This window comes from Sebastes umbrosus, chromosome 5, assembly GCF_015220745.1.
Source record: "Sebastes umbrosus isolate fSebUmb1 chromosome 5, fSebUmb1.pri, whole genome shotgun sequence".
Lineage (NCBI taxonomy): Eukaryota > Metazoa > Chordata > Actinopteri > Perciformes > Sebastidae > Sebastes > Sebastes umbrosus.
The window spans coordinates 17,877,225-17,985,403 of NC_051273.1; the positions used below are offsets into that span (position 1 = coordinate 17,877,225).

At 42.3% G+C, this 108,179-nt stretch overlaps 6 protein-coding genes and 2 long non-coding RNA genes across 14 annotated transcripts; 4 read left to right on the forward strand and 4 right to left on the reverse strand.

Annotated features, from left to right (window-relative positions):
• Positions 1-14,876: 14,876 nt before the first annotated feature.
• s1pr3a (sphingosine-1-phosphate receptor 3a) lies at positions 14,877-17,671 on the forward strand. The gene is given in 2 exon segments (XM_037768858.1): positions 14,877-15,157; positions 15,959-17,671. A coding segment is annotated over 1 exon segment (1,194 nt). The 5' UTR covers positions 14,877-15,157; positions 15,959-16,066; the 3' UTR covers positions 17,261-17,671.
• Positions 17,672-19,472: 1,801 nt separating this feature from the next.
• Positions 19,473-22,885, reverse strand: LOC119489045. The gene is made up of 3 exons (XR_005207085.1): positions 22,249-22,885; positions 21,402-21,559; positions 19,473-19,608 (listed from the first exon to the last, which is right to left on the reverse strand). It is a non-coding gene; the product is annotated as an uncharacterized LOC119489045 (long non-coding RNA).
• A 6,893-nt stretch (positions 22,886-29,778) lies between these two features.
• Positions 29,779-59,195, reverse strand: shdb (Src homology 2 domain containing transforming protein D, b). 5 transcript variants are annotated; one of them, XM_037769601.1, is made up of 10 exons: positions 59,133-59,195; positions 54,618-54,715; positions 54,379-54,487; positions 53,367-53,750; positions 49,850-50,000; positions 46,248-46,469; positions 37,261-37,338; positions 36,297-36,471; positions 33,579-33,698; positions 29,779-30,691 (listed from the first exon to the last, which is right to left on the reverse strand). In XM_037769601.1, the coding sequence occupies exons 4-10, from the start codon at positions 53,697-53,699 to the stop codon at positions 30,505-30,507; spliced, it is 1,266 nt and encodes a 421-aa protein (XP_037625529.1). In that variant the 5' UTR covers positions 53,700-53,750; positions 54,379-54,487; positions 54,618-54,715; positions 59,133-59,195; the 3' UTR covers positions 29,779-30,504. The 5 variants fall into 5 exon arrangements, with proteins under 5 accessions (XP_037625529.1, XP_037625528.1, XP_037625532.1 ...); XM_037769600.1 differs by lacking the exon at positions 54,379-54,487 and having other exon boundaries at positions 30,505-30,691; XM_037769604.1 differs by lacking the exon at positions 37,261-37,338 and having other exon boundaries at positions 30,505-30,691; positions 59,133-59,194.
• LOC119488189 lies at positions 54,636-55,698 on the forward strand. The gene is made up of 4 exons (XR_005206889.1): positions 54,636-54,774; positions 54,919-55,026; positions 55,150-55,204; positions 55,285-55,698. It is a non-coding gene; the product is annotated as an uncharacterized LOC119488189 (long non-coding RNA).
• Positions 59,196-59,308: 113 nt separating the features above from the next.
• ankrd24 (ankyrin repeat domain 24) lies at positions 59,309-75,624 on the forward strand. Its single transcript, XM_037769607.1, has 23 exons — positions 59,309-59,431; positions 59,909-59,977; positions 61,828-61,958; positions 63,636-63,724; positions 63,824-63,888; positions 64,016-64,073; positions 64,310-64,380; positions 64,493-64,599; positions 65,354-65,526; positions 66,176-66,198; positions 66,439-66,531; positions 66,747-66,842; positions 66,945-67,064; positions 67,179-67,308; positions 67,430-67,608; positions 69,324-69,487; positions 70,123-70,892; positions 70,987-71,282; positions 72,234-72,467; positions 73,421-73,597; positions 73,671-73,838; positions 73,995-74,060; positions 75,190-75,624. The coding sequence occupies exons 2-23, from the start codon at positions 59,942-59,944 to the stop codon at positions 75,247-75,249; spliced, it is 3,306 nt and encodes a 1,101-aa protein (XP_037625535.1). The 5' UTR covers positions 59,309-59,431; positions 59,909-59,941; the 3' UTR covers positions 75,250-75,624.
• A 236-nt stretch (positions 75,625-75,860) lies between these two features.
• On the reverse strand, positions 75,861-95,083 carry shc2 (SHC (Src homology 2 domain containing) transforming protein 2). 3 transcript variants are annotated; one of them, XM_037769596.1, is made up of 14 exons: positions 94,890-95,083; positions 91,892-92,705; positions 87,613-87,683; positions 84,973-85,033; positions 84,518-84,637; positions 83,897-83,950; positions 83,652-83,703; positions 83,178-83,304; positions 81,275-81,455; positions 80,647-80,740; positions 79,280-79,459; positions 78,877-79,193; positions 78,628-78,779; positions 75,861-77,547 (listed from the first exon to the last, which is right to left on the reverse strand). In XM_037769596.1, the coding sequence occupies exons 2-13, from the start codon at positions 92,660-92,662 to the stop codon at positions 78,651-78,653; spliced, it is 2,157 nt and encodes a 718-aa protein (XP_037625524.1). In that variant the 5' UTR covers positions 92,663-92,705; positions 94,890-95,083; the 3' UTR covers positions 75,861-77,547; positions 78,628-78,650. The 3 variants fall into 3 exon arrangements, with proteins under 3 accessions (XP_037625524.1, XP_037625526.1, XP_037625525.1); XM_037769598.1 differs by having other exon boundaries at positions 91,892-92,152; positions 94,890-95,081; XM_037769597.1 differs by lacking the exon at positions 94,890-95,083 and having other exon boundaries at positions 91,892-94,200.
• A 3,903-nt stretch (positions 95,084-98,986) lies between these two features.
• Positions 98,987-103,054, forward strand: cks2 (CDC28 protein kinase regulatory subunit 2). The gene is made up of 3 exons (XM_037769606.1): positions 98,987-99,224; positions 100,940-101,067; positions 102,494-103,054. Exons 1-3 carry the CDS (start codon positions 99,166-99,168, stop codon positions 102,535-102,537), a joined length of 231 nt encoding a protein of 76 aa, XP_037625534.1. The 5' UTR covers positions 98,987-99,165; the 3' UTR covers positions 102,538-103,054.
• Positions 102,881-106,420, reverse strand: odf3l2b (outer dense fiber of sperm tails 3-like 2b). The gene is made up of 4 exons (XM_037769605.1): positions 105,831-106,420; positions 104,407-104,517; positions 103,853-103,966; positions 102,881-103,600 (listed from the first exon to the last, which is right to left on the reverse strand). Exons 1-4 carry the CDS (start codon positions 105,868-105,870, stop codon positions 103,113-103,115), a joined length of 753 nt encoding a protein of 250 aa, XP_037625533.1. The 5' UTR covers positions 105,871-106,420; the 3' UTR covers positions 102,881-103,112.
• Positions 106,421-108,179: the final 1,759 nt, after the last annotated feature.

Genomic DNA, 108,179 nt, shown 5'->3' on the forward strand with positions numbered 1-108,179 from the left:
CCCACTCCCTCTCTAAACAGGATGTTTGTGTCTCAGCGGGGCTGCCGGCAGCAGACCAGTACAAAGCTGATGACCAGATAGCGTGGCTGTGGAGTGCCCAGTTCTCCCAGCGCTGTGACAGATTAACTGGGATTTAGGGCTTCCATTCGGATTCCCCACTAAACCAACACGCCGCGAGAGACTGCAAAACACAGGAGGTCATGTAGCCGACAGCACGCTCCCCCCCTGGGCCAGTAAAGCCCCCCACCATGTTTTATTTCAAACTGCTTCTTAGCCTCACATGTAATATACATGCACAGGATAATAATTGTCTTGAATATGAGAATACAACAGATCTCTGAGTGTCCCACTTCTCGTAGCTGATTTGTTTGTGTGCTGCTGCACTGACAATGATTGTCACACAAGAGGAACCAAGCCTGCAAGTGCTTTATGGCCCCTAATAATTCAGGCTACAATGATGGTTGCATTCAAAGGTGATATCATGAGACTCAGGAGACCTGAGTTTCCGTGTATTGTACTGTGCTATGCGTGTGAGCTCACCACAGCTAATATCAGACGCTGCCTGGCCAGGCAGTGATTGGTGGAGCACAGGATCTGAATCATGAGTACAAGTTGTTTCATGGCAAAACAATGTTGTAAAAGTGTGAGTTATCAAAGCACAATTTGGTGTTATGTACAGTCACAGGAAGAGAAGTTGTACTAAGAAGTGAAGGTGGAATGGGAATTTACTAAGTTGTTCCAGAGAATTATTTGATAAATTAGGGTCAGAACCACAGACTGCATTGACACTTTTAAAGAGGACCTTTTATGCTCATTTTCAGGTTCATACTTGTATTTTGGGTTTCTACTAGAACACGTTGACATGATTTAATGTTCAAAAAAAGCATTATTTTTCTCAAAACGGCTGTGCTGCAGCTCCTATTTTCACCCTCTGTCTGAATCCCCCCCCCCCCCCCCCCCAATTGTGATTGATCAACCGAATCCAACTCTTCGGACTCCGCTCCAGCTCCGCTCTAACTAGCTTTGTTTGAGGGCATGCCAAACTAGCCGTAAGGCAGGTATTAGGCAAATGTGTTACTTGGTGACATCACCACATTACGGAAGAAAAGGCGTGACTTCAAGCAAGACGTTTCAGGCAGTTCCAACACATTCTCATCTCAACTCGTCACATACTGACGCTTTGTCAGACCCCTTCGGCGTCACTTTTCGGCCGCAGTAAACACGTGCTTAATATTGTAAATTAAACAAAAACACTTGCTTAGGATTACCACTTAGTTAGGTTTAGGAAACACAACATGGTTGGGCATAAAATTACTATGTTTTTAGAGTGAAAATGTGACTTGATGTTGTGAGCACGGGACATGAACGAATAGCTGATTGTAAAGTGAACCATAACGCACAGGACCTAGACAGCGGTCTTCTGGATGAAAGCCCTGTGTTTGTTGGACCTATCCACCCGCCCTGTGTGTCTCTTTCGCTTTCAACTACGTCACCACAGCACTTTCCCTGAGCGTTTACTGTTGATGCGGATGGATTTACATTGTAGTTAATGGAAAGCCTGTTGCGTCTCCACCGCCGCGAAAGGGTGCCTTGTGCGGCGGTATCGAACGCCGATTGCCGTGACAAAGCGTCTGTATTTGACGCCCAGAGAATGAAAGCGGGCTGGCAGTTCAGGAGAAGTGTTTCTGTGGGGGAGAGTGACTCCCTTTGGCGTGGACGTTGGGCTTTGTAACTTTGCAGACTTTTACATGCACAAATTGCTATATAACACACTAAAGGAAAGGGAAAAAGCACAAAAGCATAATAGGTCCTCTTTAATGCGAATAATGTAAAGTGAAAGCAACAGCAGGGAAAGTTACAGTCATCTCATAACATTGTGTTCTGTTTTGTTCTCTTGTTTTATTAATAGTCTGCTTGACTTTTGCCATAGAAGAAGAACACGTTTTCATGGAAACAGTGGAGGGCACTTCCTGTGAGACTCAAAGAGCTCAAATAAAAACACAGGAGTGGAAAGATGTGTGTGGCTCTGCCATGTCCTGTTTTAGCCTCCACCCTCCAACCCCCGTATCTCTCTCTCTCTCTCTCGTTTGTGAATCTCAGGCCAAACCACTCCTTCACTTACATTTACCATTTTTGGCCCTAATTCACATCATAAGTAGTTCAAGAGCAAAGTTGGGTTGAAAAACATTCAGTGACGCTTTTCAAGTTGCCGACGTGGAAACATGCCAAATGAAGTCTGCCGGTTAAAAGGATAGACATAATTCTATTTTGACCGGGAGGAAGCATCAAACCCTAAAACGTGTTCACCTCCAATCTGACTGACACAACCGATTCTCTGTTGGAAGGATTTCCTCCCATGTTGTTTTTTTTCAAATATGGACAAGCACCTGAGTGTGAATTAAGTCAGTAAGTGGTGTCATTAAGTCAGTGACGCCCAGACACATGGGCCTTTCACACCCAGGACTCACTGGTCTGTGTACACACATGTGCCATAGATAGAGCGCACAACCGGTCTACTGTTTGAATCCACGGTTCATCTGCGATCATAACCAGCCCCCATTTACCTCCACATACACAGTGTGGAGAGAGTGGATACGGGCTGTTTGAAATATTACATCACTACTCAACGGTCACTGCTCTTCAACGCTCTGAATCACATAAATCATATGAGCTTAACATGCTGTACATGTTGTTCGCTTTGCAACCGTAGAGAAGTGGATGTAGTCAACGTGACGTCACTCATTGGTTTATGGACTACGGTTTTGAAGCCTCAAGTTCGGCATTTTGGCCGTTGCCATCTTGGTATTTGGCCATCGCCATGTTGGTCTTTTGCACGAGAGGGTGCAACCGAATGCTGCATTTTCAGGCGACCAAAAATTTTATAATTAACTTTCGTGAGTATGGTCATTTTCTCATAGACTTCTATACAATCAGACTTCTTTTTGCAACCAGAGGAGTCGCCCCCTGCTGGCTATTTGAAAGAATGCAAGTTTAAGGCACTTCAGCATTGGCTTAAATTTTCAGAACCGGAGGTTGCCACCTGTTTGAAACTGCCTGATTTCCTAAAAGAATCGTGTTTCATCCCTTATATTCATGAGGCCAAATTGTTGCTAAAAAAGCGCATTGTAACAATTACTGTGCCATGCCTTATTAATAAATATTAATTTACAGAAGCTAATTGTAAGAAAATCAACCTCCGTATGCTTCCTCAGTTATGATTTTTACAAAATAGTTTGTTAATGTTCCACGAAGTTTCTTTTTCAACCCTCTATGTGGCTATATTTGAACTGACATTTTCCAAGGCGGGAAGAATGCCAAGCGAGCGAGTGCCTTCGTGGTGACGGTCTCGTATGGAGCTGGCAGTCCACTGAGAGGTTATGTCCTTATCTTTTGGTCTGCGTCCATGGAAAACAATCCATCAGGGTTAGAGCTGCAGGGAAAACATTACTTTTTGGAAATACAAGTTTTCGTTCGCTCCATCTTGATCAAACTTTGTCCTGGTGATGAGATGTTCGACCGAACAGTGCTGGGGAATGTCACAGTGTAGCAGAGGGAAGTTGAAATATATTCACCAGAGCCAAACACATTAGCTGAATGCACAAGATAAGATCTCATTCGTCAGCTCTTGCGTTTCAAAATATTTTCAAGATAATATCTAGACTATGTTTAAGAAATTTTTGTGTGCCAGAATAGTTTTTAGGTCTCGGTAGTGGCTTGTAAAGGTGATGGATGTGTTGGAGACATATGTTCGCTTTCTTTCCTGTGTTGGTGGTTTGATTGTTTTAGTTAAGACTCCAGGGGATACAGTCCAGAGGCAAGGTTATAGCCGTTATGTGTGTGTGTGTGTGTGTGTTAGATTTACTTTAGCTCTGCTGGAAAGATGTTGTGAAGATACTGGGTTTGTGGTGGTTCAACCCAAAGGCCAAACTGTTGGAAAGGATGATCTCAGAGAACAGACAGTTCTTTGGTGTTTATAGCCTACAAAGTACACATAAACCTTAGACAGACCTGGACCTGACACACCAATGTTGGCTCCACTGTTTGCAGCCCTTTTCGTTTATTTTCACACCACATTCCCTCCATGTAACCCCCCCGTCCACCCCTCTCTCCTCTGCCTTGTTCACTTCACACTCCGTCAATAAACAAACTGTGACCGTGACAGTCACCCTTTCTCGCCCACCGTTAAAGCATGCTGCTGTTGGACCCCCTCCGGCTGCTCCGCACCACCAAACCTCCCAACAGCACACTGACAGGGCCAGGAGGACAGATGTGGGATGACTGGTTTGGCTGGTTGGGAGGTGAAGGTGCACATGATGTGTTAAGACTTATAAACACAGGTGGACCGCGGCACTGCAGGCCAGGGACTACAGTATGTGTGTGACTCAACTGCGACAACATATGCCCCGCAGATGCCGAGGACCTCTCCAAAATAGTGTGGTTGAAAAGAGGATTAATCACTGCTGTGTGCGCCTTGTAATTATTATTGCGAGGAACACTAGTTGTCCATAGATTGAGATGCTGGGCCAACCCGTCCTCAACATACTGCCGCTTTGTCACGCCTCTCGGTTTCAGAAAGAAGACGGCACACTGGGAGTCAGTTTCCTGCATCTGTGTCATGTGGGTTTCGCCACTGCCCTGATCCTTTAGGAGACTAGCGGCAGGTCCTGAGTCTATTAACTCCAATGGGAGAAGTGAACGTGAACACAGATTATGACCGATTATTTCGCCCCATAGTCACCAAAATAAATATTGGACCCATTTTTCACAAGCCAAATATCTTCTGAATATTCTGACACTAAAATTATTTTTTTCAGACAAACAAATCAGGAGAAAATTAACTTTGATCGAGACCTTTCTCTGTCTCAGCAACACACTCTCGTGAGATCTGGCAACTAACGTTCGCTAACGCCATAGCTGACTGATTTTCATAATGCTAAATATGGCTGTTCGCTGTGTACATATCTGATGTTAGCAAAATAAAATGTAAATACATTATGCATATATGCAAATATAATCCAATGTGCTTTCATCCATCCACACGCATTCATACCACTTCCAAATGAGGTGTGGGGGGGGGGGGGGGGGGGGGAGGCGAACACGCCATGACCACGCCCATTTAGGAAACAGGAAGTGTATACCGTTTTAAACCATTGGCGGAGCTTGTTATGCGACATCTTTGTTATAGATTGTCTTTGGCGTCACTTTAAGTTTTGGCATCAAAACCACTTAGTTACCCTTGGCGTCACTTCGGATCATCCCTCTATATTGTAATGGGATTAAATAAGGACTCAGATCCTTCCCTTAAATGGTAATGCCAATATTTTTCATCCTGGACCCTATTTAAACCCATGTTTTGTATCTAAGTGACAAATGGGGACAACATTTTTTAAATTGGTCCAGTATTGAGCGAGAATACTACAGACGGCAGCCGCTATACAGGCTGCAATTCCCATCCTCAACGTCATTTTACGTCCGCTAAAAGTGTTTTTTCCACTGACAGGCTTAGGTCATTATTATAAGTGTTTGACAACATTATGGAAAAGACCTACAGAGAAATAAACCTTTTTCTTACCTTTCCCTTGAACCGGTTGGTCAGCTGAAATCTTGCGTCGCATCCGCATCGTCGAAATCATCTAAATATTCAGCCATGACATTGAAAATCATTTAGATAACACTAAGCTACGCTTTCTGTACTCCCAACACAACAAACTCTGACAACACCGGCACTCCTTTCCACCGTTGTCTTCCGCTAACAAGTCAATAACAAACAGACCGGATTAAGCGAAAGGTAAAGAAAAACAAAAGCAAAAGTTAAACAAAAGCACTTTTACTGGATGGAAATTGACGGTGAGGAATTGCCCCGAGCGATTACATAGCACCTTGTTTAACGGCTGCTGGCTGCAGTGTTCTCCCTCAATACTGGACCAATCTCAAAAATTGTTGTCTCTATTGGTCACTTACACAAAAAACATTAGAAACATTGGAAAATTTTAAAATTGGTTGAAAAATACCGAAGTTACCCTTTAATAAGTGTAGTATAGCACAATATAAAAATGCTCTGTTACAAATAAAAGTTCTGCTTGTAACCCTATCAACCTTTTTAACTCATTTCTATACACTTTGTTGGGTTTACTTGATGAACCTGTTTTGGGCCCTCGGTCAGCTGTCACAGTGGCCCTGTCTAATGAGATGTGAAATGTGTTTTTAGCCTTTATTTTGTCCAGCGTGTCTCTGGAGCCAGGGAGCTTTAGGTCGGCCGCGTCCGATGGCCGGCCTGTCTTATTGTTGTTGCTGGTTCAGCGGTCGCCATGGTAGCCTTTACTACCTCTGCAGATCTCTATCGAGCCTTTCTTTTTGTGGAGCATCGCCGCGTCACAGAGCCCACTGTCAGTGAGAGGCTGTTAGCTCGGCTGTGACTGATTGCCATTCACACAGTAATTCATTCACAAACATGGCCTACACCATTCATCTCACACAGCCACTATGGCAGGGTCACATGCTGGGAAAATACCTCCGGACATCAAATGTACGCACCAGTATGCCCACATACTCTAACCGTCTCTTAGCTCAGCACAGAGTATTAACTGGTTTCACTATCTGAGACAGTAATATAACTAAAGAGCATTATAACATAATGACACTGGTGAGAGATTTATCAGTAAAAAACTGCAGGATCTATTTAGCTGTCTATCTAGTTAGGATGCATTTTTGATAGTGTAAGCATCCTGAGAGAATAATATCAAATTATTGATATTGAAGAAATTGTTTCACCTTTTGAGAAATACGTTTATTTGTTTTTTTTGCCAAGAGTTAGGAGAGAAGATCGAGCTTAACAATGTTGATTTTTCTGAGCTTTCGCACTGAGAATAAAGGCATCAACAGATCACGTTGTGCAGAACGGGTTGAGTTGCTGAGCTGAGGCTTCGTTGTCCGAACCAGGACGGCAAAATGTATTACTCTTTTCAACCTAGAAAAAGGCAACGTAGACCACATCCTTACCTTTCACAATAAAAGCCCTAGACATATAATATTTGCAGGCGATTATTTTGAATTTTTCATGATGTTTATTTGTCACGTAAAGCCCTAAAAGTCGCACGTGCAAATGCAGGCAGCTTCCGAGGTGATAATTGCCTGAAAGATCACCAAAGTTGAACTCCACGTGAATCCAAAGATGCAAATTTGCTATGCACCTGGAAGCAAATGTTTTTTCGCCCGTTTGCTCTCATAGACAGGAAGTGAACGGGAGGCGAATGTTGATTGCGTGCATGTGGGACCGCGCCTGGAAACGGGAAAACTAGCTAGTCTCTGAAATAACAAATCTACCTACCAGCACCTCTAAAGCTCACTAATTACTCAATAAAAATAATGCTCACTAAATAATTATATCTTGTTTATTTAATCCGTAAAGAACCACAGTTTAGAAATGTCAGGGTGTGGCTGTGGCTGGGCGCATTGACTTAAGCTAACTGGCTGTTAGTGGTAGCTTCATATTTACCTTGCAGACGGTAGAGAGTGGTGTTGATTAACTCATCTTACTCTTGGCAAGAAATGTTTTTCCAAAAATATCAAACTGTTCTTTTAACAATAAATTATGTTTCCTCTTATAAAAGGAGACTCTACTAGATGCAGCGTTCGAGGCGGGGCCCTGTTCATTCGTTGCTCAGTTGCACATGAAGCAAAAAAAGGTTGACTTCCGAGTATAAAATTACCCGCATCATGCAGCGATGTAAGTCTATGGGAAAAAGTATTTTTGGGCCCACTGTTTGGAAAATTTTCTTCAAAGACCGACGCACTTCCTGGGGGCTTGAGTCCAAGTTACCATCTTGGCCTATATTTAAGCATTCAGCATAGTAGGCAAGTAGGCATATAAAACTGTAGGCCTATATGTATAGGCTATATGTGTATGTATATAATATGTACTGTATATGTAGTATGTTAATGTATTTGTCTAATTTCTGTATTTGTATTTGCAGATTTTGTGAGGTCCTGTTGTCTTTGCATCATTTTGTGCCAATATGTCCTGTAAAACTCTGTGACTTTTTACCATGCAGACACTGAGAGGGAGAAAAAACTACATGCGCTTGTCTTTTGATTCTAAATCTGTCCTGATGGTATTTGGAGACGGAGTCTGGTCTGCTTCTGTCAGTGGGTTACTTCTTTCTCAGGCTCCGAGCGGAGGGTGTGAGGTTGGGGACGGGGTAATGGGGGGGTCTGTGGACTTTGAGAGGCTGCTGGTGAGGTGCGTGTTGGGGGAGGCACATGGTGTATGATTGGGGGTCAGTCGAACATGTGTGGAGCAGCACACACTGGACTGTGTGACCATTAGTCCTCGTCTCGAGGGAAGTGACCCTTTGACCCTTTCTTATAAAAAATGCAGACAGACAAAGCACAGACGGCCAAGAGAAACAAACTTCCAGAAATAGGATGCATGATTCCTGCATGTAAAGGGCGCATGTTTTCTGCTCTGTGTGGCAGTCAACCTCCTTAATGTTTGTGTTTATCAGAGAGTCGAGGTTCTGGTGTGAAGGAGAGACGATAACGCAAACACAAATAAGGGAATGGGCATAAACATGCGTCATGCCAACGGGCAGCGCATTTTCTGAACAAATTGATTTGTCTTGCGTTCACGCACGCACGCAACCACAAATAAACCCCCACACACACTCATGCACACACAGGAATCTTACACAAGTTTTCCCAGACATCAGAGAAGCAGTTCTGAGAAAATCGGGCATGACTGTTTACATGACTGAGGTCAGAGTTATTTTTAACATATTTTGGCAAAGCAAAGGCTTGAAGTCTATTTCGTGCCGAAGGCCCCCTATTGTAAAGAAAATAAATAACACCATAAAGAGCTTGACTTCGGAAGTTCCAGAGTGATTGTGTGAGAAAAGACACGGTGACATTTTAAAGATGAGGCAGCCATGATGAAGGGTTCAGATATGGCGACATGCACTCAATGTCATTTTGAGATCCAGAGCTTTTTTCACCGTGTTTTACTGCAAGTCTTAAATTGTGGTATTTGAAATTCACCAGCCACACAGCTTCTCAACATAAATACTGCAGCGTGAGTGATCCGACCCTCCTGTCTTTGACTTCTAATCATTTCCAAATGACATTGTCAAAATGTATTCATTCAGGACTGCTAAACCTGGAAAGATACAGGATAAAGATATCAACTTCTTCCGCTTCCTTGCTGATAATTTCTCTTTTCCTCCCGACTGACAACTGCTTACAACCAGGAAGAGATCTCATCTCTTTGCCTTCTATCTGTAAAAAAAAAGAGAATGAGAGAAAGAATAATAGCCTAACATACATTTTCTGCACAGAACAGTTCACAAAATGATCAAATTACCATGAAAACACATCGTACATCCATCTGTCTTCCATCCGTCCTTCCATCTGTGCACCCTTTGAAGTTGCTATTTTGAGCTGGATGCAGATAAGAAGGTTATCTAAAAGAACCAGCGAGGCTTTTCCTCAGACAAGCAGTCACCTTGTGCCCTTAAAGACCTCAGACCTCCACTGATAAACCGCGAGCAGCAGCCCCACTGCTCCAGATACACTATCAGCCCTCAGACCTCCACTCACGACCTCCAACAGAGACGTATCCCAAGTAATATGTGATTGTCCTCGAGATACAGATAATGTTGCAGTAATCTAAACTAACAGGATTTGTTTGGATGTTTCTTTTGTTGGAATATCCTGCTGAAATCATAATATAATAATACTACAACTGTATTTATATAGGACATTTCATTCAAAAAGTAATACAATGTGATTTACAAAAGATGGAAAATACACCTAAAAGACAGATGCAAGGAATAGGAACATTAAAGGTGGTAAATGCGAGATTGGGAGCATTTCTGTTGCCTCCGCACGGCTCTCAACATGGCGATGGCTCGTAGCTAACGGTGCTAACAGCGCTAACAATGAAAACAACGGCAAACACTGCAGACAGCGCTAACAATGTTTACCTGGGGAGATCGGAGGTGGGTGCTACAACGCCATCGGTTGGGACGGCGTTATCAGCCGTAACCGCCGTATGAGTGCAGTGCAGAGCAGCGGCCGTGAGCTAGCCAGTGGGCCACTATAAGGCACGCAAGGCCGGCTCGGCTATGTCAACAAAGTACGGAGAAGCTTGGATTACAACACACACAGGATAAGAGCGACTTCATTCTCTGCTCGGGTAGACATTAGCTACTCCTCCATATCTTTCCATAGCTAGTAGTTGTTTGATGCTACATTAATGCTCTGGATATCGTAGCACCTTTAAAAACATAGCAAACAAATAAAACAGTAAATAAGTGATTAATACTGTGGATGAAGTAAAAGTAGGTTGTAAGTGAGGTGCACATTCTCAACCGTTACTGTGAGAGAGTCAGCAGAGAACGCTGATCTTTTAGGAACACAAACTGTGAAAAGGTCACTGATGTATTCTGTGGTGATGCTGTGAAGTGATCTGAAAACAATGATAAGCACCTTAAAGGAATACTTCACCCACAAAATGACCATTTGTATATCAACTACTCACCTGGTGTTAACTTGAATTGCTGAAGAAAAGTCTTGACATAGTGACGTAAATGGGGTCACGTTCAAACGGCCTCCATTTACTTCACTTTTCTCAGTTTTTTGATACTCTGTTTTCTTCAAGAATTCAAGGTAACACGGGGTGAGTAGTTGATATACAAATCATTTTGGGTCATTTTGGGGGTGAAGTATTTCTTTCAATTCAGTTCTGTAGCTCACAGGCAGCCAGTGGAGATATTTTAGTACATGGGGTGATTTGTACTCACTTTAGTTTTGGTGTGGATCCTTTTCTATCGATATCGCAATAATAACGTTATCGGAATTCTCTCCTTAATAAATAATGTTGAGTTGTATTGTTAAAAACACTGTTTGGCTGTTCACAACTTGCCAAGAGGTGTGAACCTCCACAAAATCTACATATTGTATATCTATGTCTATGTCTATATCGCATTGAAATGCTGTTGGAGCTTGTAGAGCTGAGCAAACATTCTTGTTTAATTCTGGTAAAAAAACGTTTTTCAGTGGGTGTGGGTAAACTGCAGCATTGGAGGGCAGTGGGGTGACGGCCCGAGAGGCCTTCCTTTTCCAGCGCTGCAGCTTCTCGTTCGTTCCCACTACACTTTACATTCCCCAACATCTCACTCACCACTGAGCCTACGTCAGTGTGCCCTGACTCACAACGCTGCCGCACACGTACAGCACACACAAAGATGCCGAACTTTTACAGAACTTGGCAACAATGCCATTTTTTTGATGATCCGGTGACCTGTAGCTACATTTCCTTTTTCCACCGCAGCGCCAAACATCCAGGAAGGCTGCATCCAGCTTGCAACAACACAGAGCCAAGGCCTTTGGGGGTGTTTTCATATGGTTATAAATGGGTTGTCAGAGTGTCTGTACATCTCTCGCTGCTCAGGGTAAAGTCAACAGCTCTGGGGGTCATTCATTAATCTGCAATGCCATGGGCTGACATGTGCAAGAGGGCCAGACTGCCTGTAACCTCTCACAACCAGCGATACCAGCAGGATGGAGAGAGAAAGAGAAAGAGAGAGGGGAATACAGTCAGCTCTGCTTCTCCTCAGTCTCTTGCTCTTTCTTTCTTGTCTCTTTCCATCACCCCTTCTTTTTATCAACATCTGTTACGCTGTCGGTCTCTGTTAGCTGGCACCGTCATCCATCACAGTCTCAATTTCTGGCCTGTTTTTTGCTATTTTAGCCCATTAGATCCAGAAAAAACACAGAACGCAAAAACAAAAAAAACAGAAGAGACGGACAGTTTGAAAATCGAAGCAAACATCAAGCAAAGAGAAAAGAAAAAACAGTAGCCCCGCCATAGACACAGCTGATTCTGAGCTATTTTAGAGACATTTTCCAACCATGCTATCAGATATGGATGGTCACCTTGCCCTGGCATCACCTTTTTATGGAGCTAAACTGGGCTGAATCAATACAAACCAATCCAATATCTGCAGACAAAGATCCTGTGTTCTTCTCTATAATCTCTCTAATCTTTGTCTTTCATGTCCTCAAACAATAACCAACTAGGTCTTATTTTGACCTTAGAAACAAAGGTTGTCAAAACAATCACACCATAAGGTCCAGTAGTGGCAGCACTCAAGATTTCAATCATCACAAGATCTTTCTCAGCAAATGGAGTTGCTCTGTTGTCATTGAACATGATCAATTTTAGTGTAGATGTTCAATTTTCTGGGCATTTTAAGGTCTTATTGTCAATGGTGGCTTAAATGTTGATATGGGAAGTTCCTTCTTGACCAATGGAAACAGTCAAAACAATTTTACCACAGGGTAACTTCCATGACAACTGGGCTCCACCATTGGTTGTATACAGAATACAAATACCTAAATCAAAGACTGTCGGGACAAAAGACTCCACCATGCACCCAACTGACCCTCTCAACTGAAGCCATTTTTCCCCTGCTCTTTTTCCTATTCTCTGAAACCTTCTCTCAGCCTTTCTGTAGCTACTTTTGCTCTGCTGATGGTCAGATCTTTTGGCTTCCGTCCCATCTCTCTCTCTTTATCCCAGGCTGAATGTGACCGTCATATGGGAAAACTGTAATAAAGTGCATGGCGTGAACAATGAACCAACAGCCCCTACCCCTCTGTTTCCACCCATTGCACCATCCAGCGGTTAGAATAATGGCTTTTGGGAATTCGATGGGAATGTGCGTTCTGTTTTTTAAACACAATGCAGAGCCAGCTCAGAGAGGCGCAGCGGGATGTTGGTAACGGTGGGGGATTAGCAAAGTTAAAGAGGAGGTGTGGTCCTCAGCGTGTCCCATACCATCCACATCCAGCTGTGGTTCCTGCATTGTGTTCTCACCCAGCCCGTTCTCATTCCCAGGGCGTTAAATACCGATGCCTTGTCACAGCCGTCGGCGTTCGATACCGACACTTTAGTGGCAGTATAGGAGACGCACCGGGTTTTCCATTAACTACAATGTAAACCCATCCGCGTCAATATCAAGGGAAAGTGCTGTGGTGACGTAGTTTAAAGAGCGAAAGATACACTGGGCGGGTGGGAAGGGAGGTGGATGGGTCCAACAAACACAAGGCTTTCATCCAGGAGACCGCAACATTAAGCATGCGAACAAAAAGTGACGCCGAGAGGTCTGACAAAGCGTAAGTATGTGACGAGCTGGGATGAGAACATGGCAGCACCTGTCAGTTGGTTGCTCAAGTCACACAACACCAGGAAGTTGCAATTGTAAAAACCTGATCCACAGGGATACGGCATGGAAGTCCATGAAGGTGTGACAACTTTTGTCCTCTTCTTTAACTCTGTATCCTTTGTCCACCTCTGTTTCTGCTCATCTAGATCTTTCTGCAATAGAGTGCTGCAGGAATGAGTCCTAAAACCCGGAAATGAGTCAGGATTTTAGCACTTCCTGTTCCCCCGTCTCAAAGAATTTTTTGAATGGGTTTTTTAGTTAGATGCCTGAAATAAGATCTATAGTTAACACAAGCTTAAGAGATTTAAAGTTTCTCTTAACTCGTGAATTTTGAAGTCTTTGTGTGTCTTAAAAAGTTGCTAACAAGCAGCTAAAGTAGGCTACAAAACGTCATCATGTCGACTCATCCACCTTTAGCCTTGTTGTGTATACTCGCGCTCATCCGACCTTGGTGTAGTTCGTTTATAGCCTAACATTAGCTTTTTACTTCTGGTGATCATATTCACGCGTCAAAAATCTTAAAACTGGTTTATCTTGCTGAAAAAAACATGTAAGTATCATGAATGTTTGTTTGCCACAGAGCTTATTTTCTGCAATAATCCAAAAGCTAATGGGAAAATCCCATTGGCTTTTTGTCGAGGTAACCAGGTGATGCTAACTTCCTGGTTCTTACAAAAATACATCCGCCCTGCACCACTTTATGGTTGAACATCATACTTGTGATGTCCTTGACTTCCTCTAACCTCATGACCTTTTTGTAACTGGACATGCAAACCCATGGATTGCAGATGAAACCATCTAACCCGTAGCTACATTAATCCTCTTGTCTTCTTCTTATCAGGGACATATTGTACTTCAGAATAACACTAAAAAGTGCATAAAAGGAGAAGGAAAAGTGTGACTCTTCCCTTCCCATCCATCAGTTGGCTCCAATGGGAGAGGTCTGACCTATCTCACACTCCGAAGGAGCGTAGGGACCCAGTCATCTCTTAATTCAACATGAAAAAACAATGAGTCATCAAATAGACTCAGATATACAGAGGCAGATATACTAACTGGCCTGTCAGTGGAAGGGGAGGGAATTCCCAGAAAGGCAAATAAACACATATACGTCAGTTTGTGTTCTTTTTATGAAACCCATGGTCAACTTTTAGATAATGATGACAGAATCTGGATTTCTGTGCTCTAACACATCATTAGTGTCAACCCTGAAAATATGCCACATCAGCAGAACAGTAGAGGCTATCTATCTATTAGAGGATTACGCAACTTGATTGAGTACATACTGTGGGCCTCCAGGCAAAGCACACCGTCCCATGTGTTGCTACATGTAAGTGCAGCAATTTTATGACACATTGAAACAGACAAATTGCCTTGTCTGAAAACAGTCAGCTGCTCTCAAGCACCAACAAAACTCTTTAAACTACACTTTAAAAATCATCAATCACAATGGATGCTTGTTTGAAAAAGTGTTATAAACATAAAGTGACACATCTATATATATATCTATAAAGGCGTCTGGTATAATGACACGCGTGGCTCAGTCTGACCTCTCTGACCTGTCTGACTTATAATTAATGGTAATAAAAACTAAATGGAGAGGTGAGGAAGATCCCGCCCCAGTGGCTGGGAGGAGGAGGAGGAGGAGAAGGAGGAGGAAGAGGAGGAGGAGGAGAGCAGGACGGTCAGAGAGCTGGAGAGAGTCACAGTGTGGAGAGCAGGAAAGCAACAACACAAAGTGGATGTTTGGACGCAGATACTTCCATGATTGGAAACTTTTATACTGGCGAGGACACAATATGGACTTTTGACTTCACGTCGAGGAGAACTCATTTCTGGCAATCGCATATTTTGAGAACACGAGAGAAAAAACACCTCCCAAATAACTGCCACACACCACCGGGATGTTTAGATGAGAGCAGTAACTCCAACAGGTACGATATGTTAACTTTATTTTTCACTTCAGGTCTATATTAGTTTCCAAATGGTCACTCTATTTAACTTTGAGCAACTTATCCAAAACAGGAAAGTTGATCAGACCTCCATGAGTTGGCATCTTGTCTCAACTAGAATAGTGTTGAAACGTTGCCAACAATATCTGTAATTTTTAACGTGTTTATTTCTGTAATTTGTACGTGATTAAGTTTAATTATGAGTGAAAAACTTGTTCATCCAACATCCGGATTACATGATGTACACTATAATTTCAGGATTACTTTGGAACTTTTTCTATTATATTTCCTTATCACTCATCATTACATCATTACTTTCACTAGAAAAATAATGAGTCAGAAAATTATGACATATGTGTCACATAATTTATGCACAGCAGGAACTGCCACAGCTGTTTGTTCAGTATAATAGGGACAATGAAGAAAAAAAGAAGTTGTAATGACCTAAATCTACAGCTTCCTCTTCTGTTTTGTATTTGAGCGACTTCTTTACAAATCTGTGTCATATATTAAGTGTGTTATATGTCATTTGATATCTTACCCAGAACACTTTAATCTCATGTAATGCATTTCCCTGGTTAGATTAAGTAATATGAATTAGGTAGACCTAATATATAACTTATTTTCACAATTTTTTATGTTTCTACTTAACAATTGCTTTCATTTCTGAGTCCTAGAGATTTTTTTCCTCACATAAAATCATCCAAAATGTTGGTGAATGTAACTTCTGTGACTTTAAAGTGTTGAATATAACTTTTAAAAACAAGTTTGATCCTGTAACAGGAGGCAAGATGCAAGTTGTGACCCTGCCCGGTTGAGCAGCCTCGCCTCCCTAAGCTGTATCCAGTGCTGTGGTGCCCTCTGCTGTGTGACCGAGGAAGGCCAGGCAGCATGGGGAACACATGGGAGGAGGGGATGAACCTTGTCATCGTCGAACACTACAACCACTCGGGGAAGTGGGACCGGCCTCGCAGCGGCAGCGCCTGCAAGATGGCCGTGCTGCTCTTCATCTGCGTGCTGATCGTTCTGGAGAACGTCACGGTCCTGCTCGCCCTCTGGAGGAACAAGCGCTTCCACAGCCGCATGTACTTCCTCATTGGAAACCTGGCGCTGTCGGACCTGCTGGCCGGCGTGGCCTACGTGGTCAACATCTTCACCTCGGGAAAAAACACCTACTTCCTGACGCCGGTGCAGTGGCTGGCCAGAGAAGGGAGCATGTTCGTGGCCCTCAGCGCGTCAACGTTCAGCCTCTTGGCCATCGGCATCGAGAGACACATGACGATGGTGCGTTTGCGTCCGTGAGAGACAGCAGGTCGGGGGAGACTTTTAGGACTGTTGGCAGCCTGCTGGCTTGTGTCAGTGCTGCTCAGTGCCCTGCCAAGCCTGGGCTGGAACTGCCTGAACAATAGAGCCTCCTGCTCCACGGTGCTGCCGCTCTACGCTAAGAGTTACGTGGCGTTCTGCATCAGTGTGTTCAGCGCCCTGTTGGTGGCCATCATCATCCTCTACATCAGGATCTACCGCTTGGTGACCTCCAGCGGCCGCAGGGTGAGCAGCAGACCTTCAGAGCGCTCGCTGGCCCTGCTGCGAACAGTGGTTATTGTTCTTGGAGTGTTTGTCATGTGCTGGACCCCCCTCTTCCTCCTGCTGCTGCTGGACGTTGGTTGCAGCCCACATAATTGCCCCGTGCTCTACCAGGTGGACTGGTTCATAGCCCTGGCTGTGCTCAACTCTGCCCTCAACCCTCTGATATACACTCTATCGAGCAGGGAGATGAGGTTGGCCTTCTTCAGGCTGCTGTGCTGCTGTCAGACCAGCATGGAGCACACAGGGACTCCTGTGGCGGGCAACCCCCACCTGGGCACTGTCATTCCCACAGCGGAGAACAGCAAGACCAGCGGAGGAGGGGGCAGCGGGGCTGGCAAGTCTACGCTGAATAGAGGGAAGGTTCCCACACCTATCAACTCTGACAACAAGCATGGAGATCCCTCAGCCACCTCTGTGCCCCATCCCTCTGGGCCTGCAGACCTGCTCTCAGCTGTGCTGGTGAAGGCCGGGGCGCTGCCGCCCCTAAGCAAGTTCTGAGTGGAAGCATCTTAAAAGGGATAGTTTGGGTGTTTTGAAGTGGAGTACTAATCCATAGTTAGTGTAATACCTACAGTAGATGACGGTCGGCACACCCTCAGCTTGGAGAAACAGACAGGAGTTACCCCACAGAACAAAAGCAACGTACTGCTGTGGACGGGAGCCGGCAGCAAAATGTATTTTAGTCACCTAACAGAAAGGCCCACCTAAAAAAGTCAATATTAGTATAAGTGTACGCTATATTTCGAATATTTTTGCCAGTTTACCTTGCTTTGAGACATCTATACTGTCTATGTTTCCGACGGGGTAACTGAAGTCTTTATCTATGCTCTCGCCAAAGCAACCAGACTCCAGTGAAAAAAACTGTAATTTTACCTCGCAGAACACGGGGGTTGCTGGTCTACCGCTGCCTCGATCCGTTAGTTTGTTTGTGTTATTGTGTGACTTTTGTTAGTTCGTATTCACCAAAGTCACACAATAACACAAGCAAACTAACAGGTCAAGGCAGCGGTAGACCAGCAACCCCCGTGTTCTGCGAGGTAATATACAGTTTTTTTCAATGGAGTCTGGTGGCTTTGGTGAGAGCATAGATGGATGCAAGGCTTCAGTTTCCCGGCAGAAAGGGCTGTCTGATGGCAAGGTAAAGGGGTGCAAATATTAGAAATATAGCATACACATAAGCTGATATTGACTTTTTTAGGTGGGCCTTTCTTTTAGTTGACTAAAATACTTTTGCTGCTGACCCTGTCCACAGCAATACATTGCTTTGTTTCCATGCGGTAACTCTTGTCTTTTTCTACAAACTGGGGGCGTGCTGACCGTCATCTACTGTAGGTAATACACTGACTATGGATGAGTAGCTCATACAACAACACTTCAAAACACCTGAACTATCCCTTTAATGAGGCCTTACAGTCACACAGAAGTAGACATAGAACAGACATAGTCCTGCTCTCAGCCACTTTTTGTTAATGCACTATGGCCAGTGTAGCAATGGATAAAATTAAGTAATGATATTCAGCTGGAACCACATAAATGCAGATTAGAGTACCAACAAAGCCACTATTTACAACAACTCAGCAATATTATTAACACCAGAGTGACTGATGTGTTGTGTGTGTCTTACACAATGATTCACGTTCAATGTTTCATATTTCACTTTAAAATGCAAGACAGTTTCACGGAAATGGATTAAGCCAAGCCCCAAATTGAATCTCTTGTCTTAATTCATGTCTGTGAAACTAGACTTGGTAATGCTTCAAACAACAACAGAGTATACGTTTTGGTAAAAGAGGTTGCGCTTCAACGATGGGATTCACAGTCGAGTGCTAGACCCAAAATCCAATAAGCATAAACATGTGATATGGAAGCACATCCCAGATATCAAAATCAAGAAGGACTAAATACTAGCATTTCACTTGTTTCACTGGCTCACATCACTACAGAAAAACGCTTACTTGTTTCAGCACGGAACCTTCTTCAGAGCGAACAACAGATATTAACTTTATTAGTGTTTTGTCTGTCAATGTGTTTATTACATTGTGTTATTATAAGCAGAAAAAAATCTAATTAGGGCACTTTTTTTTGCATGTGCTATATGCAAGTACTCTTAAAACACCTGCATTTTCCATCACAACTTGACTTGGTAAACTATTTATTTTCTGTGAAAACATTTGCCATCTTAATACTATTGGTATACATTTTTGCTATGGTTTGTGTGCATAAAAAAACCATCATGGTACTAGGAGTTAATTATTGATTTTGTTATAATTTGAGATGCACTGTGAGAGAAAAAAAAGTTTGTTTGTCAGACTAGCGGCCTCGTGAGGCTGTGATACTCATTACACACACACACACCAGAAAATGAAATATGAAGACAGTGTTACTATTATTAGATTCTTACCACTAGTGGGACAGAGTGTAAAGATTGTCCTGACGGTGGTGCTACAGGAAAAGCTCTAATCAGGAGGGTTCAACTTCTGTTCGGTGGCCCTTTTTGGACATTTCATTACTCTGTCAGCATCAGCTGAATCAGCGTGGCTAATAACTACACTTGTGTACATTTTCTGCTTCTCATCAGCACAACTAGAAACCACTCACACACGTCAACTAACCACTAGCGAATAGGAGTGTTGGATGTGAATTATTTAATGGTGGTAGACTGTAAATGACATTTCTGCCCAGGGTGGTGTAGTGCCTGATACCATTATATAGCCAATCAAATAAAATCCTATTCCCTTTTATGAGATTTTCACACGTGTCATGTTTTGATATTAAATCAATAACTTGCCTTCCTCTCATCCATGCTCGGTCTCTGTGTTGGTCCCCTGCACACATTGTCAAGGTACCTATACAGGAAAAACAGAGAGAGTGATTTTGTCAGTATATTTTGCATCATACGAATGGTCTGTCATAGTCACATAAAAGCTTATACCATACATATATTAATGCATAAATGCTCTAATCTGTCAGTTCATCATTTGCTATTCAGACAGGAGCAGAGAAATGTCATGTGATTTAACCTGCTGCACTCATTTAATATCCTAATGGGAAGCTGATTGATGCTCTCTTATTCCCGTTCATAGGTAGACCCGGGTCAGCCAGTGATGAATAATGCAGAGAAACTCTTGATATTTATTTTAACTATGGGTTTCCAGCTCGGCGAGGTCAGATATAGCCATTAGTCATGAAAGATGCACTGCATGGATCTTACTTTGAAGAGCTTCCTGTTGTGAAAAGTCACATCTCCCATCATTCTATAAAATCTCTGAAACGTTGTGTGACAAGCCTCAGTTATTGAGTATGTTAAAGGGGACATATCATGCTCATTTCCAGGTTCATACTTTTATTTTGAATTCCTACTAGAACATGTTTACATGCTTTAATGTTAAAAAAAAACATAATTTTTCTCATACTGTCTGAATATACCTGTAGTCACCCTCTGTCTGAAATGCTCCGTTTTAGCACCTGTCTCTTTAAGAGCCCTCCTGAAAAGGTCAGTCTGCGCAGAGGATTGTGGGTCAGAACAGCCAGAAAAGCATGCTGGCTTTCATATTGCAAAATACGACCAGATGTAGTAGCACATCCTGGTATTTTTGGCATGCTGCATTTGACATACTATGTATTGGGACATACTAAATCCTTTTCTGGCATACTAAATAGTATGGTAGTATGAGTATTAGAACGCACAGTGAATGGCTTGTTGAATCACATTTTCTGATCCAGGCAGCACACAAAAATCTGAGTGGGTTGTCTTATTTCACAGTTTCTGGGTTGGTAGGCACTCCAGATCAAATGTATGTGAACAAGCACTTAAGAAGTGAGTTTTTCATGATATGTCTACTTTAAATGAATAAGATAACCTAACTGTTTGGCTGAGGTTTTGTTACGTCTTCTCTTGAGACATTCTGTTTGAATTATCTTTGACTTAAAGGTGCAATATACAGGATTGGGAGCATTTCTTTTGCCTCTGAGCGGCTCTCAACATGGCGACAGCTGAGCCGGTGGCTCAGCGCTAAAAGTGCAAACAATGGCAAAAGTGCTGACAGAGATAACATTGTTTGGTTGCTACGCTTCCGCGATGACAGCTGTAACCGCCGTATAAGAGCAGTGCAGAGAGGCGGCCTTGAGCTAGCCAGTGGGGCACGCTGACATGCACGAACGTGCACTAAAAGGCACGCTCGGCCGGCCCGGCTATGTCAACAAGGCATGGAGAAACTCGGATTACAACACACAAATAGTGACTTCATTCTCTGCTCAGGTAGACATTACTCCTCTATATCTCTACATAGCAAATAGTTGTTTGATGCTATATTTATGCTCTGGATATTGAATTTAGTTCCTTTAAACGGTGATGGTTTTCACGTCACACATTTACAGGATGTTTTTAAACAAAAAGAGTTCCTGATGTTGCATTGTGGAAAAGGGTTTAGTTGTTATGAACTCTGAGAAATGATCAGAGACTTCAAGTGTTTGTTTTCTAGATGCTGATAATCATGTGTTTGTTTTTGTTCTGTTGCAGCAGTGAAGGTTACTCTGACTTGAATCGATAGACGGGCTGATTGCAGCAGAGTTTGTTGTTCATACCACGTTGCACAGCAAAGAGCAGACAGGAGCTGACAGACTGGCATTTCATACTCACCTGAGCTAACGGATATGTCTCTGCTCCGCACCTCCAGATCTGATGAAGAAAGACAGCCGAGCATTTCCAGCTTAAAGGTCACTTGCTGCTTCCTGTCAGAAATGTTTTGAACACTCTGCTTCCTGAATTAGCCGGGGATGATGGTGGCGTTACGCCATCTGGAACATTAGGAAATGCCAAAATGTTGAGCTGTACAGCGTCATTTGCAGTCAATCCCTCTCTCCTTCTGCTTCTTTTCCTCATTCTCACCCTTCCTGTCCAACTTGTTATCCTCTTCCATTTCCTTTAGTTTGAGTCAAATGTCTTTGTTGTCCACATAAAACTTTTCATTGTCGGTAATTTAACTAACCGGGTGAACATACAAGAGTAGACGTACTCCACAAAGGACAGAGGCATTGTTTGGCTGTTGGCTTCCAGGGTTCTGGAAGCAACTGCTAATGACTACCAGGTGTGTCAGCTGATTGATGCTCAGTGGCATCAGTTAGACAACTAGGCTTTTTACCTTGGAGGTACAAATTCTCTTGGATCCGAAATTCAGTGTCTCGAACCAAAAAACTCTTTTTCCTAATCATTTAAATCAAGAGCTTTGTCTTATCAAACCTGTACGGCCCTGTTCCGTAAATAGATAATAGTGAAGGTCATGATAAAATCACATTTTGAAAAACCTTCCAGTAACAACAAGACAGACTGCTACCTTTTACTGGAAAAGTTGAAGAACAATCCTAGAAAGATCGGTCAAAATGAGGAAGAAGAATCTAACCAAAAAATTCAAATTCAGAACAATATGGGAGTGCAAAATGCTTTCAAGGTTTATACCGAAAGTATTTAAAAGTTCAGTATTTGTTACCTTAGAATGAGCCGTTTATATCTACATAGGGAGCGGGTCCTCTTCACGGAGTCCGCCATGTTTCTACAGTAGCCCAGAACGGACAAACCAAACACTGGCTGTAGAGAGGGTCATGTGTTGCTCTCCAACAACTCTTGGCACACGAAAGAAGATTCAGTTGGTTGCAATCTGCAACATCGCCAATAGATGGCGCCAAAACCTACACACTGCTCCTTTAATTTCCAGATTACGTGAACACACAAGGATCAAACAGTGCTGTGTATGAACATCTAACTTCATGTGATGAACTCAAACATGTAACTGATATTGGAAATCATGAAACAAGACATTCATCTATGAACAACACAGAAATGACAAAACAAAACAATAAATGGTAAAATTGTGGTTGTGAAAGGGTAACATTGGTATTTTTCAACCTGGAAATTGGTCCAGTATTGAGGGAAAACGTTGCAAACGGGCTGCAATGTAATCGCTCCAGGCAACTCTTCACCATCAATGTACGTCCACTAGAAGTGCTTGTTGTTGCCACTGACAGATTCAGATTGTTATTATAAGTGTCTGACAATATTATTGAAAGGACCCTACAGAGGAATGAAACCTTTTTTTTACCTTTTGCTTTCTGTTTGTTATTGTGTCATATGACTTGTTGCCAGAAGACAATGGTGGAAATGTGAGTGAGAGTTAGAGAGAGGAGTGCCGGTGTAGCTTAGTGTTATCTAGAAGAATTTCAATGTCATGGAAAAACATTTTATTTCTCTGTAGGGTCCTTTCCATAATGTAGTCAGACACTTCTAATAACGATCAGTCAGTCAGTGGCAAAAACAAGCACTTTCAGTGGACGTACATTGACAGTGAAGAGTTGCCCCGAGCAATTACATTACAGCCTGTTTAGCAGCTGCCGTCTGCAGCGTTCTCACTCAATACTGGACCAATTTCAGAAATTGTTGCCCCCATTAGTCACTAAGACACAAAAACATGGGAAAATAGGATCCAGGTTGAAAAATACCGATGTTACCCTTTAAGAGGAAAATAATCACACTATGAAGATGAGCAGGAAAGACAGAATTATTGCACATCCCGACTGTTCTCATCCTCAGACTCAGTTTCATCATCTTTTCCTTCAATCTTTGTCCAAAATAAAACCTGTTCAGTGAACATTCATTTTCATTTTAATCTCCTTTGTGTCCTCAAATTCCGGCAGATGACACCTTCCATTTGTCCAAACACCTGAAACAAACACTGTTTAATGGCTGCATGTGCTAACTGGGTCAAACACCTTAATAAATCATGTTAACTAAATAGCCGTCACCAGTCCTCTTTGAGGATTTAGACATGGTGGATTTGTGTCATTCTCTGTGCACAATGCCTATTTGCATATGACTAATGTGAACACGACAGAGGACAAGAGCATCACACCACCCCCTGTCATCATGATCCTGGCTTTATACCGCTGCGTGGTGAGGAAGTGTGCATACATGTGAGTGTGTGTGTGTGTGTGTGTGTGTGTGTGCATCCGTGTGTGTTTTTGAGAGAAAGAACAAAGACTCCATCTGGTCCGAGCCTCTGAATGTGCCAGTATGAAACACTTCTGTCATTCTCGAGTCCCTTTTTGTAGCAGCCTGGAGGTGGAGTGGGGCCAGGCGGTGAGCGGCGAGGGGTCCCGTTTGAGGCGGCCGCTCACGCAGGGAGCCCCCAGCCAAAGCCATTCTCTCCTCCACAGCTGAGTTGTACCACTCTCACCAGAGGAGACACACACAGTCATGCGGTGCGTGATGATTCTCCTCCCCTACCTCCACCTCCACAGATCTCTGACACAGTGTAATTACTTGTGCAACAAAGAGAGCGAAGACCAAGGCAGGCAGACTTTGGTGATAAGCTCCCCGAGATCAGAGGGCTTCATCCAAGGAGCAGCTGGGGAGGAGCTGGGGGGAGCGGAGCCAAAGGTCACATGGTAGGAGGATATCTAAAGGAGCTGGCTGAGACTTGGATTGGTAGACACTCCTCCCAGCATCCCCCTCAACACCCCGCTGCCAGTAATTCTCCTGTCTAGAGCGGATCAAGCAGTTGAGTTTCACAAGGAATACTAAACTAAAATATATATATATAGTTAGATCTGTCAGTCTATTTTCTCTCTCCTGAAGCAACAATATGGGAGTCCTGAGCCTAACATGTGCCTCGTCGCTGCAATTAACATTTTTTTTCATTATCAGTTAATCTCTCAATTAACTGATTAATTGTTTGGCCTTTAAAATGTCAGGAAATAGTGGAAAAATCTCAATTTCCCAGAGCCCAGGGTGATGTTTTCAAATTGGATTTTTTTTGTCTAAGATACAAACACATTCAATTTATAATGATATAAAACAGAAAAAAGTGGCAAAGCTTCACATTTGAGAAGCTGAAACCAGCAACCACCTAAATGATTAATTGATTGTCAAAATTGTTATTTTCTCTCAACTGAGTAATTAATGAATTGACTACTTGTTTCAGCAACTAATCTGTATAACAGCATGGAAATGATCACAGATCTCTACATTTAAATGTCAGAATAAAGTATGTTTTTCTCTTGAGGACAGGAAAACCACTGTGCAATCAACCATCATGCTGTGTCTGTCCCCCTGCGTTTCAATATCTTACTCTGGTACGCCGTGGTAGCCTACCTGGTAGAGCGGGCGCCCCATGTATCTAGGCTGAGACCTTATCGCAGCGGCCTGAGGTTCGAATCCGACCCGTGGCCCTTTGCTGCATGTCATCCCCTTTCGTAACTATCACTGTCACTTTCATTAAAGGCATAAAAACCCCAAAATAATCTTAAAAAGGACAAATATCTTACTATGTGAGAAAGTAAACTTGTCCTCACTAGCAACAGGAAGAGAACTACACACTCATTTTTGTTTATAAGTGTATCTTAAAGGTACAGTGTGTTGGATTTGGCGGCATCTAGTGGTGTGGTTGCAGATTGCAACCAACTGAGTACCCCTCCGCTCACTCTTCCCTTTCCAAGACTGCAGTAACGTGAGCTGCCGAGTGCAAAACCGTGGTAACGACATCCTCACCACAATAACACTACTTTAGGAACAATGGGAGTCAGACGGCGGCTGGCGGTATCACTGTTTTGTACTCTGCGGATCATGTTATCGCAGTTTCACAAGCGTGTCGGAGAACTGCGGAAGCCTTCAGGTGACATAAAAAGGCAAAAAGCTCTCTCTAGAGCCAGTGTTTGGTTCGTCCGTTCTGGGCAGACTCCGTGAAGAGGACCCGCTCCCTATGTAGATATGAAGGGCTCATTCTAAGCTAACAAAAACACAATGATTCTTAGTTTCAGGTGATTATACACTATACTTCCAGTACTTTGCACCATGAATTGAATGAAGACTTGAAAATCTAATTCAATTGCACGAACTTAAACTAATTGTTTGATCTTTTTAGAGATGTATGTGCTGGTGTGTTTTGTTGTGTGTCTTCTCTCAGGTCTCTCTCTCTCTCTTATGCAAAGGAGATGTTGACCACCTGATTAAACAAAATGTGTATTTGCCAACCAGCCTTTCAATGCCACCCTATCATAACAGATAGGTGGCAGGAGTGGATAAGCAATCTATTCCAAATTCAACATCCCCCTCTTCCCCCAAAATCCCCCAAACAGCAGCTGCTTCCTCTCCAAACCCCTTAGTGATTGCAGTCCTCTGGTGAGGCCTGACGGCATGCACACACCTGCTCACACTGACCCACGATCCATCTCCTCCACGCCTGCCCGCCACAACTGCTGGGATTAGCGTGTCTGGGATAGGGGATAAGTGAGAGGGAGGACGGCGGCAGCGGCGGCCTTCTAGTCTCACATGCGTGTCCCGTCCCTCACTTGTGGCGTTGAGCGTGTGATCACGGCTGGATGATTCTGCATGCTTCTGTGCATGCGAGCAGCCTGGAGGTTTTCGTGTTGTGTGAAAAGAGCACGATAGAATTCAAGTGTGCAGTGTCCTCTGAAATCTAAAATCGTACTCACAACAAATAAATAAGCAACAGATCTGTCTCTCACAAGACTCCCAACGTTGTGGAAGTGCAGAGCTAAATTGCTGCATTAGCCCTTTAACAAAACTCCATTTAAATATTTTATTTAAAGGACCAGTGCGTAATATTTAAAGGGATCTATTGGTAGAAATGTAATATAATATTAATAAGTATGTTTTCTTTAGTGTATAATCACCTGATGATAAGAATCATGTATTTGTTACCTAATAATGTGCTGTTTAAATCTACATGGGGAGCGGGTCATCTCCACAGAGTCCGCCATGTTTCTACAGTAGCTTAGAACAGACAAACCAAACCCTGTTAACTTTTCCTGCTTGGGTCGAAGTCAATAACGTTACTCGCTTCTGTCGTCGCCGCCGCTCTCTCTCTCTTGCTTCACCACTCACTTCCCACGTACACACACACTCTCCAAAGCACTGGCTCTGCTCCAAATGACGTATGCTACTCTTACAACAACTGGCTCTAAAGAGGGCCATTCGTGTTTTTGCGTCGACCGCCGTAGCTCTCCAACACTCTTGGCACACGGGAGAGGCTTCAGTTGTTTACAATCTCCTCACCTCACCGCTGGATACCGCCAGATCCTACATACTGGAACTTCAACCTCGGATGGTCTCTTGAGATCAAAATGTATTTCTTATGATAAGAGTTCTGGGCAAAATGGCTTCATGTTCTCACAGTGACCATTTAATATCACTAAGTGTCTCTTTTCAATGTCAAATGATTAATGGCGATGATGTTTTTTATTGTTTTGCTTCTCTCACTTGCTGTTTTTTTGTTTTACTTGCCATAGCAGGAAAAGTACAGGTGTTATTAATAACATAAATGATGGCTCTTTTCTATTCAAGTCCCAGTAAGCCAAGACAGCGTGACTCAGTGACTCAGCATGCACAACAGCAGGACCTTAAAAATGGAGCAGCTAAATGGAATTCAGCCATCAGATATTTTATTATTTACACCTGTGCTTTTTAAGACTGCGACATGTCTGTGAAAAAGGCATCTAGCTATTGAACACAGCTATTTCAGGCCATACATGCATATGTGTGTGTGTGCATGTTCTGTGGTTTCCCTGTTTCCATGTGATCTGGCTCTGCGGTGATCACAGGTGTTCATTCCTCCAAGCCTGTCTGATGGATTAACAGCTGCCGTCACCACGTAATCGTTGACACCCCCCAGATCTGACATTACACACATTCTGATATGACAGCTGCACACACACACACATCTCACAATTTACACACACCAGCAGAATCATGGTACAATGCTGCTAGGACGGAGCCATTTGTTCCAACTTACACAACTGTGCCTTTAAGAATAGAGCTTTATATTAGGTCTCCTTCAGACTACTGTAATAGAAATACTGAAAAAAAAGTAGAGACAAGGTAAGAGTTATACAAAAGCCAGAGAAATGAGAGTGTGATATTTGTTTGATTTCTACATGCTGCACTGCCACTGTCGTTAATATTCATATCCCTCCCCAGGGAGCCTTGTTTGAAAAATGGGACTATACAGCCCCCCTTCCAATGTCACCGTCTCTCTCTCTTACACTCACAAACACCCACGCTCACACACTTGTTTGGAGTCTCATTGGGGAAGAAGAGCCAGGCAGCGTCTTCCTCCTCCTCCTCCTCCTCCTCCTCCTCTTCCTTCCCTTCTTTTTTCCTCCTTCACTCTTTTTCCCCAATAGAGAAGTGATCCAGCTCGTCTCCTCTCTCCGTCACGCGGGTAATCAGCCTCCGCTATTTCATTTGGCTCAGTAATGAAAGCAATCCCCGTGCTTTTCACTGCGGCACAGCCCAAATAATGAGGGCTGCCTCACCCCTCCTCCTCAGCCACACCTCACCCCCACAGTCCTCACCCTCTCCCTCCCTCCCAACCCGGCTGTCAACGGATGAGGGGAAGCAAATGTGCGTGCATTTGAGTGTGTGGAGCACGCGATCTTGCCAAGTCCTTTGTGCCTCTTTTCCGTCTTTCTAGGTCTAATGAGTCTATTGTAGAAAATATGATCACCTACTGTAGACTCTCAATCTGAATATTTTGGTTTTCTTTTTGAATCAAACACAAGACCAATTCCCTTCTCATTTTTAGAGGCCTAAACACAGTATTTCACAAGACACAAGTCTGAAAATAAGAATGATTGTATGTAGCAGAATTTAGTTTTTCACAATTTCCTCCCACGACTCATCTCCAAACCCCTTGTGGGGGTTCCAGCCCCCAGGTTGGGAACCACTGATCTACATAAATATCTACATGTAGAATAAACACTCTGCTTCAACACAGCGGGTAAATTATACATCCTGTCATCTTTTATTAGTGACAGAAGATGGCCTTAATAATAATAATAATAATACAACCAAGTCCATTTTGTATTAAGAAGCAATGATTTGAATAATTTTCCATTTGTCATTTCCAATGGTGGTAAATGTGTTTGGTAGAAGTTGGCTCTCCTATAAAGTCTGTGTTTGCCACACAACACTGCAACCAGGCAGCAGACATGGGAACCCACTCCAGATGGCGAGCATTTAACTCAAATACAACTCAACTACAAGCCGAAAAAATCTGCGCTCAAATATGTAGAAATTGTGAGAACGTGGCCGACGTTCCACGTTTGGCTTTAAGTCAGTGAGAAGACAATGACAGCAGGTTGCCTTTTTTTTTTCTTTTCTTTTTTTTTTTTACAAACCCAGCACTGTCTACCAAATGCAACCAACAAGAAATACAGGTCAGCAACACAAGTACCAAAACAACACAGCTTCTCTGTTGCTCACTATGAACAATCAACAAGTAACATGGAGATGTGTCAAGCAAATCCTCAACGTAAAGGCCCTGACACACCAAGCCGGCTTTTGGACAGTTTGGGGCCGTCGGGGAGCGTCTGTCGGCCTAGCTTTTGTGGTGTGTCCCACACCGTCAGCTCTAGTCTGGCCGTGTCGGAGGTTTTTCGGCCGATTCAGCATGTTGAATAGGCGTCGCTGTTCAGCTTAAACAAATCAGTGCACTAGAAGAGAAGTGAGGGAAAGCAAGCAAACGAGTAAAGTGAAGACGGCTCACACAGAAGGCTCTTCTCATATTTCATATTTCATCTCATCTCATCATTCCAATATACGGATATTTTCACAACGAAATGGCCATCTGGAATGAAATTAAGTGATGAGTGAGAGTGGTGTGAAAATGGTCGACAGACGCCGTTTTGTTTCATGTACGTAACAACGGCTTGTATATCCACTGTCCTCGTTTTTTCCGGTTTCCCTTTTTGAATGATGAATGCAGACTACCGCCTGCTAGTGTGCAGAGTTAATTCATCTCACGCAGGCGCAGAACGTACGTGGTGACTGGCCGTCGGCTGGAGTCTTTGCGACGTGTTCCAGTGCAACTTTGGTCAAGACAAAGGCGACGTGAGGCGACGCAACAGTCTGCCTTCATCGCCGTTTGTTCTTTGATGTCGGCTTGGTGTGTCTGGACCTTAAAGCAGCATGAAAGTGCGGAACAGACTGGGTGAAGATTAGCAGGTGTGGTTTTGTGTAGAAAAGCATCAGAAATATAACTGCTGTTGGTAAAAACCTTATATCTTCGAAAATAGCATTTTTTTTTTTTCTTTTAATGGAAAATGTGAATTTCCAACATTTCCAACAGGATCTCCCAAGCCCGAGGATGAAAAAGGTTTCTCATCTTATACAGTACAATTTAATTTATTGATTCATATAAACATGAAAAATCATCAAAATATGACTAGTGAGGTTTTCACCTAACAACAGCAATATTGTTATATATTTTTACCAGTGTCAATGAGGTGTTTTTTTGTGGAACAGCAGTAATTAAATCTCTCGCAAACTGGGGCATCAGTACATTCAGAATATACAGACTCTCTCCCAGCTACAGCTCTGCTGACTTCCTCTGCATTTCAGTCAGCTGTGAAAGACATGTCGTAAAGAAAGAGGGAATTTCACATGTCCTGGAGTCAGCCCCCTCGGTTCGGCAAGGAGATGAGAGAGAGGAGTTACAGCAAAGGTGGCCTAAAGTTCAGGTATTGCATTTCATGTGAATCAATCCCCCGGATGTTAGAGACACTTGGCACAAGTACAACAGCAGTGGTGGGTGAGGAGGGCATTCGCCTCTGGTGGTGTGTTGAATCATCAAAAGTATTCCAGTTCAACGAGCGGAGAGAACTCCGCTAGGAAGATCCCATCAAACATTCAAGTTTTACGTGTCCGATCACAAAGACATCCAGGAGGAGCGTCAGAGCGTCTGCACCAACACGGGGAACAGCAGGGACAGATGCTCGGCGCCTCGGATCGGGAGTTTGTGTGTGGTGTAGAAGTGGATGACTTCTGGGATGGTGTCGAAGGGGGGGCTGTTCTGTCCCAGCACGTACTTGCCGTCTTTATACTGCGTGAACTTCATGTGCATGAAACCCTGGCAGCTCCTGTGAGGTGGAAACAGGAAGAACAGATTGAGAACGGAAGGAGACAAAAGAAGAAAAGAGAGTGGGATGAAAGTGAGAAAGGACGTGTGGGAGGGAAAAGAGGGATGACATGAAATGTGGGGCACATAAAACATCCTGCAGCCGTCCACACATTCTGTCACATAATGACACAGTGGAAATGACAGCCTGGATTTATGTTCACTTCTTCTTCTTCCTGCACTTCACAGGACATGATTCTAACCAAGATTTAACGCCGTGTCACAAATTAGGAAGGACGGGACATAATGATGGATGAACGAGTGGTGAAAAAGCACATGGAAGGAGAGAAAAAAGCCAGACAGGGTGAGAAAGACGACCGCTGGACTGTGAACGCGGCTTAGCCGAGAGAACCACACTGGTTCCTTCCCTTTAAGGGCCACTCAGCCACGACAGGACTTCCCCTTTAAGAGCCAGCCAGCCAGTCATGATGTATGTCTAATTATAGAAGCAGAGGGAAAGACAAGGGCTGAAATCGGTCACCATAATTGTCATTGCTCCAAATTAAATTTTGAAGAGCAGTGAAACCCCAAAAAACACTCGCTGTGACTAGAAACAGGCAGTTTATGATGGTCCCGCTGGCCTCCAGAGCACCGAGAGCCAGATGCTTCATCACGTCAGCGCTCAGCGTTGACAGCGTGCTTTCATCAAGTCCTGTGTGTTTTGGGGACTCTTTGTATCTCGTGGTACATCAGAACCTACGAGCGCCCTCCCATAAATAATCATGCAGGTTTAAATCTGTCTGTTTCAGTGATGACTCACTTTGGAGTGATTCTTTAATTTTGTCTCCGTTAAACAGCCTTCATCATTCCTCCCATTGTCCACATTACTGTGTAATTGTATTGGATGTCGCATTATTTCACATAACTTAGCTGATATTGGTTGTTATTACACAAGCTGTCCTTACTGAAGGGTACATTGACATCACAAAGGTAGCGTCAGTATCCAACAACAATCAGCACACCAGTCACAACACGCTGATGTAGACTAACCTCCTGCTGCTTTCCAATCTAAACACAGACATGATGGAAAATTCCAATCTATTACAACTTGGGCCTTATTTCTGTAGTTTTGGCTGCTGTTTCTATCTGTCATGATAACATTGTATCCACCAAAAGTGACCGCCTATATCAAACGATCAAACAAACAAGCCAATGGGTTAAAACCATATCATCTAAACCACTGTGTTTGGAGGGAAAACCCAAAGAATTAAGGTGTCCACCACTCACCTGGCTGAAAGGCTTTAATAGGTGTTCAAAGGACCATCTTTGTTTAGCCAATCAGGAGCTGCCTGTTTGACTTATTTTTAGCATTGTGTTCCTGGATTTCAGCAATTAACTTATTGATCTATAATGTTAATGTTATAATTACTGGTTAGAATGATGACTCAAAACTAAAACAATAAAGGCTGTATGAAACCGAAGTATGAGAAACTCTCATTTTGTGTTGATTTTGGCGGTTCCTGTGGACAAAAGCTGTAGTGTTTCCAAGCACCACCATTAGAAAACCTAATTTTATTGCAGCAGGGTCTGACAGTCTGCCCCGTGCAGTCCTGGTTCTGGTTCTCCCATGCCTCCCTTCCCTCCAGTGGGCCAAGTAATACGGCGTGGGCCTCCAGCAGCGTGGTGTCGGTGTTGGCTCCCAGCAGGGACAGGTGAAGCTGCGAGGCAAAGCTCTGCTCCTGGCCAGAGGAGGAGGCGCTGCTGCCGGGCGCAGAGCTCCTACTGCAGGTCCAAGGTGGTAGCGAAGCTGGATTTGGGTCTGTAGGAGTTTCTGGTGAACCTACGTGATTTCGCCGGAATCGGACCCGGTGGCTCCGATGATAAGCATTACGAATAAATATATAGAAATAGCCAATCTTTTGCTGATGGTCTTGTTTACTTATGTAGGTCATATAGAGGCATCGGCATTACATGATTTCATAACCAGTTAAAAGTTCCTCACAGAAACTTTAAGCTGATTAAAGATCTAAGCGGCTTTGACTCGTTTCAGATTGTGCCATGCTGTTCTTGGTTTTGTTAAGAATCTAACGGCCTATTTCAATGAAGGACAGAACCACCTTCTAACCAAGCAAATTAATAGAGTTTGCATTTTCATGAGATTTCACTTCTTCCAAACTTCATGTGCGACAGCTGGAGAACCAGTGTCAGTAGTGACCTTGTTGCTTGAGCAAATGTGCATGTGTGTGCATGCGTGTGTGTGTGTGTCAAACCCACTCTACTCATGTAAATGAGTAATGCATGAGCTTGTTTATATGTCAGCACAACACAGTGACACTCTGTGCCTCACCCCCCTCCCTCACTTCCCTTTTCCCTCCCGGATCCCCTTCTTGTGTGGCCCACAGAAGGTAATTCATATTCATTAGTGATTACGGGGAGGATGATGTGTGCAGTGAAGTGTGCTCTACCTGCCTGATTACCACTTAGAGGGCCCGCTGGGGCCATAGAGGAAGGCCACAGAGAGGGGGCCAAGGATGGGGTGAGGACGGAGGCATGATGGGAGGGCATTGTGAGGCCGGGACGATGGATCGGGGTAGTAATTACAAGGGAGAGATTTGACCAGATAAGCAGTATTGTGCCCTGCAAATGAGTATCGGGAGAGGAATCAGCACGGCAGTGATCTTGAGTGGAGGTGATGGTGCAGGGGAGGGAGGAAGGGAGAGACAGATGGAGAGGTGTGGAGACTGCGATATGAGATGGGTAGCTCAGTTGGCTTCACATACACTTCACACACTTCTCAGTCACATGGCAGAACAAATTTGAAATATGCAATTAGTTTGTAACGCTGTTTATGCGAGAACGATACTGAAGGTGCTCAGGTGTGTGTGTATGTGAGTGTATCCATATCTTACCGTAGAGACAGGGTGTAGTCAGAGCGGTTGTTCTGACTGTTCCTCACCAGGTAGCTACACTCTTTACACAGAGTTAGCAGCGACTCTGCCTCCGAACGCGACAGTGAACCGTGGTACCACCTGATAGACAGAACAAACACACATTAGTGTGATTAGTGTGAATGTTTTTAAAGAATAATATTTACGATTCATACAAAAAATGAATAAAACATAATTCCAAATAAGAAAAAACCTCTTTGGCCTCTATTTTCATGGCAGTAAATTCTCAGTAACAGCAGTAACACCATGGCCATGCTAGCATCTGTGTAGCTGCACTCTGACACAGCGGTGCGTTGAGCTAAATGCTCACAACAGAATGCCAACATGCTCACAATGACAACGCTAACATGCAGATGCTAAGCAGGTATAATGTTTACCACGTTCACCATCTTAGCTTAGCATGTAAACATGCTAACATTTGCTGATTAACACTAAATACAATTGAGGCAGAAATGTCATTGTTTTGCAGGTAATTGGTCATAAACCAAAATTTTGGAAGAATTAAAATTTCAGCTGATTTTGATGGCACTAGATAAAAAGTTAAAGGAACAGTGTGTAACATTTAGGAGAACGCAGAGTGCAAAAACGTGTTACTACCAGCCGTCTTATGACTTCTGTTGCTCCTAAAGCAGTGTTATTATGGTAAGGATGGCCTCTGAGTGTCGTGAATGGTGCTACCACGGTTTTGCACTCAGTGGTTCATGCTACTGCAGTTTTGGAAAGGGAGGAGTGAGCCGAGGGGTACTCAGTTGGTTGCAACCTGCAACCACACCGCTAGATGATGCCAAATCCTACACACTGTCCCTTTAAGGGATCACCAAAGTTTTTACAATTCATCCTGAGGGTTGAATGGATATCTGTACCAAAGCTTATGGCAATCTCTTCCATAGTTGTTGAGAAATATCACTCAAAACTACAGATATGACATCATGGTGGTGCTAAAGGAAAAATCAGGGGATTGCCTCTGTGGACCAAGAGTGTCTCTACAAAATTTGATGGCAATCTATCCAGTAATTATTAAGATACTTCAGTCTGGTCCAAAGTTGTGGACCAACCAACAGACATTGCCATCCATAGAGCCATGCATCTAGTGTGGTTAAAATACAGAAGGTGATTCACCAAAGCATAATAAAAATAATAATATACAAAACTGTTAGGGATCAACACAACCTGTAAGTAACATCATTATATTTTTCCTGCCATAATAATGATATTTTCTTAGTCAGGGGTACTGAATGCTACAAGTCCACAGTGATGTTGTTTCTCTGTTTAAAGCAGAGCTGAAGGAAACACAAAGCTCTCAACACCCCCTTAAGAGATCGTCAGGGAGTAATGGGGCATAATAATCAACTACTATCCTCAAGTGAATGTGTGCGAAAGTGTGTGTTTGTGAGTACAACACTGTGTGTGTCCCGTGTGTGCACATGTGCATGTGTGCTTAAGGGGTGTCATGTGCTCGGATTTCATTAGTAAAACGGCCCTTTATGTGCACAGAAACAGCACATAAATTACACCAATGATGTCTGAAATTACAAGACCAAAGTAAATGTGTGTTTTTAATGTTCTGACTTAATTAGTTCTCATTCTAACCTTTCCCACTTCTGTAAGCTCTGATGAGTGCTGCTTAGCCGAAACACATAACCGCTTCGTTTGAATGTGTACGCGCCCTTAATAGTTCAAAGCAGAGCAATAAAATTGATTTATTTGTGGGATGTACAACTCCCTTCTCCCTGAAATATTCACTTTTATAACAATGTATGATAAATGTATGTGCATGGCAGCCATGCAGAGACATTTGCAGCCTACAGAGATTAATAGTTTATGCTAATTCTGTTTACATGCACAAATAACTGCATAATTTAGATGAGTTTAAACATCATAACTCAGAATAATGCTCCAAACAAAATGCCTGGTTTAATCCTATATTTCTGCGATATGTGAACATCTTATTCCTTACTATACTTGGATGGCCCCATGTGTAACTGTTCAATATTGCAAAGCATTGTGGGTACAATTTGCAGCTGATGTGTACTGTATGACCTGTACTATTACTGTCATTTTTCTTCTAAGACAATCTCTTTATCCTGTATTATATTCAAGGTAATTAAATGAATGGCAACAGAGACACTCATTCATCATTAACTATCAAAAGTCACTGGCTAGTACGCCTCTTAATTTGATTAAACCTTAACTGGAGTGTGGCCTATATACAGTCCAACACATAACAACTGAGGGGTGTAAATTACCAGTTTCACCACGATACTATATTATATTGATTCTTTGGACAACAATATTTGCTGATATCACAAAGTCTGCCACGATACGATTTCGAAGGAGGCTAAATAAAGCTCCAAACTTACGCTACATTTTGGCGAGGAAAAACTGGCATGGACATTTTCGGAAAATATAAAATATAGCACCATATTTGTCCACTCCCATGTTGATAAGAGTATTAAATACTTGACAAATCTCCCTTTAAGGTACATTTTGAACAGATATAAAATGTGTGATTAATCGCGATTAATTAGTATCAATATTCTCACTTTGCATCGATGATATTGGATTGTTGGATTGGATTGATCATTGAATCAATACATTGATCCAGATCGATGTATCGTTACACCCCCAGTGTTAATGTAGCTCTGATGTAGAGGGTTTAACAGAAGACTGTATACATACACCTGCTTCTCCAGAGGCAGAGTGGGGTCCACCCTCTCCCCCACCATGTTGAGGCCTTCCTGCGGCATTCGAAATTTCATCCCCCCTCCTGCCAGTGGGCTGGACCTGGGCCCCGGTGGACGCAACCGCTCCGTGGGCGACGAGGAGCGGTCCCATTCTGCGCCATCAAACTGCACTGTTGGCAGATGGGGACAGAAAAAGTGAGTCAGAGTATTTACACAGTGCTGTGATCAAAAGGGATTAAACCTCACAGCCAGACTTTGGTAAACACCAGACATCCGGCTAATGCAAAACCACACATGCAGCAGCGGGACCTCTCATGGATGGGTCGAACTAGAGGACAGCAGGTCCCGGTCTGCGAAACCATCAACATCATCACAATTACCATCATCAACATTTTTATGAGTCACCGAGGGCAGATAAGAGACGGGAAGCTGGCGTCTTCCCTGGTTGGCTCTGGTGCAGGTCTTTGTCTTCCCGTAGACTTCGCTGCAGATTACTTGATGTTGACGATACTGATTCTATTCTGGAGCAAATTACGTGCACAGACTGGAGTGTTATTTACCCCTTCTGTGCCTGGTTTTGGTGAAATTCAATCTACAGAATTTGTAATTAAACATTAAGTGTACCATAGCACTTCTAGGTACACTGAAATGAACAAGGCAGACATGTTAATTTAGAGGGAGCTTTTCATGCGTGGTTGGTGCAAGAGGAGAATGTGGTAATTTAAGAAGGGAGAGCTTTAAACCCCCCAAAATAACTGACAACACAACAACCGCAACAGGAAGGGACAGATGCAAGGTGGTGCAGATGCAGGTCGCGGGGGGGTTTAGGATGGAGGTAGAGCAGATGTAGGACAACAGCTGGGGTCATGAAGGTCAGGGTGACTGCATATGCGAGTGTATGGGGTGATAAAGGGAGGCAGGGAAGGGGGGGGAGGGTTGTGTTCAGGGTGGGAGGTCACCTTGCTCTCTGACGGGGGGCTCCTCCTCCAGCTGACCCACCGGGGCAGGCCAGGGCAACTCCGACAACTCCCTCATTTCTAATAGAGGGGAGGGGAGCGGGGAGGAGGCGAGAGAAAAAAAGGGAGCGACAAGAGTGAGAAAACAGCAGATGGGCTCGAACAAAGTTAACTAAAAGGAAGATGTGTGAGAGAGGTGGTGATGATGAAGACTGAAATCAGGTGCTAGATTTGAATGTGCGGAGGAGAGCGAGAAGTGAGATGTGGAAGAAAAGGGAAGCACTGTTGAGAGGGTGAATGTGTGTGATGAGATGTAATTAACTATACCTCCTGTCATGAAGAGAAGTAATATGCTCTACCTCCTGTCTCTTTAGTTCATCAAAATTGTGGAAAAACAGTCTTCTCTGCAGACCTTATATATACAGTAATTTATCATGTCTGATAAGACGGAAGAAGGCAAAGAAGATGAAACACGCTGCATTATTTATAGTCATTTCAACAGATCCACTTTGAGAAACTGTCTGGTAGCAGTAGATGCAATGAAAACAAAACGTGACTTTATGTGCAACCCACAGAGCAGAGTGTGACAGAGGAGCTGAGGAGCGTGGGGGCAGAACAACGCTCCTCTCACTGTCCTACCTACAGCAGGAGAGCAGCAGAAGGTTCACCAAACTGAAAATAGCTCATTATCTACCGTGGCAAGCAACCATCTACTTTAACAGTCATTAATGCAGCCTTACACACACACGGACACACACGCACACACATTATGCGATTTGCCAGTTTCATATTCAGCTCCTGCTCACAGCGAAAACGGATTACAAAACAAATAAAAGGAAAAGAGGTGGTGACGTCTTAATGAGCCGACAAATCCAAAGACCCCCCAGGCCGGCGACATCAAAGGCCATTTGAATGGGCGTTTGGAGAGAGACCCAGGCTGTACATACATGCCCCTCTCCCTCCCTGGTTAATTATTGAGCAGGCAGACACACTCCGCCACTTTCTCTGGCTCTCCGTGAATTATTGATGCATGGCGCAGTACAATGGCCCCATCTGGAGCAGGCCGCACCTCCGCTGAAGCCAGGATTAAAAGTGTGGCCTGGCACCCCTCAACGGGAGACATGCACGCAAACACGCAGGTCCACACACACACACACACACACCTGACACCCCGAAACACCACCGCTGCCACACTCTGCTGCCTTGCTGCCTGCCTGCTTGTCCGCTCGCCACCACATCACATTTCACACCTCTAATTCTCAAGCAAAACTGAGAGAGATGAATTGGAAAAAGAGAGAAGGGTGTAAATGAGAAGCACACAAATGCAAGTGAAGGGTAACAAGAAAGGAGAGAGAGAGAGAGAGAGAGTGGATGGAGACAGCCAAGACAATTTATTACAGATCAGAAATGTGCTCAGCCGTCTGAGTGAGAGATAAGCTCGGGTAGTGGTGTTACACAGATGGACGGGAAAATTCCATCTCCTCCGGTTTTTGGGTGGCTGTTGTCCCGCTAAAGAAATCATTCTGGCTAATGCTGTTGAATCTTAAAATTGTATTTTGCCTTGCCAAAAAGTACGAACTGAGATGATATCAATTGTTTCCAGTGTCTTATCCCATTTGCTGATTTTGGCTTTGGACATTTTAAACAATACACTTGTTTCTGGCATCCATTTCATTCATCTTGGTTGACTTGCAATCAATTTAAAGAGGACCTATTGTGCTTTTTCCCTTTCCTTTAGTGTGTTATATAGTTTTTGTGCATGTAAAAGGCAAAGTTACAAAGCCCAAAGTTCACGCCAAAGGGACTTACTCTCCCCCACAGAAACACTGTTGACGCCTGAAACGCCTTGCTGTAATGTCACAGTAACACATTTGCATAATACCTGCTTAGCAGAAAGTTTAGCACGCCTTCAAACAAAGCTAGTTATTGTGGAGTTGGAGGGGAGTCCGAAGAGTTTGGTTTGGGTTGACCAATCACAACAGAGTGCCAGCTGAAAAGAGCTGAAAAGAGATGCTGCGGCACAACCGGTATGAGACAAATAAAGCGTTTGCAACATGTTCTAGTAGAAACCCATGATACAAGTATGAACCTGAAAATGGGCATAATAGGTCTTCTTTAAACAAGGCAGATCACTCAACTACCCAAGCTTTAAACCCTGGTCTTTTGGGCGAAAGGTATTGGTAGCTTTCTCATCAGAGCAGTTAAACAGCATTCATCCTGCCTCTAAGCAGTAAATCACTCCCTGCACTTAAAATCTATTCCGCTCTACTCATTACATGTACTAAAATCCAGAATTGAAACCTTAAAGGTGCAGTCAGCAATTCTAATCCAATACACTTTTTGTCAAATTCAGTGAGTATCTCTTTACGGTCCGCTAGCTGTCAGTTCTGTGTGCCTAGAACAAAAAATTCGGTGTTCATACACAGCCCTGGCTCCATAAATGGGAAACATAGTGGCTTAGACTGAGCCACACACCATAATTCCAACCAATCAGCAACAGGGGGCGTTCGTGCTCGTGCACAGGACAGGGAAAAGGCCATGGATGTATAAAGAGAAAGGCAGTGGGAGCGAGAGAGACGGTAAATCTATTTTAGTATTTGTTTGGGTGTTGAGCTCAAATATCAATAATCTTTCTGCAGAATCGCTGACTCCACCTTGAATGCTTCTCAAATATCAAGATATCACAAAAATGTTAAACTGAAATAAAAGCAATAAAAAACTAAATTAAATAAACAACTGACATAATCAGACACATAACAGAGACAGCCAATAGCGGCAAGACATCAAACAGACAGGACAGAAGACACAAAGTAGGTATTACTGGGGTTAATCATTCCACTAACTGTCAGAACATATCTGTGATTTAGGGTAAACTACGTTACCCCTCCTAAACCTGCAGGCTCTATCAAGTTGTATTTTTTTTTGAGATGTAAGATTGGAAGCTCTCTTCTCTGCAAAAGGCTGAACATACACCAACACACACACAAACCTCGCCTGAGCTCCTCACTCTGATAACAAAAGGCTGAATGCCAAGCTAACACACACACACACAAACACCAACAATCACACCATGTCACTCATTCACTAGAGGGAACATCTGGCTTCCATTCACTTCTAATGGGAACCTGTGGATCTCTCATACATAGAAGGCTATTAGTGCTCCGCTTTGTTCTCCAATACAAGACAATGAGACACACTAATGGTTTACGGACAAAGGCACGCTCTCATCAGCGCTCGCCGCCTATATTCGTGATTTGCACTTAAAATCTACTCCACTGTACTCATTATATGTGCTAAAACAAAGGAATGTGTTTTCCATCAGTTCTGTCTCCCATTTTTAACTCCAGCTGATGAAACAGGCGACGGCAATTCAGTAATTTGTGGTTTGGCAAAAATCCCACATGTGCCTGGTGCCTCAACTACCTGCTAACAATTACCAGAAATTATCTGAGGGGGGAGGGAGTGACCAGACCTTTCTGTGCTGCACACAGGACACATCGCCTTGAGTGACGGATAACTGACATTTCAAGCACACCAGCTGTTTTCTGTGTCCTCGTAATAAAGGAGGAGCAGATGAAGACAACAGAACAGCTTCATTAGGTCCATTAATGAAGACATCTGTTTTTCAAATAGCCCTGGCATCCCATCTTATCACCGCACACAAAGACCTTCTGCTGGGTAAAATGGTCCCCAGACACACAATTAACACCTCATGTCAGTGAAGAAGAAGTAAACCTGAGTTCCTCTTTCATAATATGGATCCACACCGTTTGAATTTTAAGCATCGCACATTTCTTGACAATCTTGTCTGTGTATCCATTTTCCAGACATTCATTATATCCATCCCTCGTTCACCTATCTTCCTCTAAGTGGGGCATTATCTCTCTTTCCATATTCCCTCGCTCCTCTCCTCTCTTGCCCTACTCTACTTCCATCACCTCTCCACCCATCTCTCATATATTGGTGGGCGAGAGGGAATCACAAAGGACATGCCTTTTCATTAATGTCAGTAAAGGTTCCCGCTGAAAGGGAAAGAAAAGCAGAGGGAAGGGGCATGTGGGGAAAAGGTGACAAAGAGAAAAAGGAAGTGAGAGTAAAAAGAGAGAGAGAGCGACAACAGTCCTTCCACTGTGCCGGTAAATTGATGAAGAGGCTGGTCAGACGCCCCCAGGGCCTGCTCAGAGCAACAAAGAGCAGCATCACACCGAAATGGAAATCTCATTTCCTTTTTTTTTCCGGCTCGCATTTGTTTGTTTGTGCACATACACACACACAATAGACCAGGAAACCTTGTCCTGTCAAGTCAGAGCACATGTATCTAGACAACCAGACACAACACATACAAATGCAGTCAATGTGTCTTTGCAAGCTTTGCTAAACCAACCTTCTGTATACATTAACACTTTAAAGCACCTTTCTGCATCCAGACAACAGGGCTATTTACACAAGAATGGTTAAAAACAATCAAATGGTCTGGATAACTTTCATAATATATCTCTTACTATAACAATCTGCAAAATATTACACAATTCCTCATTCTGCAGTTTTGCTTCTCAATTGACCCTTTGCTAAGCGCCGCCCCCCGCTGCTACTCCGTCAAGCCGCCAGAGCTCCCATGGAGCCCACACTGTCATTAATTGCACTCCCTGCATAAATATACAGCTAATTTTTGGGAAAAACGAAAAAGCAATTTCAGAGAGAAGCAGACAGAAGGGTCTACACTATGACATCCTGATATATCCTCCAAACGCAAACTGATTCAGGTTAAAATATAAAGATAGAAGCTAAAGTTTACAGATCACAGTGTAAAAGTGAACCACCATCACCTTGCGATCCAGACAGAAGACAATGAAAAAACACTGTTCCTGTACGCCGGGTAGGTCGTCATTCATTGTTACAATTATTACAAAGCAAAAGCAGCATGTGTATACATTCAGTACACATTCAGTTGCTAGCGTAGTGCTAACACTAGTGAATGATGTGCCAACGCACTCTGCTAATGTTAGCTCTACAGGTTTTTATGTCGAAACGTAACATTTTAGAAACATATATCTCATTCCAACCTCTCCAGGTAACGAGTATCACTATTACATGTGCCCCAGACACAACGTTTATACCGGCGCTAAAGGGTGCCTTGTGCGACGGTATCATACGCCGACGACCGGGACAAAGCCTCGGTATTTGACGCCCTGGGAATGAGAAAGGGCTGGTCTGGCAATCCTTCCAGTAATTGTGGAGATGTTTCAGTCTGGACCAACGTGGTGGACCAACCTACCAACCGACATCACCATCCCTATAGCCATGCCGCGAGCATGGCTAAAAACTCATGAGCTACATGGGCAGTTTCCTCAACAGCCGTTTGTTTGGAATAAATCAATTACAATGTATATCAAACAAATTGCTACAGAAAAGTAAAATAAACTATAGGATCACAAGGATGCCCACTTTAACGTCTTTTTGTGCTGCAAAGAGTTTATCTGAGCCGCTAAAAGAAACCTTCTTTTCCACCACCCTCTTGCTTTTCATGACGCACACATTCATACTGGAGAGAGCTTCCCTGTAACAGCCCGTCTTTTGCGGTTGCCTAATGAGCAGCTGCACTGGAACAAGTGGAGAATAAGTGCTTTTCTCAATGGCACCATAATAGTAATTCTAGGGGTGGAAATGTTATTCATTCACCTTCCCTGTCCAGATTTCCAGCAGATTTGCGTCTCTCCAACATGCGCACACTCCTCCACCTGCATCAAATGGCCCAAGGCTCCCGTACTGGACTATAAAACTTAGAAACATGAAATACCTGAAACACCCGTTCATCTGTTCATTAGCTGTGTGGCCATCAGAGAGATAATAAGATTGTGCCTTTCATTAGCTCACTAATTGGTGCTGAATGGTTGCAGAGCCAATCTCTCACTGCTGGACCGTCTATTGACTTCCAAGAATTAATGACGGCTGTAATTTGAGCTGGATGGTGGTGAATGGTGACAGCTTTCTAACGTTGCAATTAAAACCAACCGAACTGAGAGAGGCCTGTCTCGTCCGACCCCTCAGGCACTGCTGGATTCACCCTCACACAGCTGTCTGCGAGTGGACTCGGAAAATAAATAAAACGCTTTTGAGGCGAGCTTATTTCTGATGCTATTTGAAAAAATAGCCGCAGAACGCAATATTCACCCACACGATTACATTTAACCATGGATAAGCTGTGAAAATCATAATTAGAGAGATTCCGTTCAGAAGCGCTTGCATGAATGCAACGCACGCAAATCCACATACAATAACAACACCCCCACACCCACACACTCATTTGTGTCAACACGCACCACAACCTCTTCTCACCCTTGAATTAGGAGGGCCTGATAATCAGAGCTGGAGTTGAGAATCCACATGTGTGTGTGTGCGCCTGTGTGAAGGTGATGATGAGGGGCTGCTGGCAGATTGCGGTGCCCCCCCTTTGCCCCCTGTAGCGGGTTATCTGAGTGAGTGTGTCACATCCACGGGGAGGGAGGGAGGGCTGCGGGGACAGCCCTGTCACCGCTGCTGCATTGGTGTATACATGTGTGAGAGAGTGTGCCTGTGTTAGCGGATGACGGATTGCACCCTGCCACAATGGCCCTGACTCCCCCTCCTCTCCCTTCGTCTCACCTCGCCACAGCCCCCCGACCATTAATTCTCCTCAACGCTCCTCCCCTTTGAAGCACTGGGCCTCCACAAACATCCACCGAGCTGCCACCAAACATACCATAACCTTGGACGTCCCTTTTTCCATTTCTCTCCAGCTAGTTTTCTCCACAGCCTCTCTATCCATATTTTCTCTTTCTGTCCATCTCTCTCTTCCTCCTCATCTCTCTCTTTTCCCGCTCCATCCTCGTCCTCCTCGGCTCTCCCCTCCCTCACACGTGGGCCGTGCCTAGCAACGCTGAGTGGGTCTGGGAATATGGATTAAATGTGAGAATGGAAATACTGTTTGTGTGTTTACACTTCAGTGCTTTGGTCTGCCCAGACAGACAGCACGCCAGCTCAGAGTGCTGACTCCAAATGGAAAAAACAAGGGGTCAGACAACTCCAGCCGCACAAGCGTTTTCCTCCACTGCGCTCTCTAATGGCGTTCTAAGCGCTGCTCTGCAGGAGCGCGCACTGTATTGTGGCACAAAGAGGGAAAAGCTGGAGAGGAATAAAACGACAGCTAAAGCAGGAATGAGTGCTAAGTAGGTGAGAGGTGGTATTGGCTTTTAAATTAACTGTCGTGCACCTCCTTTTGAAATCAGCTTCGCTCTCACATAAGTTACGGTGTCTCTTTTCTGCTCCTCTGGTTAATGTGATTTGAGCCTGGACACGGTGTGAATGTCTTTGTGTGTGTGTTCAGACAATGGTGTGCTGACCATGACTCTCTTATTAGCACTGGATCAGTCATGCACACGCAGGCATGTAATTAACTGAAAAGAGAGGAGGGGGGGTGGCAAACACAGGGCGGGAAGAGGGGCGGAGAGCGGGAATGGAGGGGAGTGCATACGAGGCAAGGTTGATTTATTATCCCATCACCTTGACCTCGGTGACTTGGGAGACGCAGCTCAATTAAGTCGACTTGGCCTTGCATGCCTCACACTGATCCACTTCTAAATGACCCATCAGTCCAGTTCTGTTCCTCTTTACCCCTCTGTCTCTCTTACTTCTACTTCACTCTCTCCCTCCAATTATATTCAATACATGCAACATAATGGGATGGGATGCTGTCAGTGCAACTTTGAAAAATAATAATCATGCACTGCGCCAATTATTTTAGAAATACTGCTGCTGATATGATGATTATGAAAGAAAATGAACCTCGCTGTCTACTCGTTTCTCTGCTAACCTTCTCTTTATGACGTCTACTGTATCTCTCTCACGCATTTACACACACATAAGACATCTCTGTCAATCCTAATGATCATCTCAGAGGGTTGTTGTTGTGACTGTGGTCCATCATATGTGCGAGAGCAGGAAATCAATAGTCACCAGAAGGTGTTTAAATGTGGTGAAAGAAACAGAAAGATGTGTGTCATTTGAGCTGAGACAGTGAAGGTCACAGCTCGCTCTATTTCCTGCTTTGGAGATGTAGTGATGGGGGCTGACACCACATTAAATGTCAGGACCGTTAGATGAGTATTTCACTATGTAGTAATAGCAGCAGGGCTCTCTGTGTGCTCCTGGCTTTGACCTTTAAAACAACCCTTTTTGAGCCCAGTCTTAACCGTTTTCACTAATTCTACTGAACGATTCCCCTTTAAAGGAACAGTGTGTAGGATCTGGCGGTATCTAGCAGAAAGGTTGCAGATTACAAATTCTTCCGTGTGCCAAGCGTGTAGGACACAACGATTCTTATTTTCAGGTGATTATACACTAAAGAAAACATACTTATTAATATTATATTCCATTTCTGCCAATAGATCCCTCTAATTGTTACACACTGTTCCTTTTAAAAAAGGCATATTTTGTGAGATACCTTATGGTTTATGCTCGACACCCTGAAGCTCCAGGAGCTTTACAGTTGTCTGTGCAGCAGGTGGTAGGGATTCATTGTTTCGCTTACAATACGATGGATAATTGCCAATATGGGCGCATTTAACTGGGTGTTCAGTAAAAAATGCTTTTCCTGCAAACTGCTTAGCCATCCTAAATCTCACGACCTCAGTTTCTGCTAAAAGCTTTTATTCTGGGACGCCCTGAATATCGATTTAAATATACAACGAGGTATGATTCAGCAGCTCCATGGTCTGAAATGTATTCAGAAATTGATTTTGTGCATAAATTTGACATTTCCCAGAACAGCTGCCACGTTTTCCAGTTTGAAAATCCCAATTAAAGACCAGTGACAGTCCAGTTCCCCGAGTATTCCTTGAATCAGGTGCAGGGATTGTTAATTGAAGGAGAGCTTATCAATTATCTATAATACAGCCTACATGATTTGTAGGTGGGCCTTACCATCAGAATATTGTCATAATCTTTCCAATTACCTGCAAAAGCTTTGGAGATATGATCCTTCTTCCATTCCCAGGGTTGGTCGTACTCATCAGCCGGTCTCTCGTCATCTTGTGGCAGCCTGCTGCTCTCCTTGCCCTCCTCCTGAGGTTCACCGTACAACAGACCCAGGCGCTGGCCTCGCTCGTCTTCGTAGGGGGTGTCGTAGAGCTGCACACCGCCCCGCGACCGTCCTCCCCCTGGACCGCGCTGCAGCTCTGTTGATGCATATGCAAAATAACACAGATTCAGACACACACAAGCATAAAAATGTGTAAACAATCTGCAAGAAAAACAGACAACGTTAAGAAATAATATTTGCCCGTAGCGATGAAGTTCCCCTAAACACAAGAGAGATATTATTCTGTACTACAAAGTAAAACAAAAAGCCTGTTGAGCTCTGACATGACTAGAATTAGAGGAGAGAGACAAATGATGTTTGCACAGCTTGCCGTGGGCTCAGAATCTCATATAGGGGGGCTTAACAAGGCCTTGGGCTAGATGCTGAGTTGCAACACAGTAGACAAACCCAGCCCCCCTTCTCTTGTCCATCCCGAATCCCAGCAGCAATCTAGTACGGCTCACAACAGCATACATGCTCCCTCGTTAACATTTTCATCACTTTCCCAGTGGGTGCAAAGCAAGGAATGTTTCTCAGCATTAGCAACTGTTGTGTGGAGTCAAATATGGCCACGAGATAAAAGGATTTCAGGTTATTGACGCAAGCAAGAGGATGAAATCTTATTTCTAAATGCATCAATAGGAGCCCTTAAGCTGCAGCAGCAGCAGCGATCAGCAACGGCGCTTTGATATGATGACCTCAAAAATGTACCCTTTAAAAAAAACAAAAAAAAACAGGTGCTACAGAAGAGGAAAAAATGGGGAAAAAATGAAGGAGTAGGCATCTTTTGTGCACACAGCCAGCAGCGTTGCAATGGAGGTGCACTCACGTGAGAAGGGAACGGGACTAAATGGAAAGGTTCCCTGGTGAAAGGCAGAGAAAAACTTTAACCTTCACACGACAAGACATCGCTATTGGGCGGCACAGTAGTCACCATGGCGACCAAGTGGAGACCCTGGGGAAAGGCCCTGAGGTTATGAGGGAGAGGGTGGGGGGGGGGGAAATGGAGAGAGAGGAGGAGCGAGGTGAAGGAGGAGGGAAAGAGGAGGTGGTGGGGCGAGGAGCAGGAGGAGAAGGAAGAGGAAAAGGAAGCAGCGAGGAAACAAGGGGAGGAGGAGGAGGGTGATGGGATAGAAGGACAGGGGAGGGAGGTGAGAGGGGGGAAGGTCTGTCAGGCGTTTGATGTTAAGTCATTGAGACAGAAGCACAGCGGGGCTGAATGCTGCTCTACCTGCGCTGGGAACCCGCGGTGTCAGCGACAGCCTGGAGATGGAGAAGATGAAGGCGGAGAGATAAAAACAGGCATGGAGGAAGTAAAATGAGAAATTCATAGGAAACATGATGGAGGAAAACACAGGTAGGGGGGGGAAAGAAAATAGCAATTTGACAGAAAGGTGACAGATTGAAGATTGGGGTGAGTGACGATGGGAAGTGTTTAGGCATACAGATGTCAGAGCTGGAAACAGAGACCCAGCTTTTATCCTCATAAAATAAACTAGAAGCACTGAAGATGGGTTTTTTCCCTCCTAAAAGTACAGTGAAAAAAGCACACAGGTGTCTTTTAAGGACAGTCTTTGTGAGAGATAATTACTATTCCAATCTCACATCTGTCTTTGCCGCTCTGCTGTGTTTTTTTAATGAGCAACAACAGACTGAGAGACAGAGAGACAAAAGCAGGCAGACAGACAGCCCCGGAGTGACGGGCTCAATTCAAAGTCAAAGAAAGAGCTGTGACAATGCTTTGCCAAATGCTCTGCCATCACCGCGAAGAATCTAATCGCTCCAGCTGCTGTTAGAGAAAAAGACTTTCTTCAAGGTTTCGTAATTGGACAGCGGAAGGGATGCCTGAGATTATGAACTTCATTTGACCACCAAAAACGCAGCGAAAGTGACAGCGGAGAGAGAGGACAGGACATAGTATTTGCTACAGGACAGATTAGAGAGACAGCCAGACTCCCCTCAGGGCCGGGGTAGAGCCCTCGAGATGAAGAGAGATGGAGAAAGAGGAGGAGGGGGGGAGGCTTTTACATTAAATGGCTGGGACAGAGCGGGGAGAGTGCGAGGGAGAGGGCCAGACAGAGATGTTATGGGAGGAGAGACAAATGGAAAACGATAGATGTGAGCTAGATGATGTGGGAGAAAATCACAAAGGAGGAGGGAGGGTCTGAGACTGGATACTGGGGAGACATCTCTAAAGGGAGTCGACTCAGCGACTCAGTGGACACTTTCAACACTCAATAAACGATGACATTAAACTGGAATTACTGAGCAATACTGGATTTACAGGTCTTCTTGATAACATTTTTATGTCAACAGATATTTAAAAAATAATAATAAATCCACAGAGCTTTTAAAAAGGTGCAGAGCAAAAGTGTGGCTTTTCCTGAAAAAAAATATTATGATTTTGAATTAATAATTAAAAAAATGTTGGCGGGTCCAAAATGAATGTTTTATCTCTGTGGAAGATATCTGAAGTCTGGTTCTCACTTCTAACAAGGATTGTGAGCCAATAGCAAAACGACATTGGTATCACGTGGTATCTCTGGGTCGCCAGTTAGTGTGGAAAAAAACGGATAAATGTCTGAGATTGACGGTAAGTGCCTGGCAACGACTTGTTGAGAAGTGAATGCAATGCAACCGGGAAGGGAGAATGCGACATCTAGTGGCTGAATGTTATCAATAGCAGCTTTAACATTAGTGTTTTTAGAACAAAGAAAAAAATGGAAATGAAAAGGATGTATTATTCTGTAAAGGCAGAAATACTTCACTATAAAGAAAAAGAAGGGCAATAAAGAATGATAAGGTCATCGATCATGTCAGGGTTGTTCATTAAAGAAACTGCTGACAGATTTTAGATCAATGATGATATTACTTCAAGCCACAGTTGCATATTTTATTCATGAGTTGGGGCACCTGAAATGCAATATAATACCAGACTGTGACGTTTATGGCAGGTAAGAGGTCTGAGTTTATCCCTTTAGGATGTCTCTCTCTCTGACTCACTCTTGCGAAGGCAATTATGGTTCATTTAGGGCTGTCAAAGTTAACGTAAATAAGTTTTAACGCCACTAATTTCTTTAACGCATTAACACAACTTGCTATTTTTAGGTTGTAAGTTTTAAAGTTGAGTGAAGATACTGGCATCATATGAAAACTAGAACCTAAGGAATCCATTGGTACCAATCATGTCATACTAGCTTGTCGAGAAGGAGGATAAATATACTCCAAACTTACGTTAAATTTTGGCGAGGAAAAACTGTCGTGGCCAAAGGGGGTTCAAAGGGGTCCCTTGACCTCTGACCTCAAGATATGTGAATGAAAATGGATTCAATAGATTCATTATTTGAGTGGATGTAAAGACTTTACAATAGAGATAACTATGAAGGATAACTATGACTAAAACAACACCCCTCTAGGATAACAAAACATGATAGTACTGATAAGATACTGACTGATGAGCAATACAAGTCCACTGACCTGTTATGACCCTCTGGGCCTCATACGGCTCCATGTAGCCGTTGTTCTCGCAGGGAACAGGTCTGAGATCTGGTTCTGGCCTGTGGTCCAAGCGAGCATCAAACGGGTCAGAATAATCTGTGTCTCCTGCCAACGGAGCAGACGGCACCACCTATAGGACAAAACACACACTTAACTGATGAAGAGAAATGGGTTTTGTTACAGAACATTAACTCGTCCTCATTGGGAGAAAAATGACTCCAGCGTTTTTTTACATTATATAATAAATACAAAAACAACATCTAAATGTTTTTTTAGCCTGCAGACACAACATTTCAATCACAGGCTATAATGAGTTTGACTCTCAGCCAGCGTTTTGTAAAAGCTGCATATCAATCACACTTTTTGAAACACTTGAATTGAAGCATCCTAAGATCTGAATATTTTCTGATAATTAGGAGTCATGTAGAAATGCTAAAAAGGAAGAAGTGTTGCACAGACAATAGCTCATCAAGACCTGAGATGGAGAGAGCAGCGCGACACTCTTAACAAGCAATCACATCCTCACTGAATGGCACGTTAACTATATGTTTGGTTACAGAAAAAAAAACGCTTTAGGAGTATCATCAAGACACTAATTTGCATCTTTAGTGTGCAACATCACAAAACCACACCAATGCTAAGTATATGCAGCAGCTGTACAATAGAGCAGTGATTCTAAAAGTGGGGTCCGGGGACCCCCATGGTCCTAGGCCCTGTGCCAGGGGGTCCGCGAAATAAATTGTGTCCATTACTCCCACCCACGTTAGCTTTGGGCCAATAGAAACTCTGATATGATTGTGACACATCACGTCAATCTGTAATGAATCAGTCACTTCACTCAGGGTGCAACGAACATTTCCTGCTGATGCTTCGCTTATTAGCCAGCTAGCTAGCTGGCGAGCATGGAGAAATATTTGAGTCAGTCCATATCGCCAAGTGAGGCTAAGACCAAACTGGCTAAAGTGAGAAGATATGACGACAGTTATTTCGAACGACAGCGACGGAAGACCAAAATGCATCATGTGTTTTCAGGTGCCAGCGAACGAAGCCATGAAGCCAGCCAAGCTAAAGCGACATCTGATTACAAAGCACCCGCATCAGAGAAAAAACAAAGCGGTGTTAATATGATTCTAATTGAAATGTGTTTCGGTTTATCACTATCAAACAAGTCTGAAGTATTTAGGTTGAAAAGTTTTAGAATACAAATGGTTCCAATGGCGTCTAAGAGTACAAATGGTAGTAAGCATTATGCTTAATTGATGTTACAATTATGAGGGGGTCCGTGGAAGATTTTCTCCCCTTTAAGGGGTCCCTGGCCCCAAAAAGTTTGAGAACCCCTGCAATAGAGTTCCCTCTTTAAATCTTTGAAGAAGGGACTATAGTGTATGTTTGTTGCTATTTAAGCTATATGCAGCCAGAAAGCGTCCTGTGAGAGGATGATGTATTTTTTGGCCGTAGGTGGAGAACACAAGAGAGTAAAGAGGGAGCTGGTTGGTTGGTCGGGAGCATTTGTTCCTTCATGCGAGCAAATGAGGAAAACAGTGGTCATCTGGCACACTGATAGCTACAAAAGGCAGCCATATGGTCACAAACAGACACATACACATACCTACAAGCACATACGCATTTAGGCAACATGCTCTCTTCCTATCACTCTCTCCCTGACAAAGGAAATCACTCTAGCAAGGCTCGCTTCCCAAATTCCTGCGAGACATGCACACGCCCTCACAAAATTACATCCTAATCCCATGTTGATTCTGTAACAGGTCATCTATCGATGCACAGGAATCTGCAATGGTAATTAGAGTGCGGATGTTCCCACAGACCCTGGGAAATTAATGAGAGCAGGAGGGGAGTGGGGAAGAGGGGGGGAGAGTTATCGACTTGAGTTAAGACTATTACTTCAATCCACTTCAGGACTTTCGCACTTGTAGCATTTTCCATGAGCGGAGTCATGGATTTAACTGCAGCGTTGAAAAACCCTGAAATACCCCTCAACTTGCTCAGCATATGTGAGCTGAATTAATGCGAAGACCATTTCCTTGTAAAACCTTTGCTTCCGCTTCCAGTCGCTCAGTCTCGACATCTGTTTGCCTTTTTTGTTCGCAGTAGCTGTGTATGTTCTCCGCAGCACGACATGCACAGTACATAACCAGGAAAGCGCTGCAGTCCTGATGACAACAAACAGCACCACAGTATAAATTATACCTCCCCGTGGCCCTTGGCATATCACCATACGGCGTACTGTATATGGCCCCCTAACATGTGCTCATGCGGGGGTCTCTCTCAGCTTGAAAAACTAAACCCAATTTATTATTTATGGAAGGACATAAACTCAAGGGACTGTGACCCTCTTCGACTCAATGGTGCGCTCAAGCCATCAATAATTCTTTCTTCCATCTAGGGTAGCGAATTTATGTGGCGAATGGGATGTAATGTGATTTATGTAAACAATGCATATTTGAGACACACGTTACTAGTCACTTGCTTATGGAGTGTGATCAATAAAGCTGTCACGGTGATGGATATGGGATGAGAGAGAAGCGGGAGAGTGTTTTTTTATCGTTCTTGCCTTCCCGTCATCCCGCCTTCTCACTTCCACATAAAAAACTGAATTCGTCATCACCTGCTTTTTGCTCTGATTATTACAAGCCAGGGCTGTCAAAGTTAACGTAATAATAACGCGTTAACACAAATTTGTTTTAACGCCACTAATTTCTTTAATGCATTAACGCAACTTGTGATTTGTAGGTTGTAGCGGGATCAGTTTTAAAGCTAGAGTGAAGATATTATATTATATTATTATGAGTATCTAATGAAACTAGAAAAACATAAGGGATCCATTGGTACCAACCATCTCATACTAGCTTGTCACGAAGGAGGGTAAATAACGCTCCGAAGTTATGCTAAATTTTGGCGAGGAAAAACCGACATAGCCATTTTCAAAAGGGGTCCCTTGACCTCTGACCTCAAGATATGTGAATGAAAATGGGTTCTATGGGTACCCACGAGTCTCCCCTTTACAGACATGCCCACTTTATAAAAATCACATGCAGTTTGGGGCAAGTCATAGTCAAGTCAGCACACTGACACACTGACAGCTGTTGTTGCCTGTTGGGCTGCAGTTTGACATGTTATGATTTGAGCATATTTTTTGTGCTAAATGCAGTACCTGTGAGGGTTACTGGACAATATTTGTCATTGTTTTATGTTGTTAATTGATTTCCAATAATAAATATATACATGCATTTGCGTAAAGCAGCATATTTGCCCACTCCCATGTTGATAAGAGTATTTAATACTTGACAAATATCCCTTTAAGGTACATTTTGAACATAAAAGAATGATTAATTTATGATTAATTGCGATTAACTATGGGCAATCATGCGATTAATCGCGATTAACTGTGGACAATCATGCGATTAATTGCGATTAAATATTTTAATCGACTGACGGCCCTACTACAAAACACATGCTGAGAAACTGAGGCTCTTACAGGTTCTTGCTGGTCCTCCAAAGAGACGGCACTGAGGAGGATCTTGGTGCGCCCCAGCTCCTGGGAGTCCACTTTGATCAGTCTGTGTTTGGGTGACTTCACATCCACAGTGGACGACTTCATGGGAGAGCCATACACTGGTGTGGCGGGGTCAGGAGTCCCAGTCTCGCCCCTGGACCTGCTTTCAGAGTCCTCGTAGGGATCCTCGAAGTCCAGGTCCCTCTGGAGCCGGTAGGCTTTGAGGATCTCGCTCTCTGTGTAGTCTGGTGTGGGCGGCTGTGGGGGAACCTTCCTGCTGCCAAAGCTCAGGTAGTCTTTCAGCCACTTGGCCATCGCAGCTCTGAGTCCAATCTTGCTGGTGTGTGGTGGAGTGAGAGCAGGAGGCTGCAGGGGGCACACAGGGACATGAGGGTTATTGCTTGACCTTATTTCTGAGGAGATTGTGTGAGCTATGAATTGGATTTGTGCTGTGTGTTTTTCTGATTGTGACCAGAACAATTGAATCACAAAACCATATTAATCCACAAAGTCCTGATCCTCTCATAATATCAACTTTCTCCTGATCCCCAGACCCCACAATCAGTGTGCGTTTTACATGCACTCATGTGACATTAAACCACACCAACAGCTGGGCTTTACGCACTCCTTTTGTTTTACGCAGGGAGCAATAACGTCTGGCATCTGGACTTTGCCCAAAGGCTGCAATTACATCTCACACCCACGCAATAAAGTCGGACGTTAACATGCTGATAAAAATATGGAAGACAAAGACTGAGAGAGAATAGCAAAGCAATGAGGAACTGAAGATGTTTTAAATTCAAACATATTATCATTTGCTTTCATCTTGCAATTTAACCAACATTAAAAACACAACATAGTTTTGGCACATACTTATTAGGTAAGCTGTAAACGCATGATGAAAATAAGCTGTTAAACTTCCACTCACAACAGACACCAAAACAGTGGATTTAAATCCCAGTGAGCGCTGCGCTGCGAGGGCGCACTCACTTACCAAACCCTATTCAGTCCTTCAGCCACTTTATTCCGCGTTTCTTCATGTCGATGGCAATAAAACGGCACAGAAAAGTGACAAAACCTTCCACTGCTGGTGCTTTTTACTCCTTAAAAAGACGAGAAAAAAGAAAAAAAGAGTAGGTTTTCTGGAACAAAAACAAGAGCACCGAGTTCCTCTAACGACTGAAGGCAAATGTGCGAGTGAAGAGAGCGACTGGAGCTCCGAGAGAAACTCACCCGAGCGATTAAAGGGGAGGCGCTTCATTCCCACTGGAATATCCTGCTATTCCCTTTCGCAGTCAGCCGACCGTTCATTCATTGAAATATCTGCACATCTGCAACAAGAGATACATCCTCTATAAGTGCATGGGGAAAACAAATGAAGAGAAAACTGGTGAGGAATAAAAAAATAAATAAATCAGCTTGCACGAATGTGCTCCAAGCATGTGCATTATTTATTCACATGACATCACTGGAGATTTTTCCTGTTTTAGCTTCACTGAAGGTTTTTCAAATTATTATTATTTTTTTTTTGCAGTTTTTCCTCTATAAGAAAGTCTAAAAAAGCCTGGAGGGTGAACAAAACTGTTATCTAGCTTCCTCATAAAACGGTTTGGTGGAGTAAGGAAATCCCATCATCCTCTGGGTAATATGAACAGTGAAGTTTAGACACTCCTTATCACAAAAACATGATGACAAAAAGCACTGAGGCCTGTCCTCTCTGATTGTAAAATAAGGCATTCATTCCTTTTGTTTCATCCTCTCACAGATGTCCCATTATCTAAAGTCCAGGCTGGTGTAAATTGGATTGTGTGCTACAGTGGGTAAGGCCATCTGAGTCTGTTAAAGGACCGTAAAATGCCTCTTTCTTTACGACACTCATGAGCTCACACTTTCTCCTCAGGGGCGGGGAGACTGGATGAGGTCATGGAGCTACAATCCACCCCCCACCACAACCATCAACATTGTCCCATCACATCCTCCTCCTCCTCCTCCTTCTCCTCCTGCCTGCTCCATGTGTTCACCAAGCATCGGCTTCAGACCTAAAGGGGGGTCATGGGGATCAAAAACAAGTCCCAATCTGTTTCTGAGGGGAAACCTGAGGGTGTGTGATTGCAAACACCTTGGAGGTCCCTGCAGTCCAATTTAAATCATTTATAGCGGTGAAGCTGTAAACTTGAAGACAGGATCGATTTCATGAGTCAGCCAACACAAAGGCCTTTCAAATATGTTTCTGTGGAAAAGAAGTTCTTCAGAGTAAAAAAAAATACCCTGGACTCCTCTACCTGTTTAATGTCTTCTTCTTACTGCATTAAACATCTGTCTTATCATTCTGCCCTCTTTTTTTAGAGGGGTAGATGTGGGGGAAAGGGGATGTTCAGGGGTAGATAAAATGTCAACAGTAGATGTATGTATAGAAGTGGTGTACATCATCTGAAAGCTGGGAACCTGACGATTAATTTGAGATGCATTGTGTGTCAAGTTGTTGTAGTCATAAATCAGAAATAAAATTAATACAATTAATGAATTAATTAAAATAAATTGTAAAAGTGTATAAGGGTTTAGAACATTATGATGGAAGTATGGTCATCCCCATGCTCTATAATATCTCATAAGTTGTTGCAGCAATTTTTTAACACTCACGAACTGATAAAAATTAATCAACAATCCCTCCAAAATGCCACATTAACACACCAAGACCTTGAGGAACACCATAAATAAATCCATGCTGTGATTTGGTATCAAAAACGTTTGACATTCGGAGATTTCTGTAAAAATTGCATTTTTCAGCGATTGGATGGCGAGCACTTCTTTTGTTCTGGAAACTGCTCAGAAACCCCCTTATTGTCAATCCACCTAGGAAAGCCATCCATCCTCTGAATGCTCTAGGTCTCTAGTTGGTGGCTGTAAAGTTTCATGAGGCTGGGATTATCCTAGAGGTCACCACGGCTCATTTTATACAGTGAGCTCAAGTTTTAAAGAAATGGTCTCACTACAATGAAATGGCTCCTATGGGGACTAAAATCATCACACATGAATACAATTGGGCTCATTGGATCCACACGAGTCTCAGCTTTACAGTGATACCCAATTTAAGTAATTCCAACACTGTTTAGGGACCCCAGTATGCAGAAATATTCAAATACTCGTGGGTACCCATAGAACCCATTTTCAATCACATATCTTGAGGTTAGAGGTCAAGGGACCCCTTTGAAAATCGGCATGCCAATTTTTCCTCAGAGTTCTAAGGAGAACAAGATCGTGGGTAACGACAAAATCTCAGATTCCTATATTGTGAGAACCACTCATTATCATGTGGGAACAAGATCAATAAGTAGTGCTACAGGTCTTATCTTCTACGAATGATACAGATCTTGTTTCCACAACATCTTGATACAAGATCCCGTAAGATAATAACTTCTTCCCACAAGTTAACATCTTTTATCTCAGATGTTAAAGAAATACCATCTTTTGATTCTTCAAGGACTAATGTCCTTTCTTTGCATTTCTTTCTGTGCAGTTTTATCTTGTCATATCTTTGAATGTACCAGTAACCTTCCTCCTCTTCCCCTCAGCTATACATTCCTGTTTTTCATCTGCACAACCCACTCAGCCTTAACAACTCCTCTAACCCCCCTACAACCCATATTGAGCATACATTTAATTTTTGTTTCCATCCTGGCTGTGGTGAGAGATGGAAAATCAGAGACAGAGAGACAGGCTGAGCTGTCAGACTCAGCAAGAAGAAGACCCATGGAGAGCACAGGGGAGAGGGAAACAGAAATGGAAAAATCAGGATCTCTCACAGTGAGAGATAATCACAAAACAGGCAGACAGACAGGTATAAAGTCATTGTGTTTTTCATGCAAAATAAACACTGTTGTAGGCTAGGAGCCAAATATGTAATTGAGTCAAACAAAAACAACAAGGCGCAGTGGAATATTTCAGATAATTAATAAGACTCCCTCATTATAAAGAGCTAAATATGGATGTGGCACTCTCTAAACTTCATGCTTTCAGTTGTTGCTCGTTCATGAATCTGAGAGGTACACAAACAGTGACCATAGACGTTCATTTATAATCTGACACAAGCCATTTAATCTTGCAGTTTTTCTCATTCGCTTTGGCTCAATTCTTGAATGAGAACTGTTTTTTTTTCAAAACATTTAGTTCGTTGTTCACAACAGATATGAATTTTTCATTCATTCAAACAAATTAGATGTGTTATGTCTTGCTGATCAAAACTGATGAGTTGATTCTCCGTGAAATTGTCATCCTCTTCACAACTTCTAACTATACTTTCATCGTTTGAGCCATCACTTGGCAAAATGAGCCATTCAATTATCAAAATCTGTCAGACATACATGTATATTCAATAAATATCTATAACATGGTGTTACGCACTGTGAGGAGGCACAATTAGTTGTTTTTTGCTTTACCTACTGTATTTTTGGCATGGATGTCATTTTGTGGCAAATTTTCTCTTCCTTGTATATCGCATTGCTACACAAATAAATGTACTGTATACATACAAATGTGCATATCCTGTTTCTGTGTACTACAGTAGGCCTACTGACTGACTTTCAGTAAACTTTTACCTGCTGTTGAAAAAGAAATCTAAAAAGCTCAGTGCGAAAAAAAAAAAGAAAGTAGAACAAAACAGAGATTTGTATATATACCCCCCCTCAAGATGAGGAGCACCTTCAGCCACAGACTAATCCCCCCTCGGCACAACACAAAGCGCCTGGGTCAGTCCTTCATGCTGGTAGCCATCAGGCTCCACAACCAAGGCTGACCCCCCATATGAGAACTATGAGGACTTTAAGAACTTTAAACATGAACTAACTGCAACCATCTCTAACCACTGGCACACTTTACACTTACTTTACACTATACATCCTATATACCACTTTATAGACTGCACATGTGTACATCATACATTTATTTATTGTACATACTACATTTATTTATTGAGGGACTGTACACACTATGTTCACCCATTGTACTCTGTATCTTTTATATCTCTATGATTGTTTTTATAATTTTTGTATACCTTTACCTCTCCTGTGTTTCACTCTGTTTGCTGATGTTGCTGCTTTGACACCTGAATTTCCCTCCGTGGATTAATAAAGGTTCATCTTATCTTATCTTATAAGAAACATTTCCAGGGTTGACTGCCATGGTAAAAAAACAACAACATCTAAACATTTTGACCAGTACAGATCACACAATGACAAAACAACTTTACTTTACTGAGACAGCAACACGGTTTTGAAGCATGAATTAAGTGTTTTGGGTGAGTTACTACCTTTTGAAGACATGCAACAGAGTTGTGATGTCCCATCAAACAGTTGTGACTATGGACTGTTTCGAAAAATGAAAAGAAACTGTAATATGAGCATCTTCAGGTTGAATTTTAGGGCTTGTACAACTACTATAGGAATATTTTCCTCTGCCTTGCGTTTACTGCCCTCATTTGGTGGCTCGTGTGTACTGCGTGTATGCTTTATATGTTTTGATAACAGAAGCAGGTTTAACTTTGTGAAAATAAGAAATAGGTTAACTCGTATCCATGACGACCAAGACCTGAACAACGATGATGGACATGTTTTAAACAAAACAGAGGCGTTAAAGCCAAAGCTTCAGTAAAATATCTATTTAATAAAGTATATAAGCTCATTAGCACTCAAAATAGTAGAGTAACATTCAAGTTAGCACTTAAATTAACTGTTTTATTTACTTTTCACTCACCTCTGTTTTGTTACAGAACAAAAGTACCAACTTCCGGGTTCTGCTCCTCCGCTGTTGCCATTGGTTACATTCACTTTTAACGCTTCGTGATTGGCTGAAATCTTCCAAAATATGGAACACGGTGTCATCTATTACAGCCAATCAGACGTCTATCCGGCGTTTTGCGCATTGCTGATTGGTTGATTTACAATAAGGGGGCGGGTACATTCCTGCTGTCCGACAGGCAGCAGTGACTCCAGTATTTTGCTGCTGATGGGACAGAGGAAACACTCACCTGGAAGCTGGACTGTCCTCCACAGGTAGGCTGCTTCTGCAGGTCAGTTTATACATGTGTGTTGACTGCATCAGTGTTTATGTATTAGTGTTACATTCCTTATGTATTTCCCACATGTTGCAATGTTGCTGGGACCACTGTTAATGACTGAGTCATGGGTAAATAACCCCTTTAAGACACAGTGAAGATAAGATAAGATAAGATAAGATATTCCTTTATTAGTCCCGCAGTGGGGAAATTTGCAGTGTACAGCAGCAAAGGGGATAGTGCAAAAGACAAGATGCATCAGCTAACACAGTAGAAAAAAAAGAGCTAAACAAAGTGTAACAAAATATGAACCATTTAAATAGAAGGAAGTATAAAAATAGGAGCAGTAGATACAGTATTGACAATAAACAGACTATTAACAAAATTGTACAAGTGGAAAAAGATATTGCACAGTGAGAATAAGCTGTAACTAATATTAACACTCAAGTTTGTGTCTTTGCCATTTTCATTGCAGTATCCCTGTTGAGACAGACGCCATCAAACCATTATGAAGAGTCTGAAGGCAAAGTTTAAGAAGACTGAGGTAAGAGCCATCTGTCGTATAAGGCATGTGGAGCTTTACAGTTGGGTGTATTTAAAAGTAGTACACCTGTTTGCTGCAAGCTATTTAGAGCTATAACAAGCTGTGTTTTAATATTACAGTGTTCAGCTGCTCCTTAGTCATTTATATAGATCCCAGGTTGCTCCTTATGTATGTATGTATGGGGGGGCACAGGGATATAATGTCACTTAGCAGCAGCAGGAGAGCAGACTGCTGCTATAACCAGAGATCTCAGGTAGCCTTCAATTATTCACACGCGCGCGCACACACACACACACACACACACACACACACACACACACACACACACACACACACACACACACACACACACAAAGGAACCCCACTTTCCTGCTGTCATCCCTATGTTACTCCGAAGGGCTTTGTCATGTGGGACTCAACCTTGTTCTCTAATGTATTGTATTTTTAAGACTTTTTCTGCCTGCTCTTTGTAGCCAGTTGCTTGTTGCAGGCCGACATACTGGGGTCAGTGACCTTGCAGCGCCGGGGCACTGGCAGTAGCAGATAAACTATGAACTATGTGGTCTGAGCATTTGGGTCCTGATGATGCTTTTAGCACCATTACGGCCTATTAGTGTCCGTCGCCTTAAGGAGAAATTCTACCTCTTCATTAGTGTTAGTGATCACCACAACAATGGTGACTAGGATGATCCCCTTGGATGAGTAGTTTCACTTAATAGCCACTCAGTGACGTTGTGTCTTATATCATTTTTATAGTCCAACTGTCAGATAAGATAGACAGATAAGATAGATAGATTGATAAATATCATGCATGCATACATCTTCCATGGTTTCCCACACACATAAACTTAGATTTCAGTTTGCTTGTGTGCCTCTTTATGTCCCCTCTTTCCCGTAAATGACCATCCAAACCGGCAGGAGAGCCAGCTTGTTTCTCCTCTTTCTGCTGAGTCCTCACATCACACAGGCCCTGCTCTGCAATTGCAGAGAAACAGATCTACAGTACAGTATGACGCTGCCAGGGGGGTACCGTGCAGGCACCTGACAAAAAAAAACTAATGGAGAGAAGGAGGACGCCTGCTACAGAGCGAAATTATTAGGTTAGAGAAAGGAGGACAGTGAGTAAGGGAAGGAGGTGGCAGTGTGTGAGGCAGTGCAGTGGACAGACCGGCTATATGTCCCTGCTAGCAGCCGAGGCAGGATGATGGGATGGCGTTTTGGATGCGGATAGGGAGCACTGCACAGGGAGGACAGCATATAGCCGTGATACTGTGTGTGTGTGGCGAGCTATTCAGTTTCATTTTGAGGATAGCACTGGTATGTAGATCTCTACTATGACGTGGCTGTGACCTCTAAAGGGTGTCTGGTAGAAAGTTATGGGTGGCAGAGTTCTCTATAGTATCTAATGTAACTGCGTTATGTAGCCAGGCAGCAGTGTATATTGTCAGGCAGGACACACAGCGGTGGATTGGTGTTCAGTAGCTGTATTTAGTTGTGTGTGTGTGTGATGCCCTGCTAGCAGTATGGATCCTCAGCAGCCTGTTTTTAGCCTGATGAAGCGGCTCTGTCCTTGTTTCAGCCTGCTGCCGCTGCCAGTAGGTATCTTCTCTCTATATATCCACTAATCGCAGGAATGGGAAAGGAAATATCCCTCTTTTTTAAATTATATTTCTGTCTTAAAACTTAAATTTATTTTGTAAAACTGGTATCTCATTCTGTTGCATTATATTTATTTCATCTGCCCAGTCATCTGTTCTTTTGTTTGTTATGAGATAAGCTGTGTTGGATCAGTTTCCAATGGGGGGGGGCAGTTCAGGGTGGTGACCTGTTCTCTGGCTTGGCCCCCTCAGAGTCAGGACTGGAGTAAGAGTGATGAGAGGCTGCTGCAGGCTGTGGAGCAGAATGAACCCGACAAAGTCTCCGCTCTCATCGTCAAAAAAGGCCTCTGTCCCACCAAGCTGGATGGCGAGGGCAAGTCAGCGTAAGTTGGACACCTAATGTTTACTTTTCTTAGTCACTGGAAGGAATTCATCTATTAGATTATAGTAATCGTTTATATTCCTTTCAATTCCACTCAGTGTTGTACAGTAATAACTAGGGCTGTCAATCAATTAAAATATTTAACTGCAAATAAATTACAAATTTTGTATATGTTCAAAATGCACCTTAAAGGGAGATTTGTCAAATATTTAATAATCTTATCAATATGGGAGTGGGCAAATATGCTTGCTTTAAGCAAATGTATGTATATATTTATTGAAAATCAATTAACAAAGATGAATGACAAATATTCGCAGGTGCTGCATTTAGCATAAAAAAAAAAGGTACTCAAATCATAACATGTCAATTCAAGCCCAACAGGTAACAACAGCTGTCAGTGTGTCAGTGTGCTGACTTGACTATGACTTGCCCCAAACTGCATGCCATTATCATAAAGTGGGCATGTCTGTAAAGGGGAGACTCATGAGTACCAATAGAAGTTAGAACCCATTTTAATTCACATATCTTGAGGTCAGAGGTCACAGGTCAGTAAATTAGCATATGTTTAGAGCGTAATTCAGCCTCCTTCATGGCAACCTAGTATGACAAAGTTGGTACCAATGGATTCCTGAGGGTTTCTAGTTTCACATGATGCCAGTATCTTCAATAGCTTTAAAACTGAGCCTGCTACAACCTAAAAATCGCAAGTTGCGTTAAAGAAATTAGTCATGTTAAATTAATTTACATTAACTTTGACAGCCCTAGTAATAACTCCTGTTATGCACCCGAGTCGACTGTTATTAGCTCATTAAATGTGCGTCATTGGTCATAGCCTCATAGATGTGGGTCAGTAGGGGCCTGATGATCCATGTTGTAAAAGTGAAAGCTAATCTTAAAAGCAACACATTAACAAAACCACTTAGTTAAAAATATTGTGTATTGCCTTAACATAACTGCATTTGAAAAGTGAAACCATCCAGCTCCTGGTAATTTCTTGTGCAGCAATAAAGTTATTTCCCCTGGAAACATCTACCACTGGGTGTTAAATGTTTGCACTGAAAGGATTATATTAATTCCACTATGAATTCTACTCATAATCCAATTCATAAGCTTTGTTCCTTGATCATTTTGTTGGTAAATGGTAATCCCCTACTTTCTCTTGAACCAAAACTAAAGTAATGAGTGGAAACAGCAGTTTGAGCTGAACAATTCTCAGGAATCAGATTCTCATCTGTTAATGGTATGAGCAACAGAGAGAAGTAGTCAGCAGGCTCTGTATGCAGAGTCATTTATTTGAAGCAGATTCTTTTTTAGTATTCCTTCCTCCTTTGCGTGTGGTTTATACTCTGCGAAGAGAAAACAGACTTATTAACAATAAGTCAAATCATCATCAACAGATAAAGTGCAACAAACCAGTAAATCAAAACATTAAAGTGGTAAATGAACTTACAGGACACACACATCATGTTGAAGGTCAGAAAGAGTGAACAAAGGAAGGAGGCAACATATATATAGGGCCCCTGATTTGGGTGAATTGATTGCACCTGAGGGGGGTGGTTCCTTTTAGATAGGAGCGTTTGTTTCATCCTCCCTGCCTCAGGGGTGGTCATGTGATTCTTCCCAGGGACTTTTAACACAAAACACTATTGACATGTTTCGTCCTTCGTCCTTCTGGCAGGTTCCACCTCTGTGCATCCAGAGGCCGGCTGGACTGTATGGAGGTCATCATCTCTCACGGGGCAGACGTCAACGCCATTGATGGCGCTGGTAGGGTATTATCAAATAACAGTTTTATCTCATACTGTAAGCAAAGGCTGTTAAATCACACGTGTCATGGATTGTTTATAAATGTCTGTTTTATAACAGGCTTCAGCGCCCTTCACCTCGCAGCCAAAAATGGCCAACCAGAGTGTTTAAAGAGACTCTTACAGGTAAAATACAATGACAGCACAGCCAGGTTAACCTACGAATACTGTACAATATAAATGGAATAATGCAAGCTTGAATTTTAATTACAGATGGTTTATATTTAGCTGTTATTTCTTTTTTACCTGACAGGAGAGATTAGCAGTGGATTGCACCGACAGCATTGGTAGGACAGCACTTCATCATGCAGGTAACAGTTACAGAACCACAATATGACACCAGTTTGGTTGCATAGTAGTTACTTTGCATGTAAGCAGGTGTAAAAGAACGCTTAACACTGAGGCTGGACTTCTAAAAATCTTTTATCTACCATCCAACTGCACAGTGTAGTTCTTAAAATATTCAATTGCATTTCATGAAGTACAGTACATGTTATACTGTATGTAAACCTCTGATATTGACTATAATTTTGATTATTTCCTGCAGCGGTCAGCGGCTGCTTGTCCTGCTCTGAGACCCTGTGGGATTTCAAGGCCAGTCTGGATGTCCAGGATGGGGTAGACTTTATTTACAGTATATCAAGTTTGGCTTGCATTTTTTAGTTTTTTATTGTTAGGTGAGATGAATAAATAAATGATAATCACTTTTTATTTACTCTCTGTCTGGCAGGACGGGGCCACCCCTCTGATGTTGGCGGCTCAGATGAGCAGAGTGGAGCTGTGCGTCTTTCTGTTGGGTCGTGGTGCCGATGCAAACATACAGGACAACCAGGGAAGGTACTGGACTGTTGGTGATACTCAGTCAGGGTTTGATGAGGCAGAGGGACCGGTGGATCTGGATCTCTCTCTTGTAGCTGCTGCTGCTGAAGCTTTGACAGATGGACTGATGGCCTGCTGAGGCCGACTGGGGCACGAAACAGCCTTCTTAGCTAAGCTAGAACCGAAAAACCTCTGCAGGATTAATCTCACAGCAGTGGGGTCGTCTGAGTCGGGATACAGGAAGGACTCCCATAGAAAGTCTCCTCGGTGTGGGGTAGATTTGGAAGGATGCAGGTCAAGACCTCCAGCAGCTTTCAGTTTGGCTTTGGATATCTGCTTGGAGAGGATGATTAGACACATTCTTTCAGGCTACATCATTACATCAAATGGAAAAATGTCATCCTGAATCACAACCTGAAGATAGAGTTCTGTAGGTTAAAAGGGGACCTATTATGCTCATTTGAAGGTTCATACTTGCGTTTTGGGTTTCTACTAGATGTTTACATGCTTTAATGTTAAAAAAAAAAACACTATGCAAAAGTGTTACTTAGTGACATCACAAAAAACTATATAACACACTAAAGGAAAGTGAAAAATCACAAAGGCATAATAGGTCCTCCTAAAGGATACTGTATGTTTCTAATGACAAACTGACATCACTGAAATGACTAATGATTCTGAAATGTGTGTGTGTGATTCTACTGCATTGTTAGTTTGCTTACTTTTGCTGTTTTCCTGTTACTGTATTATGATATTTTGTTTTGGATCGCAGGTCTGCATTGATGCTGGCGTGCGAGAGTGACGGCGACGAAACCGTAGAAGCTCTTCTGAGAGGCGGGGCCAACACGCAGCTGGTTGACGCCGATGAACACAAAGCCAACGACTACAGCGTAACCACGGGCAACCAACGCATCATACAAATGTTGCAGGATGGAGCACCTCCAGGTACAGTATGAGGCATGAAGTCTTTTTATTTTTTTTTGAGAATTCACTCTCTCTATTATCATATTAGTGTAAATCAAGCCTAGTTAGTTATGTTAAATCAAGTGGAATAAATGAACCAGCTTATGACAGCAATTTTCTTTAATTATAAAGTGGCAGCGTCATGTGAAACACGTGGCAGCAACATCAAACAGGTCACCAGAGTATGGCTTCTGTGCTGCTCTGGATCCTGGCTGTGTCTCTGCTCCCTCAGGAAACAAACTGTAATAGGAGGAAGTGGATCATGAGGACAGCTGGGTGTGATTGTAAAGTGGGATTTAAAAAAACAGACGAAAGGCTTGTCCCGCTTTTATCTCCCAACAAAGACATTGCAAATATATGGGAAACAGATGTGTGGCTGGTTTGAAAAGTAGATGAAGGAGAGGATTTGGTGTGCACATGATGCTTAACCACATTCGTTTTTATTCCATAATTGGAGATTTTGGTGGATTTACTACAAAGATACATGGACGGGACTAATATAAAATACGTGTTAGAACAGTGACAGGAAGTGAGAGTGTATATTGTGCCTCTAGCTGTTTGCTGGAGCTCATTGCATTAGAGGTTAAAGTGTCTTGCTGTGTGTCTCTCTCCCTTTGCATACGTACTGAAGCTCCTGAGGGCGCAGGCGAGGAGGTAATGTTGCATAGCTGCGTGTTGGATCACTCCCTCCATCAAATGAGATCATGGCCCCACTTTGGCAGATCATATTGTGCATGTTTTCCAATATGAGGTCATTGTTTTTGTATGCCGCCTTCTTTTCCTTGGCTTTTGTTGCTGACCCTTTTGTCTTATCTTAGCCTCCTCGTATTTATCCCGTTTTATGTTGAGCTTGACCTCTGCTTGTCTGTGATCACACCTCCCACCCCCACGCAGCCCCCCCAAGTCCCCTCAGGCGCCTCATCAATGCAAGGGGGCACTACCCCCCGCAAACGGAAAGCTCCTCCGCCGCCTCGCTCTCCTCTGCAGGTACTGTGAGAAACATCTCGGTGGATGGAAAAACACTTTCCCCCCCTACAATTAGGAGCTCGCCTTATGGTTCTACGTGAGAGCAAACAAGTGTCCATAATTATGCTAATTATACAAAAATCCCTTTGGCAATATCTCTGTGGAGATTAACTAAACAGTATTATGTGTTTGATGACTAACAAAGATTAATTTTATTCTGTTTTCCCATCTCAAAGATCCAGGGTTTGCCACCCTCTCCACAGCCCCGGAGTCCTGAGCCCCCGTCTCCTTCTCCCTCTCCTCAGCCTCCAGAGACACAGCAACCAGCCCCGGTTAGCAGCACCGTCAATCTGGATTTATATAGTTTGTCCTTCATATTACATGAAATACAGACTTTATCAGGGTTTCATATGTCTTGTGGTTGTGTGTTTAAGGCAGAGGATGAGGAGGTGTTTGAGGAGATTCGCCGGCTGCGTCTGGAGAGAGGTCGCCTGCTCCAGAAGATCAAGGCCTTTGAGCAGCAGCAGCAGAGCGCCATCTCTGCTCTGGAGGAGGTACTGCACCGCATCCTGCAACCCTACCTGCCTATTCATCAGAGCTCTGCTATGTAAAAAAAAACAGAGGGTTGCTTTTTGTAACCACCATTTTTATGTGTGTGTACACCCTAGTTATCCCAACTAAAGCAGCGTCTAAAGGAGTCAGAGGCAGAGAGAGACAAGCTGCTTGAGGAGCTGAAGGGAGGTCACGGTATTGGGGCCAGTGACTCTGAGGACATGGATGAAATGTTGGACTTCCCAGGTATGTGTTTATACATGTGCTTCCCTGCTATTCAACACAGGCACGTGTGTGTGTGTGTGTATCCCATCGGGAAGTTCACGGATTGATTTTTGTCGTGGTTTCTCTTGAACTTTCCCTCTAGAGAAGCTGCTCTCCAAGCGCTCCAGAGCCTCCCCTGCTCAGGATGAGGCCACTTCTCAAGGAGACGCAGACTCGGCCGACCCCTCCCCTGTCCCCGGAGACCTAGGAACTGTTGCTGAGCTGCGCAAACAAATAGAGGAATTTAGCTCACAAAACTCTGAACTAGCTCTCAAAGTGCAGGTAAGGTCCGGGAGAGTACAAATACACAAATACACGCGTATGAACTTACACCTAATCATGCATATGAACTGACATGTCCCACATAAAAGCACACAAACATCACCTCCCTTTTCTCTCTCTCTCTCTCTCTCTCTCTCTCTCAGTCCCAGGCCTCTTTAAAGAGGATAAATTGATAGTGAAGTGATTATTAAGTGGTTCCCCCCTTCAGAAGATGAAGATGCAGGTTCAGGAGTGGCTGACTCAAACATTAGTCATGACCACTTAAACTTTATGACGCCACACTCTGGTACATTAATGCAAGTTATGTTCCTACAGGTATAAATAGAAGAGAACAGCATCAGATGCAGATGTGGGGGTCATTTTGTAGACATTCTTCACTAACTGGGTCATGCTGATTGCAGTTAGTTTGAAGGATTCTGTCTGGTGCGGTTCATTCACCACTGTATAAATCGTAGCAATCTACTTCAGTTCTGCCCTGCTGTGTGAAAAAGAGCCAGACAGGAAAGTAGGAAATCTAAGATCTGATATGAGCTCAAAGAGAGAGAGAGAGAGAGAGTAGACTAGAAGCAAAACCTCCTTCTGTGATTTAAATGGTTTAGGGCAGGCTAAGATTCCATAACTCATATTGATTTAAGTTAATTAAAAAGCAGCTCGACCACTTTACACGTAAAGTCAGATTACTCATTACTTTTTTTGTACAATGTCTTCTATCTGAGGAGCTTTGTGTGAGTAAGTGTGAGAAAATAACATGGGATGAGGACACTAGGGTTACAGCATGTCTGCATGGGCTTCAATCTATAAATAATGAATACATTTATAACAGAAACTCTTTGCTTCAAACTGGTGTGGAGTTAAAAATATGAGGAAGTTTGCCAGGAAGGAAGGATCTAATGCAGGGATCTCCAACCTTTTTTCCTCTGAGAGCTAATTTGACAAAATGAAAGCGTCCGAGAGCTACTCATTGCACCAAGTTATGCATCACCAATAGCAGACATAATTACTTTTATGGTCCTTTAATAACGTTTCAGCCACCGCAGTCATCGCCTCTATTATAATCCCGTTAGGATGTGCGCCACTAAACGAAGCCTCTGTTGCTGCATTGGCTGCCTCCGTCAGTTTGTTGAACAGAGGTTGTTGTCTTTTAAGTGTCGTTTTCATCTCCTTTCCCTTTGCTGTTCGTAGACTGCTACCAGCTAGAAAGATTGGATAGAAATAATTTGTAAACAGGTTTACAAAGTCACTTTGTGTTATCAAAATTATGTACATATTCTTTGAACTTTTAGCGACCCATTCAGAAATGGACTAGCTGCTTATTGGAGACCCCTGATCTAATGAAACCAGTTCCATTATTAAAATGTAATATTGAGTGTTTTTGGAGCCATGTGTTTAACAGGATTAAAAGTCAAGATATCTTTGGCCAGTGCTGCATTGATTCTGAACGGGTTTCTTTAATCTGCACAAGTACAATACTAAATCACTGGAGTACTCCTTTAAGTAATGAGTACCCGCAGTCGATGGTGCTCACCCACTTACAAGCCAAGCATTAATGCCTTTACTAAAAACTAATGTCTGATACCAAAAATGTTAAGTGTATTCTAAGGAAAATGTAAATTATGTGCAATAATTTTAGCTTAAAGTGTAAATCTTAACATCTACTGATAAACAGTTATTACAGCCTCCATGCGTTCCTATAATCTCCTCTGCGTTGTGCACAGATGCTGGAGATGTTTGAGAAGGACGACACGGACATGCAGACCTCCAGCTCCGACTTTGTCCCCCTAGTCCAGTACGAGACCCTGAGGAAGGAGTTTGAAGCCCTCCAGGAGCGCCTCTCTCAGGCCCAGGCGTCAGACGAGGCCTCCAGCATGGCGGAGGAGCGGTGAGATGGATTAAATGATACAAACTGACATGGCCATCACAGATCACATTCACTTGAACTCTCCAGTATCAGATCAGGCCGTTATTCTGAGATGTGCACACCTTTGCAGTATCTGCTCTGGGCCATTTTTAAACATGCTGAGCATTTACATTCTTTCCTGCAGCACGGTGGAGGCTGAGCACGCACTCATGACATCATGTATTTGATGGTGTCTTGACCTCTATTACATAATCATTCTTGTTTTTCTAAAAGCTTTGTTGCTTATCTACTATACCGAGGAATACATGTGTATTTGTATTGTCGCAGGCCACACTTGTACGCTTGTACAGCAAATCATTTATCAAGCAAAAAAGACCAACATATGTTTGTTTCGCCTTCTCAAATGGGAGGATTTGATACTTTTCCCTCTTTACATGTTAGTAAATTGAACATCTGTGGGTTTTTGGACTGTTGGTCGGATAAATCAAGCAATGTCACCGTCAGCTTTGTGAAATTGTGATGGCCATTTCTCATGATAGATTAATCCAGGATGTTATCCACATATTGCTCAGTGCTGGAAATAACCCTGAGTACGGGGTTATTGTGTGATGTTAGACATGCATGACAGATAGCTAATCTTCTATCTTGTTCTGCAGAGGTGACGAGAAGTCTCAGGAAGGAGGTGCGGATGCAGAGAGCATGGAAGCTCTGAGGGAGAAGCTGCGAGGGCTGAAGGAGCAGTTGGCCTCCTCCCAGTCTGAGTTCGAGGAGCTGAAAGAGCAGATGCGCCTTGGGGTGCTTTCTGTGGAGTGTGTTGGAGGGGATACCGCCGTGGCAGGTGCTGGGGCTGCAGAGGAGGGCCCGAGCCAGGAGGCGCAGCAGCTGAGAGCGAGGGTGACGGAGCTAGAGGAGGAGCTAGCTAAGAGACAGGGCGATGCAGGCGGTCAGAGCAACCGGGACAGTGACACAATCAAACAGCTGACAGAGAAAGTAAAGGAGCTCCGTGCTGCTCTGTCCCAGAGAGAGACCACGAAAGAGGAAGACGGCGAAGGAGAAGAGACGGAAACAGTGAAGGGCCTCCGTGACAGACTTGCTGAGTTGGAGGCAGCCCTGGCAGAGAGCAGGACGTCGGGGAAAGAGGGAGGAGCAGCAAGAGATGGAGATCAGGTCCGTCGTCTCCAGGAGCGTTTGGCAGAACTAGAGGGGGACCTGAGGAAGTGCGTGCCCCGCTCGGAGTTGGAGGAGGTGCAGGTGTCTCTGGGGCTCCAGTGTGAGCAGCTGGCCCGGGAGAGGGCAGACGTGGCTAGAAGGCTCAACATTGCTCTGCTGGATCTGGAGAGACTCAGGCCTCCTCCACGCGGAGATGATGACGAGGAGGAAGAAGAGGAGGAGCATTCAGAGAGCTCAGAGCCCTCAGGCATATCAGGTGTGCAGTGCTGCTTTTTTTCTTCTTTAAGTAAGAAAGTAAAATTGAACATTTTCTGTCCATGTTGTGACTGATCATGCCTCCGTCCAATCAGAGCACTCCAGACGCTCCATGGCAGCGGTGAGAGAGGAACTGGAGGTGGCGAGGCAGGAAGCAGCACAAGCTCTGGACTGTCTGTGTGCCGAGCGGGAGGGCCGGGCCCAGGACGCCCTGCAGCTGAAAGACGTAGTGCCATTCTCGAAACATAAGGAGGCGCTGTCCGCGGTATCGGAGCAGCTAGCTCAGACGCTGCAGGAGCTCCAGGAGGACAGGACCCTACGGGGTCAGGCTGAGGCCAAACTGCAGACCATGCAGGACGCCGTACCCAGAGAGGAGCATGAGAGAGTCAAGGTCAGCAGGAAGTGCAGCTATCTTATCATCCAAAACATTTTAGAAATAAGATTTTTTATTTTTGTATTATTGTTTTAATTCTGTTTTTATTATTTGTATTATTATAAGCATTATTATTATTTATTTTCAATTACTGTTTTGTTTTACATTTTGACATTTTTTGTTAATAATTTCCAACGCAAATCTCTAGAATTAGGCATACAGATTCAGACGAAGGGTTTTTATTAGAAGACGAAATGTTGCTTTTCTCATTGTACTAAATGCTCTTGCTTCATTCATTCAATAATCCAGGAGGCAGAAAAAGATGCCCCTTAGTTGAGATTTAGTTTTTACAAAGTAGGTTATCCTCTGTTTAGAAGAGGCTTTTTAAAAGGGAAGTTAAAGCAGCTTATTTGTTAGTATCAGCTGTTTTTAGCTGCTTCTAGTGGGTTGTCTGGTTTTGATTAACAAGGGGGTACAACAGTATTTGTTGATCATTATATAGTGTCTTTTTCACTATTAGTTGGTAGGTCTAGAAGGAATTATAATCCAGACAGGGTTCAGAGCATAGCATGTATATTTCTGTTAATCCAGTGGGTTGTTACATGATTTATTTAATTCCAGCTCCGCTCTGACTAGCATTGCTTGAAGGTGTGCCAAACTAGCCGTTATGCAGGTATTATGCAAGTGTGTTACTTGGTGACATCACCATGTTACGGAAGAAAAGGCGGGACTTCAAGCAAGGCGTTTCAGGCAGTTCAGGAGCAGTGTTTGTGTGGGGGAGAGTAACTCCCTTTGGCGTGGACTTTGGGCTTTGTAACTTTGCAGACCTTTTACATGAACAAAAAATTATACAACACACTAAAGGGAAGGGAAAAAGCACAACAGCATAATAGTTCCTCTTTAAGTATAATACTGGTCAGACTGTACATTATAATTAATCAGGCTATCCTTGTGCTTCGTGCCTCTCAGGCAGAGCTCCAGCGCTCCCTACAGGCCAGCGAGAGCAGTGCAGCAGCAGCTCAGGAGGCTCTGAGCGAGAAGGAGATGGAGCTCAGAGAGCTCAAGTCCCAGAAGGCTGCAGAACAGGGTCTGATCTCCAAGGAGGACCACGAGGGCCTGCGGCTCTCTCTGCAGGCCGAGATCAACGCCGCCGCGGCCCGCTTCAACGACCTCACTCGCAAACACGAGAAGACCTGCACTGAGGTGCGTGTGTGTGTTATTGTGTTTGCCTTCTCCAATCCCCTCTAAAGCCACATTAGATGTTATTGTGTCTGCCACAAAGTGAGCCATGTTCCATGAAGGCCTTTTTCCTGCCTTTACATTATTCATATGTGTATTACTTTCTCTATTCAGTGCGTCCCTCTGTTTCATTGATCCCTCTGTGTATGAGCTTACTGATGCACTGAAGTAGTGTTGTATGTACACTCCAAAAGTTATTTCCATTCAGATATAGAAACTCTCACTTTGTAAGCTGGGTAATTGCTTCTCTGACTGGTTGGCAAACACAGAGGTTAATAAGGGGTCACATTTTCACACATTTGATGTACTTCATAAATTGAGTCCTGCTAAAAGTAGAAGGCAATTTATACAAAAAACATGGTCTGTTTGGAACCAAATAAAACGTTTAGTGTTGGTATTAAGTATGTTAATTTGTGCTGGTATTGGAAGCCGTATCGTCACAAAGTCACACTTCCCTGAGACAAAAAACACAGTTGAACATGGCAACAAAAGTGTATAGATTTACTGTAGCTTGGTTTACTGTATTTATGTGCACTCTAGCGTGGGTGTATGAAGATCAAAGAGAGAGCTGTTGCCGCAGGAAACTGGAAATTCCCATGAGCAAAAACTCAGACAAGGAAATAATGATTGTGGAGAAGAAATATTTTAGATTTTACTCAGAGAATGAAAACAGGGAAACAAGGAATTGCATGAGATCATACTGTGGAAATGTTAAAGACGACCAAGTGTATTTCTGTATGAACCTGTCGATATTAATTACAGCAGCAACTGTAATTCCCCTTTAAATATCAATCTCCACTGCTCCTGGATCAACCTCTATTTCTATATAAGAAGAAAGCATGTGAATTTGAGACGTGACCAATCATAGACAGTCTTGCTGAAATGACAGGCTGCCACTGGTGGTTTTACTGGTCTAGGTGTTCCAGGTGCAGAGGGAGGCTCTCTTCAACAAAAGTGAGCGGCAGGTGGCCGAGTCTCAGCTGGCCACGGTGCAGCAGCAGCTAACCGAACTCCAGGCCCAGTCCAGCCACATCCAGGAGCTCCACAAGGGCATCCAGGACTCCCAGGGTCTCATCAAGGAGAAAGACCGCAAGGTGAGAGTTCAAACTGCTGCTGCTGGTGAAGCACCTTTAAGGCAGCCAAACTGACATCTGTGTCTTCGTGCAGGTAACCGAGCTGTCCAAGGAGGTGTTTCGGCTAAAGGAGGCCCTGGGAGCTCTGTCACCTCCTATGGGCATCACCTCCTCCTCCTCCTCCTCATCTACCCATCATGGTAACCCCGGGCAGCAAGTGGCACTGCAGAACAGGATCGCCATACTCACCCAGCAGCTCCAGGTGAGGAGAACATTGACACTAGGGATGTGTGAAGTGAGGAAAAAAATTGTTTTTCTTTCTTCTTCGGTATAAACCGACCATCATCTATATAAAAAATGACAAAACGTACACTTAAATCTTCACATTACAGTTACATTTTCTGTGACCTTTTTGCAGGATTGGGAGAGAAAGCACAAACAGGTTGTGACTGTGTACCGTTCGCATTTACTGGCAGCTGTACAGGTGAGTTGAATGCACACATACGCACCAAAACACAAATTAAGACTTGAACCTTTGTAATGAGATCTAAGAAATTTTCCATGAGCTGGACAGCCACTTGTAGTCTGGACTGTGAATGGCACTGACTGCTGGATTTGAGTTTGTCCACCTTTGTGGTGCAGACAATTAAGAGCGGGAATAATCTGTCCACCATCTCTGCTTACCAGACAAAAGGGGATGAAATTTCAGATGAGGTGCAGGGAAAAGATGCTTGACTCACTCTCTCTTGTTCTATCAGTTTCATCATATCCCACAACTAATTTGTACACATTAGCGATTTCTTTTTGTCATGTTGACTGTAATGAGAGATTGCTCAGGTGTCGTTGACCTTTAAGGGAACGGTTGGCTCCTTAGTTCCTCTTCATGCTTTTGGCAGGTTTGGGTATGTTGTAGGCTGTTTAACCTCTCTTCCTGGTGCATCTGGCATTGACCAGTGTGAAAGGAAAGGCCATTTCTCTTACATCTCTACATAGGAGAGGCGGAGGGAAGCATGATGTTCAGAATGCATGACCATGACCAAATGTGTCTGGGTGTACAGAGTGTATATGGGAACATAACTTCTCTCCTGGGTCTGTGTTTTCACACTTTGGTAGAGGCCTATTGTGTTACAGTCAATCTGTGCAATCTGATCATATGAGCAGTGTAATCAGCAAAAGACTCTACCTACCTCGGGGTGGCTGTAGCTCAGCGGGTCGTCCTTTAACCACAAGGTTGCTGGTTCAATCCCCGGCTCCTACAGTCTGCACGTGTGTCCTTAAGCGAGACACTGAACTCCAAGTTGCTCCCCGAGCTGCTTCAAAGCAGCCCACTGCTCCTAAGTGATTAGGATGGGTTAAATGCAGAGGTCAAATGTCATGTATGTACCTACAGTCTGAGTCTGTACCTTGGTGGCTTGGTGACTGCCTGCCATACTGGAATGGCATCTCTTTTTACGGCCTGCTCGAAGGCCGACACCACAAACTTGAGTGCTGCTGCAGAAGGGCTAGTGGGTCTGTCCTATGGGGGCTCTGTCTGTGCTCAAACTACTAGGAACCAATGTGGAATACAATGTAGAAACTTGTTGTCTTACAATGGTCTGTGTGTTGCTCAGCAGGGCCGAATGGACGAAGAGGTGCAGGGTCTTCTACTCCAAATCCTGAGGATGTCACAGTAGTGACACTGAAAAGTCTCTCTCCACCTCCGGTCCCTTTACAGGTCAGCATGAAGCAGCTCCAGCTCAGCACCCTGTGGGACCAGCGTCTTGTCTAAAAAAGCCAAATACAACTCAGACATAGCTGCATGTGTACAATACAGTAACTTAAACAACAGCCTTGAGGCTTGACTAACAAAGCAAGCAAACAGTGGAAGAATAATAAACTGTAGAGTGCCTTCATGGCTGGATACGTTAACTGACAGCAGCCTATAAGTCAGGGGTTTATGGTAGCAGAATGTGAATAGAGTGGTTATTTAGAAGATGTGTATTGATTGTGTGACAAGCCTATTGATTTTATACAATATTGTTATAATAAAAAAGAAAAACGAATTGCTATGCTGCTGTTGATCCTGTTCTTTGTAACTCGCTTCATGCACAGATACTGTAGACTGAACAAACAATAGATTTCCAAAGCAACAGCTTGTCCCTCACATCTATTTTTGGGGTGATGAAAAGCTGAAGTCTTAATTTGGCTGTAGCATGTGAGCATTGAAAGTTGGGACAGCTGGGCTCAACCGAGGAGCCGCTACATTAGCCGGCACATATGAAGACTCACAAATGACAAACTACCGTTTGAATTGTACCCTCTTTTCAATTAGTTTTATTGACAAAAAAGCCATTAATCAAAGAAGAACAAATCCAAGAAATTCCTGAGAAAGCAAAAGGGGAGATCTGAAATAATCATTTGGACCTCACCAAAAGCCTCGCCGCCTCGTCTCTCTGTGCATTCGTGAGGCTGCAGCCAAGAACAGTGGAGGGCCTGCTTAAAGATATGTAGCTACTGACACAGAGAGAAATGCAATAAAGTATATCACCTACGTCTAGTAAGATTTTAAAGTATTAGATTGGCAAAAATGGGGACTTACTGTCACTGCAGCCAAGGAGCAGAAATACACAAGCAAGTCATTGACATGTGAAGACACAGACGTGGGATAAAGGACGATCAATAAAGTGATGCATTTCCCTGACAAATAAAGGATTTAAAGTCCAAATCCCCTTTCTTTTATATCAATCACTGTAGAGGGGTGAGGGGCTTGTTATGAGGGCCACACATAAAGACACAATAACACAGTATTAAACATTTAGCCCAAAACAAGAGCAGCTTACGTGACTGTTGACAAGTATAAGAGCTTAATCGTCCTGACGTTTGTTCAGTCATTCATTGGCAAGGCAAGAAAACTTTTGCATTAGGAGCATAAATGCACATTATATACACTCTGACGCAAATGCCTGTCTCTGTAGTTATTAAGGCACTGAAGTTGGAGGGGCTGTGGGAATACAGGCATGGATATACTGAGTCTGTATGCAGAGTTTTTAACCCGGGATGTAGTGTTCATTTGATTCTAACCAGTAATGTTCACAGGCTTATACAGGCATGTCTTTAACACACTATGAACAGCCCTTAAAAAGAAATGACTGATATTCATGGTAAATGTGATAAAGACAATGTACTGCATGTCCACTTGGCTGTCTATATGAAGATAGTATGAATGCATTTTCTTTTTAAGTGTGATTTGGTGCCTCGATTATCATGGAGAAACACAAAAAAAAAGGCAGAAATATAAATAGCTATTTCATAAATCCAGCACTGAATCATGCTCCGTGTGTTTCCATTGTGCCATCTCAGAGTCAGGTACTGCAGAAAAACGTAACAACAAACAGTCTTTACATTCCAGTGAAACAGATATTTCTTCATTGTCTCACAGTATTTTCATTTCTTGCATTTACACAGAAATGAACCACTGAGTAACTTGACATCTTTCGGGTTTTTTTAATAGTGTCTGTACCAGATTATGAGACAGTTTTGTTCTGGCGATGTCCATTATTTGTTCTGTGAGTGACTGGTGGTCGGGCAAGCCGTGGTGTACTGGAAGCACTTCACTATTACAGGCATTGGAGGACTTCTCTGTGCAGCAAATCCTTTTTTATTCCCAGCAGTCGGTCCTCTTCAAACAGTTGTCGCTTTAATTTATGACATTGTTTGATAATTCATCCGGCTGTGAAATGAGTCAAACTGTGGATTCTGGTTGGTTTGTTAGCTTAACAGCTTCATGCTGATGAGTTTATGACAGTTTATGACAGGTGAGGGATAGTTTGGTTGATCTCTGGTAGGCAAAAGGCAGAGAAAGATGCCTCACTCTCCTTAGCGGAATTGTTCATGGAAAGAAAGTATCAGTGATATCCTTTGTTCCACGTGGGATAAATTATTTCCATAATTGCTTTTTTCTGTGGTTTCTGCATGGGAGCTCCAGAAGTCAGCTGTGAAATATAGTAGACAAAGAAGGGTGATCATTTTTGGCACAGACTGGACATCAATAAAATATTTTTTTAGGCTTGTAGATACAATAGTCACATGCTTGACACTAGGTAATCTGTGCATTTATTGCATGCAGAAATGTAATTCACTCACGTTTACTGTTGTTAACGGGTAATTTCCCATGTTTTTGTGTCTAAGTGACTAATGGGGACAACAATTTCTGAAATGGGTCCAGTATTGAGGGAGAGCGCTGTAGACGGCAGCTGCTCACAGGCTGTAATGTAAACCTATTGGGGCAAGCTGGCACCGTCATTTCCATCCACTAAAAGTGCTTGTTTTTTGCCATGATTGTTCTGATTGTTGTTGTAATGTCTGACAACATTCACAAGGTGACTAGGAAGGAATAGTGGAATACATCCATGAAGGAAACACAAGTGCCAGCCGGGGCAGAGTTTGTTGTGTTGGAGTACAGAAAGCGTAGCTTAGTGTTATCTAAAAGAATTTTAATGTCATGGCTGAATAGTTAGATGATTTCGACAATGTGGATGAGGTCTTTGAATTCGATGTCCGCCAGGATTGTTTGAGCCAGAGTATACGGATATTCAGATTTCACAAAGAGACTTCTCCTTGAGGGGGACTTGGACACAATAACAAACAGACTGGATGAAGCGAAATGTAAGAAAAACGTTTTATTTCTCTGTAGGGTCCTTTCCATAATGTTGTCAGACACTTATAATAACGATCTGACCATGTCAGTGGCAAAACAAGCACTTTTAATGAATGTAACGTTACATACACTGCTCACGCCCTCGGAGCTCGTTTCGCGGCTGCTGGTTACAGCGTTCTCACTCAATACTGGACCAGTTTAAAAAAATGTTGTCCCTATTGGTCACTTAGACACAAAGACATGGGAACATGGGTTGAAAAATACTAAAGTTACCCTTTAAATTCCAATTGATCACCCGCACAAGATGAACAACAACCAGCTATATTTTCTTGAAAATATGCATGAAATTAAGGTTTACCATCCACTGCCCCACTAATTAAATCATTTAGTCATCCTGTACATACAGCATGCTTACCTTCCCATGCGGGGCCAGGTGGTTCACTGTTTCCTCCTGACCACCTGTTTGAGGTGGAGTTCACTCTCTGCTGCTACAATAGGCAGCTCGTTCTGAAGGTGGTACGAGATAAGGTGGCTTATGCTCTCAAACAACATGTCTTTGGTTCGGACCTGTACGGAGGACGGCAAAAGAGATGGGAGGATGAAAGTTATGGTGTTCACTATATACAGCACAAACCTTCTAAGCAGTATGTATAGTATGACTCACCACTCCCTCTGGGTCCACTAGCAGCAGGTGTTTTGGCAGGCCACAGTGCATGCCGGTTAGCACATACTGTCCCGTGTTGGTAGTGCTCTCCCGGACCAGGAAATCTCCGTCTCGGACCAGGAGTTTCTCTGCGTCTCGCCTGCTCATGCGGCTGTGGTACCACGGCTCCCTGCGGAGCTGCTCCTCGTTTGGGGCAACGGGGGCCCGACGGCGTGGAGGGCTCGGCCACTGGTCCTCCAGGACCCGGACACCTCCCACTCCAGCCCCGACACCTCCTCCACAGGCCTCGTGGAGCTTCAGGGCGTCCTCGAAGGGCCCTACAGGGACAATATTTTCAAATAAAATAATGAGTTTATCTTAAATATATGTGTGAGAATGTGTCCCACTAACTCGCAGGACTTACTCATGTCAAAGAGGTCCTTTTTTGGACTGTCGGGTGCTCTGGACCCTCTGTGTCCATTGGGCCCCTGTGCCAGTGATTCCAGGTTTTCCAGACTCTGGGTGTTAACGTACTGATGCTCCTCGTAATCTCTGCTGCCTGGCGGCTGGCCGTCAGCACACAGGTAACCATCTGCTGTCATACCTGAGAAACACAGGTGCACTCAATACATTTTTGACATTTTTTCTTTCTCATCATTTTGACAGGATGTGTGTGTGTCTGTGTGTGTGTGTGTTTCTTATTGTTTGGCTCCCTCTAGTGGTTGAATTCACAACTTGAAATATTGAGCGTTGCCAGATACCACAGTATATGTACTTATTTACATAAATAAGCTAAGCAATTAAACCAGTTCCTCTATTTTTCTGTTATTTTATATTGTACATTACATTCTTCTCTATCTATATTTATTGTATATCGTACATAGTGTTCTTTCTTTGTGTATCTATTTCCTTGTATGTATTTCTTATACTGTGTATTTCCTTGTAAATATCACTCAGAGCAGAAAGCAAAGGACAAATTTGTATTGTTTTTAACTGTGCATATGACAATAAACGCTTTGACTTGACTATGTACTAAAGTGGATGCGTATTGCTAATGTCATAATTATAGACCAATTGTATGTAGCCACCAATGAGAAGGTAGCTTCTGGAGTGTGAATGTCTTATAAAAGTGAAAATGCCCCAAAAATATTTACGAAGAAGGAAGGAAGCTTCTCACAACATCAATATTAAATATAAAATGTTAACTGCTGGGTGTTTATTGCAGATTTCTCCACTAAAGTTCTCTGAACCAATACATTATATCAGTGTATTATAGTTTTCATATTCTTATTATTGGACCATTGAGCGATGCAATTAGTTTTGCTTTTAGTTTTAAGTACTCTGAACTTCACCAACCTGAAAGAAAGATTATATAAATATATAAAAAAAGTTTGTTTTATTGAAAAGTTTGGTAGATAAAGTGGTATTAAATTAAATTTGGTAATCTGTATTCTAACTTCATTATAACTGTTTTGCTATGTCACTTTTACTAAACGTCGAACGTCAATTGGAAGATTAGCTATCGTAATAATATAAATGGAATTCTGGGAATCTTGAAGACGCTCCTATCAAATATGACGGACGACTTGAGCCAAGTCTTTTATCAGGAAGGTCATCCTGATTAATGATCCCAAGAATTTTAACTCTATCAGGGTGATCTTGAGAAGGCTCCAAACACTGAGCTTCTCTTTGTGTTAGGTAAGTTTCAGTCAGTGATGACAAACATTTTCAGAGAGAAAAGTACAATTTCCCCCAGATGTTGTACCTGTGTACGGCTACAGGGCGTCTCACCTGAGCTGCTGGTCGTCTCCGTGTCCCAGTGCAGTTCATAGCACAGCTGACCAGGGGGATAAGATGCTTGCTCTCTCCTCGCTGGAGAGCCCATCTGCAGACACACACCAGAGGATCACATCCTAAACACATCTGTATTTCTATCCCTGAATGGACGACTCTCTCATCTCTTCTTGTCCCCCACATAATGTAGTTTTGGAGCACTCTATTTGAAACATTAGCTACAGCATGTCACCATATTTTGAACAAGCTGCAGGGAGAGAGAGCGATGATTTCTCTCACGCGGTAGGCAACAGAGGAGGCCAAGGCTCTTTATGTAATCACATCCATCTTTGGCAATTATGATGCAGGCACATCAGGAAGACGGTTATGGAGTATATTTTCATGCTCCTACTGTTTAATTCTATGTAAACAATACGGGGAAGGAGCAGCAGGAGAACATATCAGTCACCAGTTTATGAGGGAGCTCTAAAGACCTGGAGTCTGGCTGCCATTGTGTGGTAAAGCTTAGTCATACACTACATGATAATGACCAGATGTAGCTTCTATTACATCTGTGATAACATTACATGGTAAGGGTTGCATCCAGAACCTGATCCGACTTATAAATTGTGTCTGTGAGATTCACCTGTGCTGCTGTCTTGCTATGTGGTTGTGTGTGGATGTGGCCCAGCAGGGCTCCACTGGACCTGAGCCTGGAGTCCACCACTCCCCCAACAGGAGGCTCCTTCCCTGGGATGCTGTTGTAGTAGTCATGCTCAGAGAAGTCCTCATCCTCCCCCCACATCGGCTCCTCTGTTCTGACAGACCTGAAGAAGTGAAAAGATACATTTGATTATTATTATTACACATTTAATACCACAACTTCTATAATCTAAACCACTGGTTCCCCACTGGACCCCCCATTAGGGGTCGCCGAAGCTTCACGCAAGGCTTTCTTGATTTTATGGGTTGTAAGACAACTTAAAAAACAAAATACTGTATATACATATATACAATACAATTTAATGATTTCTGTGAAGAAAACTAAATTGAATTGTTGTTTTGAAGTTTGGATTATTATTAAGATAATGGCCAAGCGTCAGGGAGAAGAAAACACTGAATTTGTCAAAAAGAAGAAGCATATTAAGTATGTATGATTAAAAATAATCACTATAGAGACAGAATTGTATAAATAGTTTCTAAAAATAACAGGAAATCTCATCTCTGATGCAAAATTCAAAGGAAATAATCTGCTCAAATTTCATACAAATCACTCGTTTTACACAAACTTCCTGCAGTTATGACATTCACTATTTGGGTTAATTGTACGGTTTATCAGTTGTTCTGTACTGTTATTGTTATGCATTGAATAAAATCCATAAAATATGTCACCTAGTCAGGGGTTGTCAGTTTACTCAATGATAGAAAAGGGGTCCCTTAAAGAAAAAGGTTGGGAACCAGGGATCTAGCGCTATCCTCGACCAAAGAAATTCTGAGTCTACTAACGCTCATGCGATTTTGTCGATTAATCGATTAGTTGATTTAATCGACAGATGTGTAAAACTGAGTTTCTCCACAAAGAATCAAACAAAAGCACCACTTTAAATCTCGTGTTTACCAGAGATGTGCTCATAAGTTTCTTGGAAATAAGTCATTCAGCAAGAAAAAGCATAAAAAAGGACTAAAAGACTAAAGAAATCTAAGTCGACTGAGAGCAAAACCACTGATTAGTCGACTAATCCATTAAGAGGGGGCAGCCATACAATGATCTAAACCATCATTATGTTGATAATTATTACTTTAGTATTACTTTTTATAGTGATATTAATAGTAATAATATTGATAAGGAGATCTGGGTTCTAAAAATGGATTCAGTCCGATCAGATGACATTTCCACATCCGAAAGTGATCTATATAAATCTGCAGGAGATTTATATAGATCACCAGAGCTGCTGCTGCTGCTGCTGCTGCTGCTGGCAGCAGGAAGACATTCATTTGAAACCAGAATAGAAAAGACTGACAGTCTGGAGCTCCTCCAGTGGCATCACTGCTACACCTGAGGTTTGGTCCAAGAGGTGAGAAGGTCTATGAGGATCAATATCATAAGATGGACTCCGAGGTAATACAAGAACAAACTATCACATCTCCTTGTAATAAATAACAAAGAAATGTGAGAGTTGTACAGTAGATCAGGTGGTTTTTGTGGTAGAAAATGCGACTAAGCTGTTTTATGGAGGACGCCTGGTCAGTATTTATGTCAAAGTAAGTGTGATTGATTGTTCCAACCATCACTTTCACTTCCTGTCGGTGTCAATCTTCATAAAGTAACAGATGTCTCATTGACATTTGCTGCAAGTTTATAGCCTTAATGCATGTAACTATGGTATGGTTGATGTTTACATTCTCTAAATTATATTATAATAGAATTTTTTAATTTTGCTATGGAGAGATACAATATACTGTTATTTCTCCACAGATTTGGAGGACAGTGATAAAAACGCTTTTCATAATTTCACAGAAGTCATGTTTGTGTCTGTGCAGCATGTTACCTCTCCATAGATGTCATAGTTTTGGGAGGACTGTGTAGGTACTGTTTGAACTGCAGCTCGAAGGCTTGTCCGATGGTACTGATGACACTCTGGGCTAAACCGTCTGAGCACTCCAGGATGTGACATGCTGAAGGAGACAAAACAAGAGAACGTCTTTTACCAGCGGCAACACACTTTTAGGAGTAAGAACCTGGCTCAGTATTAATCACACTATTTAAAGCATTTCTTTCCAAAACACAATACGGTAATTTAGATTATTTTTTTTTTTGTTAATACGGTGAGATTTTGTTAAAGAAAATATATATAAAAATACATCTAAAATCATAAAGTCGCTTTTCTGTATTATTAATCAATTGCGGCATCATAAAATACATGCAGACGTGAGATTCCCTCTGAGTAATCCATGTGTAAGATGCAACCCCTTATTGTATATATAGGCTATGTGGTTAGAAACTGAAACTTTTCAGGACATACCTCTCTGATTCACCGGGTCTTTGGCCACATACGCAACATAATCAGGCGTGTCCTGCAACAGAAAGGCGAATAAATTCAATTAGAGCAGATAAATTAGACATATATAACTAAATTAAAGCCCTCATTGATTCTGCGGGTCATGAGATTGGAAGCCAGTAAAATGGAGTCCAGCCAGATATGTGCAGTCGGCCAAAATGTCCATTCCAACAACAATAACAACAACGTAAAGGAGAGCTGGGACTCACTGAGTCTCCCCCAGAGGCAAATGAGATGGACTGCATGGGATGGTGTGCTATCACCTGAAAGAGACAAGTGGATAAAACAGAGGCAGAGGTTTGCCAATATTCTACTTTTACATGTCATCATTCATTAATGTGGATACAGACAGCAATAGACAAGAACACTAGAGATGCCAAAATACTAAATTGTTCCAGTGAACTACAGACCAGAGTTCAAAAGATTCATGTTTTGAAGCGATGTCAATACACTTGGACTTTTGTTAAGTGTAACTAAACAATGATTATTGTTTTGCCACATTTTTGTTTTCAGCAAGAAGGAAATGCCTCTGGACCTCATGTAAACCGTTGTGGAGCATTGCAGTTCTTATCTTAGAGGCCATCCTTACCATAATAACACTGCTTTAGGAGCAACGGAAATCACATGGCGGCTGGCGGTACCATGGATTTGCACTCTGCAGCTCTGCAGCTGTATTCATACCATGCAAATATTGTTTTGAAAGTTTTTTAATGTATTTGTGGTGAAGGAGGAACCTTCTTTTCAGCAGTAGACATAACATTTAATTAAAGGCTATTTGGGCAAATATATCAGCCCAATCTGTGTATAGATGTAGTTATATAGCATCATACCTGTCGTGTGGTGGGGACAAGCAGACCAAGGCCCTCTATGGAAATATTGACTGCGATACTCATGCCTGCAAATCGCAGGTTACTCTTCCCCATGACGGTCTGGAGAGCTTTGTTATGGGCCTACGTAAGGAATACAAAAAAAAGAAAAAGAGTACGGTGGAAATTAAAATCACATATTTAAAACTGTACATTCAGAAAACAGAAATGTCATCCTGTATTTACTGTGTTTTTGTTTATGAGAGACAAAACACTTTGTTTCTTTTGTTTATGTACAATTCAGACATCATGTGTACCAAAAGGATTTTCATAGACAGTCTTAAGTTTCTTAAAACCACTGTACTAACCTGTGTGGTAACTTCAACTCATCTAGTTCTCCAGCAGGGATAAAACAATTTAGTATTTAGTAACAATAGTATAATGAAACATGCACAGTAAGTTTAAAGTTTGCTATTAACCTTCTTCCTCCAAGCTCCCTTTCCGCCTGGCACAGTGTCACACAGCCTGTTGATGGCTTCCCTAATCAGGGGAATAAAGACAGGGCGAAGGTCAGACTATGGTGGGACACATTGGTCTTATCGCTAAAAGGACACTAGAAATAAAAAATCATGTGGATTCCTGGTAACTGTGTACCTAAATGTGACAACAATGTGAGGAGTATAACTGAGATTAAAAGTTTGAAATGCTGAGTCAGTGTTCAGGGCTACAAAAACTGCTGCATCACAATGATGGACAAACCTGAGGTTAAACATGAACAGAAGCGTTGTGTTCCCTCTCTCGGGCTAAGGTCATAGGTCACAGACCCATCACAGTTCAAAGGTCAACAAAAGGTTTCCAGCACGTCTGTTCACAAGCACTCAACTAGTTGTTACCATCGATGTTCAAGGACCGCCACCGACCGACAGCGATTGTTTATCAAACTCGTGTTTAACTCCCTGTCGAATTAGGGAAGGAAGAAACACTATAATTTGAGCCAAAATACTACTGCTCCTTTAGGGCATCGTTACTCACATTTATTTTCCACAGTGCAATTCTCTCTGCAGGCTTGTTACAACTTTGCAGTGAAGCTGCCATAACTCCTGTGAATGGTCGCCTAATGGCCGTTTAAAGTCCCCTGTGCGCCTGATGGTGGGAGTGAGGCATAATGTGGATTTGAGGCTGGCACTCGCTGCCAGGGGACGGCGGGGACGGCAGTCAAGAACCCAGCTGCCCCTATCAAGTGGCTCGTAAATATTTAAAAAGCAGCGTTCCGGGGCCCATCTCGAGTAAAGGTCTTCTCAGGGATTTTTGAAAAAACACCACAATGTTCGAATGAGTCATGCTGATGAGAGGGCAGAGGGAGGAGGAGGAGGAAGAGGAGGAGGAGAAGGAGAGATGGGCTGTTGTTGTTGTTTTTGTCTGCAGCCTCGGTTATCTTCCCTGCAATAAAATGCCGGGCCTTATTATCGCTGGTGTTGCTGTTTAACACCGTGACACAGAGCGTACTGTTGGGAGAATGCACCTTCTTCAAATCTAGGAGCTGAAGTACATTGTTGAAATTCTGACAACCACCGAATGTTTTCTTGTGGTTTTCCGGGACTAAATTAAGTTATGTACAAGTCAGCGAGCTGAAAAAAAGGCCAGCTCTGGACGCATAATAAAGAGTCTGACTTTAAAATGCTGCTTTTAGATTGCACACTGTAACAACTAACATTAAATATCTTGTAAAGTTTGTTAGATTGATTAAGACAATCAATCATTGATTTTTGGCTTTGAGGGACAGATGGCCCGTTCCGTGTTCCCCAAGGAAACAGAGACCTCGTGCTGTTAGCATCACTGGGAAATGTGGAAGTCAGTTTTAATGCCTTACATAACTACTGAATGGAAAAAGCTGCAATGAATTAACTTAAGGGACCCGTCTCTAATAGTCAACAACCGCAAGGATGCAAAAACAAAACATGTTCATCATCAATGCACTAAAACAAGAATGACTGAACTGATGTCGCACTACAACAAAACTCGGCTTAGTCATCTTATTCTCGGTATGGTTTCTCCTTTCGCTAATGTTTTGTTTTGTTGTTTTGTTTTTGAACTCTCCCCTCCTCATCCTCCTCCTCAAGAAGTAACAACTGCAGACATTATCCAGCAGTGTGCGTTCATGGGGACCACTGCAGCTTTCCACAGTCATTAGCAAAACATCATCAATAATAGATCTCCCTCTCTATCACTCCATCTTCTGCAGCCTCCTCCCCCCTGCACTTAAGCCTTGGATGCACGGTGGGCTCCGATTACCACCCATCGATTGTGGAGGAGAGAGGGAGAGAGAGAGGAGGGAGGGAGTGCACTTCTCCCATGTGGCCGAGGATTGCAAAGAACCCTGCTTTTATAACAATAACATCACATGTAGAGCATAATAACACCACATACTAAGACCCTGAGGTATAGTTTGATACATATGTACCGTCATATACATGATAGCTTTGTTTGCCTCCTAACTGGGACACTATATTGCTGCCATTGTACAAAACCGTGGCTTTAGTTTTGATTTATGTTTTTTAAATTTGCATTGGCATTTCATTTCCACTGCAAATGAGCAGGGTTTGGTAAAATTAACAAAAAAGTTTCTTCACATTTCCATAAAGTTAAACTATTTTAAACCAAAAGCTATAAGCCTATTTATTAAGGAGGATCCTTCATCAGGAGAGAAAGATCTTATTTTTTGGACTCATACCTCAAGAATGGCTGAATAGAGACAAATATGTATTAAATATATTGCTGGTACAATGGACATTTACAAAATGGAGAAGATAACAGCATATGTTAAGCATAAATTGGAATTATTTGTGTCACGCTGGGAAAACTGGGTTAAATATGTAACATCCCACAGGCTTAATTTTATTTTTGCAAATCTATTTATATACGGCAAAGAAAAGATCATTCATCAAGTTACATGGCAAGAAAAAGAACATCTAACCACACTTACTCTAATAACAGCCCAGAACTGACACACAGCTTGTGGCAATTTGATATCATAGTGGCTGATACTTCAGTTAATCCTATACATGTTGGATCAGATTCTCCTGACTCATCACTACCAGTAGAGATGGTCACCAGCGTACCTTGTCACCTGAGTCCGCGTGGTGAAGTCCAGGGAGCGCATCGACTTCAGCACTTCAATGCAGCCCATGTACTGCAAAAAGAAACAAACAAGTTTGAAAGATGGCTGTGGACAGATTTTGATAAAGATTAGACACTCCTTTCAATATAATTATGAACTTGCCATGTGAAGTCTCATAAATGCAGCAGTAACCATGGTTTGATGTTCAGTTGTACAGAAATAAAATCACTTAGAAAATAAATGCTGAACTTCAAAGTCATTATTGAAAACTATTAAGGTTTCTGAGAACTTCTATATGCATCTATTTGTCTAAAATAGGGCTGCAACTAATGATTATTCTCATTGTCGATAAATCTGTCAATAATTATCTAGATTAATCAATGAGTTGTTTTGTCTATAAAAATTATGAAACATGACGATCAGTGTTTCCCAAAGTCCAAGATGACGTCCTCAAATGTCTTGTTTTGTCCACAACTCAATATATATTCAGTTTACTGTCACAGAGGAGTAAAGAAACCAGAAAATATTCACATTTAAGAAGCTGGAATCAGAGAATTTTTTTTTTAAATTACTCAAACCAATGAATCGATTATCAAAATAGTTGCCGATTAATTGTTGCAGCTCTAGTTTAAAATACATCAGCTATAAACATGTATAGCAAACATTGCATTTGGTGTATAATTTGTCAAAACAGTAGACATTAAAAATCTTCTAAAAGACATTTCATACATGTAATGCTCTATTGGTACGCATGAGTATTTCCAACAATGCATCATAATCTAACTCAAATCCACATCCAGGCCATTAAAGTGGACTCCAGCGAGTAGCAGCCAGCTGAGCAGCTTCCTAATGGCTGTCAGGTTGGGGTGCTAATAGCACCTTGACTAGATTAGCAGCACTAAGAGCTCTGAATCACAGACAAACTGCAGCTTCTTCAGCCTCTGGGGGACACTGAGGGTGTGTGATGAGTGTGTTTGTGTATACAATCAATGCATGTGAGGATGTCCTGGACTTATTTGCATATTGGTGAGGTTTACATGGTGGAGGATGGAGGGGCGAGTAAAATGTATGACTTCACATTTTCAATTTCAGTTTACCTGCCATTAGGGGTGTAACGATATATCATACATACATACGATAATAATAAAAATAAAATAAAATAAAATCAATGCAAAGTGAAACATCGATACATATCATCATCTTTAAGATACGCCTTTATTTTGAAATTCCCATGGCACGTCTGTGTCACCAATTTCAGTCCAAGCGCAGCTCCTTCTTAGAGCCCAGTAATAAAATGGTCAAATCATATTTTAGTAGCTTTTTGTGAGTTGTTAGTTGAGTCAATTCGCAGGCCTCTGAACTGAATCGAAATTGTATCGTGGCAGATTTTGTGATATAATATTGTGATGAAACTTGTGATTTACACCCCCACCTGCCATCATCAGTAAATATCTTACAGCATAATGAAAAACAAACCTTCTGACTATGACACATTCACAGCCTTGATTTAGGTTAGGGAATAAATAAACACATAAATAAAAAAAGAGTCACACATTGATTGTGAAAGGCAGCATTAGAGACTCTGTGTTTCACCTGTTCGAAAAGACTTCTCATACAAGAACTCATCTCAAATATCATACAAAACTCTTCAGCTTGTGTGATTTATGAACTCTTTGTGAAGCTAATTTGGTGCTACATAATTTACATCCTCTCCAACAGCACTTTGGCTCCGTCAGCGCCATATTTAGTGCAGTTTCCAGGATTGTTAGTCACCAACCGACAGCAGACAGACCACATGGCAGCCATACAAACAAACAGAGAGAGAGAGAGAGAGAGAGAGAGGGAGAGAGAGAGAGAGAGAGAGGGAGAGAGCAACCTTTGAGCCCCAGAGCTTAATGAGCTTTCTAACCAGATTTGGAGACGAGGGGAAGTCTTCCATCAGGAAAATTGTCTCTCTTTTTCCTTCCCCTCTCTCTGCCAAAGCCTCCATTGTCACACACTCATCTGCTGATGAAACGCATCCCCTCTTCTATCACCCTATCTGCACTCCCTTCCTTTGGGCCAAGTCTCCAGCACACTAGTCCTTCCCAGTACTACAGGGACGCCGACTGTCCAAGAAGCATTCCTCAGAGATTTAATAAGACTGGTGTACCCCTTCAAAAACTTTGTGGCATCGTGGCTTCCTTCTCTGACGTAAATCGTAGCCGTTTTATAGTTTATTAATGTAGAAAATGTCCTAATGTCCCAGTTCATTACATAATCCACCAAGGCAAGGTAACAGTGTGTTGTGTAACGATGGAGGGGCGGATGATGGACAGATACCGAGGACAGCAGGATGTTTCCAAACAGCATTTAGATGGTGTAGATTGTGAAAGATTCGGGTTTTTTCAAGTTCAGTACATGCAGTGTTTGTAATTCATGATGCCAAAGTCTATTTTTCATGTCGTGGACAATAAAGTTTCTTCTAATTTCATACTGTTGTGCACCATTCAGATTTTAGAGCATCCGAACAAATTATTTACTCATTGCATCACAGAAGGACCTTTCTGAAAACTGCAGATATGTATAATCTGACTGCTAAATACTGTGCACCAGATTGTCAGAGAACAGCATAATATGATAGCAGTCTGGTTTTCATATCACTCTCTAAATGATAGCTGCTTTGGCAGCTGCAGTGCTTTATTCGATGCTTGCTCGCTGCAGCGTCCTGGCTGTCAAAGACGGCAGATGCAGGCCAGACACGGAGCCTGACATGCCTGTGTGGACAAAGAGAAAGTGCAAAGGAGGAAACCAACACTAAGAATCATATTTGCGTCTTTCCCAGCAGAGGAGTGACTGTGTGAGAGAAAGAGGCACTGAAACAGAGATGAAGGGGGAGAGAGAGCGTTGCGCTATGGTAGCTGTGCCGATTAAAAAAATGCCACAGGGCAGCAGAAATCTACTGTCACTTTGACACTAATACATGCAGCAAGTGCTCCTCCCTGCATAGGGCCACTGAATTGCAAGTATATTGTTCTGCTTTAGCTGCTGTGAAATGCTTCTCAAACATTAGCTTATACACGGGTCATCTGAAATGATTGCAGTGCAGCTTCAGATGACAACAATAAGCTGTTAAAAGCTGAGACGAATTAACTGAGATATCAATCACGCATTAGAGCAGCACTTGTTGTGAATCCAGGAAAGCCCTGCGTGGTGATGAGAGCTCATCATTGGACCCCTCCCATGCCGATCCTCATCCGCATCACATGATGCAAATGACTGTGATTAAATGTAATTGAATATAGGAATGAATGGTGCCTGTATAATGGCATTAGAAAGCGTGCTTGAGCCCCAGACTGGGCTAATCAAGAGCCATGTCATTAGTTTGAGGAGAGCAGTGCCAGAGGTGGGGGGTGGAGGTGAACAGGCGTGGGGGGATCGCTAAGGGGAGATCATTGACATTGATGTCAAGCAGCCTGCTCGGATGGTAACCCTTTGTAAACACAAATCACAAGTACACACTGATAAAGACATCTCTCGTCATATCTCTACTTTTTCTTTTAATTTATAATCATTCTCATCTCTCTGGTGGGACTAACCAACCATCTGTTTCTTTAGGTAGCCTGATTAATAAAAACACAAAGAGTTTGCGTTACATTTAAAACCATCATTCAAGCATACTCTAATGATACTACCTATAATAAAGATTGGGATTCATATGCTCAGGGATTGTAAATCACATTTGTGGATAAAATCTTATGGTCACATGAATGTAAACAATCCCAAAACCACACAAAGAACACCACTCCCACAAGCTCACAATCAGACAGGTTGCATGCACTACAAATACAGATGATCATACAGTATGATATGATGCATACTACCTTCGGTAAACACTGCGGTAAAATAAGGATGCTCACTACAGTCGGTGCACATAATTTCATGCTTTATCTCTCTCTCTCCACCCTGATGCCGGTGTGCTATCCTGACGCAGCCACACCGAGCCATCCATCTGGATTATGTATTCCCCAGCCCTCGCCACATGAGCTGCATAACAAACTGCCTGGCACTGTGGTGTCCTTTTGTTTCCCACCCAGATAGAGAAACCTTTTAAATGGGGTTATTAATATTATGTGGTTCGCTGATTCCTGTCTGCAGTTAATTCATAGGAAAGAAAAGTTATTTATTTTTGTTCGACAACACTTTCAAAACAAATCCTGAATTAAGTGGATGTTTAAGAGGTGTATATTTACAGTGGATATACAGCATGCATTCAAAAAAAAAGGTGCCCATTAACTCACCCTGACAATATAAGAGGCCCCTGGTCCTGCAATCTTCTTGTCAGGGTGCAGCCAGCCTTGAGATGGTTTGTGGATGAAAGTCCCCTTCTGGTTGAAGTCCTCTCCCCCCAGCCACATGCCCTCCACCCTTGTCCTGCGGCTCATTCCTGACCTGGAGTTGCTGGAACCCCCGGGGCTCGCCATGGCCTCTGTGGCCCCAAATACGTGCCCCGCTGGACTGGCCGAGTTCGCCGCCGCGACTGCTCTCTGCCCTCGAATGGCCTGCAAGGAACAGGGGGTGACACACACAGGGTCACAGGAGTTAAGCACCGCTGCGAGACTGGCCACCGGCCCGCTGGCTGAGGTCGCGATGCTGTGCCTGTGTGGTGATGAGCTATGGGAGACAGAGGCCTGGGAAGGAGCCGCCTTCCCTGAGTCCTTGCTAGAGCTGGAGCTGGAGCTGGAGTTGGACGGGCTCCTGCTGAGCAGGGAGTTGGAGAACTTCCACTGGGGCATCTTGGGGATGAGCATGCAGAAGGTTGTGGTGCCGTCCTGTTCCCCATCCAGGCTGGGGGAGTCGGCCAGGGCTGCAGCCCCGGCAGAGGAGGACGATCTGGCACTGTGATCCAGAGGAGGCAGAGGAGGCAGGGGAGGCAGAGGAAGGCTCTGGACGGAGGACGAGACCACCGGCGTGGCCACAACTTTGCCGCTCATGGCTAAGCTCTGCATCAGGTCGTCAGAGGAGGTCACAGACTCGTTGCGGAAGCGGCCATACTTTGGCTTAAGGAGCATGCCCGGAGGAGCCGCCTGGAGCAGGAGCTGAGAGGGGGGATAACTGCCAGCAGAGGATGAGGGGGGGAAAGGGGAAAGGGGGAAGGGGAGGGGGGAGAGGTGTAATGGAGGAAAGGGAGAAAACTAGAGAGGAAATCTTCCAGGTGGAGTCCTATATCCTTGTCAACTGAATGCCGCCCGGTCCTCTCCCATTCACACACACAGACTGTCCCGCTATCATGCCAGTCTCCTCTCTGTCTGAGCTGGCCTGCTTCCCTTCACTGCCTTAGGCACGCTCGCTCGTATGCTCCCAGTCTCTCTCTCTCTCTCTCTCTCTCTTCAGATGATGTCATTGGGTCTATTAGCCCTGCCCTGCCCAGCTGCTCTCACACTGTATTAGCTAAAACACATCTGCCTGAACCACAGTCAACCTTAGACACAGAGCAGAGATACAGAGCCCTTATTTCTTCTATAAAAAGAGATGCTGCAATTGAATAACCTGTGTCAGTATGCATCTTATCTTTAGGTTAGCAGCATCAAACCTCTCAAACTGAATAATGCTGCCAATGTATAAATTGAGTAAACAACAAATAGAAATGATATTAACCCCCTTGTGCATCCCTTTAAAAACAGTTGCTCTGATGTCCTTTAGGAGGACAAAACTGTTGCATCAAAAAACACAATGAAATGATATATTAATATTATTTTCCACTTTCACTGAGTTAAATTTTTAAAATAACTTTAGTCCTGATTATAACTACCAAATATGCATTCGTTTTTAATGCCTGAAGAAAATTATTGTCTGGATACTAAATGCTAGGGGTAATTTTTACTTTTATTTTACACAGTCTGGAATATGTCAATGATAAGCAACAGCATTGATTTTGATACATTTTTATTTATTTGTGCAGTGTCAGATTAAAAAACTTCTCCCACTTGTTAAGGACAAAAATGGCCCCTTCCTAAAACTTCCATAAAGATACTATATATTAATATTATTTTCCACTTTCACTGAGTTATTTTTTTTAACCAACAGCAGTCCTGATCATAACTACCAAATATTTTATTATTATTATTATTATTATTATTATTATTTATAATAATAATAATAATAATAATAATGTTTTATGGGGAAAAAAACACAAGCATCTAATGATTTTCTGTATACTAAATATTGGGGGGGGGACATTTTTATTAAAAAAAATCACAGTCTGTGGTATGTCAATGTTTAGCAACAACATTGATTTTGATCCATTTATATTTTTTGTGTAGTGCTCAGATCATAACTACCAAATACGTTTAATAATAATAATATTAATAAAGTCTGGGATATGTGAATGATAAGCAACAATGTTTTTTTGTGCATTGCATCGAACACTGCAGTGCTCCATAATACAGCAGTGATAACCCTTGTGGAAACAAGGAAAATAGCATGTATTTGCCCCATAGGGCAAAGAAATATTAATTAAAAAATGGATTGTGAATGTGAGTAAATGCACCAGCATCAGTCTCATCCAATTAGTTAAAGTGTATTTTGTGCAAGTCGATGTGTGTGTGTGTGTGTGTGTGTGTGTGTGGGGGGGGGGGGGGGGGGGGGGGGCACACACTCATAAGGGACTACATGGCTGAAAACATCCACCCTATCCCATCTGCCTGAATTCTCCTCCCATCCACCTCCCCAGAGAGCAATCAGTGATCCTTTTAGCTCCTCACTTGGACCCTCCCAGATGCCTTTTCCCCCATTCAAACCATTTCCATTCTGTTTTCTAACTCACTATTTCACTCACAATTGTATTTTCCCATCTTACACAAAAGGTACTGAAAGGTAGAAGTCCGGATTCTCAGAGTGAAACAAAGTGGGTTTTAAGCAGGATTTCTTTTTCTTTTTTTTGTGTTTTTTGGTCAAAATCCTGCACACAGGTGGGAGCAATGTCTGCACTGATTGTGAAACAACCCAATAGTCAGGGTCACCTGTTACGCAAAAAGAGGGAAAATCTACTGACTAAATAACGCCACAGACAGGGAAAGGCTCGTTAGGTTCCTCTCAATTGCTTAAATTCAATCATGCAAGTCATTACAATTCGTTAAGTCCCCTAATCATGTTGTCTGTCCAATAAAATATGACTCAAGGACAACACAGTAAACAAACAAGCTAAATCGATCAATAAATGTTCAAATTGAACCCTGAATGCTACTGACACAATATTTGTAAAGTAAAAGTTATTTAGAAAGGCATAAAGAAGCTTACCTATGTGAATCTCTGAGGAGAAAGAGGATGAAAAGATATTCCAGCCCAGTGCACTTCCAGTGACTTTTATCAGAGAAAAATAGCACAAATGAGCTAATAGTAAGGGAACAATTTCATTCCACTAGTAAGGAGACGTCAGTACAACAAACCACCATCAGAAATGCTATGACACCACTACCACTGCCATCTCACCTCCTCCCAAACAGCCAATCACCTGTTTGTTTTCCACAGAGTAAAAGAAGTTACTGATAAACCAGAATGAATCAATGCATGTTGACAGATGCACAAGTTCCTCAGTATGTTCTGTCCCCCTTTTATGACAAAAAAACAAATAACTGCTCTGGAAACATACTCTACACAAAAGTAAAACAGATATGGAGCCATTATTAATTCAAACAAGATTGAATAAAAGTATTTTAAACAACAATGGCAACCACTTTAATATGGTGCTAGATTTAGACGTTACACTTCAGTTTCACTCAACTATATTGTGATTTTCTGTATGTGAAGAGTTAACATAATTTACCTCCTGACTTTGGTAGTTTGCATACACAAGAGGAACAAACCACGCTGTGAATACACCACCACTCATTAGCAGCCATTACCTTGACAACAGTGATTACAACTAAGAACAACAACATAGGTTACAACAGCATCCTCAAACTACTTTGTTTGGTTAAAATGTAAAGAGAGAGTTCATTTTTCATGTACTTACAAATCACTGACTGAGAAAAAGTAACTTATTTATGAAGAAATAAATATATATATAATAGATGACTGATGTATTTCTGTGTATATCATAATATCACAACAGTAATTATTGAAATATAAAGAATAAAAACTAAAAAGTAATTAAGTGACAAAACAAATTCAATGCAGAAGTTTTTATTTAAATGGCTTTTGTTGTTGTTCTTCTTCCTGTTTGTTTTTTTTCTTTTTCTGTAGCTGCTTGCCAATTTTGTATTGATTAGTACATGGACATTTGTGATTATATTATTTTACTCTAATGGTGATCTATCAATTTGTAACCCCACCCTATATAATTATGCTTAAATACCAATAAAAAATTGATCACAAAAAAGAAATAATTATTTCCTTTGCCTCAAATCAGCCAACAACATAAATAATACAAATATTATTTTACCAAGACCTGCTCCAAGAAGCAATAATGATTAATATTAAAAATGACATTCTTTGCTGTCATACTCTTTTGGTCTCTTAATAACCAATGGTAAAACAGCATAACGTTTATGTAGTGCATATAATTATAATATAGACCATTCTGCTCCATGAATATAATCAAATTAAAGTTAAAATGCTGCAGGCAAAGAGACAGTGAAACAAGAGTAAGCTGATTTAAAAAAACAAAAAAAACAAATGCTACATTGATGGCTATATTTAGAAATGCTGTAGGTTTCCAACTAAATATTCTATATTCAACAACGAGTTGCAAACTCACTGTAGGATTAATGTATGGAGCAGGGGCGTAAATATAGACAATGCAGGCAGTGTGGTTGCACTGGGGCCCGTGTTGTGGGCACATTGTATTCACAATACAATAGCAACTCATTCAACTGTAAATTCCAACACATTGTTGGTAAAATATATATATACCTAATGGTGTGTGTGTGTATGTGCTTCAGAACTAGTAACTAGCATGCACTATAGGCCTTTCATAATAGCATGCGCTGCCTGGGGCCCATCATAACTACCTTATGCCACTGCTTTGGAGTAATGATTTATTAGCTTTGCATGCTCACTGTTTGTAATACTTAGGGCTCATATTTCCAAAATTCCCAAATATGTGTGTTTACACCATACACATGCCTGAACTGTCCATTACATTATATCAGAAAAAAACATGCTTACTTCAGGATGATCCATATTGGACAGAAATGTCAGTATTAGCAGTTGAACTCACCTCCATCATTTACCTTTTGCTCTTCATCACCCCTGGCAATATTTTGTCTACACCTTCTACAGTGGAGCTCCTGGACCTGCACCCATCCATGGCAGCACCCCGAAGAGCTCTCATTGAGCCCCTTTGTGCTTTCAGAAAAGTCCTGACGAAGCACCAGAATAGTTTTCAAAATACATCAAATATCTTCCGTTCAAATGCCCTAAGACTTATTTGAACTATATGGCACAAACATAAATAAGATAAATACAGGATTGGGAGCATTTCAATTGCCTCAACGGCTCTCAACATGGCAACGGCTAGCAGCTAACAGTGCAAAGAATGGTGAAAATGCAGAGATAACAGTGTTTACCTGAGGGGGAACAGGAGGGTGGGTGCTAGGCTATCACGACAACGCCTTTGGTCGGGACTGCGTTAACCGCCATATGAGAACAGAGCATAGCAGCTAGCCATGAGCTAGCCAGTGGGGCAGCTCACATGCACTCACATGCACTAAAAGCAGGGCTGGCCCAGCTATGTAAACAAAGCACAGAGAAACTCAGATAAATAAAATAAATAAAAATAAATAAAATAAATAAAATAAATAAAATAAATAAAATAAATGAGGAAAGCTCTAGATTCATTTAACTAAATAATTTTCTCTTAAAAACTGAATAATTTCACAGTAAATGTTATCTGCTGTATTCCCCAATAGACCTGACAATGAAAAGTCCTGATGTTTTGCCTTCCTTAGTGACTGAGGGTGTTTTTTTTTTGTCTTTTTCTTTTTTTTATTATTTCAAAATTACAGTATACATAGTAACAGCAGAAAACATTAAAAACATTTACATACAAAAGAAGCATAGCGAAAACATAAACAAAGAACTGTGCCAAACATAAAAGGACGACAGAAATGAAACATAACCAACATACTTTTCTTTTTTTTTTTAAACGCAATAAAAAATAAATAAAAGAGACCACGTGAGAGTATGACAATAATTTCACTTAAAGGGACTGTTTGTAACTTTTTAAGCGTATAAATGTAGCGGGTCGGCACACATGCGCGTTCGCATATGCGCGCTCGCGTGTGGCCCGGAGCCTTGTCTCCGCTGCCTGCTCTCCTTCACTCAGACAGCGCGCGCGTCCTCGCTGTCTCGCTCCACCTCTAGACGTGAACGCGCGCTCACTACACACTGCAGAAGAGTTAGTTTAGCTCTGAGAATATCTAGTGAATGTAGAGTGAACATTTGTGCAGAAATAAATGCTGCAGCTCCTCCAGACCAACAGAGGTTTTCCGTGTCTTGTGAAGTGACGGGGCTCCTCAACGAGTTACGTTATCGTCTCGTTACCGACCGGGTGCCGGTGTCTTCGGCTGCCGGCTGCCGGCTGCCGGCTGCCGGCTGCGGTCGGGAGGCGATAACATAACTCGTTGAGGAGCCCCGCTGCTGAAGCCTGCGCTGAGCAGGAAAAGTCAACACTAGGATCAGCATTGATTCATGGAGAGACCTTCGTCTGGTCAGCTAACATTACTGCGAAGCAGCTGAAATATAGAGTGATATTGTGGTTTTAGCTGACGTCTGTCGCCTCACTGTTTTGAGCGATGCTCGTTCATGTCTATGTAGAGCGAGCAAACGCGAGCTCGACGCTGACTTTCGTTGATTTCAAGGCCATAGGTGTCGCTGTTAAGCAGCATTTCTGAATCTTACAAATAGTCCCTTTAAAAACTTTAAAGATATTGCATACATTCATTGTTTTCATTGCTTTTTTGTTTTGTGAGGAAGAAATTGTTGACAGATATAGATATCCATTTCTTTCATAAATACAAAGAAATTAGGCTTTTTGGGGGTAAATTTACACTTGTGAATGTGGAACTTCTCGAGAATTAAAATTAAATGAATAAGAAAAAATGCATTACTGTCTTTGTCACTGTAATCATAGAAACCAAATATAATATTTATATAATACAGTGCAATTTACATCTATGTCACTCTTTAACTTTTGTAAGACATGTTTCACTGGATAGAATCTGTGGATCAATGACACCTCTTTTACCTGATTTCTTAGAAGTGACTGAGAGTGGTTCATCTTCCCAAAACATAGACGATCTACGTAGACAGGAAGTCCACACACACACACACACACACACACACACACACACACACACACACACACCACGTGATTACTGTCTTGGCCAATCAGGTGCCAGCGCGGAACCGTTGGTGTTTGAATCGTCCTCTGTAAAACAGCGGCAGATGACAGCAGCTTGTTGCTCTCAGCTCGACAACATCGCTAGTAAAGTAAAGTTTAGTGAGCTCAGCTAACTTCAACATCAACCCCGAACACAAGCTTCAGCTTTGACTGCTTATCGTCGACTGAAAGATGTCAAAAAAACAGATTTACTATTCTGACAAGTACACCGACGAGGAGTTCGAGTACAGGTGAGATTATAACGTCTCTAACTACCGTCCGTTAGTTCAACGTGTTGTTAGCTTAACGTCTCAGAGTGGTGAGGTTAGATAACTTTACTGGACTCAGGATAACATGAACGTATAATGGCAACTTCTTTTTGTAGTGAAAGACAGTACTGAGTTCACGTTACGTAATTTAGTCAAGTTTCCTACAAAGCTAACAAACAAAACAACCTCCTGTTCAGCTCAACGGCTAACACTAGCTAGCTATGCTAACTGCTAACGGTGACGTTCGTGTTAGTTGGTTTGAACGTTCTGTTGATAACTTTGACGTCACTGCGGCTCCAATGTACAAAAACTACTATTAACTTAACCTTAGCTTAGTTTTTACATTACTAGTATCGTAAATTGAGGCATCCACTGTTTTCATTTCATTTTTTTCATTTCAAAATGTATTTCCAACATGTAGTATACAAAAATAAAATAAAGAAAAAGAATGATCATACCAACAAGTGGACAGTCAGAAACAAGTAGTATTTACATACAATGAAGCGTAAAAAATAAATAAATTGTCAACACTTGATTTACATATTCGAAAAGGAGTGAGAAAAAGTATATTATTGAATCCCACCCCTTCTCCATAAATCACCAGCTTCCTTATTGAGCCATACATATACTCTGATTAAATTATTCTAACTATAATTATTACCTTTAATCTGTGTCATACAGAAATACAAATGAATTACTGATAGAATTATCCTTATCAAAATATAAATTTGTTATCAATCCAGAATACCAATTCATCACATATAATATAATTTAATCACAATACCAATTCTTCCCTTACATATTTATCTTAATCATATTGACTATTTGTTATCTTTTAATATATGCACAAATTATTATTTATAATACAATTCATAATATACAATTTGTACATGCAATACAAAAAAAAAAAAAAAAATATATATATACATATACACACACATATATGTGTATGTATGTATGTATGTATATATATATATATATATATATATATATATATATATATATATATATACACATACACACATATATGTGTATGTATATATATATATACACATATATATGTGTGTATATATATATATACGTATATGTGTGTGTGTGTGTGTATGTATGTATATATGTATGTATGTATATATATATATATATATATATATATATACACACACATATATGTATATGTATATATATATATATATATATATATATATATGCACACACATATGTATATGTATATATATATATATATATATATACACACACATATATGTATATGTATATATATATATATATATATATATATATATGCACACACATATATGTATATGTATATATATATATATATATATATATATATATATATATATATATATATATACATATACACACACATATATGTGTATGTGTGTGTGTGTATATATATATATATATATATATATATATATATATATATATATATATATACATACATACATACATACATACATACACCGCACATTGCACTACATGCGCACACTGCATACCACATATACATACAGTATATATACATCATACAACTGTCAACGTTGGCTAACGTTATATTAAAGTTAGCTGGAATTGTCTTCCTCAACGTCAAGTTAACTCACTGCTTGACCATCCTTAAAAAAAATGGGTCTTCTGAGCCTAGTGGGTAATTCTTAACTGTTTTATTTCTCTTCTCATAGGCATGTGGTGCTTCCAAAGCAGCTGTCTAAACTGGTGCCCAACTCCCACCTGATGGCGGAAGACGAGTGGAGGGGACTGGGGGTGCAACAGAGCCAGGGCTGGATTCACTACATGATCCACAAACCAGGTGAGTTAACGAATAGGTTCACATTTCTTTCAGGTTTTGTCTTAAAACAGTGCTCACATGCATATTGAAAGAGCCATTGATTATTATAAGCATCCTTTCTGTCCATATTGGTTGTGAAGAGATCCTCTCTTACTGTGTGTCTACAAGAGACGAGGGACAAAATCTACAGTCCTTGTTCTGCGCAAAAATGTCAAGTCAGTTTTATTTGTATAGCCCAAAATCACAAGTTTTCCTCAGGGGGCTTTACTATTTGTACAGGATAGGACAACCTCTGTCCTTTTTAAAATGCCCCGTAATCAGGGTCTGAAATTAACCTTTTTCCTCACCTGCCACTGTGTCAGGTCACTGAACATTTCTACCGGCCACTCAGTTTTTTTTGTCTGCCACTTCTGAAATCTAGGTAGAAAGCTTAAATATTGTAAACGGAGTCAGTGGTACCAGACTGTAGAATTATGGAATATATCATGTAACCTTACTCCATGACTATATTTAATTTAGGAATTGCTTTTTAAAAATAATATTTCTTAATTTAAGAAAAAAACCCTTCTGCCATGGTGGCAGGTGACCTGAAATTTGTACCTGCCGCAGCCAACATTTACCCTGTATTTGACAGGTGCTAATTTCATTCCCTGCCCGTAATGCTCAGTCAAAGCAAATACTGTACATGGTTTTATGGTTCCAGCAGTCTAAATTAGTCTAATCTAATGGGTATTTCCAATGTTACAGTATTTTAAGAATAAAAGTCCCCTTTGTGTTACTATCACTTCACTGCAGCTCAGCAAGGAAACACTGTAGGGAAATGCAACGGTGGGTTTTTCTATTTAAGACTGTACATTTGGAAAGTACTTCCTTGTTTTGGCTAATTCAGACAGCTGAAGTCTCATTTTAGCTTTCACTCAGCTGTAGAGTGCATTTTTTGCACAGAAGGACTATGTTTTTTTGTCCACCATCTGTTGCATTGTAGTCCGCCACAAAGGGATCTCTTCATGACCCGTAGGGAGAAAAGGAATGATAACAGTGACTGGTTTTACAACAAATGTATATCAGCATGTGAGTATTATTAAGATGATCATGAAAAATATCTGAACCTATCCTTTAATACCTCTTAGCACATGCCATTAGACTCAGGGTTGGAAATTGGCATCAACCAGCAGCCAAATGCTGGTAAAATATGCAAGTGGCTGCTAGATTTTCTTCACTCACCAGCCAACAAAAACAATGGTAATCTATTGAGTAGGGCTGACCTGAATGCTTCGACCGTTGACATTGTCCACCAGCCACAGTGGCAGGTGGACAAAAAAGTAAATTTCCAACCCTGATTACACTGCGATGAAAGTTATAGCAGCTGTGTGCATGAAGGAACACTGTATGGAGTAACCACTGTACTGTGTACTGATAGATACTTCTTCTTTGCTTTACTCTCCAGAGCCACACATACTGCTTTTCAGAAGACCTCTCCCAAAGGATTAAATGGAAACCATCTGTAAAACGCCTGCTTTCTCCTTCATTGATTTGTATCATCTTGAACCATACATCTCTCCGACATCCATATCTACATATGTTCTGATGTATTGTGTAGAAAACCCTTAGTTGTATTGTGTATGTTGTGCTTTCAAACTCCCTCAATTTTTTAGAGGTAATGAGAGGCAAACTGCTTGATTCCACTGTGACCTTATAGACAATATGAAGGTGAAAGTTTGCCTTTCAGTTGTACATTTTAACACATTTTTTAAATGTCTTTTGATGCCATTTTGTTATGATTGATTTATTTACTGAGTATCATAACAGGCATAGGGTTCTTTTCTTTCTCTCAAACCTATTATTTTCCCCAAAAGAGCTCTCTCTCTGTTTTCCTGTTCTTCTAAATGTATGTTTGTATGTTGTGTACATATTATTATTTCTAGATATTATAAATGTTGATTGAGTCATTGTTGATTCAACATGGTCTTTGTTGCTGAAAGAACAAAATTAAATGTACTTCTCCACATATGTTTGCTCATGAATATTTTTTCTACCAGATTACACAATGATGTTTGTGATAATGATCAGTCAGAAACATGGACAACTAGTGGAGTAACAAATTCAGAGTGTCTGATGCCCAGGGAGTAGGCTGGTGCCCGAGCCTTGTGAACTGTCACTTTCTCTGGGTTATAAGTCCCAGGACCGGGTTTCTTGGTGGCATCTCTGGGTAATCCGTGACGCCCCAGCATGGAGAATGCCGGCTCTCTGGGTAGATAAACACTCGGGTCCGTACTGTTGTACCTGCAAGGCCCCGGCGTCTTGGCTAAATCCACAGATGGTCCCCCTGTGCTGTAACTACTTGACATCGTGTAGCTTGCGCTGGCTTGCTTGTTTGGGACTTGAGGGCCCATGAGCGGAGGGAGACAGTACTTGTTGGGAGCCGGCACCGAGTCAACGCTCCGGTAGTGTGTACGTGACCCCATTGTGTAGGAGGGGGGTCTGCGCTGGAGGTTGCATGTTGGGGTTTTCTCAGGGCTGTATGCTCCTGGTCCAGGTGTCTGGAGGAGCTCCTCTAGTGAACAGAAAACAGTTGAAGAAACACCACCATCACACATCCGCACCATATGGAGAGCAGATTTTCAGTTGTAACAGCTGACACTGGACCTTTACAAGTAGCGTCAGAAACAAATGTTTTTGAACAAGGGTTTATCCTTTCACAATAATGAATTTGGTTTTAGTTTAAAATGCATCATTACAACATGAATCTGAAACAAAATGTGCACTCAAAATAATAGTTATTTGTCTATTTTGAAGAGAAACTTACTTTGTGCTTTCACTCTGCCCAACATTGAGTATGCAGGTGTGCCATCTCGTCCAAAACGAGTGATTTTTGCATCAATGTGATACTGCGGCCCTGGACTGGAGTCAACACAATACACTGCAGGGAAAGTAAACATTTCTGATCAATTCAATATAATATCTCCTGTTTGTGTGGTTTGATCATGCAACTGGCTCAATGAACATTAGGTTAGAAATAACTACAGAATTATGATGCGTTGTTTCCCCCTACTGGCTCTGATTTGACATTACACCACTGAGGATGTGTGTACATACTGTGACTTTGCTCATGTGATGTATTTGAGGATATTAAATCATTCTGAAAAGATGGACACAATCAATAATTGTCATTATATGAATTATTGTTTACACAAATGTAATTGTAATGTTTCTGTGTATTGATAAGATATATGGCTTTGGCATCAAAGCTCTGACTGATACGGTATCAAAGTGTTTAATCGCACAAATGATAAATGTTTCCTCTGCATCTGTGTAGCTATATGATGATTTAAAACGTAGAGAAAGAGATGAAGAACTCACTAGTGTCACTCATCCTGCCGTGGAAAGAATAGGCAGGACTAGTTGGTTTGGTGAAGTCATGGCCCATAAATCCAATAGTGGGAGGAAGTCCGTAGCGTCCAGGCCCCGGTCCTAGAGACATGGGGAAATATCACACAGATGGACTGTACTGTACTACACACATAAATATTATATAAAATATGTTTACAGTACATAAAAGTGGCAACAGTTTTTGTGTAAATCATGGCTTCTGTAATTCATGTAAGCAGCTGGGCTTCTTCTGCAGCTTTGTTTGCTATAGAAAAGTAAGGGAAGTATGAGGGCTGTCAATGTTACGAGATAATGACATGTTACTGCAAATTAGTTTAGTTAGGTTGTAGCAGGCTCAGTTTTAAAGCTAAAGTGAAGATACTGGTATATGAAACTAGAAAACCTAAGGAATCCATGTCATACTAGCTTGTCAGGAAGGAGGTTAAATAACGCTCCAAACTTACAGGTAAATTTTGGTGAGGAAAAACTGGCATGGGTTCCTTGACCTCTGACCTCAAGATATGTGAATGAAAATGTGTTCTATTGGTACCCATGAGTCTCCCCTTTACAGACATGCCCACTTTATGATAATCACATGCAGTTTGGGGCAAGTCATAGTCAAGTCAGCACACTGACACACTGACAGCTGTTGTTGCCTGTTGGGCTGCAGTTTGCCATGTTATGATTTGAGCATATTTCTATGCTAAATGCAGTACCTGTGAGGGTTTCTGCACAATATTTGTCATTGTTTTGTGTTGTTAATTGATTTACAATAATACATATATACATACATTTGCATAAAGCAAGCATATTTGCCCACTCCCATATTGATAAGAGTATTAAATACTTGAGAAATCTACCTTTAAGGTACATTTTGACCAGATAAAACTATGGACAATCATGAGATTAATCACAATTCAATATTTTAATCAATCGACAGCCCTAGTAAGTATATTTCAGCACCAGCCAGTTACTAAATGCAATGTCCACAAATTTGCAAAATTACAAAATTTTTACACAACTCAGAATTAAAGTATTATTTAACCTGATAAACTCCATTTATAACTGGCAGTCAATTAACCTAGAGCTGACTGCGTGATTGTTGTCTTTCATGTGCTCTGCATCAGAAAAACAAACAGCATTAAGACACAACCCAGAGCAAAGTGTTGCATCAGCATACCAGTGCTCAGTGGCATGTGCGCATGCAGAGCAAGTGGGAGCATTTTTCACAGAGAAGAGCGAGTCCTGGCAGGTCTGCACACTGAGAAATCCTCCACTCTGCTCTGCTCATGTCAGTGTTCCCCCCTTTCAAATTATGAAACTGGAAACGTAGCTAATGGTATTCACGCCTTTACACAGGGTGTACAGTTTTATACAGATTGATTTACACAAGTAGCTTCTATTGATGAACTTACCTTTTTCTCTTCCTGCTATTACTGGGTATTTTTTCTCCATTTGACTCTTTGTAGAAGTGGCAGATCCTTCAGGAATCCCTCAATGGTGGCAATACTACTGAAATATTGTTGTCATAAGAAGAAGATGCTGGCTAAAGAAATAATTTTAAAATCATAAAAAACAAAATCTTAAAAGGTAATGTTTCTGCATCCCACCACAGATAATTCCCTCTTTCAGCCAGAACTGAGGCAGCAGGCTGCATACTTGGTAATTCAGTCGTTATTGGAGCATCTTGGTGGTCTTTCTTCAGATATCACAGAGTTGTTCCTCCAGGATGCAGCCTGACCCATGCCCTGGCTGACAGTGAAACCCAGAACCCTGGATGATCCACAATCAATCCCTAATTTCCTCTGAAACAATCAGGAAACCTGAGACGTATAATACACATCAAAGTGTCAACAGCAGAGCAGACTCTACTGGATAGGGTTTTATCTACCTGCCTGCTTGTCCCTTTGTCCACCTGTGGTGGCTCAGACAGATGAATAGCCGCTCCTCCACAGAGGTGGATGTATAGGTGCACTCAGCTGGTACTCAGGAACAATGTCATCACTCCGATTCACTCTCATGTAATGCTAGCTCCCCCCCTGATGAAACCAAGACCCCCCCTCTCCCTCCTTTCTCTTTTCACTCTTTCTGCTCATCGCAGTGTGGAGACGCAATCTCACTCTTCAGCCATGCATGCAGTTGCCACGGGGACTGCTGTGGATGGTTTGCTGCAGCCAGGTCCCCTGCACTGCTGGTGTATTGTCACTACAGGAACAAAGTGTTTTCCTTTTAGACTGGAAGGGTAAATCCTACAGCATGTGCTGAGAGTTTAGAGGGTTAAGTGTTGTGAAGTTCCATAACTTTTGTCTCCAATTTCCTTCCCTCAAGCAGACATACATAAAGCCCCAACACAGCAGGGTCAGATGCAAGTGCAGCACACCTGGACACATGGCTTGGACTCGATTCACAAATTTGATCACTTTAGACTTGACTTGACAAAATCAAATAAACGACTTGCAACTAGACTTGAACTTTAACATCAATGATTCGTGACATCACTGTGACTTAAACTTACTTGCTACCTTCCCCCAAGTCCAAAAATTAAAAAGTATGTTATTTAAAAAGTGTGCAACAAAAAAAACCCCCAATTAATTTCCCGAATCAACTAACGTTAACGCTATAACACATTTTAAAAAACATTCATGATTTTTGTAAATTGAATACAGTATATTATTACTCTGTTGTTAAATTGCATTATATTGGTGAAGAGCACATTTTGACTTGTTTAGGACTCAAAACTCAAAGTTTAAGACATGGCACTTAACTTGGGACTCAAGTACAAAGACTTTAGACTTACTAGTGACTTGCAAAACACTGACTTAGTCCCACCTCTGCTTAGTTATATTACTACCTACATTTTGTCAGGCCCCATTGAATTGCCAACATACAACCCTCCAAACTGATTTATAATCTTTCACTTCTGGTCAAACCGATTACCCGATTAGATGCAGTTACAGTTTAGCCCTCTATGATCTCCTCTAATCCCAGCGATGATTTTCTAGTTGGGATTTGAAGGACTCGTCTAAACGGCTGAGCTGCCAGTTGCCAGAGGCCACAGTAACTGAGAGGGTCGACAAGTGACGTGTGCAGAAAACAAACATTAAACTTTAACAGGCTCCAACTCTCTCCGGGCTGCTGCTGCTGCTGCTGCTGCTCTGGTAACCAGAATCTGTTGTTAGCCGTTATACAAACACATATAGTACGGTGCACACAGCCAAACCTAGAGCTATATACTGTACAGTGTGTATAATACACACATGTACATGGTTTAACACAGAAGCATGCCAGGGGTCACAGCGTCAGCTATCAAAGCAGAGGGCCCTCTGAAGCAGCAGGGTTGTAATACAGCTCACTGCTGACAGGAAATGATCTCCAGACTTAACTAGACTTTCAAAGGAAATGGCAGCTTTCATAAAGTGCAGCTCCTCTGCTAGTGGAGCAGATACATGTACAGTGCTGCATCCGCAGAGATCCTATTGTTTTAAAAAGTAACAACGGTCAAGGTATTTCTTTCCTACAGTTATACAAAGTGTAACTGGACAAGCGAAGTGTGGTAGCAAAGTGCAGAAGCCAATGACTTAAACCCAGGTGACCCATTAAAGAGACTGTATTTTTAAATATATAAATGTTTTTTTAATAATATTTTATTGCCAATGTGTGAACAGGTTGTAACCTAACCTATAAAATGAGACCTTCTGGGTTTCCTCTATCAGCCTGTAGATTGTTTTTAATGTGAAGAATGCGGGCCGGTTTCCAACAAAATC

Excerpts from the sequence above, each read along its gene's own strand:
- shdb (XM_037769601.1), bottom strand. The coding sequence starts at position 53,699 with ATGGCCAAGTGGCTGAAAGACTACCTGAGCTTTGGCAGCAGGAAGGTT. Across the intron at positions 50,001-53,366 it reads TGGAGGACCAGCAAGAACCT|GTGGTGCCGTCTGCTCCGTT; the intron begins GTAAGAGCCTCA and ends TTTGTCCTATAG. Across the intron at positions 46,470-49,849 it reads GGCCCAGAGGGTCATAACAG|AGCTGCAGCGCGGTCCAGGG; the intron begins GTCAGTGGACTT and ends ATGCATCAACAG.
- odf3l2b (XM_037769605.1), bottom strand. The coding sequence starts at position 105,870 with ATGGAGAAAAAATACCCAGTAATAGCAGGAAGAGAAAAAG. Across the intron at positions 103,967-104,406 it reads CGGCAGGATGAGTGACACTA|TGTATTGTGTTGACTCCAGT; the intron begins GTGAGTTCTTCA and ends CTTTCCCTGCAG. Across the intron at positions 103,601-103,852 it reads GGGCAGAGTGAAAGCACAAA|AGGAGCTCCTCCAGACACCT; the intron begins GTAAGTTTCTCT and ends TCTGTTCACTAG.
- ankrd24 (XM_037769607.1), top strand. The coding sequence starts at position 59,942 with ATGAAGAGTCTGAAGGCAAAGTTTAAGAAGACTGAG. Across the intron at positions 59,978-61,827 it reads CAAAGTTTAAGAAGACTGAG|AGTCAGGACTGGAGTAAGAG; the intron begins GTAAGAGCCATC and ends TGGCCCCCTCAG. Across the intron at positions 64,381-64,492 it reads GTCTGGATGTCCAGGATGGG|GACGGGGCCACCCCTCTGAT; the intron begins GTAGACTTTATT and ends TCTGTCTGGCAG.
- shc2 (XM_037769596.1), bottom strand. The coding sequence starts at position 92,662 with ATGCTCCTTAAGCCAAAGTATGGCCGCTTCCGCAACGAGTCTGTGACC. Across the intron at positions 87,684-91,891 it reads GGGCCTCTTATATTGTCAGG|TACATGGGCTGCATTGAAGT; the intron begins GTGAGTTAATGG and ends TTCTTTTTGCAG. Across the intron at positions 84,638-84,972 it reads AGGGAGCTTGGAGGAAGAAG|GCCCATAACAAAGCTCTCCA; the intron begins GTTAATAGCAAA and ends TTCCTTACGTAG.
- cks2 (XM_037769606.1), top strand. The coding sequence starts at position 99,166 with ATGTCAAAAAAACAGATTTACTATTCTGACAAGTACACCGACGAGGAG. Across the intron at positions 99,225-100,939 it reads GACGAGGAGTTCGAGTACAG|GCATGTGGTGCTTCCAAAGC; the intron begins GTGAGATTATAA and ends CTCTTCTCATAG. Across the intron at positions 101,068-102,493 it reads CTACATGATCCACAAACCAG|AGCCACACATACTGCTTTTC; the intron begins GTGAGTTAACGA and ends TTTACTCTCCAG.